This window comes from Myotis myotis, unplaced genomic scaffold, assembly GCF_014108235.1.
Source record: "Myotis myotis isolate mMyoMyo1 unplaced genomic scaffold, mMyoMyo1.p scaffold_m19_p_6, whole genome shotgun sequence".
Taxonomy (NCBI): Eukaryota; Metazoa; Chordata; class Mammalia; order Chiroptera; family Vespertilionidae; genus Myotis; species Myotis myotis.
Window position 1 is genome coordinate 84,418,239 of NW_023416368.1, and position 121,497 is coordinate 84,539,735.

General features: G+C 53.7%; 9 protein-coding genes and 1 pseudogene across 25 annotated transcripts; 3 read left to right on the plus strand and 7 right to left on the minus strand.

Moving 5' to 3' along the window:
- The first annotated feature begins 4,514 nt into the window (after window positions 1–4,514).
- Window positions 4,515–16,165, plus strand: ICAM1 (intercellular adhesion molecule 1). 2 transcript variants are annotated; one of them, XM_036313176.1, is made up of 7 exons: window positions 4,515–4,660; window positions 6,768–7,028; window positions 12,966–13,274; window positions 13,634–13,921; window positions 13,999–14,253; window positions 14,432–14,680; window positions 14,770–16,165. In XM_036313176.1, exons 1-7 carry the CDS (start codon window positions 4,594–4,596, stop codon window positions 14,937–14,939), a joined length of 1,599 nt encoding a protein of 532 aa, XP_036169069.1. In that variant the 5' UTR covers window positions 4,515–4,593; the 3' UTR covers window positions 14,940–16,165. The 2 variants fall into 2 exon arrangements, with proteins under 2 accessions (XP_036169069.1, XP_036169070.1); XM_036313177.1 differs by lacking the exon at window positions 6,768–7,028 and having other exon boundaries at window positions 4,536–4,660.
- A 341-nt stretch (window positions 16,166–16,506) lies between these two features.
- On the plus strand, window positions 16,507–17,728 carry ICAM4 (intercellular adhesion molecule 4 (Landsteiner-Wiener blood group)). Its single transcript, XM_036313179.1, has 3 exons — window positions 16,507–16,958; window positions 17,079–17,384; window positions 17,524–17,728. The coding sequence occupies exons 1-3, from the start codon at window positions 16,565–16,567 to the stop codon at window positions 17,640–17,642; spliced, it is 819 nt and encodes a 272-aa protein (XP_036169072.1). The 5' UTR covers window positions 16,507–16,564; the 3' UTR covers window positions 17,643–17,728.
- Window positions 17,729–17,863: 135 nt separating this feature from the next.
- On the plus strand, window positions 17,864–25,690 carry ICAM5 (intercellular adhesion molecule 5). Of its 3 annotated transcripts, none has more exons than XM_036313173.1 (11): window positions 17,864–19,266; window positions 20,177–20,446; window positions 20,621–20,941; window positions 21,171–21,458; window positions 21,749–22,003; window positions 22,130–22,378; window positions 22,861–23,103; window positions 23,192–23,470; window positions 23,550–23,789; window positions 24,377–24,643; window positions 25,266–25,690. In XM_036313173.1, the coding sequence occupies exons 1-11, from the start codon at window positions 19,185–19,187 to the stop codon at window positions 25,538–25,540; spliced, it is 2,769 nt and encodes a 922-aa protein (XP_036169066.1). In that variant the 5' UTR covers window positions 17,864–19,184; the 3' UTR covers window positions 25,541–25,690. The 3 variants fall into 3 exon arrangements, with proteins under 3 accessions (XP_036169066.1, XP_036169067.1, XP_036169068.1); XM_036313174.1 differs by having other exon boundaries at window positions 25,443–25,690; XM_036313175.1 differs by lacking the exon at window positions 23,192–23,470 and having other exon boundaries at window positions 22,861–23,133.
- A 1,490-nt stretch (window positions 25,691–27,180) lies between these two features.
- On the minus strand, window positions 27,181–30,611 carry ZGLP1 (zinc finger GATA like protein 1). The gene is made up of 6 exons (XM_036314122.1): window positions 30,466–30,611; window positions 29,850–30,224; window positions 29,154–29,227; window positions 28,717–28,810; window positions 28,439–28,564; window positions 27,181–28,293 (listed from the first exon to the last, which is right to left on the minus strand). The coding sequence occupies exons 1-6, from the start codon at window positions 30,609–30,611 to the stop codon at window positions 28,206–28,208; spliced, it is 903 nt and encodes a 300-aa protein (XP_036170015.1). The 3' UTR covers window positions 27,181–28,205.
- A 463-nt stretch (window positions 30,612–31,074) lies between these two features.
- On the minus strand, window positions 31,075–36,353 carry FDX2 (ferredoxin 2). Its single transcript, XM_036314059.1, has 6 exons — window positions 36,117–36,353; window positions 35,409–35,742; window positions 35,260–35,314; window positions 34,967–35,073; window positions 31,745–31,832; window positions 31,075–31,495 (listed from the first exon to the last, which is right to left on the minus strand). The coding sequence occupies exons 1-6, from the start codon at window positions 36,351–36,353 to the stop codon at window positions 31,339–31,341; spliced, it is 978 nt and encodes a 325-aa protein (XP_036169952.1). The 3' UTR covers window positions 31,075–31,338.
- Window positions 35,766–51,281, minus strand: RAVER1 (ribonucleoprotein, PTB binding 1). Of its 6 annotated transcripts, none has more exons than XM_036313341.1 (13): window positions 51,012–51,279; window positions 49,361–49,427; window positions 46,411–46,880; window positions 42,614–42,805; window positions 42,298–42,427; window positions 41,858–41,952; window positions 40,812–40,896; window positions 40,290–40,501; window positions 39,887–40,195; window positions 38,194–38,268; window positions 37,601–37,741; window positions 37,133–37,216; window positions 35,766–37,043 (listed from the first exon to the last, which is right to left on the minus strand). In XM_036313341.1, exons 1-13 carry the CDS (start codon window positions 51,228–51,230, stop codon window positions 36,897–36,899), a joined length of 2,226 nt encoding a protein of 741 aa, XP_036169234.1. In that variant the 5' UTR covers window positions 51,231–51,279; the 3' UTR covers window positions 35,766–36,896. The 6 variants fall into 6 exon arrangements, with proteins under 6 accessions (XP_036169234.1, XP_036169233.1, XP_036169235.1 ...); XM_036313340.1 differs by having other exon boundaries at window positions 40,812–40,899; window positions 51,012–51,278; XM_036313342.1 differs by lacking the exon at window positions 37,133–37,216 and having other exon boundaries at window positions 40,812–40,899; window positions 51,012–51,281.
- Window positions 51,282–51,840: 559 nt separating this feature from the next.
- Window positions 51,841–58,555, minus strand: ICAM3 (intercellular adhesion molecule 3). The gene is made up of 7 exons (XM_036314743.1): window positions 58,209–58,555; window positions 57,321–57,587; window positions 53,686–53,982; window positions 53,067–53,354; window positions 52,497–52,751; window positions 52,137–52,385; window positions 51,841–52,053 (listed from the first exon to the last, which is right to left on the minus strand). The coding sequence occupies exons 1-7, from the start codon at window positions 58,288–58,290 to the stop codon at window positions 51,860–51,862; spliced, it is 1,632 nt and encodes a 543-aa protein (XP_036170636.1). The 5' UTR covers window positions 58,291–58,555; the 3' UTR covers window positions 51,841–51,859.
- Window positions 58,556–62,426: 3,871 nt separating this feature from the next.
- Window positions 62,427–64,927, minus strand: LOC118658767 (annotated as a pseudogene).
- An 859-nt stretch (window positions 64,928–65,786) lies between these two features.
- Window positions 65,787–85,048, minus strand: TYK2 (tyrosine kinase 2). Of its 9 annotated transcripts, none has more exons than XM_036313489.1 (26): window positions 84,822–85,028; window positions 83,956–84,129; window positions 83,419–83,634; window positions 80,522–80,645; window positions 80,254–80,401; window positions 79,746–79,909; window positions 77,513–77,879; window positions 76,852–77,070; window positions 76,608–76,765; window positions 74,757–74,865; window positions 74,477–74,666; window positions 74,292–74,395; window positions 74,014–74,196; window positions 73,856–73,943; window positions 72,851–72,978; window positions 71,913–72,048; window positions 71,675–71,829; window positions 70,407–70,557; window positions 69,634–69,731; window positions 69,334–69,526; window positions 68,946–69,064; window positions 68,353–68,525; window positions 68,048–68,165; window positions 67,063–67,173; window positions 66,801–66,971; window positions 65,787–66,161 (listed from the first exon to the last, which is right to left on the minus strand). In XM_036313489.1, the coding sequence occupies exons 3-25, from the start codon at window positions 83,612–83,614 to the stop codon at window positions 66,837–66,839; spliced, it is 3,567 nt and encodes a 1,188-aa protein (XP_036169382.1). In that variant the 5' UTR covers window positions 83,615–83,634; window positions 83,956–84,129; window positions 84,822–85,028; the 3' UTR covers window positions 65,787–66,161; window positions 66,801–66,836. The 9 variants fall into 9 exon arrangements, 7 of the variants coding, with proteins under 7 accessions (XP_036169382.1, XP_036169381.1, XP_036169380.1 ...); XM_036313488.1 differs by having other exon boundaries at window positions 65,787–66,617; XM_036313487.1 differs by having other exon boundaries at window positions 65,787–66,971; window positions 84,924–85,048.
- An 18,968-nt stretch (window positions 85,049–104,016) lies between these two features.
- On the minus strand, window positions 104,017–114,817 carry CDC37 (cell division cycle 37, HSP90 cochaperone). The gene is made up of 8 exons (XM_036314468.1): window positions 114,607–114,817; window positions 108,326–108,607; window positions 107,875–107,983; window positions 107,652–107,767; window positions 107,445–107,567; window positions 106,210–106,392; window positions 106,055–106,126; window positions 104,017–104,543 (listed from the first exon to the last, which is right to left on the minus strand). The coding sequence occupies exons 1-8, from the start codon at window positions 114,706–114,708 to the stop codon at window positions 104,394–104,396; spliced, it is 1,137 nt and encodes a 378-aa protein (XP_036170361.1). The 5' UTR covers window positions 114,709–114,817; the 3' UTR covers window positions 104,017–104,393.
- Window positions 114,818–121,497: the final 6,680 nt, after the last annotated feature.

Here is a 121,497-nt window from a genome sequence, read left to right on the forward strand (position 1 = left end):
GTTTCAGGCTCTGTCCCCAGTGGGGGTGGTGTGCAGGAGGCAGCAGATTGATAATTGTCCCTCACCATTAATGTTTCTATCTCTCCCTCTCCCTTCCTCTCTGAAATCAATAAAAAATATATTTTTAAATTTTATATTTTATTGATTTTTTACAGAGAGGAAGGGAGAGAGATAGAGAGTCAGAAACATCAATGAGAGAGAAACATCGATCAGCTGCCTCCTGCACACTCCCTACTGGGGATGTGCCCACAACCAAGGTACATGCCCTTGACCGGAATCGAACCTGGGACCTTTCAGTCCGCAGGCTGACGCTTTATCCACTGAGCCAAACCAGTTAGGGCAATAAAAATATTTTTTGAAAAAATAAAGACGTGGTTCATATATACACAATGGAATGTTATTCATCCATGAAAAGGGGGGGAACTCTTGCTATTTATGGCAACATGTATGGGCCTTGGCATTGTCTCAAGTGAAGTAAGTCAGACAAAAGACAATACTGTACAATTTCGCTTATATGTGGACTCTCAAAAAGAAGACTTACAGAGATGGAGCGCAAATTGGTGGCTGCCTGAGGTGGGGGTGAGGAGGTGGGGATGATGGGGTAGGGAAATGGGTGAAGGAGGTCAAGAGGTGTAAGCTTCCAGTTACAGGAAAGTAAGTCCCAGCCCCGGCCAGGTACTTCAGTTAGTCAGAGCGCCGCCGGAGCACACCAAGGTTGCGGGTTCTATCTCCGGTCAGGGCACACACAAGAAGCAACTAATGAATGCATAAATAAGTGGAACAACAAATTGATGTTTCTCCCTCTCTCAGACCAATTTAAAAATTTTCAAATATATTTTTTATTGATTTCAGAGATGAAAGGAGAGGGAGAGAAATATAGAAACATCAATGAGGAATGAGAATAATTGATCGACTGCCTCCTGAACATCCCACACTGGGGATCGAGTCCGCAACCTGGGCACATGCCCTGACCAGGGATCAAACCATGATTTCCTGGTTCGTAGGTTGACGCTCAACCACTGAACCATGCCAACCAGGACAATAAATTTTTTTTTTAAAAAAAGCTAAGTCCTGGAGATATAATATACAGTATACTGACTGCCAGGTCTGATCAAATAATTGAATGGATACCCCCTCCCCTGGGAACTTCCCTTTAGGCCACTTCACAATGGGCATTCCACTTGCTAAGACTCTTATCTCTCCCCTCCGGAGTTTCCCAGAATCTGGACTTGCACAGAGAATTCTCCACCCAGAAAAAACCCGCCTAGAGTCCTTTAAAAACCTCTGACTCCCCGTCTTTGGGGGCTGGCACCACTTTGGGGCTCACCCCATCTGGTATCTAGATGACCTGATAAGCCTCGTGCGTTCCTCCTTCGGCGACCCTAACAATGACTTAAAGTATTGGGGAGCTGACATTCCTGGAGCAGCTTTTACTGGTGGAGTCTACCCACAGCCAAAGTTCCCGAGTGAAATGCACTTGTTTCCCCCAAAAGGGAAATCCACTAATGCTCATCTTTGTTGTCTCCTTTCTGATTCCCTCTGCCCACGTGTTTCCTGGGGTCACCTCCCAGATAAACTACCTGCATGACAACCTGTGAGTGAAACGCTCTGGGAACCTTTTGTAAAAGCGGTGGGAAGGGAATTCTGGGCTGGAGGAACAGCATGTGCAGAATGCTCAGAGATCAGAGAAGTTTATTTGTTCAACAAGGACGCGTTGAGCACCTGCTAAAATGACCATTCATTGCTTCAGGTTCTGGGAAGCACAGGGTTCCTGTCTTTCTGGAGTTCACAGAAATGGAGGTCACAGACGATCAAATAAATCGAAAGAATTTCAGCAAGTGAATGAAGTTTCAGTAATGAGCCCTCTAGGGCAAGGAACAGGAGTGAACAAGGAGTGGCCTAGAATCAGGGCGGGGGCGTCCAGGAAAGCTTTGCGGGGAGACTTGGGCCATAAGCAAACAGGGGCAGGCCACGTCAGGTTCGAGGAAAGAGCATTCCAAGCTGAGGAAACGGCAAGGTGGCCACACCAGAGCGCAGAGTGAGGGAAGAGCAAGTGTAATGCCGTGGAGCCAGGCGTTGGGCTTATTTCTTGGCCTGCCTGAGACGGCCTGGCATCCTGGAGGAAGCCCTGCCTTTCCTGGCGTCAGAAGCAAAGGATTGGGGACGATGTGCTTCCCTTTTCCTTGGAAACACACAAAGGAGGGTAAGATGGAAAGATTCATGCTCCTCCGGCCAAACCTGCCCCCATTACCATCCCATTCTCACTCAGGAAACGGCCCTCGGTGTCCCAAGGAATCATCGTTGACTCAGCCCTGCCCTCATGTTCTAGCAAGTCCAGTCGGCCCTGCCTCCAAAGCAGATGCCAAATTCCACTACTTCTCCGTCGCCACCGTGCAGTCATCACTTGCCCAAACTAGACAGTCACCGCCTCTATTATTTGTCTTCTACCCTGTCTTCCCACTCCCTGCCTGGCACTCCTGCAGTCTCAGGAGGGCACCTGTATACACCTGAGTCAGGGCTGGCCCATACCTCCTCTGCTCAGAACCCTGCATGGCTCCCACCTCACTCAGGGGAAAAGCCAAAGCCCCCCACCCTACCTGAGCTGCCCCACCCGCTCCCTGCCCTCCTCTCCTCCAACTCTCCTCCTCTTCACTGCACTCTACCCACTCTGGCTTCCTGACTGTCCTTAAGGCAGTTGCTACCTCAGGGCCTTTGCACATTCCGTGTTCGTTGTCTGATACACTACCTTCTTAATATTGTCACTGCTCCCTCTGGTCTTTGCTCAAATGTCACATTCTCAGTCTTCCTCAGAATACTCTATTTAAAAGTACATTAACCCTCGTATTTCCTCTCCCCTTCCCCGTATTATTTTTCTCCTTAGCACTAATAACAACCTAACACTTAATCTATTTTATTTTTGTGTCTTGACTGCTGCCCCCACTAAGACCATCTCAGTACGATGGCAGAGATTTCTGTCTGTTCTGTTTATTGTGTGTCCCCAGCATCTGGAGTGATGCCTCATAGAGGACTGGCGCTCAATCAACCCTGCTCAGCGGTGTGGAGAAGGAAGAACGCTTTTCTGGCTGCAGGGGAAACCCGGGCCGCGAGGGGGAGCCAGCGGCTGTGCACTTGGATTCAAGGCCAAGGGACCCACTGATGCGAGCCTGGGAAAAATCCTCCGGAAAATAACACGCCGCGCAGGATTTTCCCAGGCTCTCTCGAGGGACTCGGACCCCAGGCCATTCTGGGGGTGGACTTTTGCATCCGCCATTCTCCCCCAGTAAGAAAGATCCCCGTGGAAATTCCTTAGGAACCATCAGGGTGGGGGGAGCGGGACGCATTTGTGGATGGCGGGTGACTCGAAGCACCATCTCTCCGAGGAAGGGCGGAGGCATCCCCCGGGCCCCTTCCTTTCCCCTTCTGCTGGGCGAACCTGTGGCCCCTCGGAGGTCTCCATGGTGACGCGGCACGCGCCGCACAACAGGAAGCCTTGGGCGGCGCTCTTAGCGCTCGGACCCTCCTAGCCTCCACGTGGTGAATGATGAGTCTTGAGGTCACACGCACGGCCTGTGCCCTCGGGATGAGGGACGTGGGGGCGGCCGGTGGACGCGGCGCGGGGCCTCAAGGCGCCTCCACCGCCCTAACGGAACCAGCCCGGACACATTCCTGCCCATTTTTAGTGCTAGCGCCCCGGGTTCGAGTTTCAGGATGGGCAGGGGTTTGAGCGTCCCCTCTCCCCGCCCCACTTCAGAGCCTAGGAGCTGCCTCAGTTTCCCTTGGAAAGGCAAGGGCTCGAGTGCCTCTCCTCCCCCGTCTGGGTCGGCTGCCTCAGTTTCCCCGGGGAGCCTGGGAACGGCAGCCGGAGCGCGGCATGCTGGGGCCATGTGACTTCCTTCCCCTTTCTGGAAACTGTAAAGACGCCCCCACGGCCAAGGCAGAAAGGGGAAGCGAGACCTCGGGAGAGGGGGCGCCGTCGGTGGGGGAAAGCGGATCCTGGGAAGTGACGCCGCCGCGTGTCCTCGCCCCCGTGGCGCACGGGATCCTGGAGGTGCCGCTCCGGCCGCTTCTCGGAAATCCCGGAGTCGTGCCCTTTCGGGGAGGGGCACCCTTGATGGAGGGTCACGGGACCCGACCCAGCGAGGGATCGTCCACTCGGTTCAAGGGACCTGCAGGCGCTGGGGGTCAAATCCCCTCGCAGCTCGGAGCCCCAGTTTACCCCTCTGTGGAATGGGCACAGGAACAATTCCTAAGACGCAAGAACAGCTGTCAGCTCTCAGCGAGCGCAGCGTAAGCGCAGCATCGAGATGAACCCGCCCCCAGGACCGGACCCCCGGCCCGGGGCCGCCCTCCGGTCGCTACCACCTCTGTGGTCCCTTTGCTTCATTTCGGAAATTCCGGCGCGGCAGCGGCCAGCGAGGGGGCACCGTCAATCCGGAAATGCCAGAACCCTCCTTCCAGGGTTTCCGGGAAGGCAGCACCGCCCCCACCCCACCCGCCCCCGGGGACTGCTATAAAGGACGCGCGCGCGGCTGGCGCCCAGTCAGTGCAGCCGACCTCAACTCCAAGTTCACTGCTCTCCTCACTTCGGTCGCGATGCTTCCCGTCGCCGCCCGATCCCCGCGGACCGCGCTCCTGGCCCTGCTCTGGGCCCTGCTCCCAGGTGAGTGGAGGACAGGGGCCGCTCTGGCGAGCGCTCAAGCGGTGGGAGGACCGCCCCACCCCACCCCCCATCCTGGCTGAGGTCCAGGCCATTCGTATTTAGGTAGTCGTTTAGGGGAAAGTGGGGCTACCACCCACATATAATAATCAATCAGTGAATACATAGATAAGTGGGACAAAAAATATCTGTCTGTCTGTCTCTCCTTTCTTCTCTCTCTAAAAATCAGTAAGTCACCCTAACCGGTTTGGCTCAATAGATAGAGCGTCGGCCTGCGGACTGAAGGGTCCCAGGTTCGATTCCCGTCAAGGGCGTGTACCTTGGTTGCGGGGCACATCCCCGGAGGGGAGTATGCAGAAGGCAGCTGATCAATGTTTCTCTCTCATCGATGTTTCTGGCTCTCTATCCCTCTCCCTTCTTCTCTGTAAAAAAATCAATAAAGTATATTTTTAAAAAATTTAAAAAAAAAATCAGTGTCAAAATTTTAAAAACGAAAGTCAAGGCCAGCCTGTGTGGCTCCGTGGCTGAGCATCGACCTGTGAACCAGGTTCGATTTCATGGTCAGGGCACATGTCCAGGTTGCTGGCTCGATCCCTGGTGTGGGGCGTGCCGGAGGCAGCCGGTCAATGATTCTCTCTCATCATTGATGTTTCTATTTCTCTCGCCCTCTGCCTTCTTCTCTGAAATCAATAAAAATATTTTTTTAAAAAAGAAAGAAAATCAACCGCCATGGGTTGAAATCCAGACCCTGCACCTCCATGTGTGGCCTGGGGCTATACAGGCTGAGCCTCCCTGAGCCTCGGTTTTTCACCTGTAAATGGAGAATGTGATGTCAGTGCGCACACTTTGCCTCCGTTGTTCCTGACCCAGCACAGCTGGCAGTCATGTGATATGGGGGACGCTTACCCTCTGAGCAGGCTGGGACCCCACGCAGCAAGCACAGTTTCTTCCTCCTTCCCAGCCCTTGGGGAAGTCCAGACCTGCTTCTGCTCAGGGGAATTCCAAGCCTGACTTGCCCAAGGAACACAGGCTGAGAAGTGAGATTCCGAGGCACCCCTCCACCAACTCCAGAGGGGGGCGAGAAGGGGAACAGAGAGTCTCAGAGGGTGATAGGGTTGGGGAGCAGGAGAGTGGAAGATGGACACCATGGTTACCAGCTTCATAAAACGTTCTAACACAGACTGCAGTCCAGATTCTGCCACTTTCTGGCTGAGTCACCCGCCCCACCCCCCCTCTGGGCCTCACCATTTTCCTCTGTGAAGTGGGAATGAGCCCAGGATCATCCGCGGAGAGCTGTTTTCACATCTCTCCCACCCAAGATAGAGTGGGCCCAAAGCCGATGGCAGGAATCTCTGGGGGTGGGGTAGGAGGGACGGGTTCAGACATTTTTTCAGCTTTGGAGGCACCAGGGTCTGAGGGAGCTAACACAATCCCTCTTCTTATCTGTGGCTTCTTGCTCCCTGCCCTGTCCTAGGAGTTACTTTCAATAACAGGGTTCGGAGGACTGTACTTACAGATGGGGACACTGAGGCAGGAAAAGGGAGATCACTTGTCAAAGAGAGGGAGGAACCAACGTGATGAGAATGCGTCCATCCCCAAAGGGCTGCCCCCGCTACCTGACCTCTTGGGAGGGAGGACAGTGATGTTCCTCCTCTGCTGAAATCCTCCAGTGGCTCCCCATGGCCTTCAGAATGAAAAACACATCCTTGGCATGGCTTCCACGGCCTGCGTGATCTTCCTGAGCTCATTTCCCCTAACTCTTCCCCCTTGCTGACTTGGCTGCAGACACCCTGCCCCAGGACCTTTGCACTTGGGACTCATTTCCCTTTTCTCTGGATCGCCCTTCTCATCATCCATATCTGTGCTCATCCATAACCCGGTCATCAAGTCACTGTCCTATCACCCAGTGTTGTTGTTTGGTTTTTGTCAGAGTTCTTATTAACATCAGTTATTAATTATCTTGTTTGCTCGTGAATTTTTCTGCCTCCCACACTGATGGCAGAGAGTTCTGTCTTATTCAAGGCTGTGCCCCCCAGCACAGGCTGGGGACCCAGGAATATCGATGAACCCAAATTGCAATGCCTTTCTCCTCTTCACACTTTTGTTCCAGGGCCTGGAGGTGCCCAAACATCAGTGCACCCCAAAGAAGTCATCATACCCCGGGGAGGTTCCGTGTTGGTGAACTGCAGTACCTCCTGTGATCAATATACCCTCTTGGGCCTGGAGACTCATTTGGATAAGAAAGAAGTGGCCAATGGGTCCAACTGGAAGTTGTATGAACTTAGTTCCGTACAAGGAGACACCATCCCATACTGCTACTCAGTCTGCCACAACGACCAGTCGGAGGCTACAATGTCCCTCACTGTGTACTGTGAGTGGCTGGGCCCAGGGGCTGGGCTAGGCATGCTGGGTGGGGGAGGTGGGCAAGGGAGTCCATAGTGGGCTGGGACTGCCTTTGAAGTTTGGTGGTGGGGCCAGGGAGGGTCTCACTGAAGGGCAGGTGGTCACATCTTCGGAAAGCCTCTTTGTCATTTGAAACCTCTCCTTGAGCTTCCTTGGGTGCACTTAAGAGTATCTACAGGGATTCGGCACATTCAAGAACTGTCTCTCTAGACCAGCGGTTCTCAACCTGTGGGTCGCGACCCCTTTGGGGGTCGAACGACCTTTTCACAGGGGTCGCCTAAGATCATCGGAAAACACATATATAATTACATATTGTTTCTGTGATTTTTAAAAAAAATATATTTTATTGATCTTTTACAGAGAAGAAGGGAGAGAGATAGAGAGTTAGAAACATCGATGAGAGAGAAACATCGATCAGCTGCCTCCTGCACGTCTCCTACTGGGGATGTGCCCGCAACCCAGGTACATGCCCTTGACCGGAATCTAACCTGGGACCTCTCAGTCCGCAGGCCGACGCTCTATCCACTGAGCCAAACCGGTTTCGGCTGTTTCTGTGATTAATCACTATGCTTTAATTATGTTCAAGTTGTAACGATGAAATTGGGGGTCACCACAACATGAGGAACTGTATTAAAGGGTCGCGGCATTAGGAAGGTTGAGAATCACTGCTCTAGACCTCTGACAAGGCCCTAGATCTGACTCTTTTTTTTTTTTTACAAACTTGGAAGGCCCTCTGATTTCTTTTTTTTTTTTTTAATCTATTTTATTGATTTTTTACAGAGAGGAAGGGAGAGGGATAGAGAGTTAGAAACATCGATGAGAGAGAAACATTGATCAGCTGCCTCCTGCACACTCCCTACTGGAGATGCCCGCAACCAAGGTACATGCCCTTGACCAGAATCGAACCTGGGACCCTTGAGTCCGCAGGCCGACGCTCTATCCACTGAGCCAAACCGGCTAGGGCTAGATCTGACTCTTTTATATATATGTACTTGAGGCCTGGTGCACGAATTCGTGCATGGGTGAGGTCCCTCAGGGGTGGCCTGCGGGGATTGGGTCCCAGCTCATGCCCTCAGCCTTGAAGCCCCGCAGCCCTGCCTGGCACCCTGCCATGGCCGGTGCCACCCCCTCACCTGCTCCATCATCTGTGGGGCGATCAGCAGGGCAATCAGCCCCTGGCTCACACCTGCCTTGGCCTGGCACCACCTGCTCACCTGCTCCACCATCCCACCGTTGTCCCGTGCTGCTGTCCCGCTCTCCACGGGGCCCATTGGGTTGGCAGCGCCTCCACTGCCAGTGCTGCGTCTCTGACACCCGCCATGTTCTGCACCGCCCCCTGGTGGTCAGTGCACATCATAGCAAGCGGTGGAACTCCTGGTTGGACAATTAGTATATTAGGCTTTTATTATATAGGATATATATAATTGATTTCGGAGAGAAGGGAGAGAGCGAAACATCAATGATGAGAATCATCGATTGGCTGTTTCCTGCACATCCCCTACTGTGGATGGAGCCTGCAACCCAGGCAGATGTCCTGATTGGGAATCAAACCATGACCTCCTTTTTCATAGATTGACATTCAATCACTGAGCCACACCAGCCAGGCAAGCTGACTCTTATGTATTTATTTTTATTGTGTTTTAAGATATATATCTTTATTGATTTCAGAGAGGAAGGGAGAGGGAGGAAGAGATAGAAACATCAATGATTAGAGAGAATTATTGATCAGCTGGCTCCTGCACATCCCACACTGGGGATTGAGCCTGCAACCTGGGCATGCGCCCTTGACTGGAATTGAACCCGGGACCCTTTAGTCCACAGGTGGACGCTCTATCCACTGAGCCAAACCAGATAGAGCCAGCTGACTCTTTTTTAAAAGATGCAAATTAAAACTAGCCCCGAAGTGAAGTTTTCTTCACTTATTGGCAACAATGGAAAGAATTGATAACAGCTGCGCTGACAAGACTGCGCTAGCAGACCATCCTGGGACATTGCTGATGGGGTGGGAGCATGAGGAAGCACAGCCCCAGGCAGGGAAGGGGCCTCAGTTCTCCAAATGACACATGCACGTGCCCTCTGATACAGAAACCCTACTCCTGGGAACTGGGCTTGCATGTGTCCCTGCTCAGAGGGGACTGGGGGTGGGTGGGATTATTCTGCAGCTTTGTTTGTAAGGACAAAAGTTTACAAGCCGCTCAATGTCGGGGCTGGGAAATGACTGTGGTTTGGCTATACAATGGAATAGTATGCAACTGTGTACATGAATGAGGAAGTTCCTTGTGTCCCCAAAAGAGAGGGTGCTAGTTGCTGCACACTCTGAGACGCTGCAGTCAAACTCAAATGAAGGAAGGTATGCCCAGAATGAGTGGCATGCCATTCTGTGTGTTAGGGAGTGCTGGAGTAGGGTGAGGGAGGTTGTGTTTACTGAAAGAAATGACCATATTAACTGTGGAGGGCGAGGGGGGGGGGGGGTTTCCAGGAGAGGGCAGGAATGAGTTTTTTCTCCTTGTGTCTTTTTTTTTTTTTTTTACCTTTGGGCATTTTGAATGGTGAGAATGAGTGACTATGACCATAGGCAATAAATAAAATTCAAATTAGAACAAAACAAACCAAAAAGGAAGGAAGGGAGGGAGGAAGGGAGGGAGGAAACTGGTCACTTGGCTTTGGGATTAGACAGCCTTGGGTTCCAGTCCCATCATGGCCCTTACTAACTGTGTGACTGTGGGGGACCTGGCTTCTGGGTTGACTTTCACGTGAGACCTCCTGGGATGGGTATGGGGATGCAGTAAGGCATGAAGGGCATTCCATCTCCATGGTGTCTGGGTGAGGAAGCCTTTGGGCGACTATCAGTTTTGCTTTTGATATGGAGGATGTTTGAGCAGATGCTGGCCAGATGAGGGAAGTCCCCAAACATTCCCAGGGGCCTCTGAAAACCCCAGGGAACTCCCTGGAAGGCCCTTCCACAGCTCAGCCTGGTCGTTGAAAGCCCAGCACTTCAGGCGTGAGTTCCTGCCTCTGCCACTGACTCTCTCTGTGACTCTAGAGACCAGACTGCGCCTCAGTTTCCAGCTCTGTGAAATGGAGCAGGTAGCAGGCGCACAGCAGGGGTGTCCGCTGGGAGACACTCTGGCTTGGGCCTGCCCCGCCCTCAGCGTAAAGGCAAGGGGCTTCCCTGGGTGGCTAAGCTTTCTCGAGAAAGGTTAGAGTGGCCATTTGTGCAGGAAGTGATCCCTAACCAGGCCTTGAAGGGTGCACGGGAGCTGGTAGACAGGCATTCTGGGCACAGGGAACAGCCTGGGCAGAGGTTTGGAGGGGGAAACATGCTGATCCGGGGTTGGGCAGGCCGGAGGGGGTGAACATCAACAGATTAGCGAGGCTGGAGCTAAGGCTGGCAGTTCCTCGAATGCCAGGCTGGGGAGTTGGGGCCCTCTCCCCAGGGTGATAGGGAGCCACACTTCAAAAGTGTGTGAGCAGGCCAGGGATCTAGAGAGCAGAAGGCCAGACTGAGGGGAAGCCAGAGGACAGTTGGCTGCGGGCCTTGTCCAGGCCACACATTTTGTGGGCAGTGGCTGCTTACAGGAAAGGAAGGGCAGACAAATATTTGAAGAGCAGTGTGACCAGGACTTTGTGAGGGACTGAAGGTGGGGGGTTGGGGGTGTCAAGGAGAGGTACAGGCAAGACAGACCTCTTCCGGCAGCCTGGCTTACAGCGCAAAGAGCCGGGTTTGGAGACATGGGGCTGAGGTTTAAGGAGGCCTCTCGCTCTGTAAATTGTGGTTTGCAGCAGATGATTAGATGTCAGAGCTGGGTGCCTGAGCGTTTTCTGGGCCTTTAAAAAAATTTTTTTTTTTTTTAATTTTAATGATTTCAGAGAGGAAGGGAGAGGGAGAGAGAGATAGAAACATCAATGATGAGAGAGAATCATTGTTTGCCTGCCTCCTGCATGCTCCCTACTGGGGATCAAGTCCGAAACCTGGGCATGTGTGCTCTTGACTAGAATCGAACCCGGGACCTTTCAGTCTATAGGCCAAAGCTCTATTCACTGAGCCAAATCGGCTACAGCTCTGGGCCTTTTTTTTTTTAAAAAAAAAACAACAAAACAAAACAGATTTGAAGTGCGTAAGTCAATGAATTTTAGTGTTTATAGAGTTGTTCAACCATCACCACCATCTAATTTAAGAACATTTTCATTACCCTAAAAGGAAACCTTTTGCCCATTGCCACTCACTCTTTCAATTTCTTAAATGGATTAATAATAGTCCTACCTCCAGTAGCCCCACTTTACAGCTCAGGAAACTGCGTCTCCGTTTCTGAGCCCTGAGGGCTGGGACTGTTCCAGAGGCAAGTCACTCACCCACAGCCCACAGCAAAGAAGCCGAAAAGGAACCAAACCCAAGCCCCTGACCCTTTAACAGCATTGCCAAGTGATATTCCTGGGCCTCTTGAGAAGGGATCAGTGACCCGGACCCCTCAAGACCCCTCCCTGGGGAGCTTGGTGGGTCTCAGTGCTAAGTCACAGCTCAGCAGGGCTCTGCTATAAATGTTCACTGGCCCTTCAGGCTCAGAATTCTGTTACCTGGTGCAAAACGGAAACCCTGGCCTGTGAAAGCCGAGCCCACAAGCTGTATCTTCAGGGCTATTCAGAGTTGTGTTTTGGGTGTCTGTGGGTGCTTACTTTTTTTTTGGTTCTTACATTTTTAACATTTCAGAAGGTCATACAGCACATTCAGGAACTTCTTTCTCTCTCTCTCTTTTTTTTTTTAATATTTTTTTATTGACTTCAGAGAGGAAGGGAGAGGGAGAGAAAGAGAGAAACATCAGTGATAAGAGAGAATCATTGTTTGGCTGCCTCCTGCACGCCCCACACTGAGCAACCCAGTCATGTGCCCTGACCCGGAATGTAACCGTGACCTCCTGGTTTGTAAATCGAGCTCAACCACGGAGCCATGCGGGCAGGGCTGGAACTTCTTTCTCTCAGACGTGGGCTCCTGAAAGGCCTCCAATCAGTGTGTGTGGTTCAAACTTATTCCTTCTGTATATATAGAGCGCCTACTGCGCGCCAACAAACAACCTGAGGGGGCAAAGCAGACAAAGATCCTGCCTCCTGGGGTCACATTTCATGGGAGGAAATCGAGGAGAAACAAGTTCACTGAGTAGATGATCTTGTGTGTCGGAGAGTGAACGGGTGCTGCAGAGAAAAATAAAGCCCAGAGAGGGGAAGGGGGAGCAGAGGTCTCTTTCTTTCTCTCGTTTATTCTGTCTTTTTTGGTTTGGTTTTTTAGTTTTCTTTTTAAACAATTTTTATCGTTTTAAATTTATTTTTCCGTTCTTAATTTTTTTTTGTTTGAAGAGCAGAGGTCTTTTTTTAAAACAATCTCTAGCCCTGACCGGTTTGGCTCAGTGGATGGAGCGTCAGCCTGTGGACTCAAGGGTCCCAGGTTCGATTCCGGTCAAGGGCGTGTACTTGCTTGTGGGCACATGCCCAGCAGGGGGTGTGCAGGAGGCGGCTGATCGATGTCTCTCTCGTCGATGTTTCTAACTCTCTGTCCCTCTCCCTTCCTCTCTGTAAAAACAAAAAACAAACCAATCTCTACTGGGCAGCTGAAATGCTGTGTTTCGCTGGACACCTGGTGATACCCGCCGAGGTTCTTTTCCACTTTCACTCTTAGAAGCTGCAGTGAATAAAAAAATGGTTTGCCCTTTCACAACCACTTGGGGACTTCTCACTGGTTTCTCCGAAGTTCTTAACATTCCTGAATGACTCAGGTGGTTTGGGATTAGTCAGCCTTGGGGTGTGTTTGGGGCCGTGAGGCTCCCTGGCCCAGGTATGGTGTCCCTGTGCCCCCTGCTGGTGGGTGTCCTTCCTGTCCAGCTCACAGGACACTCCTTCCTCTCCTCTCCCCCAGGGTTCCCAGAGCATGTGGAGCTGGAACCCCTGCCCCAATGGCAGCCTGTGGGCGAAAACCTCACCCTACGTTGCCAGGTGGAGGGAGGGGCGCCCCGGACAAACCTCTCCGTGATGCTGCTCCAAGGGGAGAAGTTGCTGAGCTGGCAGCCTGCGAAGGGGACGCCTGTGGCTGAGGTCACGGCCACAGTGTTGGCACGCAGAGACGACCATGGCACCAACTTCTCTTGCCGCACAGAACTGGACCTTCGGCCCCAAGGGCTGGGACTGTTCCAGAACAGCTCAGTCCCCAGGCAGCTCCGAACCTTCGGTGAGGCATTGGGAAGTTCGCAGGACAGGCTCAGGCAGTGCTCCTGCTTGGGGTGCGGGGTTCCTGGGAAGGAGGCGCTCCTGGCCTTGAGGGTACGGAGAAGATAGTGACCTAGATTGCAAAGGCTTCTGGGAAGAGCATGTTCTTGGCCACTGGGGTGGGGTGTTGGGGGATGGGCCGCCTGGGCCACAGGATCTTCTGAGAAGGCTGTGACCCAGGGTAAGGGGTACGAGTGTCCTGAGTCATAGATGGCCAAGTCGCAGAGTCTCCCGGGGAAGAGGCGTTCCAGGTGACAGAATGAAAATGCCGCGGGAAAGGGCTTCCGTTCCCCTCTGTTCACACCCACCTTCTCTGGCCAGTCCTGCCAAAGGTCCGCCCACACCTTGTTACTCCCGGGATCATGGAAGTGGGCACACAGCGGTCCGTGACCTGCTCCCTGGATGGGCTGTTCCCGGCCTCAGAGGCCCAGGTTCACTTGGCACTGGAGGACCAGAGGCTGACACCCACAGTCAAGTACAGCAAGGACTCCCTCTCGGCCACCGCCTTGGTGGAGGTGGCCCCGAGGGATGAAGGCGTCCAGCAGCTGACCTGTGCAGTGACCCTGGGAAACCAGAGTCAGAGGACTCAGGAGAGTGTGACCATCTACAGTAAGTAGGGACAGGCCAGAGCTCTGGACGCGTGGGGCCAGACCAGGGGCGGGGCTCACTGCGTGCTCCTCCCCCAGGTTTCCCAGCTCCCAACTTGACCCTGAGTGAGTCTGAAGCCCCCGAGGGGACTGTGGTGAGCGTGGAGTGCAAGGCCCATGCTGGAGCTGTGGTGACGCTGATCGGGGACCCAGATGAGTCTCCATTTCCGAGTGCCCAAATCACGCTGAATGCCACTGCTAAGGACAACGGGCGTGGCTTTGTGTGTTCTGCTGCCCTGGAGGTGGCCGGGCATGTGCTGCACAAAAACAAGACCCAGAAGCTCTTTGTTCTGTGTGAGTAGGGCTGCTGGACAATGACCCCAAACCTCCAAGGCCCTAGGACTCCATGAGCTCATGTCTCTGGAGTCTACCCCCGCCCCTGCCCTGGGTTGCCTACCTAACTCCTCCAGACCTGGGTGGTGAGAGGGGTTCTGGTCCCTGACCCGGCCCGCCTCTTGCTGTGTTTCTCTAGATGGCCCCCGACTGGACAAGGAGAATTGCCCAGGAAACTGGACTTTGGAGGAAGGCATCTCGCAGACCCTGAGGTGCCAGGCCTCGGGGAACCCAATCCCCAAGCTGGACTGTCGCCGGAAAGGGGATGGGGCTTTGCTGCCCATCGGGGAGTCGAGGCCTGTCACTCGGGATATTTCGGGCACCTACGTGTGTCGGGCCACCAGCCGTCGCGGTGTGGCCACCCATGAAGTGGTTGTGAACGTGATCTGTGAGTGCCAGTGCTGGGGACGGGGCTGGGTTGGGCAGGGTCAGCGAGTCTGGCTCAGCCCCCATCTCCCCTTATTGTTCGCCCTACAGATCAGCAGAGTAACTTGGTCACCATCATTGCAGTGACAGCTCTCATCCTGGGCATTGCAGCCACAGGGGGCACAGTCGCTTACCTCTATAACCGCCAGCGGAAGATCCGGAAGTACAGGCTACAGAAGGCCCAGGAGGCGGCCGCCATGAGGCTGAACACACCACCGTGAGCCCGTCCCTGGACAGGGCCTCCACCGGTGGCAGACTTATGCCATTCAGCAGCACCCACCTTTCTAGAATGCCAGGAGAGAGGATAGAGGCCTCAGCCAGAACACAGGCAGCGTTTAGGGTCATGGCACCTGCACACCATGGCACATTCACACCTGACCTGTAGCCACAGGACTGAGCCAAGACTCAGGGGCAAGACTATGGGCATGACTGTGAGGGATGGCAAAGGCTGGCCTGCCAGAGGGGTGTGACGGAGATATACCTCTGACATGGGGACACCCATCTGGAAAATATTGAAACTCACCCTCCTGCATGTGCCAAGGCCCTACAGTCCTGAGAGAGAAGTAGCCCTGCCCAGACTCGGGCAGCATCGAAACAAATTCCCACACTTCCTCTGACAGCTCTGACAGTGCTGTCTACTGACTGGTCCCAGCGCTGGATGATGACATATTTATTCATTTTTCTATTACCAGATATATATTTGTAAATAGTAGTGGGGGGGGGGTTAATTGATTTTTCATTGAGAGAGGAAGAGAGAGAGATGAGATCTGCTGCCTCCTACAGGTCCCCACCCCCCACCCCCCACTAGGACCCAGCTGTAACCCTGAGGTGTGCCTTGATCTGAACAGAACCAGTAACGTCCTGGTGGATGGGACAATGCTCAATCCACTGAGCCACACCGGCCGGGCCAGTTACCAGATATTTATTAGTGCCTTCTGTGTGTGGTAGAATGGTAAACAAGAGGAACAGAAGTTCCTGCCCTCAGGCAGCTCAGTCTGATCTCATTCAGGGTCACCAGGTACTGATGTATTGACTTACAAAAAGACCCGGTGGGGTGGAATTTCCCATTCCATTGGCCAAACTGCTTCCCCCTCCTCCCCCCAGCAGGGAAACCAACATGGTTTAGCTGGTGACAGGACAACCCACTGGTGCTGACCTCTGTTAGCAGCCTCCACCCACAGGCGCCTCTGCTAGTGCTCACAGTGACACCTGGTGACATGCTTAACACGAGTGTCCACTCTGTGATAGCTAAACCACAGGACCCCATGGAACTATGCCCGGCCCATGTGTCCCTGCTTTGTCCTGTTTCCATCTCATCGGGACCATGTTAAGAAGCGAACGCTGGCAGCTCCAAATTCCCGAGGGCCCTGCAGACAGCTGGGGTGGGGCTGATTTCCAGCTCTTCCTGAAGCCTCTCCCTTGTGTTAATAAAGCTTTTTTCACGGGCCCAGCCTCTTGTGAGTTGAGGGGAGGTGCTCCGTCCAGCTGGAGCTCTTCCTAGCTGTCCTACCACAGCCCTGTCCTACTTCCTCCCTCCAAGGAAAGGCTGCTGTTCAAGGCCCATTCCTGAGGCCCTAAACCAAATCAGGGCGTATTGGTAACTTTTGAGACTCTGGGTAAAATTAAAGACCTCTCTCTGGAAAAAACACACACAAGTCTGGTTTAAAATGGGGTCTGGAATCCCATTCTTGAGTGGAGGGGAGGGGGGTATATGTCGCAGGGATCCTGGCCCTCTAAGAGCCTCTGTCTCTCCGGGTGGGGCTGAGAAGGCGGGGCTTTGGGCTTTCTTATCTACAGAGCCAGCCTGGCTTCCTGGCGCGGGGTCTCTCACTACGGGCTCTTTGCCATGGGGTTTCTGCTTCCCCTCTCACTTCTGGTTTTGCTGGCGGTAGCTTGCCCGGGAGGCAGGAGCGCGCGTAGGTGCTGGGCTGCGCGGGCGCAAAGCCCCGGAGGCAGCTCTCCCACGCTCTCCGCGACCACGGCGCCGTTCTGGATGCGCATAAGCCCCAATTTCATAGCCGTGCGGCCGGGGAGTTCGGTGTGGCTCAACTGCAGCAGCAGCTGCCCCCTCTTGGAGGGTTCCACCCTCCATACTGGGCTGCGGCGGGGCCAGAAGCTCAGCGGGCCCGGCTGGATCTCCTTCCAGCTGCTGGATGTAAGGGCCTGGAGCTCCGAAGTGCACTGCTTCCTCACCTGCGCAGGAGTAACGCGGGGGGCCACGGCCAGGATCCACGCCTACAGTGAGGGACGAGGGTTTTTAGGCCCTGCTGGGGAGACGGGAGGGGGACAGAGATGGGGCAGTTGACAGTCGCGCTAGGGGGCGCCCGCGGACCTTGCTCAGCGGCCCCCTCTTGCTTTAGAACCGCCTCACAGGGTGATCCTGGAGCCTCCGGTCTTGGAGGGCAGAGAGTACATTCTGCGCTGCCACGTGACGCACGTGTTCCCCGTGGGCTTCCTGGTGGTAACTCTGCAGCGTGGCGGCCGGGTCATCTACTCCGAGAGCCTGGAACGCTTCACGGGCCTGGATCTGGCCAACGTGACGCTGACTTACAAGTTCCAGGCTCGGCCGCACGATCTCTGGAAGCCCGTGACCTGCCACGCGCGCCTCAATCTCGACGGGCTGGTGGTCGGCAGCAGCTCAGCACCTGTGACGCTGACATCCATGGGTGAGGCATCCTTGCAATCCTGGGGACTTGAGGGTGGAGAAGGGTTATGGCCCCCAGGAGGGGCACTGGCCCAGCTTGAGCTCCACGTGTGTCATCACGCCTCCGCACTCCATTCCTAATTCTCACCTCCTGCCCCCAGCTTGGAGCCCTGCGTCCAAAGCCTTGGCTTCCACTTCCATCGCAGCCTTTGTGGGGATTCTTCTCGTCCTGGGGGCCGTCTATCTGCGAAAGTACCTACTGATGCAGTCCGAGGTGTAGAAGGGGATGTCCATACCCGCTGAGTCGGAGCAAAATCTGGGACAATTTGGAGACCCCTCCTAAGTCAATAAAGCCTTCCTCAGTCAGCCTGTCCCTCGACATGAAGGTCCCCCATTAGGGCACCGCCTCGGAGAAGTGGTCTTTTTTGCCCTTGTCACAATCACTTTCTCCAAGTTCCTTGTCTCCCTGAAGGTACCCGGGGGTCCCCAATCCTTCTGCATTTCCAGCGGGTGTAGTAAACACACCTCCCGCGGGCATTATCAGCGCTGTGCAGATGGGCAAAGCCTAGGCGCCGGAGGGCCTTGGGCTGTGGGCGGGCTTCTGCTGACTGGCTCCGCCACTACCGCGCAACAGCTCTGATTGGATGTTTTGTTTCCTCTCCGCCCTCCTCCCCCTTTTCACTTTGATCCCGTACTTTTCTGGAGGACAAGAGTGGGTCTACCGCTGACTTCCATAGTTCACTTGTTAGCTCTGGGGACAAGAGCACAAACGGGCGGGCTCGCATGTACATATCGAGGGACGTGGATATGCAGACAGGGAACCTATGTGTTGACTGCTGGGAAGGAGCAATCAGATGGTCCACGTGGCGTGGCACAGACTCGCGTTCTGGCAACCTCCTGACAGTCTCAGGGCCCGGAGGCCCGGATGGGGGATCAAAAGTATCAACAGGTGGTCTCTTGGGCTCGCGTGGACACAGTCCGAGTGTGCACCGGCTGCGGGCACGGCCCTGCGGCCCAGGGCTCTGGCCGCCACGCGGAAAGGGAATTCAGGGGTGCTCTTCCGCAGCTCGTGCTCGCACACGCCGCCGAGTAGACACGTGCCCGCTGCACTCTGGGTAAATACAGACCCGGAGCCGAGCCAACCCTAATTTAGACGCCCGCGAACGCCGCTGCGCACGAACACGTGCTGCTGACTCGCTAGCACTTCGGTCTCCGCCCCCTCTGTCGCTTGCGGGGGCGCAGCCGGAGGGGTACTGGGGACTTGGCTGTAATCCTCAGCTCCACGGGGTCAAAAGGAGAAGGAAGGCATTCCACACCCGCCTCTAGAACTGTGCCCACCTTGTCCTGCGCTTCCCAAATCTCTCCTAGCCCATAAATCAATTCCGGCACCAAGGGGCGTTGGTGGGAAGGGCAAAATATGGGGGCGGAGTCCAGCTCATTTTCACAGCATCTAAACTAGGGGTGGAAGGAGGGTTTGAGATGGTCAATCCAGCATTTCCCCCGACCTCCGCGGATGACGCGAGAGCTCGAGGCCGCCCCAGAAGGCTCCGGGCGATGGGGCCGGCTTCCACGTAGACCCCCGGGGGTCGCTAGCTCCTGCCCGCACGCCTTCACCGAGGCCGGGAGCCTGGCGCACGCTCGCCCTCCCGCCTCCCCGTCGCCTCTGCCGCCTCCCCCTCCTTGGAAACCAAGTTACCAACGTTAAACCAATCCCTGAGCGCAACTCTGCCTCCTCCACACCCCACCCGCCGCGCCGCGCTGTCCTCGAGCTCAGCTCAGCGCTCGCGCTCCCCTCTCCTCTGGTACTTTCCCCGCGGCGGCGATGCCAGGGCCCTTGCCAGGGCTGCTCCGGGCGCTGCTCGGCCTCTGGGTTGCCCTGGGCCTGGGGCTCATCGGCCTCTCAGGTAAGAGCCCGTCCCGGCTCCGGGTGGACAGGGCGGGGGCGGAGTTCCCGACCCGAGAAGAGGCCACATGCCCCTCCCGGCTCCGCCCTCGCCTCGCTCCCACGCTTCTGCCCCCACCTTGAGCCGTGGGCTTTCTTTATATCTCTCTCCTTCCAACACACACTGGAGACACAGCTTCTCGACTCCTCGCTCGCCCAGATCTCTACCATACCCCCTTCGAGATCCTGGGTTCTCTTCTGCACCCAACCTTGCACCTCGGAGACCCGGTGTCGCCGGGGACCTCCGCACGCTCTGCTATGCACCATGGTCCACGGATTGGCATCTTACCCACTTGCGGCCCGCGAAGACCCGCTCTCTCCATCACTCAGAGGCTCTGTTCCCTCCCGCCCTAGGCCTGGCAACCGCGTTCCTCGATGTTTCCGCGGTTCCTTTCTTGAGCCTAGCCCCGCGACCTCCTTTCGTGTTCTTCACCCAGGTTTACAGTCCTCCCTCATCCTTGATTCAGCTTCATTTCTCCTTTGCTCTCCTCTCAACCTCAGTCTCCCCTTCTTTCCGTGATAACCCTGAGAACCAGTGGTTCCCCTTCCCCCACCTGGGGTCCCCTCCTCCCAGGGGTGCTTGGGTATGGCGAAGATCCCATCCTTCCTCTCACCTTCCCCCATCCCTCCCATGCGTTCCCACCACCCAGCTGGCACCTTGCAGACCAGGGCCCTCCGCTGCCATGTCCCAGAGGCTCCCTATAGGTTGTGCCCTGGGAGCACGCCTCCAAACCTGAGGCCGGAGCAAGACGCTGGACTGGAGTTCTCTGTCTCCAGCCTCTGCTCCTTCCCCGGGAATGCCTGACTCAGCTCAGGGGCGCTAAGAAACCAGAGAGTGGGTTCCCAGACTGAGCCCGCATTTCTCCGGGCAGCGGTCGCGCAGGAGCCTCTCTGGGCGGACCTGCAGCCCCGCGTGGCGCTCGTGGAGCGCGGGGGATCGCTGTGGCTGAATTGCAGCACCAACTGCCCGCGGCCCGAGCGCGGTGGCCTGGAGACCTCGCTGCGCCGGAATGGGACCCAGAGGGGTTTGCGCTGGCTGGCGCGTCAGCTGGTGGACATCCGAGAGCCAGAGACCCAGCCGGTCTGCTTCTTCCGCTGCGCGCGGCGCACACTGCAGGCTCGTGGGCTCATTCGTACTTTTCGTGAGTTCTCAGCGGCCACGCTCTAACCCCACCACTTTCCCTCCCTCCCAGGCCCCGCCCCCTGGGTCATGAGGTCCTCCCCTTCAGGCCCCTTCTTCTGGATCCTCAAACCCACACCTCTCGGCCCTTGGGCACCACCACACGTTTCCAAGAACCTGGGTGCCTCCCTTGCAGAGCGGCCTGATCGTGTAGAGCTGATGCCCCTGCCTGCCTGGCAGCCTGTCGGCGAGAACTTCACCCTGAGCTGCAGGGTCCCTGGCGCTGGGCCCCGTGGGAGCCTCACAGTGACCCTGCTGCGGGGCGCCCGGGAGCTGGTCCGCCGTAGCTTCTCCGGAGAGTCGCCCCGAGCGCGGGGAGCGGTGCTCACGGCCGCAGTGCTGGCGAGGAGGGAGGACCATGGGGCCAATTTCTCGTGCCGCGCGGAGCTGGACCTGCGGCCCCACGGCTTGGGGTTGTTTGAAAACCGTTCGGCCCCCAGAATGCTCCGAACCTTCGGTGAGTGGGTGTGGGGAGGTGAAGGGGACGCAGAGGGGCTGGCCCAGTGCTTGAGAAGTTCGGAGGCAGAGAGGTCCGAATTCTAATCCTCGCGCCAACGCTCACCAGCTGAAAGCCCTGTTCCTCTCCGGCTCCAGGATAGCGGGATAAGATCGTGCTCGTAAAGCGCTTAGTACACACATGGTGGGTGTTCAGCACGTAAGTTCAAGCTCTCTTCTTGGACTCCCAGCACTGTCTCCGGAGCCCCCGCGCCTCGCTGCCCCCCGGCTCTTGGAAGTGGGCTCGGAAAGCCCCGTGAGCTGCTCCCTGGACGGGCTGTTTCCAGCCTCGGAAGCCCGGGTCTACCTGGCGCTGGGGGCCCAGAGGCTGCATCCGGACATCATCCTCGAGGGGGACGCGCTCAGGGCCGCTGCCACAGCCACGGCGAGCGCAGAGCAGGAGGGCGCCACGCAGCTGGCCTGCAGCGTGACCCTGGGGCGCGAGAGCCGCGAGACCTGGGAGAACGTGACCGTCTACAGTAAGAGGGAGCGGGGCCGGGCCTCTCGGGCTTGGGGGTGGCGCCGGAGGAACGCGAAGGCGGGACAGAGAGTGCGTGGGGTCTTCATATCCGAATGGGCGGGGCAAACTGAGTGACGAGAGAGGCGGGGTCTGAGCGGCTGGGCGGGGCTGTGGCTTGACCACCGCCAAGTGGCGGGACGAGGAGGGGCGGGGCCTTAGCAGTTCGAGGGGCGGGGCGCCGTATCCACCGAGAGTTCCCGCCGATCAGGGGTGTGGTCAGTTGACTCCGAGCGAATGTTTCACCCCTAGGCTTCCCCGCGCCCCTCCTGACCCTGAGTGCGCCCAGCGTCCCCGAGGGGGAGACGGTGACAGTGACCTGCGCTGCTGGGGCCCAAGCTCTGGTCACTCTGGACGGAGTTCCGGCCGCAGCCCCGGGACAGCCCGTCCAGCTCCAGCTAAACGCCACTGCAAACGATGACAGACGCAGCTTCTTCTGCGACGCCACCCTCGAGGTGGACGGGGAGGTCCTGAGCAAGAAAGAGAGCACCGAACTGCGAGTCCTATGTGAGTTGAGCTCTCGCCTCCCCCCTGGTGATCTCCAGGGGCCTGCCCAGTCCCCGCCGTTTGTGGAAGTGGAGCCTTTCCCACGGTCCACGTGGAGCCTTCTCTACCCCACATCCCTGCCCGCAGACGCCCCCCGGCTGGACGATTCGGACTGTCCCAGGAGCTGGACGTGGCCCGAGGGCCCAGAGCAGACGCTGCGCTGTGAGGCCCGTGGAAACCCAGCGCCCTCCGTGCACTGCGCCCGGCCCGACGGCGGGGCGGTGCTGGCGCTGGGCCTGCTGGGTCCCATCACTCGCGCACTGGCCGGCACTTACCGGTGCACCGCGGCCAATGTCCAGGGCGAGGCGGTCAAGGACGTGACGCTGACAGTGGAGTGTGAGTGGGGGCGCCCAGGGTGCATCTCTCTGATGCTCAGGGTCTAGTGGTGGCCAGCTTGCAGGGATGAGCAGGAGCAAGGTCTCAGGGATGCCTCTGGGTCGGATTCTGGCTAGGCTGGTGTTTGGGATTAGGGGAAGACCTTGCATGAGAAAGGGTTGGCGTGTCCATAGGAGTGTGTGGGCGTGGCATTTGGGCGGAGTCTCGGAAAAGTGTGTGCTTCAAGCCATCTAACAATTTTTAGGCTGAAGGTTGGAGCAGGGTCCTGTGGGCGCTTTGCAGGAATCAGTAAAAGGTGCCCCTTCATAGCTCATGAAGTCCCAAAACAATGCATGGCTTGACTGGCGTGAAACCCCTTTGGTTCAGCGTCCCTATGCAGGGAGGGCATAGCCTGCGCAACCCTACGTGGTGGCCGTGGAACAGAAAAGAGGGTCTAGGGACATTCGGTCGATGCCCAAACCCAACAACATTCCCCCCTCCAGACGCGCCAGCGCTGGACAGTGTGAGCTGCCCAGAGCGTATTACGTGGCTGGAAGGAACAGAGGCCTCGCTGAGCTGTGTGGCACATGGGGTGCCGCCACCCACCGTGAGCTGTGTGCGCTCTGGGGCGGCGGAGGTCATTGAGGGCTTGCTGCACGTGGCCCGGGAGCACGCAGGCACCTACCGGTGTGAAGCCACCAATTCTCGAGGCTCTGCGGCCAAAACTGTGGCCATCACGGTGGAATGTGAGCGGGGGCAGCAAGGGGCAAGGGAAGGTATGTTTGGGCAACTCGGGTCTGACTTTCAGTCCTTGCGTGACTCTCTGCTCCCCAGATGGCCCCAGTTTTGAGGAGCTGAGCTGCCCCAGCAATTGGACGTGGGTGGAAGGGTCTGGACGGCTGTTTTCTTGTGAGGTTGATGGGAAGCCGCAGCCACGGGTGGAGTGCGTTGGCTCCAGGGGCACCACTGAGAGGGTGCTGTTGCCGCTGGCACCTCCAGACCCGAGTCCCAGAGCTCCCAGCATCCCTAGTGAACCTGCCTCTGGTATCTACACCTGCAATGCCACCAACCAGCACGGCTCCATGGTCAAGATGGTGGCCGTGAGCGTGGAGTGTGAGCGGGGCCCAGGCGGGCGGGAGGAGGGTGTGCCCCGACGTGGTCCCTCCCTGACGCCCCCATGGCTGCTTTGCAGCGCCTCCGAAAATGGATGAGTCCACCTGCCCGAGCCACCAGACGTGGCTGGAAGGGGCCGAGGCTGTCGGGCCAGCCTGCGCTGCCCTGGGCCGCCCCTCCCCACAAGTGAGCTGCTCCCGGGAGGGTGGCCCCTGGCCTCAGCGGATACACGTGTCCCGACAGGATGCGGGCACCTACCTCTGCTTAGCCACCAATGCGCATGGCACTGACACCCGGACCATCACCGTGGGCGTGGAATGTGAGTGGGGGCAGCACAGAGAGAGGGCCCTCGGTTCCCAGACAGGGACTTGTGCAGGGAGTTCCAGGGCACCTCCTCCCAGTCCCACTCTCGGGGACAAGGGAAGGGACCCAGAGCTGAGAGCAATGAAAACTCTAGGGAACAGGAGCCTGGCCCCCCTCAAGTCCTGGGTCCCTTACCTCCTTCCATTCAATGAAGCAGTACCGACTACAGCCAGACTGTAGGGCAGTGGTTCTCAACCTTCTGGCCCTTTAAATACAGTTCCTCATGTTGTGACCCAACCATAAAATTATTTTTGTTGCTACTTCATAACTGTCATGTTGCTACTGTTATGAATCGTAATGTAAATATCTGATATGCAGGATGGTCTTAGGCGACCCCTGTGAAAGGGTCGTTCGACTGCCAAAGGGGTCGCGACCCACAGGTTGAGAACCGCTGCTGTAGGGGGTAGGGTTTCTGATAGGAGGCAGGATCCTCACCTGTGCATCGGAGCAGGGGTGGTGTCAGACTGTGGTGGGTTGAAGCAGGGAACTTGGTCATCCTCAGGGCTGGCGCTGAGCCCCAGTCCAACCTCCTGTCCCCTGCAGACCGACCAGTGGTGGCCGAGCTGGCCGCCTCGCCTCCAGGAGGTGTGCGGCCAGGTGGGAACTTCACGTTGACCTGCCGCGCGGAGGCCTGGCCCCCCGCCCAGATCAGCTGGCGCGCCCCCCCAGGGGCGCTCAACATCGGCCTGTCCAGCAACAACAGCACACTGAGCGTGGCCGGCGCCCTGGGTAGCCACGGAGGAGAGTACGAGTGCGCGGCCACCAATGCGCATGGGCGCCACTCGCGGCGCATCACCGTGCGTGTAACTGGTAAGTGGTACCTGCGGGGGCGTGGCCTGAGCCTTGGGACACCTGACCTCCCTCTCAATCCCCACGGAAGAGATTGAAGGAGGCCAGGGTAGAAGTCAAGGGCAACCTTTCGTGTGAGGCTCTAATGGCTGGTTGGGGGTGTGAGGTGGAGGGAGAGGGAGCTGAATGAACTTCACGGTGAGGAGCCCTCCAGGGCTGTGACTGCTGGAGGGAGGGACTTAGTAACTTGGGGGGAGGTTTTCTGCCTGGTGGAGACTTGGTCCAATGCACCCTCCACTGTGTGGCTGTACAGAAGAGGATCAGGAGAGGGGCCAAGGGCAGAGGATGGGAGTGGGCGCCATAACCAGATCCCTTCTCCCACTTCGTGTCATTCTGAGACTTGGTTCTTTCTGAGATAGAGGAATGACACGGTTCCCTCCACCCCACCCTCATCGTTTTGGGGGTGAGGGGAGTTGATTTCTGGGGATCTCTGCTCAGCCAGAGGCTTATAACCCCATGTGCTGGTGGCATGTGACATGGATCATGGGTCGCACCAGCACTGGGATGGCTCAGGCTTGGCATCTCGTCAGGGTGGGGGGAATCCCAAGCTCGTCCACCCTCTTTGAGGGGCTCCACCCCGCAGGTCCGTGGCTGTGGGTCGCCGTGGGCGGTGCGGTGGGGGGCGCAGCGCTGCTGGCCGCAGGGGCTGGCCTGGCCTTCTACGTGCAGTCCACCGCCTGCAAGAAGGGCGAGTATAACGTGCAGGAGGCCGAGAGCTCGGGCGAGGCTGTCTGTCTCAACGGTGCGGGTGGTGGCACAGGTGGAAATGACAGCGCCCAAGGTGGAACAGAACCTGATGGTACCGCAGAGACGCCTGCGGGGGGCGAGGTCTTCTCCATCCAGCTGACATCAGCGTGAGCCCACTACCCTCTCCCCGCAGGCCGGGGGATGCCCCCCAGACACATACGGGGGCTTATTTATTGTTCTATTTATTCATTTATTTATGTATTCAACTCCAGGATGTCACTCCCATTTTCTAACCCTCCCAATAAAGTTTTTATAAAGGACTCTGGGTCTGTGTGGGTGCTCTCCGTGATGTGGAAGCAGCCCATAGGTTATTCATTCATAAAACTGTTTTGAAAAAAAAAAAACTGTTTTGATTTTGAGGGCCTACTATGCATTGGGTGCAGTTCAAGACATCTTTGCATGGTGTGACCTGGAACTTCTCTCCATTGCCCATTTCCTGTTCTCACTGGACCCCTGAGCCAGGCTGGGGACCACACTCCTTCCCTCTCCCTGCTGCTTATTCCTTGGCCTAGAACTGCCCTCCGATTGAACTAACTCTTGGGGGCGGGAGCTAGGGGCTTCCCAGGCCTGGTTCTGGACAGAGCTGAGGCTGCCTTCCCACGACGGATGGAGCTGCCCACTCAGAGGTCTGGGTGTGGGGACCCTGCCCTGAGGCCTCGTCTGGATAGTAAAGGAAGGCAGTGGCTGCAGCTATGGTGTCAGTCCCCAGGATGTCCCTGTCCCACTCTCAATGCTGCCTTCATTCAGTGCCTCAGTTTACCCCCAACTTGCCTTTGGATCTGGCCCATCATGGTTCAGTACATACAGGGTATCAGCCACAACCCCACAGCACACCACTGTGCCCCTCACTGCCCACAGAATAAGGAGAGAACAGCTGGTCGCCCCCCCCCCCCTCCGCCGCCGCAGGAACACAGATGCAGAGAAGGAAGCAGGTCTGGACAGCTCCAGCTTCATCAGCTGCCCATGCAAACATCTCATGCACAAAGGTGAGAGCAGGAAACGGGTGCTAGAGGCCAAGCCAGTGCAGGGTGCCCAGTACAGAAGGCAACAAGGCACAAGGTGGTGCAGCTCCTGCTGTCCGACCTCCCTCCCTCCCTCCGTCACTTCTCTTCACTCCACCCACCTTTCTTGAACCCCACAAAGTTCTGCCTGCCACAGGGCCTTTGCTCTTGCCATTCTATCTGCTCGGAGAGTCCGAACCCCAAATAATCCCATAGCTAGTTCCTAATTCCAAGGTCTCTATGCAAATGTCACCTCCCCAGAGAGGCCTTCCAGAGAACCAGGGCTAAGATACCCGCCCCCCCCCCCCAACTCCTTATCTCCTTCTATACTTTTATTTCTCTGTAGCACTTGACATTCTATTAGTCATGTAATTATTTACTGACACTCTAGAATATTGGCCGCACTAGAGCAGGGATCTTTGTTCTATTCAGTGTCTCCATTGGGGCCTAGCATACAGTAGTTGCTCAAAAAATGTTGACTAAATGGCTCAAAGCAGCCTGGAGCTTGTACATACACAGTCTGAGGCCTTCATGTATTCACGAAGAGGTTCTCCGTGCTGGACACTGGAGTGGGAACCCTGGACCTTCAAAGCCAGTGTCCAATGGGGGAGAGGAATGTAAAGAAATGACCCTGGAGAAGTAGAGCACTGAAAATTCTGGTAAGTTCTCAGCAGGAGACCAGCCAGGAGCTGAGGTTGAGCCTGACACGGGTGGGAGGGGGGGGTCTGTTTTAGATAGGGCTGTCAAGGGGGCTTCTTTGAAGGCTGAGCCTCTCCTCCCCAAGTAGAGAGAAGTTGGCAGCTATGGGAGTCACGGGGGGAGGGTGTTCTGCACCATGGAAGGGTGAGACCAAATGAGTCAGGGTTATAAGGGCTGAATGTGGGCCCAAGCCTTCTGCACAAGCCCACCCAGGAGAGACAAAGAGGGTCTTGCATGGGCCTGTCTTTCCGAGGCATGTGGCCAGGCAAGCCTCAGTCACCCCCAAGGCAGGGACCACCTCTGCCTCCCTGCGTCCCGCCATCCTGGACTCCCAGCCCTCCCTCTCCCCCCAAGTGAGCACTGGCGGTCAGTGTGCCCTGGTGACAGCGGCAGGGCTGAACTCTGGCCTGGGCTTGCTTTCCCACATGGCTTTTGGCTTCAGACTGGGGACACCTCTTGGAGGGGTGAGAGCGATCTTGAAAGAGGGGGAGGGGGACACAGCAGGGACTGGTGCCTGTAAGGATACCATAGGTGACAGTCTGCAGGCAGGGGTGGAGCTGACAGGCAAAGGGCCCACTGTGTCTGTATCACTGTGTACCAGTGTGTCATCTGTGTGTTTGTGTATCTGTTGACATGTGTGTCTGTACTGTATATGTGTATCTTTTGTGTGTCTATGGACATGTGTGTTTATCGTGTATCTGGACATGTGTCTGTCAACCCATGTATCTTTCAATCTCGTGTGTAGTCTGTCTCTATATGTGTGTCGTGTGTGCGTGGATGCATGTGTCTTGTGTGTGTCTATCTTTTGTCTGTGTTGTCTCTGTGTGTGGTGCTATTTCCCTGTGTGGACGTTGTGATGCATGTGGCTAATCCTCTATGGGGGGCTGGTGCCTTTACATATGTGATTATGTGTGTCCTTACAAACCCACATTCTGGGACTGGGAGAGTGGCAGGTGAGGGCACACGGGGTGGGATCCCCGAAGTCACAGCACTGCTTCTCTGAGGAGTTCTCTTTATTGTCCATTCTATTCACAAACAGCACGAGTTCCTACTGCGAACACTTCCTGAGGGGGAGCTCAGCCAAGCAGGGGCCAAGGAAGAGGCCAGTGAACCTCTGAGACAGGGGCTCTAGGGCCTGAGGCCTGGATCTTCTGCCTGGGGTCCCTGAATGGGGAGAGGGCAGAGGCAAGGCAGGCTGGAGCCCTCAAGACCCAAGCTTTCCCCTCATTCCTCTTAGGAGGGCTTCTTCCCACTCTCCCCCTAGAGAAACGGAGGCAGGACAGGCTCGGCCGGGTGAGGAAGGGCTTACCCTTCCTGGGGTGGGCCTTGGTTGGGGCCCAGGAACATCCCGCATCTGCCACATAACTTCTTGGGCTGCACATTCTTCCTGGGCACCAGCCAGCAGCTGGCGCACCGGGTGCCATACTTCTTGTACCTGGGATGGGGGCACAAAAATCCAACATTCAGGATGCACCAGGGACACAGAAACCACCACAGGGAAACCACTTCCCCTTCCCAATACCCCATTCCAGCCAAGCACAGGCTGACAGGAGACCCTACCCCAACTCCCTCCTCCAGTCTGCAGACCTGATGCCACAGGCATTGCAGAGAGGTGTCCCATCTTCGGCATCTCTCCAGAGTGGGGTTCTCTGGGTCCTGCAAGAAGCACAGCGCCTGGGCCCTGAAAAGGCAGAGGCCAAAGGGCAGGAGTCAGAGGCCAAGCGTCCAGGCTCAGGAGGCTCGCGTGGGGTGGGGAAATCTGGGAGGATCCCTGTGAAGGCCCCGCCGGGCTCTGGGTGTTGCCATATCTAAGACAAAGGGAACGTCAGGAAGGGAGACAGATGGCACAGCTTGGCAGAGGAGGAAGCCGGGGGTGGGGGTGACTCAGCAGAGTGAAGGGGGCACTGAGACTCATCCTGGATGGGTCTAAATGGGGAAGCAGGGTGGGGAGTAAGACAGGGAAGATAGAAGGCGCCCCCCCCCCCTCCCCCCTTATTTATAGCTCTCATGTCTCCAGGACTCACCCAGGGCCTCGCTGCCTCCTGGGTTGGCCTCGGGGCCTGTAGGGGGAGCCTGAGAGCGGCTGCTGCTGGCCAGGCTGGGGGACAGACAAGGCGTCAGTATTGGGGGATCTGAATCCTGTCCCAGAAAGCCTCCCCAAATAAAGATTTACTAGGAAGATATCAGGCATCCCTCATGCGGCATCTGATGTCTGAAAGGCCTGGCTTTGTCCCTCATTAGGAATAATAATAATAATAATAATAATAATAATAATAATTTGAAGAGATAGTTTGCTTGGGACCATCCTGTCAGGTTGAAACCCCATTTCTCTCTGCCCTTGCTGTGTGACCCTGGAAAAGTGATGTCCCCCTCTGTGCTTCAGTTTCCGAACCTGTAAAATGGGCTTTACAAGGCTTCAATGAACCCACACCCATCAAGTGCTGCATGTCGCCTCTGAACGGCTGCTCCTGACAAACGGCAGCTGTTGTTATTACTGGAAAAAGTAATGGCAGCAGCCGCCTTCAGCCTGGCCGGGCCGGTCTCGTAGAGAGGAACCCAGGCTCGGCCTGGGCTACGACCGGCCATGGCAGCAGGACGGGCCTGGCACAGTCGTGCTTGGCCTTTGGCGAGCCCACGCCTGGAGCGCGTCCCACAGGCCCCTGTCCCTATCATTGCCATTAGCTCATAAAGGGCGCCCTCACTCCCCGGCCCGTTCCCACCTGTAGCTGCGGATAATCTGGAGGCTGGAATCCGGCTTTATCTGAAACCTCAGGGTCACTCCCGCGAACCGAGGGTCCACTTTCTCGGCGCCCTGGCGCGGGTTTGACTGCTTCCGGGGCCTCCTCCGAGGTGGGGCTGGAGGGGCTGCGGAAATCTCAGGAGGCCCCAGGCTGCGTCCTCGCTGACCAGTTGGGGTCAGCATGGCCCTGGGATCCCCGGCCAGGGGCGGAGGATCCAAAACCCCCAGGGCCTTCCGCTCCCAGCAGGGGCCCCGGGCCGGGGTGTCCTGGGCAGGGGGCTCCGCCAGCCCCGCTGCTGTCTCTCGGAGGAGGTGCAGGCTGGTGACGGAGTCCTGACGTGCAGTCCAGAAGGAACTGGGGACAAGGGGCAGTGTGGTCACCCCCCTTCCTGGGCAGCCCTACACAGGCCTCAGCGAGGGCAACTGCATGGCCCCTGGCGACACGGGACCCCACGTATCCCTGGGGATCAGAGCCTCTGCTTTGTAAGAACCAGTAACTAACACGGTGGCTCCTGAATAACCCCGGGAACCGAACCAGGGTCATGACCCCTTGGCCACTGGGCCCATTTGGGAGAAGGGGCGGCTGCTTCACGCACCTGCTACTGGGTCTGAGGTATCTTGGGGTCCTCGGCGCCTGTTGGGCGGGGGGTCCGGGGAGCGGCTCGGGGTCCAGACATGATGGCGCCAGTAGTTCTCGCAGCAGCATCATGGAGAGGTCTGGCGCTGGCTCGGCCTCCATCATGCCCAACCCGCCCAACCCCCTCCCCGATCTCGCCCCGCCCCGCGGCCCACGGATGAGCGCCACCTGGGTGAGGCGCAGGGTGCGTGGTGCGGCGCTGCAGCAGGGGGCAATGAGCCCCACCTGGGGGCGGGGCGCTGCCGGACCCTGCAGCCTCGCCCCCACCTGTAGGCCAGCCCAGCCCTTCCCCTTCCTACTCCGGGACTCTGCTGGGGGCCCTGCACACCCCTCGTGGCCTGGGACCCTGCAAATCCCTCCGCGGCTGCAGGGGCGGGGCCTTGCCCTGCTGACGCACACGTAGCCCTCCAGCCTCCTGGGCCTGTGCCAGGCCTCTGCCTCAGTTTCCCCGCGGGCCCCGTCGCTGCTGTGGGAGGTGAGAGTTGAGGGCCTGGAAGATGAAGTTGTAGTTCCGGGGCGGGACGGGGCTGCCCCCACCTCCCCGCCAAGGACACTCGGGATGCTGGAGTTCCGTAAGGTGGTTTTATTGTCACTCTAATTAGATTCCACCCCTTTCCACACGCAGGCTCTCCGGGGCTTGGAGAGGCTGCCCCAGCAGGGGCCCTGTCTCCACCAGGGCCTGGACATGGGGTCTCTCTGAAGCATTTGGCCTTCTTGGTGCTTCTGACATCTCTCGGGCCTGTCCACGCTCTGGGCTGGGCTGGCAACGTGGCTGTTTCTCCAGTCCTGGCCCTTGGGCCACGGGTGTCCGGGACGGTCCAGCTGCCCATTATCAGTGCGGCTTGGGGACGTGACCATCCACGTAGAAGTTCCTGGTGATCTTGGGCAGGGTGAATTCGGCCCCTTCCAGCTCAGGGGTCAGGATGATCTGGCAGCCCAGCCGGGAGTTCTCCTGGAGGAGGGGGGCCATGTCCAGCATGTCATCCTCCCTGGGCGAGGGAGGCAGTGGTTAGCAGTGGGCACGCTGATGCAGCTGGTGAGGAGGGCTCAGAGGAGCAGAGAGAGATCACCTTTCAGGCCAGGGAGGGGCAGGCTGACTGAGTCCAGGGGAAGGGTTAGAGGGGGAGAAAAGCTGGGGCTGCCCTCAGCGGCTGCCCAGTGGACCTCTGGACACTGGGAAGGAAAAGGCTCAACAGCCAACCCTGCGGCTCCGAGCTGCGAGGAGGCTGCCCGCTCACCTCTCATCAGGAGAAGGCAGAAAGTCCAGGTGGTCCTCGCTCACATACACATGGCAGGTGGAGCAGGCCAGGGACGCCTCACAGGCCCCTGGAGGGCAGCAAGTGAAGGGAGTTTAGGTAAGTGGCATCATCAGGCTGGTGTCACCCAATGAAAGACATAAGGGAGAAGCCTTTTGTTTCACCACGTGCCCCTAATCTTTCCCTCCCGCCTGTATGCCCTGTGGGAGCCCTCCCCCCCTCCTCTCAGCCCGCTGTTCCTGGGCTGTGGATGGGTTTTGCAAAGGGATGTCCAAGGTGTCGCATTTCCCAAGGACTCCCCAGCAAGCTGAGAGGGAAAGGCCAGGCAGGTTCCCAGTAGCCTTTGAATTCCCCTGCTGTCACTGTGCTGGGCAAATGTGTTCCTGCCTCCTTTCTGCTCCTGAAGGAGGGACTGGCTCACTCAGCACCAGTGCATGAGGGGAAGGAGACAGGAAATAAAGGCAGAAGCTGGGGTTTTCTGATTGTCCCTGGACACATTCCCAATCCTCTGACTGATGACTGAGAACTGTGCTTGGGGATAATGTCCCTCTTGGGCTAAAACCTTCCAAAGGGTCTTCACAGCCAGAATAAAATCCAGACTCCTCCACGCAGTCCTGGTGGCTCCCCCACCCCTTCACTCACTCCACATCAACCACACTGGCTCCCTGGGCTCGCTGCCGCCACCACCACAGGACCGCTGCACTTGCTATACCTTCGGCCTGGAATGCTCTTCTCGCCACTCTTTTTGTGGCCAGATCTTGTACTCAGGAACCCAGCTGTCCTCCAAGTCCCCCTGCCTGTTTCTTGTCCTTCCCCCTTGTTAATTTATTAATTTCTGTACAGCATTGATCACACCCTGTCAACCTGTCTTCCTCTCTCTGTACTTGGCACTGAGCCTCATATGGCATGTTGTAGATGCTTGAGAGACATCTGTTATAAGCGAATGACAGGACAGAATATTTTCCTTTCTCTTCCAGACATGTCGGATAATGAGAGTAGAGAAGCAAGGCAGCCTCCTGACCCAGCAGAACCTCCCTGTCTACCGGGGAGAAATCAGGCCTTCAAACTCCAAGTGGTCCCTAGCATCTCTTCCTTCACCCTGTTTCCCACCTTGTTAGCATCCTCATTCCTGAGATCAAGATGATCCTATCTAATAAAAGAGTAATATGCAAATTGACCATCACGCCAACATACAAGATGGCCACCACAACATGGCCAGCAGAGGAGGGCAGTTGTGGGCGATCAGGCCTGCAGGGGAGGGCATTTGGGGGGGACGAGGCCTGCAGGGGAGGGCAGTTGGGGGGAACCAGGCCAGCAGGGGAAGGCAGTTAGGGGCAATCGGGCTGACAGGGGAGCAGTTAGGTGTCGATCAGGCTGGCAGGGGAGTGGTTAGGGGTGATCAGGCTGGCAGAGGAATGGTTAGGGGGCAATCGGGCTGGCAGGCAGAAGGAGTTAGGGGCAATCAGGCAGGCAGGCAAGCGGTTGGGAGCCAGCAGTCCTGGAATGTGAGAGGGATGTCCAACTGCCCTCGAGGGGTCCCAGATTGGAGAGGGTACAGGCGGGCTGAGGGACACACCCCCCCATGCATGAATTTCGTGCATCAGGCCTCTAGTCTAATATAAATGTCCCAATTAGTCACTACACATAACCATGTGCCAGGTACTAAGCATTACACATGAGATCTGTTTACTCTTCTGTAGCAACCCAAGGAAGAGGGAACTAAGTTATCCCATTTTATAAGTGAGAAAACAGGGGCCCAAAGGTGCTAAGTACCTTGCTCAGGGTCACACAGCTGGTAAAAGGCAAAATTTGAAAACAGGCCACCTGCCTCTAAAACTCATATTCCAATCTATGTCCTAGACTGCCAGCTACTGGATTCCAGAACAAAACTTGAGGAAGGCCTGCCATAACCTGCACTCCACCCCCAACATCTCCACCTCTCTAATGACTAAATCAGCTTCCCTATTACATTCACCCAACAAATAACCCTGTACTTTTTTTTTCAGACCATCCTTTTCAGTTGCTGATGATATAATTACATGTTTACTCCCTATTAGGTTGAAACTGGTGTGAAATGACAGGAGCCTTACCTATTTTAGTACATTGTTGCCTGGCACACACTAGTGTTCAATATTCATAGAAGAGCAGCATAGGTTTAGTGGCTAAAATTGCTGGGTTTGAATCTAATTTTGCCACTTCACCTTGGACCAGGTGTACGTAACCTGGGACTCAATTTCCTCACCTATAAAATGTGATAATCTGCCTGGCCAGTGTTGCTCAATCCATGAACCAGGAGGTCACTGTTCCAATTCCTGGTCAGGGCACATGCAAGGGTTGCAGGTTCACTCCCCAGTAGGGGGCGTGTAGGAGGCAGCTGATTGATGGTTCTCTCTCATCACTGATGTTCCTATCCCCCTCTCCCTTCCTTTCTGAAATAAAAAAATATATATATTTGAAAATAAAAATAAATAAAATGATAATATATAAATAAAACAAACTATGACATAAAGTTGTCATGAAAAGTCAGTTAATATGTGTCAACATGCTTAAAGTAATGTCTGCTATTATTATCTTTCCTTCAACAAATACTGACTTAATACCTGTTGTGTCTAAATACCATGAGAGGCAACAGATACATGTAAACAAGGAAAACAGCGTTTCTGATCTCATTCCGGGGAGAGATGACAAAGAAGGAAACAAAATGGTGAGAAGTGCTATGAGGACAATAAAACACAGTCAAGTAAGAGGGAGGCTGGGCCACTCTAGGTCCACTGAAGGGGATGCTTTGTCAGGAAGATGACATTTACACTGAGAAGTGAAGGATGAGAAGAAACCAGAAGATCTGATGGAAAATCACTTCAGACCCTGGGACGGCAAATGCAAAGGTCCTGGGGCAGGAATGAACTAAGCAGTTTGAGGAACAGCAAGAAAGCCAGTGTGGCGAGAAGAGGAAGGAAAGAGAAAGACAACACAAGCTCCCAGGCAGGAGTTGTCATGGCCTCCAGTAAATGCTCAATAAACAAAGCCGGAGAAGGAACCTTGAGAGCTCCCTGGGCAGGGGATGAGGCAGTGCTGAGGAGTCTAGATTGAGCCCAGGACCGTGGGAAGCCATGGAGGGTTAATCAGCAGAGAGACAACTAATGGGTGTGTGTTGTTGTTTTCAAGGAATGAAGGGCCTCGGAGTTCCCTGTGCCTGGCTCCCACCTTCCAGGTCCACCCCGTGGCGCTGGGCCAGGTGGAGAACGTTATCCCCGACTCTGCCTCTCACCGGGATCCGCTGGCCCGACCGGTCTACGAACACCACGTTCACCCTGAGGACAGAGGGATGCGGATGCCGCATGGACGCGGGCCCGGGTTCCGGTGGAGTCCAGGCTTAGGGAAGGGAAACAGGACGGAGCGCAGGGGGACTCTAACGGTGAGGGTGCGGGGAAGGTGGGGGCCGGGAAAACCTCGTGGGATGAGGAGTGGGGAGTCCTCCCGCCCCCACCCGCACTCACACGTCCCCAGGCCGCTCGGGGCCGCTCGGTTCTTCCTCCCCCGCCGAGCGCGAGCCTGGAAAACACAGTTGGGTGAGCCGCGCGCAGCGCCCTGCGGGCATCCGACGGGTTAGTGCTGCCCAACCCCGGACCCGAGGCGCCGCAGGTACCTGTCACCCGGAATTTCCTGGCAGTCGCTGGTGACGCCGCCTCTCCGGGTCCCCAAAAGCCCCCAGAACGGCTCCACCAGCGACCTTTGGCCACCCGCAGCAAGAACCCAGCACTCACGCCACCCCGGGCCACGGAGGCGGCCATGACAGGCGTCACGTGACCCGGAACTGGAGCATGCGCGGTAGCGCGCGAGCGAGGCGGACTAATTACCGCAATATAAGCGCCCACGGCGGTGGGGCAGCAACGGCTGGAGTTGGGGGGCAGAGGCAGCGACGGGATCTGGCACACCAAGCCCTGTAGGGCCACCCCAGCCCTCCCACCCAGGCCCACTGTCTCAAGAACCAGTCAGCTCTGCGTTCTTTAAAACCATTTACTTACAAACTTTAATTCAGCAAAGGTCTGTGTGAGAGGATGGGGGACCCCCAGAGTAAGAAGGAAGCTGTGGCCTAACTGGCCAGGGGCGGGCCCAGGGTCACTTCAGGTCAACAGGTCCTGCTGGTGGGCAGGGGCATGGAGTTGTGTGATTCCAGCAATGGTCCAAGGGGAGGCCAGCTCCAAGTGACCTGGCCAGGGATGGAGGTGCTCATCTTCAACAAGGGGGGAGTCAGCAGAGGCTCAGTGAGGTGCACAGTGCCGGACTCCCATAGACAAAGAGCAGGGGACTGGTTTCAGTGGGCAGAGGAATGGTGGAGTGGGTTTGCTAAGACCAAGGCTTTGGCCTTCTGTCCCCAGGGTGGGGGCCCTGGGTAGAGGGACCCAATCCCCAGGCCAGAGCTGTTTGGTCCTGAGTCAAGCTTCCAGAGCTTGACGTCTGAGAGGCTCTGGCCAGTGGGTTTGGGGCCCGGCTTTAAGGCATCAGAAGGCAAGGGGACTGTGGCAGGGAGCAGGGCACCCAGAGCTGGAGGACAGGCCAGACTGGGCAGGCAGGGGCAGGAGGCAGCCATGCCTGCAACAGACATGAGAGAAAGAGAAAAGAGCCGAGCCATTTCAAACCGAAGAGTGTGGAATGGAGGCTCAGACATGTTGAACCTTGCAGGTGTAAGACCTGGGGGTCGTCCTGGATTGTTTAAAAAATAATAAAAATTAGAAAAGGAAACAAAAGTCAATTGTCAAAGTTAAAAAAGGGGGATAGTCTCTGATCCTCACGGGAGGTCAGGGAAACCTCCAAGGCACTCGAAAGGCCAAGATACAGGAGCGACGAGGCAGAAGAGGGCTCCCGAGAGGCAGGTGCTGGCGGACACAGGGAGGGCAGAAAGGGGCCCAGCCTGCTCTCTCTTAAGGCTGCAGGGTTTCCATGCTAGGAGCAGACCAGAGATGCAGAGTAGCCCCCAGACTCTCCCATACTCCTTGGGCTCCAGCTGGTTGGTCAGCAAAGTCTTTCAGAGATTTTCTATTACTGAAAGGAAAAAACAAAACAAAAACACAAAACACCAGAAAACCCAGAAGCAATTTGGTGCAGGCCCTGGAGCATCTCTGGCACTAGCCCCTTAGAAAATCCTCTTGCGCTTCAGGTACGAATCTGCATAATGGCCACCAAGGCCTTGGGAGTGCTGTCCCACATAGCTGCCTTCTGGGCTGGGCTCTGGCGAGGGCAGCAGGTGGGCAAAACTGCGTTTCTGGCCACCCAGTGGCGTCTAGAAACAGAGGAGAGGGGGTAGCAAGTCAGGGGCCACCTGGGGGTCACCGTTCCCCAGCTGTGTGTGCCCTCAACCCTTGCCCGTACCTTCAGCAGGTGGCTATGGCCATTGGGCCCAGGGCCCAGGCCCAGGAGCCCTTCTCCGGAGCCCAGTGGAGAGGAACCAACCGCCTGGCAGAAATGGGAGATGGGATAAAAGAAACATCCCCCAGAACAAAGGTCAGGACTTCAGATTCAAATCATGCCTCTGCTGTTTACTCGCCATGATTGGGGGCATATTAGCCCTGTCTCTGAGCTTCAGTTTTTTCATCTGTCAACTGGGGCTAAGACCATCCAACACCTGGCTTCTGGGAGACTACGCGGAGGCTCAGAAGGCTGGGCAGCACCAGGTGCTACACACACAGGTGCAGGAAAGCTGTTCTAATTCACCTTGGCTCTAAGCAAAACTGATCCCTGCCACCACCCTAGCCTTGACCTAGGCACCGAGGGTCACAGGGATCCCTTGCATCCTGGTTGTCCCTGGGAACTTGTGCTCGGCTGGGGGAGGCTCCTCACCTTGTTAAGGTGGCTTTGCTTGAGGCCAGCCTGCAGGCCGCTGGTGAAGTAGGAAGTGGGCGAGCCCGAATAAAAGTGAGAGAAGGATCCCCCACCACCTCCACCACTCCGTTCGCTGAAGCCACTGGGTGGAGGGGACATCTGCAGAGAGGAGGCAGGCTGAGTAAGGAAGACTACTGCAGTATCCACCCGCTTTTGTAAACCACTCCTAAATGACTCTGGACTTTGGCCAACAAGCAGAGGTGCCTGCCTCCTTTCTGCCTCTAGGGAATCCTGGGATCACCACCACGTGTATGTGCACAGGCTGGCCAGCTGGAGGGTGAGTTCCACGTGGAGCTCACCAGCAGAGACCCCCAGACAAGGCCCATTTACCAACCTACTGGCCACCAGGTATATGACTAAGGCCCCTGTAAATTGTTGAGCTTCAGCTGAGCTACAATGTGAGTGTAGAGAACCACCCACCCACCATACCACAGAATGGTATGAAATGATAAAACGTTTGCTGTTCTAAGCCACAAGTGGTAGGACCACTTGTTATGCAGCAAAAGCTAACTGATACACCTGGAAGATGGGATTCACAGGGCAGCTCTTACTTTGTGTCGGCTGGGTCCGTGAGGCCCGAGGGCTGGCTCCCGTGGGTGGGAGAAGAGCCGCCTAGGTCCCATGTCCTGAATGAAAGTGGGAGAAAGTGTGTTGGGTTGGGGTCTGCACCAACCTCACTCTTAGCTGAATTCTCCAGCACAGATGTCATTAGGGAAGTTTGCCCCTTCCAGTAGAGGGGAAACTCGACCTGTAGAGTGGGGCAATGAGACAGAATGTGCTCTGTCCCAGGGATGGCTCCACCTAAGACCCAGAGATGACTACTATGAAGTCATGTGGCCCCACTGGAGCCAGATGTTTGGAGTTTTCAGGGCAAGCTGAGCATCAGGGTTGTGTGAATGCTTGCAGTTTTTGTATGTCGGTATCAGCGTTTATTTCAGTGTTTTTTTTAATAGACTTCACTATCAATTGTTATTCTTTTATATATAAAAGGCTAAGTGACCGACCATACGTCCGTCCAACCATCTGGTACATATGACGCACATTGGCAATTTAAAAATAAACGTTGACTCACGCATGCGTGATACATGTAAAGCTCTCACTGGCACCAATCTAGACAGAGTAGGAATATTCTTACCTGAACCCGTTTCAGACATGGTCAGTTATATATTGCTTTCTCTCAAGTTTGAAGAGTGCGTGGCGTTAAAGTTGTAAATACTTCATCACAAGGGAAATCAGTCAAGCACTCTGAAAGTGTCTTTACTCTTAATGTGGTGTACTGGGAGATATTAGAGTAAGTTTAATCAATTTATCAGTCATTGTTTTTATATCATGTTTTTGGGGTTTTTTTGTATCATGTTTTTGTTTTCATATCATGTCTTTGTTGGTGTTATATCATGTTGTTATTGTTTGTTAATCAATTTATATATTATTTTCATATACATTTTACTAATTTTCTTTCATCTCTGACACTTCTATTATAGAGAAAGGACGAATAGCGATATTAAAATATTTCTTCTAGCCAAAACCGGTTTGGCTCAGTGGATAGAGCGTCGGCCTGCGGACTGAAAGGTCCCAGGTTCGATTCCGGTCAAGGGCATGTACCTGGGTTGTGGGCACATCCCCAGTAGGAGGTGTGCAGGAGGCAGCTGATCGATGTCTCTCTCTCATCGATGTTTCTAACTCTCTATCTCTCTCCCTTTCTCTCTGTAAAAAAATCAATAAAATATATTAAAAAAATAAAATAAAATAAAATATTTCTTCTAATTGATTTCCTTTCAATGTGCACGAATCCATGCACCAGGCCACTAGTTTTCTTATAATACAGTGCGGGTCAAACAACACAGGTGGCCTGCAAGTGGCCAGTCTGCAACATCTGACCTGGAAAACGTTGGAGTCATAGAAAGAACAGTTCCCCAGGGACAGAGACAGGAATCTCAGAGCGGAGAGGAGAGAGAAGGGCAGAGAGACAGGAAGCTGAGCCCTGTCTCTAAGGAGAAGCAGAAGTACAGCCTAAAGCCTCTTGGGAGAGAAAGACAGACAGGAAGCAAGGTCTGATGTGCAGAAACAGACAAGAAACTGAAGGGCAAGGACTGTGTCTGGCATGTTCCCCACTGTCACAATGCTGGGCCTGGCACAATCAGTGCTAGAGAAATATTGGTTTGGAGAATGACTTGCTCCCAGGGGACAAAGGGCCACAGTAGCCAGCCTTCGGGAGGGCTGACAACAGGGCAGAAAGATACTCACCGAAGGGTAGTCGAAGCCATAGCTGTCAGGAAGCCCTGGTTCGGGGGGCAGGCGCGTGCTGGTGAGGGGGCTGAGCAGGCGGGACTTGAGCTGGAAGGCTTTGCTGCTGCCGCCACCTCCACCACCGCCACCTCTGGGGACTGGGGGGTTAGGCAGGGGGCCCTCAGCTGGGCGGCGGCTTCTCCCGGCGCCTCCCCAGCCCCGGGCCTCCTTACTCGCCAGATTGCTGGCAGGGAGCAGACTGTGTAGGTTCAGGTAAGGGTTCAGGGGGATCCGGAAGTCCTTGGGGGGCTCCCCCAACAGTGAGACCTGTGGCGAGAGGGCTGGATTCGAGAGGGTTCCTGACGGGAAACATCGCAGGGCAGGAGACTGGAACAGTGCTGGGCCCAGGACAGGACCTTACCCCGGGCGGTGTTGGCAGAGGTCCACTATCTTTCTGTAGGCCTCTGAGGCCAGTGCCTAGGAGTCCCACAGGGGCAGGGGGTGTAGTGAGCTGGGCTGCTGGGGGACCCAGGCCCATGGGTTCTCGGTCGCCTCCGGAAGGACCAAGCAGTGGCGGTAGCAGGGGTGGTGGCTTCCCTCGCCGGGGTGGCAGCTCCGGGGGCAGGCCCCCTCCTACAGAGAGAAGAATGTCAGTGGCCCAAACATACAGGACCCTTCCTTCCCAGGGTCCTAAAGCATTTGCTTGGACCAGGGTGAACTGCCGAGGAACAACTATGCGCTGGGCACTGAGCAAGCCCTCTGCGTGTATCAGCTCCCAGAATGCTCATGGGTTCTCCCACAAGGTGGGCACCCAGCTGACAGACGCTGAGACCCAGAAAGGTTAGGGCACTTGCCCAAGGCCATGTAACTGGAAATGTACCACCCAAAAGGGAAAGGGAAGCAGGATGGGCCCAGAGAGATGACCAGGGGCAGGGTCTGTTACCTGCAGACAGCTCCCCAAGGAGGTGGTTGGCCGACTGGGCACCAGGCTGCAGGGGGCCCAAGGGAGAGTCTCCCAGGATCCCAGGCTTCTGGGGACAGAGCACAGTCAGCCGGTGATGGGGGCAGTGTGGCCTTAGCAGCAGACAGGTATTGCCAAGGGTCTCAATGCCCCGCACACCCAGACTCTAGCCCACGCTGTTCACGGGTCCCCCAATGTCTGTGACACCCTGGCCATCATCCACCTGGCCAGCTAGTGGTAACCAAGGACCTCCTGCATGCCAAGGCCCACCTGAGACCCAGGGAACATGGACCATACACTCAGCAGTCAGGGCCTACCAACCACCCCAGTGTTAGTATCACACACACACCGTGACAATCCTTAGGCACCCACCAGCCCACACCCAGCCTCCTGCTCATTATCACAGAAGGAGTCATTCTTAGCTACACATGGATTCAGTCAGTCTCTGAGACACACGAAAAAATCCAAGCCCACAACTTCACACAGTTAGTTATCATCAGACATACTCATGCCACTGACGGCCCCAGTGAATCAAACCAGACAGGGTAGTACATGTATGTTCTATTTTTCTGTGTCCATCTATGTGTGGTGTGTGTGTGTGTGCGTGCGCATGCACATGTCTCTGTTTGACACACCGGTACCATACTAAGGTGTGGTGTCTATTTTTGTGTGTGTATGTGTCCCCATGTATATCAGTTTTTGCATGTGTGCATGTGTCTTCGTGTGTGCACTGAAGTGGTATGGTATGTATATTTGTGTGTGTGTGTGTGTGTCTATTTTTGTGTCTTTGCGTGAGGGAGTAGGGGTGAAAGGCCATTCTATTCCCTGGTGGGGCCAGGTTCTTCCCCAAACTGAGTCCTGGGCACCTGTGACAGGTCAGGCCCCATATCAAGCACCAAGGACACAGCCAGATGGCCCACAACCCCGAAGGCGAGGCCCAGATGTGAGTAGTGTTTGAAACTCAAAGGGAAGGGGCTGTGGCAGCACGTGTGAGTAAGGAGGGAACCTAGGACCCACACCCATGTTACCTTCTGACCCTGGGTTTGCAGGGCCAGCTGCAGCAGCGCCGTGGACAGAGCAGGCCCATTGAGCAGTGGCATGGCTGGAGGGGCACCCAGGAGACCTGGAGGGAGACCCGGGAAATGGGCGGTGATCCCTGGATGGAAGCCCCCCTCTGCAATTAGAGGCAGCCCTGCGCCTGAAGCCATGAGAGAGCAAGTGAACAGCCCTAAGGAAGGGCCTAGGAAGGGAGTCTGCCCTGGGAAAGGATGGCCCCTTTCCCACCACCTTGCCTCACTGCAGGCTGCAATGCTCCCACCTCTGGCCCCGTGCAGGTAACCTCCATTCTTAACACGGCTCTGGCTCATGGGGCTCTTGTCATAGGGAGCTCAGGTGGGAACACAGTCCCTGGGAGACGCCCGGCTGAGAGGCTGGGGACCCCGCCTGCTGTTCACTCGACACGCCTTACCCTGCTTGCCTCCCGAGTTGTTGTGAAGCAGGGGATTGAGCAGCAGCTGGAGGGAGGCGGAAGGCCCCAGGCTGTTGAGCAGCTGCAGGATATTGGGTTCAGGTAGGAGCCCTTTGCCCCGATTGAGGGCCTGAGGAGAGAAAAGGACGGTGGTTCAGAGCCCTGCCAGGCCACAGAGGTGAGGCCTCATCCTTCCCTATTGCCGCCAGAACCTGAGTGGTGACCGCCAAGAGCCCTGATTTCTCAAGGGAGAGCCTGCCCCTCCTCCCCCGCCCCCCGCCAGCTTCCCATTCCCACTCCCTGGGCACACACTCACCGTGGCCTGGGCAGCGATGAGTGCAGCCAGCATGCTGCGCCCAGGGGGCCCTGGGGCACAGAAGGAGATGCGCAGGTGGCTGCCCCCCAGGGCCAGGCCGTCTGCCTCCTGCTGCACCTCTTCAGCCATCTCGGCAGTCTCATACTCCAGCACAGCGAAGCCCTTCAGCTGCCCATCCTGGCCGTACGCCAGCTGGTGAGGGTGGGGGGAGGTGGACGTGAGTGCCAGGGGCAGTGACCACTCTCACATAGAGTGACAACTGTGACCAGGCATGGATCCCGATTAAGAGACCCCCTCCCCGCCAGAGAGGGTAGATTTTTGGGCCTGGCACTGTTCTGAGCCCTGTTCCTCATTAGCTCATTGAATCTTCTCCATGGCCCGGAGAAGCTGCATCCTACCCATTTCTCAGAGGGGGCAACTGAGGCTCAGAGAAGTCAGTATGCTCAAGGTCACACAGCTGGTGGGAGGACAACGCTGGGACCCGTCTCACAGGGATCAACTCCCTTGCGCTTCATGCCAGTGTCACTTTGGGACTTTGAGATTCCTGAGCACAGGAAGCAAGCTGAGGTTTCAGGGCTGGGAGGAGGGGCTGGCTGGAAAAGAGGCAGGTGGGTGGCTTTGGAGCACCACCAAATCAGGAGCCTCAGGCCAAGGACACTGCAGCCAGGGCTGGGAAGGCACAGAGCCTGGGGGCAAAGCAAGTGGCCTCTGAGTTCAGGTGAAAGGTGAGCCACAGGACAGGGAACAGAGGTGCGATCACGGGCAGACCAGGGAGGCCTGTGCATCCCCCTTGATTGCAGCCATTTGGTACTTTAGGCTTACAGCTCCTCCTTCAGGCCCTTGGGCCAGATGTGTTCCCAGACTGAGAATTTTTAAGAAATCAGAAAGGGAGAATGCCACACATATTATATATTACACATCAGTCACTCCAGTGGGGTCCAGGGCACCCTGAAAATCAAACACGCAAATAGCTCTGCAACAAGACACTAAGAGAAAGGGCACGGACAGCCCCACATTGGTTCTCTGCTGCTAGACCTCTTGGTTTCAGGATATTGTGAGAGCTGGCATTGTGGATGGAGGCTATCCCAGGGAAAGCAGATACTGGGTGAGAGCACTCAGCTGGGCTCTTCACTGTGTCCAGATGCAGGCACTGTCAGCATGCCCACTCTGCAGATGAGAAAATTGAGGCTCAGAGAGTGGTAGTCCCTTGCCCAGGCCACAGAGCTGGAGCTGGGATCAAGCAAGGCAAAGCTGATACCCTTAACAGGACTGGCCGCCTCAGGGTGGCGATGGCTATCCCAAGAACTAGTATCATTTCTCTGGGTTCTGATTGATGTAGGGTGGTTTGGGACCAACCCAATGTCCACCAGGAGGGAATGGTCCAGAGTCCATAAAATGGAATATGGCACAGCTGCAAAGGGACTGAGAAAGCGCTCATGTGTGAACACAGAAAGATGCCCAAGACAGAATGAGTGGAAAAACCAAACCAACGCAGGCACAGCAACGAATGGATCAAGAAGAGAGGAATGCAGGAACATACAAACACATTTGTTGAAAACGCTTAATAAAATCTCGCTGGAAGGACACAACAAACTGGTACAAGCAGGGGCTCTGCAGGAAAAGTGCTAGGGGGCTGGAGGGAGCCTTTACCACAGAATGTGCTGAATTTCCAAATGTGATTGGACTGTCCTTTCAGAAAAGCAACTAAGTGGAAAAGGCTTTTTTCACAAGGTCATGTGAAACCTGCTTTATACATATTTATAACATTCAAGCATTTTTAAGCAACTCTGTAATGAAATAAATCAACTGTAATATGTAAATTTGCCTGTGAATAAATGACAAAGTGCCTTAGAGTGAGTTGCTATGGGACCTTGGTCTCATCTTGATTGTGTTGAGAATAAAGCCCTCCATCCCCAGGACGACAGCAGATTCCCAGAGTGGCATCGGCCATCGTGGGAGGCAAGGGCACCCAGTTAAGAGCACAGGCCCTGGAGTCAGCTGCCTGACCTTGACCCCCAGCCCACCTCCAACTGGCTGGCTGGCCTGGGCAGGTGCCCCTCCCTGGCCCTCAGTTTTCTCATCTGCAAGGTGGGGCAGCTATTGTATCTACCTCAAAGGGTAGTTGTAGGGATTCAATAAGATGTTCAACAAGAGCAGGGAAGGGTCCCACTCCAGCCATAGTAGCTCAGGGAGGCTGTCGGCGGGGGCCCAGCACCCGCTTTGCGTGCCAGGCAGGGTAGCCTCTAGCCATCAGCCCATCTCTGGCCAGGCCCCATACCAAGGCCGGGACACACATCTTCTCACAATCACAGATGAATAGAGATTCAGAGGGTCAAAAGGCAACCAGATGGGGAAACTGAGGCTCAAAGAGAGAACTTGTAGTTCTTGCCAACCTCAACCTCCGCGTGAGGAAGTGGCCATCGACCTAATTCATCTATGTCCTGAGCCCCACCCAGGGCCTAACACACAGTAGGTGCAGGAGCATGAATGAATGCTGAGAGAGCAAGGAGAGGAGTTCCTACACATGTCCCATTCCCCAGGTCCTAAAACCATTCATACAAGAGGAGTGGGCCCCACCTAACACCAGAGCTGGGGTCTGAGTCAGGTATCAGCTTCCTCTAGGCTGCCTGGGGCTCTGGAGTCAGGCTGCAGTGTTCCAATCCTGGCTCTACCAGGTCCTGACTGCATAACCTGGGGCATGTTACTTGACCCCTCTGTGCCTCAGTGTCCCCACCTGAAAATGGGGATAATACCTGTTACAGGTTGTTACAGAAAAAAGGGACAGCAATAACGTGCTCAGAATCCAGTGAGTGCTAAAAGAACGTCTGCCTTTGGGGGGAGGGGGCTCTGCCAGGGCTGGGCCTGGCCTATTCTCACCCCACTGTGCTTGTCACGGGCACACATACAGACGTGCCTGACAAATGTGACTTGGATGAACAAGGATTGTTTTGCTAACCAATGTGTGAACACTGACTCCCTTAAGAATGAACCTGGTCAATCCATTTTCTAACCTTAAGGCTAAACAGACTGTGGGCTCCTCCAGAGCAGTCTCCCCAATGCTGGGCCTGGGACCCAGTAGGTGTTCAAGAGACAGCTAATGAGTGCAGGAGTGAAGGTGAATGAGGGATGCACAAGCTTTCTGCCCAGCTTTCACAAAGGCAGCCTCACTTGCACTTCACATGGGGAGAGGCCAGCGAGGTTAAACCAGGCACTAGGGCAGCAGTTCTCAACCTGTGGGTCGCGACCCCTTTGGTGGTTGAACGACCCTTTCACAGGGGTCGCCTAAGACCATCCTGCATATCAGATATTTACATTACGATTCATAACAGTAGCAACATTACAGTTATGAAGTAGCAACGGAAATAATTTTATGGTCAAACCAATGGATATGGACAACAGGGGGATGAAAGCATGAGTGGAGGGGGGGGGGGTTGGGGTTAACTGGGGGGGATGAGGACACACTTGTAATACCTTAACCAATAAAGAAATTAAATTAAAGATAAAAAAAGAAAATAATTTTATGGTTGGGTCACAACATGAGGAACTGTATTTAAAGGGCCAGAAGGTTGAGAGCCACTGCCCTAGGGGGAATGCAGGGATTTGAACCCCAGTCATCTGGCTCCTGTCTGAGCTCCACCAAGTGGCCTAACAAGAACCCCATTCAAAATGGCAACGTCAACACTTTACTGAAAAGGGATCCAGGAGATTGGGGAGGGCAGGTGAACCCAAAGGACCCCTCCCAGGTGCTCCAGGCCTGGCATCTGCTCCCCAGGTTCCCACTCCAGGCACAAGCTCACCTGGCAGAAGGTCGGTGTGTGGACAGCCGACAGAGCCTGACGCAGGGCGTCCACATCACTGAAGCCAGGGGGCAGGCGGTCAACACAGAGGCAGCGGGAGTGGAGCAGGGCGGGTGTCAGCTGTCCCGCATCTGTCCAGTGCACATAGAGGGTGCGCGTGCCCAGCGGCTTGCCCAGCAGGTCTGATTTGGCACGGGCAGCCGAGTCCTTCTTCATGTACTCGGCAAAGCCATACCCCTTGGAATGGCCAGTGCGCTCGCTATAGACCAGGAAGCAGCGCTCCAGGCTGCCGAAGGGTCGCACCAGCTCCTCGAACTGCTGCTGCGTGAGGCTGGGGGGCAAGTTGGCCACGCAGAGCAAGGCGTCAGCGGGCTGCAGTTGCACAGACAGCTCGCGCTCCCGCAGGCAGCTCTGGTGGAAGGTGCTGATGGCGGCCTCGGCTTGCTCCCCGTTCAGCAGGGTCACAAAGGCTGCAGCGGGAGGGGGAGTGGGTCAGTGGGGTCCCGGAGCGCCTGCCCCTCGGCCCCATGGCTGCCCGCCCTTACTTCTCATAAACCATGTGTGATCTCAGAATACTGACCCACTAAGACACCCCAGGCCCCAGTGGACTAGATAGTTGCCAGCCTTGAGCAACTTCTACCTCCAAAAGGCCTGCTCCCTGCCCTCACCCCCTAGCCGTTCTCAACCTACTCATGAGCTCACCTGCCCTCTTATATACTGTGCACTTGGCTAGGTGACAATAGGTGAGTAACTTGGGTGACACAGAGAGTAGTGGTCAAGCACGTGGTCACTAGAGCCTGGTTTCAACTCCAGCTTAAGTGGCTGTGGGGGTCTCAGTTTCCCCATCTGTTAAATGGGAATAACTTACTCCTCATAACCACCATGGTGCCAGCAAGGAAATGAGTGCAGAGCAGCGGCACCCCTAACAGAGGGGAGGAGCCTGGACTTGAACCCAAGCAAACAGGCTCCACAGCCCCACTCTGCACCCCGTCCTCACCACCTTTCTAGGCCAACACCTCTCACCTCTCATGTCTGAGCCCTGGCCTAAGCCTCAGTCCTGCTGCCCTCCTGGTTTGCTGTCCAGCCAACAGCTAGCTTTTCAAAATGATTATCAGAATGTGCCATGCCTTATCCAGGGGCTTCTCACTGCAGGGGACAAGGGAGCCTGTGTGGCCTGTCTTTGCTAACCTCCTCTCCCATCTCCTGTTGCTACTTCCTGGACTATGCCAGGCACATGCCCGCGCAGGCCTTTGCATCTGTATTTCCCTGGAACACTGACCTCCCCTTCTTCACCTGGTTAATCCTGATCCACCCTTCAATCTGACTGGAAACATCACTTCCCCCATGAAGCCTACCCTGACTGCTCCTGTTTCAGATCACAGCTCTGGGCTCCCACAGCACCCAGTAGCTTCTAGTCCTATGACCACTTCACCTTCACGCCTGCAGTTGTGTGAATGACATTCTCCCCCCAGACTAGCCCATCGCTGTTTGGTTCACAGCTGTGTCCCGTGTCCCAGCATATACTGGCGCATAATAAACATTTATTGAAAAACACTATAATGAGAGTCACTTAACCTCTGGAACCCCAATACCTGGCATATACACAGAAGAGGTACTTAGTAAAACAGTTCTGACTTGTTGCCCCTGCCAGTGTTTACTAAGTATCTACTGGGTGCCAGACACCCACAGCCTTTTTAGGTATTTTAATGATTTTAATGTGTTTTACCTTGTGGCCAACCCAAGCAGGTCAAGCCCAATTTGCTGGTGAGAAAACTGAGGCTCAGGAAGGGTGAATCACTTGCCTCTGGCCTCCAAGTGAGGACAGACCAGGACTTGAACCCAGGTCTATTTGTCTCCAGGTCCCAAGATTTTAACCACTTACCCTAGCCCACCAGGTAGGTCTCCAGGGTCCCCGTCCTCACCTGCTTCTCACCCAAGTTACAGATTGCAAGCAAAGGACTAGAGGACACAGACACCCACCGAGGGTCTCCCACAAGGTGGGGGGTGCAAGGCTGACAGGACTTGTCCCTGTTCTCAGGGAGATGACCACTCAGTGCAGGAGGCAGTGAGCGAGCTAGCAGTAACAGCCCAGAGTGATGGGGAGAGGCATGCAGAGCACTGTTGAGGAGCTGCCTGCCTGCACCTGGATAGAAGAGGGGACAGCTAAGAACAGAGGCAGAGGGAACGCCTGGAAGCTTGCCACTGAGGAGGTGGCAAGGCTGGGGCACATCCTTGCAAGATAGTGTCAAGAGGAGCCTCAGACAGGTATTGAGGAGAGAAAAACAATCAGGTTAGGATTAGTTTTTTTTTTGTTTTGTTTTTATATGTTTGAGTTTTAAAATTCATTTCAGAGAGAGGAGAGAGGGAGAGAGAAATAGAAACATCGATGATGAGAGAGAATCATTGACTGGCTGCCTCCTGCACACCCCCTACTGGGTAGCAACTCGGACATGTGCCCTGACCAGGAATCAAACTCTTGGTTCATGGGTCAATGCTCAACCACTGAGCCCACTGGAGGGCTAGAATTAGGTTTGATCAGATTTGCAATCAACTGATCAAATTTGATAGACCCTGGCTCCCTGGGGGAGGGCAAGTAGGAGTGTGAAATCATGGAGAGGCCAGTGGTGACTGCCATTTTGACAGAGATGGAGGAGCACTAATTGTTCTGGAGGTCTTGACAAAGACCAGACAGGCCTAGGTGACTGGGGGTATGGTGTGGGAAGTGGGGAAGCCCAATGCTCAGGTATCTGGCTGAGCAGCCTGAAGGAAGAACAGGAATATCAAGACTGCTCCATAATGAGCACCCAGAAAAGATTGGGGCAACAGTCTGTCTTGTGCCGGCCTAGAGGATGTTGAGCCCAAAATTCAGGAGAGAAGATGCCAGGCCAGAAAGCACCTGGCTTCAGGGACTGTCACCCTTGCCACTAGCCCACCCCACAGCCCCACAAACCTGTCCCTTTGTATTTGTCCACAAAACAGTACTTGAGCTCATAGTCGCTGAGCAGGTCGTGCACTTCCTGCAAAGACAGAAGCCAAAGGACAGGGAGTCACCAGCGGCTGAAGGAAGCAATCCAGCGCAACCTTCACATGGAACAGCTACAGAGGCAGGTCAATTGTAGTCCCCATTTACAAAGGAGGAAACTAAACTCAGAGCAGTTACTTGCCCAAAGCCATTGAGGCCACACCTGGCAGAGCCAGGATTCAAAGTCTAATTGCAGATCCCATTTTCTTAACCAACACAAAATACTCTTAGAGAGTCAGGCGGGTCTGAGTTCAAGGCCTAGCTCTGCCTTATGCCGTTAGGGAAGTTGTTTAACCCAGGGGTGCCAACCGGTGGTCCGCGAGGTCCAAAAGGTTGGCGACCGCTGCTTTAACCTTCTGACTGACCCTTAATTGGAAGCCTGACTCCTTTCAACATTACAAGTTAGGTAATAACAAACCCATCTTGCAGATGAGGAAACAGGCTCAGAGAGGTGAAGGTCAAGACAGCAGCAGCAATGCCACCCAGGGGTACCTGACTGCGGACCCCATATACTTGAAGCCCACACTGGGTGGCTTCACGTGCCTCCCAGTTCCCTCCTGCTGACACGGTTGCCTTCTTGTAAGCCAGCTGCGGGGGCGAGCCTCTACCGGCCTGCTTGTGCCAGATACACTGTGCACCCTGCAGGAGAGACAGTGTGTTCCCAGCTAGGTGGCAGGTGCTAGGAGGAGGGCTGACTCTAGGAATAAACCTGACCATGCCTAGTAGTGCTTGCCCCAGGTCTGTCCCCCGAGTCACGCCCTCCCCACACTTTGGTGGCCCTACCACCCACGTGCCCACCAATGGAGGGTGAGCCAGCGGCAGATGTGTCGGTGGCCCAGAAAGGAGGAATCCTGAGCAACAGGAAGAGAGAGCCCATTCCACCACCGCAGGGCAGGGCAGACCAGATGCGATCTCCTTGGGTCCAAAGAGCACTGGAAAGCCCTGCACCCACAGGCCCCAAGAGAAGAGCACCCCTAGCCAGACCGGCCAAGGGGAGCTCCACACAACGGGCCCCTCCTTTCTTTCAGGTCCGTGGGCTGGAGGCAGGAGACCCCTTTTTCCAAATAAATTCTGGGGCTTTGGGAGAAGAAAGATCTCAGGAGCTGCTACAACTTCCGATCTATCTCTAAGAGGGGTTCATAATCCGTGCTCTAAGCCAACCCTGAACTTCTGACTATGCGGTCTCGCCACCTCATGGCAGAGGGGAATGAGGATAAACACAATCAGAGCAGGGAGCTCCTGGCGTCTCTATTCCCACAGTCCCGGTCTAGCTGCCCATTCACAATCCCCCAACTTGGCCAAGGCTGCCCACCCACTTCAATCACTAGTGCTCTTCCAAGGCCGTGGTCGCCGTTTACAACATCCTCCCTCAGTCCAAAGTTGGTTTCTCCCTCCATCACCGCCCCCCCCCCCCCAACAATCCGCCCTTGGTCTCTCCCAAACCCTCATGGATCCTGCGTTTGGACTCTCCCGCCGACGCCCCCTACACCCGAGCACGCCAGCGTCGGTGTTGCCTGGTTCCCCCCGCGCACGCGCACGGTGGTATTTCCCGCCACGCTCCCACACCGCCCCCCCATACCTGGTTGGTCACGTCCCCCGGGAGGCCCCGGATCAGTATCTTGCGGCGGTTACGGAACTGGCGCTCGGTGTGTTCCAAGCGTTTCCTGATCTCCTCTGGATCTAGCGGCTGCAGTTCTTCTTCGGGCGCCCGGCGCTCTGGGGCATCGTCAGTTTCAACCTCGGCCCCAGGCTCCGGACTCAGCGGGGGCCGGTGAGTAACGGACACGTCGGCCGCCATCTTGGGAAACCCGGCGCCTTCTGGGACCAGCGAGCCAGGGCGGAGCGGCATAGAGCGGCAACGAGGGCGCGTCCACCTATTGGCCGAAAGAAGCCCCTCCCCTTCTCTTCAAATCTCTCAGCCCATTGGCTAGGGCGCAGCCCGCCTCCCAGAGTTCACGCCCCATCTCGGCGCACAGCCTCCGCCCCTTGCCACCGCTGAGATGTCACTCAATAGACGCTCAGCGCTGTGGGGGAGCCCCTTAGCGCAGGTGCAATCCAGCCATAGACTCCGGCGGGGCTGGTGTGGTTCAGTGGTTGAGCATGGACCTATGAACCAGGAGGTTACAGTTCGATTCGCGGTCAGGGCACACGCCCTGGTTTCAGGCTCGACCTCCAGTAGGGGGCATGCAGGAGGCAGCCAATCAATGATTCTCACTCACCATTGATGTTTCTATTTCTCCCTCTCCCTTCCTCTCTGAAATATATATATATTTATATATATATATATTTATATATATATATATATATTAAAAAGCCACAGACTCCGGATTTTGAGCACTTTATTGTTGCAGAACTGATGATAAAGCCAAACACCCCCGCCCCCGCCCCCCGCCCCCCTCCCCCCTCCCGTCATCTTTGGCTGGAGGCTCAAGATGGTGGTTCCCCCAGAGGCTCCTCAGCCGTTTTAGATGTGAGGGGAAACCCGGCGTTTCCCTGATTCACATGGTAGATGTCTCTACGCTTGTGCACCCCGAAGACGTAAATTGAGGCCGGGATGGCAGCCACAAAGCCCAGGATGGTCAACACTGCTATGATGATGGTAATGGTGATGGGGTTCCGCTCTGTGCAGAGAAGCAAGGAGTAAATACTCGTACCCCTGGCCCTAGGCTTGCCCATTTAGAACCGCAGGCCCCCCTCAGCTCACCTTGAACATTCATCACCACAGTGACAGTGTATATGCCCTGTGAGCTGGCCGCCTGGCAGTGGTAGGTACCACTGTAGTTTAACCTGACTCGGAATGGGATCCCGATGGGGACCTGGGCCATGGAGCCTTTGTGCAAACACTGTAGCTGGGGATCTGGGTTGCCCTGGGCTTGGCACTGAAGGATTTGGGTCGTTCTTTCTTTCCACATCAAGTGCTGAGGACATTTGGCCGGGTCAATCTTGGGACCATCTGTGGGACCGCCAAATGATCAGACAAACCCAAGGTCCAATGGGGCAAGAGAGAATCAAGTCTCTCCAAATCAGGAGAGCAAGGAATTCAAGGTCAGAGTGACCTACTCACACAGTACACGCAGCTGGACGCTCCTGTTCTTGTGCAAGACCACCCCATCCACCTCGAGGGCCGCACTGCAGAAGAAGCTGCGTCTGTCGTCCCTCTCAGTGGCATTTAGCTGAAGCAGCGCGAGCTGTCCCGGGGCTGCAGCGGGAACTCCATCCAACGTGACCTGGACTCGGGCTCCAGCAGCGCAAGTCACATTCACTATGGTCCCCTGACGGACGGTGGGCTGGCTCAGGTTCAAGACGGGCCCCCAGAAGCCTGAAGGAGTAGCATTGCCTGGGCGTTTGCTATCCACTCCCTCACATCCACTAAGCCCAGCCGACCACCCAGATTTTTCCCCTCGGGGTAACCAGACCTTGCCTTTTAGCTACTCTGGGGCCCCACCTAAGTTGGGGCACTCAGGCAGTCCTGTAATGAAGGCCCCTGCCCCGCCCACGCGGCAACTCCTCCCACGTTGGCGGCTCAGGCCCTGCTTTTCTGGCTTGGCTTCTCCCGTGCCTTGCCCTTTGGGCTAATGAAGCTCAACCCTCTGGCCCTCACCTCTGCAGCAGTTTTGGCCCCGGCCCCTCTTACTATAGATGGTCAAATTCTCCTGAGTTTCCTGGCTCTCGCCTCCCAGGGTCACATTGCAGACAATCTCCTGAGCCCCCTCCAGCTCCGCGGTGGCTGTGGCTGTGGTGCTGGCCGTCAGCGTGTCACCGTAGCTCTCGACTGTGGCATTCAGCATCTGGTCCCCCAGCGCCAGTTGGACCTGGGCCTCTGAGGCCGGAAACAGCCCGTCCAGGGTGCAGTTCACGGCCTGGGATGTTCCCACCTCCAAGAACCGGGGAGCGAAGAGACGCGGAGGCGTCACTGGCAGGACTGGGGAGAAGAGTGGGAGTGAGCTGGAGGTCTCACACAGCGGTGGACACCCCTTTCCCTGTGACACACTCATACCCCCCAACCAGGGTTCTTCTTTCCCAGGACACCCTGTAACCTGGATCACCCCCTTCCTAGGACACATCTATCTGCACATACTTCTCAAAAATTCCTGCCACCATGGGAATTTTTGAAGCCGCCCATCCAATGGCCAAGGGCAGGCCTTCCTAGAAGCCCTTGAGGTCCAGGCCACCCCATTCTCGGGAACCTCAGGGCCAGGGCACCCCTGCTCTGGCTCAGCTCATCACCCACACTGAGCAGTCCCTTCCCTCACCGAAGGTTCGGAGCTGCCTGGGGACTGAGCTGTTCTGGAACAGACCCAGCCCTTGGGACCGCAGGTCCAGTTCCCAGCGGCAAGAGAAATTGGCACCATGATCATTTCTGCTGGCTAGCACCGTGGTGGTGACTTCTCCAACCGCCAGCTGCTGGCTCAGCACCTCCTCCCCACGGAGCAGCAACACGGAGAGTTTGGCCCGGGGTGCCCCGCCTGCCACCCTGCAGCGCAAGGTGAGGTTTTTGCCCACAGGATTCCAGGGGGACAGGGGTGCCAGCTCCACACGCTCCGGAAACTCTGCGGGTGGGTGGTAGAGGGAGGGGAGAACAGAACTTACCAGTCAGCCTTGCAGCCCCCTCCCCAGGGGGTGGAGAGGACCCGAGGGTGGCCCCGTGCAGAACTGTGAACTTCGAGTTGATAAACCTAGAGGGCTTAGAAATGTGCTAGTGGAAGTGTTTGCTATTGTCATTAGCACCAAGATGATTATTTCCTGTTTTGTCAGACAGGGAAATAAAAGATATGTTTACAAGGACCTTACAGTAAAAAAAAAAAAAAAAAGAGCCATGGCACGTTTTGCTTAGTGGACGGAAGGGTCTCCAGCTGATTCCCCGTCAAGGGCACCTGCCTCGGTTGCAAGTTCTACAAGTTCAATTGGGGAGTGCGTGGGAGGCAACCAATCGATGTGTCTCTCTCACATTGATGTTTCTTTCTCCCTCCCTCCCTCCTCCTTCCCTTTCACTCTGAAAATTAATGGGAAAAAGATATCCTCGAGGTGAATTTCAAAAAGAAAAAGAAAAAAAGAAAGGGAAAGGGTGCTAATGCCTATGACCACTTACGATGTTAACAGCAATGACAAAAGTTCCTATTTAGAGCTTTCCTTAGATTTTGCAAATGTCATCCAGGCATCCACCTTCATTCACATAGCAACTGAGTAAAATGTTCTCTATTATTCTTTTTACAGATGGAGAAACAAGCCCAGAGAGGTGATCTGCCCAGAGAGGCACATCCAGGAAGGGGCAGAACCTGGGTTAGAATGTGAGTCTCCCAAACTTTGGACCTGTGTGTCCACCTGCCTCTTTGGTGTCACATCTAGGGATTCCCCTGGCCCTCCTCCCAGCTTCTGGCCTGGACTCTGGCCTTGGCCTCTCCAAGAGCTTGGCCCAACCCTTCCCCATCAGTCCCAGGTGCTCAAGACTCTGACAGTCTACTTGCCTGGGGCAGCCTCTCAAGGTGCTCTGGCACAATCTTGGGGGACCGGACCCCTCTAGGCTGGGTCCTCTCCCAGGTACAGCTGCAGTGCCTTTCTCAGGCACACAGACCACATCCTTCACCTCCTTGGGAAGCAACTTACGCTCACCTCCAACAACTCGAGTTTGGATCTCAAGCTGTCAGAGAGGCCCATGGACTGGCTGCTATGAAAAATCTTTAACATCTTACTACAATTTTAGAATATTTGACAAGGAGGCCTCCATCTTACTCTTGGGCACCACTGGTCAGGGCTAGTGTTATGCTGGTAAATTCTGGTTATGCTTGGGCTCTCGGGGGTGGGGTGGGAGAGCCCGGATAAGGAGGATTTGCCAATTTCTGTAGTGTAAGTATCCCCACCATGGCTGATACCAAGCTACCCAAAGTGAGATAGAGTTGGGAAGAGCTGAGCACAGTCAGACCTCATGAGCCAGGAACACCGCACTGGCCAGAGCACCTCACAGACACACAGATCCATACAGGTAGATAGACACATGCAGATGTACACATTACACAGAAATATATGTGGATACAAACATATATGTAGACACATTGACACAGACATCCACAGACACACAGATATTGAAACAAACACACTTGCCCCCACACACAGATAACACAGGCAGTCACACATGGAGATATAGATACAATCATGGGGATACACACTGAGAGACACAGACAGACACAGGCACACACACACACACACAAGCACTAACATACACATGTACACTCCCACAAACATAGACAATAACAGATACATATGCTATGGACACACATGGAGGTACACAAATACGTATAGACACTGGCACCCACATAAGAGCATACACGTGGGTACTATACTTATCCATGAAGGCTTCACAAAGCAGTAGGCACCGTGAGTGATCTAGTCTGTTGTATGCCTTTTTAAAAAATGTGTTTTTATTAATTTCAGAGAGAGGAAGGGAGAGAGAGAGAGAGAAACACCAATCTGCTGCCTCCTGTATGCCCCCCTACTGGAGAACAAGCCCACAACCAGGTCATGTGCCCTGACCAGAAATTGAATAGGGACCTCCTGGTTCATGGGTCCACAGGTCCATGGGTCCACACTCAACCACTGAGCCGTGTCGGCCGGCTCCTCATTGATTTTTAGAGAGAATAGAAGGGAGGGGGAGAGACACACAGAGAGAGAAACATCTATGTGAGGGAGACACATTAATTGGTTGCCTCGCGCACACACCCTGACTGGCCAAGACTCAGTTTGCAACCAAGAAACATGCCCTTGACCAGAATTGAACCTGACATCTTCAGTCTGCAGGCCAACGCTCTAACCACTGAGAAATCGGGTAGGGCAATAAACTATCTATCTATATAAAAGCCTAAGCAACCGTCACAACCGAAGGGACAACTGAACAGGCTGCGTGGGGCACGGCCAGCAGGGGGGTTAGTGAGGGGCGACCAAACGACTGAGCAGCAGGCTGTGTGGGGTGACCAGGCTGGCAGGGGGCTTAGGGAAGGACGACCAAATGATTGAGCAGCAGGCTGCGTGGGGTGACCAGGATGGCAGGGGGCAATTAGGGGCAACCAGGCCAAAAGGGGGGGCAGTTAGGGGCGATCAGGCAGGCAGGCATGTGAGCGGTTAGGAGCCAGCGGTCCAGGATTGTGAGAGGGATGTCCAAGAGGTCCTGGATTGGAGAGGGTGCAGGCTGAGCTGAGGGGACCCTCCCTCCCCCGTGCATGAATTCCGTGCACCGGGCCTCTAATTCTAAATAAATAAATGCAGAGAAACTCTTGGGAGGATCACAAGAAACCAGTGCGAGGGGGATTCCCAGTCTGGAAAGGAAGGCTTCACCTGTTAATAAGTCTTGGGAGCCAGACTGCCAGCTTCGCCGCTCAGGGGCTGTGAACCCGACAGATGATTCCACCCCACTGAACCTCAGTTTCCTTAGCTGTGAAATGAGGCTCATAAGTGCAGCGCTCCCCCCATCCCTTGCCCTGGGATCTTTGTAGGATTGAATGAGGGCTAAAGTGGGTATATACACTTAAAACAGTGGTCACTGCCAGCAGTGCTAGGTAAATGGAGATTTGACATTGATATGTTTTTATACTTTTTTATTTTGGAACCCCATTAATTTATTACCTGCCATAAAAATATAAGTAATAAATAAAAGACATGTACTATCATTTTTAAATGCCTCCTGGGACCCAAATAAATTGATTTACACTGCTGCTCTGTCATATGCTTGAGATGCATCTGTCTCTGTCTCTTTCACACACACACACACACACACACACACACACACACATGTCCAGGTCCAAACTCTGGGTCAGATTCCTGGTCCATTCCTGCAAACTCCAGGCCCACTCCCCCCGACTGCCTGAGGCCAGTCCCAGCTTCAGGCACATCTACTCACGGTACACTGTGATGTCAGAGGAGTCTGACATCTGCGAGCCGTTGCAGATGCCGGAGCAGAAGATCTCACTGTCACTGGTCACATTGCTGAGCCAGTAGGCCTTCCAGCCCAGGCCTTCGCCCGCTTCCTCCTTGAACAGGGATGTCTCCAGGCTGATGAGTTCAGGTTGGGGGCAATCTGTACTGCAGTTTACCAAGAGGGACCCTCCAGCAGGCACCACCGGGTTCTGGGGCTCCACCCGAAGCCGGAACGCCTGCCCCTGGGCACCTGTGGGAACATGGAAGCTCCGCTGCTTGATCCAGTGCCCCCCAGCCCATGCATCTTGAGGCCCTACCATCCAACACCTCCTCAACCTGAGATATGGTCTTTGCCTTCATGGTGCCTCCAATTCAGTGGGGAAGACAGGTGATGGATCAGAGACAGGAGAGCTCAGAGGGAGGCCTATAGGAAGGGGCCTATAGGAGGAAGTGAATCAGGGAAGCTTCCCAGACAAGACAAGTACAGACAGTTTTAAAGGGTAAGTAGGAGTTAGCCAAGTGAAAGGGAAGAGTGATCCTGGTAGAAGGCAGAGTGTAGGCAGAAGTCAAAGTTTCAGATGGAGCTGAGAGAGAGAGAGAGAGAGAGAGAGAGAGAGAGAGAGAGAGAGAGAGAGAAAGAGGAGAGAGTTGGGTGGGGAGGACAAATCACAATCACATGCAGGGACTGGGCCTCAGGAAGCCCTGGCTGAGTTAAGGCCCCACAACTTTCTCTCCAGGACACTGGTGAGCCCCCAGTCAGATTTGAGTTTAAGAAAGAGTTTGCAGCAGGATGTGGGAAGTTTCACTTTCTCCGGTCCCCCATTCTCTACCAGTCCCCAATTCTAGCCCTCCCCAAGTTGACTGGCCTCACCTGGAGGCAGCAGGCAGCAGACCAGAAGCAGAGAGATGAGCGGAGTCCAGCAGGCCCTGGGCAGTGGCCCCAAAGGCACCATGGTGGCCAGCCTATGGAGGAAGTGCCTTAATGTGGCACTGGGCAGGTCAGAGGGGAGCAGGCGGGGCCACCAGGAAGCACAGCCACAGCGGTTAAGATTGCAGAAGTCCGGGGCGGCACCTTGCCCAGGCCTGGGGAAGGGCAGGGGGGATGTTCTGTGGCCCCGGAGGTCCAGAGTGGGGAACCCAGCTAGGGTCCAGGGAGGTGGAGGGCTCTAATGAATCGCCCACTGGGTGGGCCTCAGTTACACTTCTGGCTCCCAAATGAACGCACAGGAAATGAGAACACAACCCTCTTCCTTTGTTCTCGTACTGGGGAGGAGGGGGGCTGGAGGGGGGCAAGACACCTCCTTCCTGCTGAACTTAGGTAAGTGTGAAATTGCGCAGCACTTCATTTCTTTCATACGACCTTCTTTCTTTCCTTGTGATCAAATTGGCCTCATCCCACTCCCTGACTTTCACCTCTCCCTTGCTGGTCCACTCCCTAATCACTAAGCCTTCAGGACAATGAGGTTCTGGTTGGCATCAAATAGTCTTAGGAACAAAGCCTCAGGTCTAGTGACCACAGAGGAAGATAGGCCTCAGTTATATTTCAGCTCCGGACCCAAGAAAATGGACCGATCCCACCCACCAAATCCTTGCAAAACCAGACAGAATGGAGCCATGGCTGACGTGAGGACCAGATGCAATGATCAGCTACCCCTTCCTTACCCTGGCCCTCCCAGCAACATTCCCCTATGTAGCCCGCCCCAGAAGCCATGGAGGAGCCAGGTCTATGCACACAAGCTCCAGGCGTAGCACCATTCCCTTAACAAACCGTTACTTTCTTGGCTGCGAACTCATGTTTGCTTTGACGCCAGCAGGTGACCAAACTCCTTTACTTTAGTAACAAAGCGGAAGGTGTTCTGTTCCTAGAGAGAAAGGTAATGGGAGTCCGGCTGGCGTGGCTCAGTGGTTGAGTGTCAACCCAGGAACCAGGAGGTTATGGTTCAATTCCGGGTTAGGGTACATGCCTGTGTTGGGGGCTGGATCCCCAGTGGGGGGTGTGCAGGAGGCAGCCGATCAATGATTCTCTCTCATCATTGATCTATCTATCTATCTATCTCACTTCCTCCAAGAAATCAATAAAAAAATATTTTTTTAAAAAAGGTAATGGGAGACCACCTGCCTGTGTCCTTGAAGTGATAAGGTGGGATTTCAAGGCAACATTTCAAGAGAACAATGAGGGACTTCTAGGCAGGGCCTCAGGGATTAATGTGAGATCCAACATTCTTAGGGGACAAATAAGAGATTTGGAGATGATAAAGAGGGGTCCCCGAAGATGAGTAAAGCCATGAAAATGAACAGAGCCCACATTTATTGGGCTCTTGTGCCAGGCTCTGTGTTGGCCACTGGAGCAGCTCCTGTGGGGGGAGCCACCTTTGAAGATTGTGGGGGGTCCTGCCACCTTTGGAGGTTTTGGGAGATCCCCGAATTCCCTATGCACAGTGCTGAGGTGGAATTGTTAGGGGACAGCTGAATCCTGAGCCACCATCTGTCAAGGATGCTACTTGTTTTTGTTTAACTTTTAAAATGGATTTTTAGAGAGAGAGGAAGGGATAGTAAGAGAGAGAAACAATGTGAGAGCAAAACATTAATCAGCTGCCTCCTACATGCTAGCAGCCCTGGCATGTGCTCTGACCGGGAATCTAACTGGCAACTTTCAGTGTATGGGACAACACTAGAGCCACACTGGCCAGGGCAAGGATGCTACTTGTAACTTGCCCCTGCCCCTGTCCTCATCTCTCCCTTGCCTGCCTCTCCAGGCAGTTGGTCTTTTCATCCCAAGAGAACGGACTAGGCGTCAGGTGGCCACTCCCACCTCCATCTGCTCCATCTCTCAGGCCTCCAGTCCACCTCTTGTTCCTCTGATCTGAGCGCCAGTGAGGGACCTTGTTGAGGGCCTTGACGGTACTAGCATTCATCCGCTCTCCCCACCACTGAGGCCATGCCCTCTCCTCTCTCACCTGGGCACCACTCCCTCCAATCAGGGGTCTCCTCTGCTGCCCTGCTCCCCCATCTAGTTCCCAGATGGTGCTGAGAGGGCAACTAAAACTCAAAAGTATTTGTAAATAATATATCTGATAAGAGTTTCTATCCAGATTGTAAAGAACTCTTACAACTCAACAACAGCAGCCAAAACCCAATTAAAAAATGGGCAAAGTTGAATAGACATTTCTCCAAAGAAGCTGTTCAAATGACCAATAAATACATGAAAAGGTGCTCAACATCATCAGTCATTAGGGGAATGCAAATCGAAACCACAATGAGATAGTGCTTCACACCTATTAGGATGGCTCCCATTAAAACAACAACAACAACAAAACACCCACAGAAAATAGCAAGTGTTCATGAGGATGTGCAGAAACTGGAACACACACACTTTGCTGGTAGGAATATAAAACTTTGTTCCTCCAAAAGTTAAACAGAATGATCCAGCAATTCCTCTCCTAAAAGAATTGAAAGCAGGGACTCAGACCCTGGTTCGGTAGCTCAGTTAGAACTTCATCCCAATATGTCAAGGCTGGGACTTTGGTCCTCAGGGCACACAAAAGAATCAACCAATGAATGCATAAATAAGGGGGACAATAAATCAATGTTTCTCTCTCTCTTTCTCAAGAATAAATAAATAAAAATAAAAAAAGAGCTGGGACTCAGATACTTACACACCAATATTCATAGTAGCATTATTCACAATAGCCCAAGGGTGGAAACAACCCAAATTCCACCAACAGATGAATGGATAAACAAACTGTGTTGTATACATACAATGGAATATTATTAATCCTTCAAAGGAAAGAAAATTCACCCTGCTGGTGTGGCTCGGTGGTTGGGCGTTGACCCATGCACAGAGGTTGCTGGTTTGATTCCCCGTCCATGGACACAGAAATAGTGTGGTGAAGGCCTGGGGGCTGGGTGGAGGTGGGCAGGGGGAAATGGGGAGACATCTGGAATACTGTCAACAAAAAATAAATTTAAAAAAGGAAAATTTGATACATGCTACAACATGGGTGAACTTTGAAAACATTATGCTAAGTGAAATAAGCCAGGCACAGCCAAACAAATATTCCACTTATATAAGGTCCCTAAATGAGGAAAATTCATAGAGAAGGTAGAATGATGGTTCCCAGGGGCTGGTGGAGGAGGGAAATGGGGAGTTAGTGTGGGATGGGGGCAGTTTCTGTTTGGAAAAATGACAACATTCTATAAATCCATAGTGGAGTTGGTTATACAACATTGTGAATGTATTTAATGCCACTGAATCCTACACTTAAAAATGGTTAAAATGGTAAAATTTATGTACATTTCAACACACACACACACACACACATACACACACACACAGCATTTACTTATTTTGATTTGTATCCAAAACATGAGATGGATTGATGGCCCAGGAATGAATAAATAGATGAATAGATACAGTATGATAAAGTAAATTTAATAACATGGCAATTGTGAAATCTAGGGGTGTTCACTGTACCATTCTTCTAACTTTTCTGTATGTTTGCAATCGTTCAGAATGAAGTAAAAACTGCATCCCCGATGGGTCTAGGTGGCTACTCATGTCACAAGAGGAACAAGCAGACCTTGAGTACCTCCTGCTAAGAGGGCACAATGGCCTCTAGGAAAGACTTGCCAAAAAAATAGAAACTAGACCAGCCAGTGTGACTCAGTGGCTGAGCATTCATCCATCAACCAAGGGGTCCCCAGTTTGATTCCCGGTCAGGGCACATGCCTGGGTTGCAGGCTCAATCCCTAGTAGGGTGCGCACAGAAGGCAGCCAATAGATGTCTATCATTGATGTTTCTTTTTCTTTCTTTCTTTTTTTTAAATGTATTTTATTGATTTTTTACAGAGTGGAAGGAAGAGGGATAGAGAGTTAGAAACATCGATGAGAGAGGAACATCGATCAGCTGCCTCCTGCACACTCCCCACTGGGGATGTGCCCGCAACCAAGGTACATGCCCTTGACCAGAATCGAACCTGGGACCCTTGAGTCCGTAGGCTGTCGCTCTATCCACTGAGCCAAACCGGTCAGGGCTATCATTGATGTTTCTATCTCTCTAATCCCTCTCCCTTTCTCTCTCTCTAAAAAAGAAAATCAATGAAAACATTTTTCTTTTTTAAAGGAAGCTGAACTGGATCATCTGTGGTCAAGATGAGGACAGAGAAATGCACTGAAACCACACCACAAGGATGACATCAGACTGGTAAAGCCTAAAGGACAACCCCATTTCCTCCACGAATATGTGGCAAGTGGGGAGAAAAGAGGAAGACAAACCAGCCCCCAGCCAAGTGCAGTGTGTGACCTTGTTTGGATTTTTATTTGGACAAATGTTTGAGAGACAATCGGGGAAATCTCACAGGCTACCCAATGCTATCAAGGAATTGTTAAACCTTTTTTTTTTATTATTATTGTACATCACTCCTTTATCATACTGATCTGAAAAAAGATTTAGTAGTTATGCTCAAAATGCCTACTGGGCCCACGTGGCAGGGCCAGCAACTGGAACATGATTCAGAGCGCACACAGTGAAAGACACAGCTGGACATGATCAAGTGACATTTCACTGCCATGAGACACTGAGGCCGGGGAGGGATTCTAAAACACAGCAGGATGACTCCTACCGGCCAAGGAGCTCTCCCACCCTGGTGTGAGGAATGGCTTACTTGGTGATGACCCCATGTGGGAAGAGTTCACCACTACTAGAAACCCCAGAAGGGTTTTTGTTTTGTATTATTTTATATAGATGTGCTTTCTTTTTGTAAAAGTCAATGCAACACGTAAACATGCAGGATTGATCCCAATCTTCTGGAGCCAGCTTTCCTGGGGTCAAGGAGGAAATGTTTGTTGGAATCACCAGGCGTTCGTCTTCCGCTGACCAGAGCCCTCAGTCAGTTCACCTGACTGCAGAGTAGCACAGGACTGCTCGCAGGAACACAAACAGCCTCTCTTGCCTCTCCTCATTGGTCACGCCTTAACATGGCTCCTCCCTAGCCCCCTGCTCTCAAGCAGGTCCTTAGTCATAAACAAAACACTAGCAAAAAACTGGAGTTATTACCCCTGGACTCTCTTAGATAAGAGTCTCCCTCGGCCGGGACGGAGGACCCATGCCCCACAGGTGCCATTCTGACTAGACTGCATGAAGGGAGTGGGTGCAGGAGACAAAATGGCTAACGCAAAATTGGGAGCCACCAGTCCCCATCTGCAGCTACAACCTAAGACGCCTACAGATGTGGTCAGTGTGACATGTGCACAGGAGAGATGCAGAGGAATGGGATGGGAGGGAGGGTGTCCTTGGGAAGGTCGTCTGCCTGCTCGCCTTCACTTCTTGGCCTTGCCCTGGGTATTCACAGCCTCCATGGCTTCATGCACAGTCTCTTCATCCCCCAGGAACTGCATGGGTTTGATGGGCTTCAAGTTCTTGTCCAATTCATAGACAATGGGAACACCAGTCGCAGGTTCAGCTCCATGATAGCCCCTTCAGAAAGACCCTCCAGATGTCTGACAATGCCCCGAAGGCTGTTGCCATGGGCTGCAATCAGTATCGGTTTCCTCTCCTTGATCTGGGGCGCTATTTCTTCATTCCAAAAGGGCAGAGCTCTGCAATAGTGTCCTTCAGACTCTCACAGGAGGGTAGCTGATCTCAGTGAGGTCTGCATACCTGCGATCCTTACTGATGTTGCTGTAGAAGAGATGGTCGGGCTCCATCGGTGGTGGTGGGATATCATAAGAGCGCCTCCAGATGTTTACCTGGGCCTCGCCTTGCTTGGCAGCAGTTTCTGCTTTAAGACCAGTCAGACGCACATAGTGCCGCTCACTGAGACGCCAAGCCCTCACTACAGGCAGCCACATGTGGTCTAAGGCCGTGGTCGGCAAACTGCGGCTCGCGAGCCACATGCGGCTCTTTGGCCCCTGGAGTGTGGCTCTTCCTAAGCCTTAGGAGTACCCTAATTACGTTAATAACAATGTACCTACCTATATAGTTTAAGTTTAAAAAATTTGGCTCTCAAAAGAAATTTCAGTCGTTGTACTGTTGATATTTGGCTCTGTTGACTAATGAGTTTGCCGACCACTGGTCTAAGGCATCCAGCACCGTCCAGAGGGTCCAAATTGCTCTCTTCTGCACTGAGGTGAAGATGTCAAACTCAGGCGGCATCTCGCAGCGCCTGCCCACCTCACTTTGCCTCCTCGTGCCCAGCTGGGCTCAGGTCCACATGGTACCAGCCGCTGAAGCGGTTCTCCAGGTTCCACGCGCTCTCGCCAGGCCGGATCAGCACCAGCTTGTAGGCAGCCATGGTGGCGGGTCCAAGTGCGGTGCAGACTCAGGAATTGTTAAACTTTTTAGGTGTGGGGACAATATTGTAGTGATTGTTTGTGGTTACATCTTTTTGAGACATATATGGAAGTTTTTACAGATAAAATGATATGATATCTGGGATTTGTTTCAAAATGATCCAATGGTAGAGGTGGGGGTGGGAGTAGAGTTGAAGCATAACTGGCCACGGGCGTTGGAAACTGTTGATGCTGCCTGTTCATGACATTATTCTCCCTTGTTCTGCATATGCTTTAAATTGTCCATATAAAAGTTTTTTAAAAATAATTCTTTATTGGTGAAAATATTACACCATAAAAGTTTTTTAAAAAGCAGCTGCACAAAAATAGGCCAAGATAATTTTGAAGAAGAAAAAGGAGATCTATCCTATATCAAATATCAAAACATAATCTAGTGGCAATATCTTTCCCAATTACCAGGCTAGATCCTGCAAGCAGCTATTCCTGTTGGGAATGTGCCCTACAGATACCCTTGAGTGTGGGTGGAACAATATGCACCCATGGCTGCTCACTGCAGCAGCGTCATGGATACAGCAAAGGACTCGAGATAACTACATGAAGAGCAAAGGTTGAGCGATAACTACATGTCCCCCAGCGAGGACTATAACACAACCACAAATAGCACAAGGAAATACTGTAGGCCTGGATATATGGGACCACCTCCAAGACAAAGGGAAAAAAAGAAGCAAGAATCCAGACTAGAGTTGTGTATCCTTGCACATGCTACCATTTTTGCAAAAGATAGGAAAGTATAATATGTGTACGGGTTTCCTTGTATCTGGATGAAACATCTCTGGAAGCAAAAACAGGAAACCAGATGGCACTGGCTGCCTCCAGGGAGGTGATAGTGGTGGCTGATGGGCAGGAGAGAGACATGTCACTGCTTATGTCAGCATCGGGGGGAAAATAATTACAAGGAATACTTAATTCTGAAAACTGTTATAAAAAGCAAATGCCACTAGAATCCTGTGTAATTGTCCACTCAGGAGAGCTTGAAGGCGTAAGGTCTTGAGAAGTCCTATGGGAAAGCAAATTACTCAAATGCTCTTGACAACGTGGCTGACACATAACCCGCCTCAAGGATACCTCTGAAGGAGAAACACTTCGGCCAACACCAGATTAACAAGATCAACTGTTTATTAAGTAGTTGTTTGCGTATCTCTCAGCTAAGCACTCGACATACACAATCTCTTTACATTGGTCCTCCCAGACAGCAGGCGTGACCACCCCCAGCTCACAGTTGAGATCGGAGGCCCAGATAAGGAGAGTCACTCGCCTGAGGCCGCACAGGGAGGAAAGGGTGAAACTGGCAGTCTTACTGACGTGGCATGAAGCCCCCCCAGCCCTTTGTTGGGATATATAACAAGTAGTTATTGAGCGCCTTCTGCGTCCCTGGCACTGGGGATCTAGAGGTGAGCAAAGGTTGAACAGCCGCATGTGGCTTCTCCCATCGTGTCTTGCTGCAGCTGCAGTCCCCAGAGGAGCAGGCACTTGCTGAAGAAGGACCCAAAGACCAGAGTCCCCGGCAAAGGAAACGAGTTTATTACTCGCTAGTGGAGATGGTGGGCTCCCAGGGCAGGGCTGGGGGAAGGCATGAGGATTGGATTCAAGGGACTGATTAGCCCCTTGTTGGTCCTGGGTCTCTCCAGAGCCTGTGGAAGGCTATGGCTGTGGAGGATCCTATGGCTTGAATGTTTAAGTCCCTTCAAGATTCAGGCGTTGACACCCCAATGCCTGATGTGATGGTATTAGGAGGTGGGTCTTCGGGAGGTGGGTGGTCCCTCATGAGTGGGATTTGTGCCCATATACAACAGGCTCCAGAAAGACCCCTCGCCCCCTCCCACCTGGAGAGGGCGCAGTGCGAAGGCGCAGGCTAGGAACCGGGAGGAGGGCCTTCGCCCAAGTGTAACATTGCTGGCATCTTGAGCGTTGACTTCCCAGAGCCCAGAACTGTGAGAAATGAATTTCTGTTGTGTACAGGCCACCCGGCCTATGGCACTGTTATGACAGCGGATGGGCGAAGACAAGGAGAGTCAGGTCCCAGACCTGGGGTCTCAAGGGGTAACACATGGGCAGTGGGTGAGGCCAAAGTCTCCCTGGGCAGAAGCGGGAGGCCCTCTCCGTGGGTACTACCTGCTCAACTCCCGGAAGCAGAGCTGCTGGCAGGCTTTAGCCGACACTGAACACCGAGGGGGCCTGGCCCTGGTACTTCTCGTGGGCCGTTTTCAGGATGGGTATGAGGTTCTGGAAGGTTGGGCGAAATGAGGCCTCTGCCTCCCAGCAGTTCTTCATGAGGACATAGATCTGGGGGAGGAAAAACGGGGGCTGTGGTCGCTGCTCTGTCCAGTCTGATGACAGGGACAGGGGAAAAGTGTGTGTGTGGGGGGTGTCTCACCTCATGGGGACATTTCTCTGGCCGTGGCAGCCTCTCCCCTCGTTCCAGCAGCTCAGTGAGCCTCAGTACCGTCATCTGCCCCTGGGTGAGGCCTATGAGCTCGATGAATTTCTACAGAAGAAACAAGACAAGTCTTCAACAGGCAGGACCGCCGAGGCAGAGGCCAGGAGCTTTCGGTGGGACCACAGGGGTCCTAGTCCTGTCTCTATCACTTCTCAACTGCATAACTTTGGACTTAGGATCTCACTTCCTTAGGCTTCAGTTTTCCCATCTGTAAAATGGGGTAAAAACATCAACTGCCTGGGATGATTGTGAAAGTTAAATAAACTCATATTCATACAGTAAGTCTGAGTCAGGTGATGGCGGTGTTATAAAACCTCCTGGCAAGTTTTTGCCCAGACAGGATCTTTTTTCCCTTCCTATATAGGCACTATCATTGACTTGGGGAATAAACACCTAACATATTCTTTGCTCCTCCCCCAGCCCAGGCCTGGCCAATTATTATGGCCCACAGATACACAGTGAATGGCTCCCTGGAGGACACATGAGCCAAGCTGGGCCAATCAGAGAGTCCTGAGAATTAAGCGGAGAAGAGGACCCCTTTTAACCCCTCACCTGAGGGAAATGGGTGCCTGGAAGGCAGGGTCGGGTGGGGAGCTGTTGCCACAAGAGAGAGGGCCTGCCTAAGAGATGCTACCACAGAGAACAGCAGAGCTGAGACGGAGAAAATGGGATTCATGATGACATGAGGGTCTAGTCTAGATCAAGCTGTGCCCCAACTCTTCCCTCGAGCGCAAATAGCAGAAAAAGCCGTTCCGATTTGAGTGGGTTTCTGTCGCAAGCCAAGCCTCACAGTCCCATTTTACAGACCGGGACCCTGAGGCTCTGGTGGATTAAGCACTGGCTAAGCTGGGGGAGTTGGGAATTGAACCCACGGCTTTCTGTCTCCTCTGGTACAAGGTGGCTGTGTGGGCCCGGCTCTCACCGAGGGGGGGCTTTGGCTGGAGTCACAGTAGGTCAGCAGTTCATACATGGTGACTCCAAAGGACCAGACATCGGACGCATAGTAGAACTTACACTCCTTCAGACACTCAGGAGCGTACCTGCGGGGAGCGGGCAGTCAAGGCCAGACCCGGATGGAGTCCTTACCTGGGGCTTGGGAGCCTCTTGGCCCCTGTTAGGGCCCCATCCTTAAGAGAGAGCAGTTTCCCTGAGATAAGGCCTTGTCAGCTGAGACCCCAGCATCCACCTCCCCCCTGGCACCCCCCTGGCTGGGTCTCGCCTGGTCACCAGAACACGGGGCTGTCCCCATCCTCGCGCACACGGTAGTAGTCATGGCCTTCGGGCACGGCCTTGGCCAGGCCAAAGTCCCCGATCTTGACCAGCCTGTCGTTGTCCAGCAGCACGTTGCGGGCAGCCAGGTCTCGGTGGACATAGTGCTGGGTGTGCAGGTAGGCCATGCCCTAGGGGTGAGGCGGGGCAGGGCGGGTCATGACCAGCGGGGCAAGGTGGGGGGGCCTGAGGAGCTGTGACCAAGATGGTGGGGGGCAGTCAGGGCAGGCTTGCAGGGCCCTGGGGCAAAAGCGGGCAGTATGGCAGGTGGAGCCCAGCAGGACAGCAGGGGCAGGGCCACAGACGGGTGAATTGGGAGGGGTGGGGCTGCTGGGCATGGCCCAGTGAGCAGAGGGAGTCTCAAAAGTGGAAACTAGGCGGGTTGGCGACCCAGCCACTGGGGTTGTGGCCAGGTGATGGTTGAAGGGGTAAGTACAGAGGCGAGCTGGCCCAGGGGCGCCCAGGGGCGGAGCCTGGCAAGCAAAGGGCTGGGATACTCAGGCCAGGCCAAAAGGAAGGGGCAGCTCTGTGAGCAGGCGTGGTGGGCCTACCTCGCAGATCTGCTGGGCGAACAGCAGCAGCTGGGCCAGCCCTACGTGGTGCCGGGGCAGGTAGTCTCGGAGACTGCCCAGAGGCACGTACTCCATGACGAGCTGGACCGATTTCTCGCCTAAGGGTCATAGAGGCAGGGGCTGGGGGCCGCTCCCCTGAACCCTGCAGTTCCCACCCCAAGGTGGGAAGGAAAAGCCAACACCTGCCCACACTAGGCCTAGTCCTCAGGTAGAATGGATCCATCCTGAATGCCGTCCCGGTAGAGCGAGGGAGCAGAGCTGGGGGGTGGAAAGGAAGCCGCCCCCACTTCGCCTACGAACTGTGTCCTCCAGCCTGGGGCTGAGAGGCTCAAATCGGCCAGGCCCTCAGGCCCTCATGGCCGCCCACCTTGGTCCTCACAGCAGCCCTTGTACTTGACGATGTGCTCGTGGTAGAGCGTGCGCAGGATGTCGATCTCCCGCCTCCAGCTGGTGCGGAGCTGAGGGCCGCAGTCCGCCTTGAGAGCCTTCACGGCCACCATCTCGCCGGTGCCTTCGTTGGTCGGGTCATAGCAGTACAGGCTGACCTTGCCGAAGTGGCCCTGGCCCAGACGCAGGATGGTCAGCGCCCCGTTGCCCCACCCCCACCCCCGGCTTTGCCAACATGCAGGTCTCTTTCTAACAGCCAGACCCCTCCACTGGCCCTCACCTCACCCAGATCCCGGATCTTCTTCAAGTAGCGCTTGTGGAAAACTGTGGGGTCTGACGCTGGCGAGGTTGGATTCACACACAAGATTTCAACAAGATCTGAAAAAGCCACGGTGGGTGAAGCCAGACTCTGAGCCTTTCCCCGGCAGGCCCACACTCCGGGGCACAGAGAGCAAGTGACCGCTTCCCCCAGTATCCAACCCAGAGATCAGGAAAGCTTCTGCAACAGCTGGAAAATTCCACTTCTAGTCCAAAATGCAGAGTTGGCTGCATCAAACTGACACCTGCGATGTCCAATGACTGGGTAAAGGGCACAAACTCTTCATCAAGAGAGAAAGCAAGTCCGTCCAGCGTGCTGGAGCGTCAACTTATGAACCAGGAGATCACGGTTCGATTCCCGGTCAGGGCACATGCCTGGGTTGAGGGCTCCATCCCCAGTGGGGGGCGTGCAGGAGGCAGCCGAGCAACGATTCTCTTTCATCATTGATGTTTCTCTCTCTCTCTCCCTCTTCCTTCCTCTCTGAAATAAATTAAAAAAAAAAAATTTTTTTTAAAGAGAGAAAGCAAAACCAAAAAATTTTGAGGGTCTAATTCACCCAAAAAATGTGTGGCTGTCCCCAAACAAAATGTTAAGATCTAGGGTCATTCTCATCACTTAGGATCCAGCACACACCCTGAGCCACTGTGCAGAGATCCTGGGTGCACTGAGCCTGTGTCAACAGGGTTCCTGGCCCCACCCCCCGCCCAAGGTCCCAGCACCAGTTTGGGGCTCACTTTGGGGCTGAAGGTGAGTGAGGTCACGAAGGATGGTGCGGAAGGAAGGCCGCTGAGCCGGCTCATAGGTCAGGCACTGGCTGGTGAGCGTGGCTAGCTCCGGGCATGAGGGTTCAGGCAGCTGGTGCTGCTTCTGGTAGAAGTACTCCTTCTGTGGAGAAGGGGACCTGAAGAGTGAGTGACCCCATCCTCCCAAGGCCCCTTACCCAAGAGGCAGAGCTAAATCCCCAGAGCGGCAGGGGTAGGCCAGACAGGTCCTTGTTCCGTCACCCCAATTTACAGATGAGGCAACCGAGCCTCGGCCGACTTGCCTGCCACAGCAGAGCGAGGACTTGAACCCAAGTCCAGCAGACTGCTATGCAGAGCGCCTCACACTTGGCCCTTCCTGTCCTGGCTGCCACCCACCTTTGCTCCCAGCTCGGCAGACGCAGCTCCCAGAATGCACCAAAGCCTCTGGGTCTTTGAATAAGTTGTGCTGAGGCTACCCTTCCCTAGCCTGGGCCACTGCGGTATTTCTGTACTTAGACTAAAACCTCCTGGCCCTGGGCGGCAGCTCAGTTGGTTAGAGCATCATCCGATAAGCCAAAGTTGCAGGTTTGATCTCTGGTCAGAGCACATACAAGAATCAACCAATGAATTTATAAATAAGCAGAATGACAAACTGATGTTTCTCTGTCTCTCTCTCCCTTCAAAAAAAACCCCTTCCTCTGGGCAGCCTTGCCGGATGCCTCCGCTAGGTCAGGGCTATCCTCTGGACCTCCCCTCTAGCCTGTGCTCCCCCATCGCTGGCCTGGTCACTGTATCTAAAACCGAAGCAGTCACTTATTTTATCATTTTTTTATTCCCATGCAAAGATATTTTCCCATTGATTTTTAGAGAGAGTGGAAGGGAGGGGGAGAGCTAGAGAGAGAAACATTGATGTGAGAGACACATCGATTGGATGCCTCCTGCACACTGATCAGGGCTGGGGATTGAGCCTGCGACTGAGGTGCGTGTCCTTGATCAGGAATCGAACCCTCGACCCTAGAATCCTTGAGCTGACACTCTAACACTGAGCAAACCGGCCAGGGCAGCAGTCCCTCACTTGCTGTGTGCCACAGTGACCTTGGAGGTCGGGACTATGGATCACCCCACTGACAGGTAACCTGACGGAGCCTCAAAGAGATGAGGCGACACAGGCCAGAGGGGGCAGCTCCGGAGCCAGACCGCTCGACCCCTTGGAAGTGCTGGCCCCTTTGTGAGAGGGTCCCAGGGTCGCCCACATGTACCTCGGCGGGGCCGCGGTCCTGCAGGGGGGCCTCCCCATCGAAGCAGATCTCCAGGAGGGTGGCACCGAAGCCCCACTTGTCAGCGGCGGTGCTGAGGCTGTTGGCCCCACCAAACAGGCACTCGGGGGCCATCCAGGGGATCCGCTCTACCCGCTCTGGGGGCCAGGGCCAGAGGTCACCAAAGGTGAGAGGAGTGGGGCAAACCGGTCCCCATGCCCAGCCCGGTCCCAGTCCTCACCCTCCCTGGAGAGGGCGCCCAGGCCCATGCCAGGGTCGCTCAGTTTGATGAATGGGCTGGTGCCCTCCGCCAGCCCTAGACGTGCCAGCAGGATGTTCCGGCCACACACGTTACCATGAGCCAGGCGCTTGTCCTCCTGGGGAAGGAAGGAGAGGGGGCATGACCACTAGGGGCCTCTGGACCCTGTCCCCACCCAATCCCACAGGGACAGCCCGTGTGAAAATGACAACCAGGGTCATTATTGGGATCCCAATCCATGTCATTGTGACTGGACACCACTGGGTGCCCAGTGGGTCCTTCCTGTCCTCCCAGAGCTGGTGGGTAAGACGCTTGGCCTGGAACAAAAGGCCAGAGGACCCCACCGCTGTCCTCAGACCCACGCCAGGTACTCCTCTGCACTGCTGTTCCTTCTGCCTGGGCCGCACCTGGGGAATCCTCCACCCCATCTATTTAAAACTTCACCTCTTCCCCAACTTGTAGCACCTCCTTAACTCCACCCTACTCTCCCAGAATGGTGCTTACTACTTCCTAACATATTATGTAACACACTGAATTATTATTTCTTGTTTATCTCTTTAAGTAAAAACACTGGCTCCCCAAAGCATAGAGGCTTCTGTCTGTTTTGTTCTTTGTGTGTTCCCAAGGCCTATGGCAGAGCGTGGCACACAGTGGGTGCTCTGGAAACCAGGGTGAGAGAACCAGGCAGGGCTGGGGATGAATGGCAAGAGAGTGACAGGTGGCCGAGGCCAGGCCTCACAGCACACCAAGGGGAGGAGTTAGGTGCTCTCTCAGGGGAGAAGGGAGCCACAGGGGTATGTGAGCAGAGGTTTGTAGAAAGACCTCCAGAGGTCAGTGTGTGGATTGAAGGATGTGTTGAGGCCTCACCACCCAGAACTGGCCCACCCTGCTGACCCAGGCCCCGCCCACAGGCCACACACCAGGTAGCTGAGGGCACTGGCCAGCTGCTGGGCCACTGCCACCTTCCAGGCCACGGGCACACGGCCCCTCTCCCGCCGCAGCCACACGTCCAGGGGTCCATGCTCCACGTACTCTGTCACCATGATATCTGCAAAGGCCAGCTGCTGCAGGGGCTGCCCACCTGCTCCACCCTCTAGGGCGCCGGGGAAGGAACATGGGGGCTGGGACTGGGGGGGGGTCTGGGGCTTGCGAGTGACTTTGGGGAGAGAAGAATTGCAGGATGGAGCATAGATTGAGGTGGGTGCAGGATGAGGCAGAGGCGAAGGGTGTCATTTGGGTCCAGGGAGAGTCCGGGTAGAGAACAGCTGCCTGTCAGTGAGAAAGGTGAGGATGGGCCTGAGGACCTGGAGGGGGGTGCAGACGAGTTGGAGGTACAGAGCTTGACACTGGGGCATCAGTGATGCTAGGATCCCACAGGGTGGAAGTGCTCGGGGTGGAAAGTATGTAGAGTCGGGTGCAGGCCGGTGTTAGGGGAAAGCAAGAGATGGACACACGGGGTTCAGATTCTGTGGTCGCCCTGGGCAAGGAGTTTGAGTTACACAGGGGTGGGGCAGGGGCTGAGGTCTTGGAGGCCTAGAGTGCCCAACATGGCTGGGGTCTGCATGGGGTCACAGTCCTGCTGGGGTCAGAGGGCAGATGGGGGCTGGTCTGTAGAGGCATCTGGGTGGTGGATGAAGGATGGGATGCAGTCAGGAGTCAGGGTGTGGTTGAGGGTTGGGGTGTAGGTAATGGCCACGGTACAGTCAGGGGCTGAGCTGCAATGGGTTGGCATATAGTCAGGGGTTGGGGTACAGGCGAGCATTGGGTAGTCACAGATTGCGGTATAGTCAGGATGTTGGTCAAGGGTTGGCGTGTAGTCAGGGATCAGGATGCAGGTCAAGGGTTGGGGTACAGCCCTGGTAGTGGGTACAAGTGGGGGGAGTCGGCCTATAAATGGCAGGGCGTGTGTGTTGGGGTCCACTCACTTTTAGAGCCATGCACGCAGACACCGTGGACGAAGGTCAGGTGCACGTGGGACACCTGGCTCATGAGGCTGGCCGTCTCGTAGAAAGCCTGTGAGGGCAGGTCAGGTCAGGTGGTCGCCAACCCTGCCGCTCTCCCAACCCCCATCACACTCACTTACCAGGGCGATGTCATGGTGACTAGGGTCTAACACCTTCAGCACCACTCGCAGCTCCTGCCCATGGTCCCCGCCGGGCAAGGTGGGGTCCCCAACATATGCACTGTCCTCCTCAGGGCCTCTGCCCCCAACTCTCAAGAGGCCCTCATACACATTGGTCCTCGTGCCCTGGCCCAAGTGGGACAGCTGGGGGAACATGGCAGAGAACATCTCCATGACAACAGCTGGTGACGGCCCTCCCCGCTCCCCCTGTGCCCCAGGGGCCCCACACCCACACACACCTGGGTGAGGTCATCCTGGCAGACCTGGTGGAAGCTGAGCTGGCTGAGGTTGAGAGGCCTGGTGCTGGCCTGAGGCCCCCGCATGATGATGAGGTTGGAGATCTCTGGGGGGCGGGAGCAAAGTCACTGAGGGCTGGCGTGGGGGGAGCTACCCTCCCCCCCCCCGTGGCCCCCCGTCATCATACCCCCTGGCTGCGGCAGGCAGCAGTGGCGCAGGGAGAAGCAGTGGTCACCGGCCCGCAGTGAGCAGCCCTGCAGGGCAGCCCGCAGCTCCCGCACGCTGGGGAAGGACCGGTCCCAGCTCTGCAGCCTGAAGGTGCCCTCACACAGCTCAATGGGGAACTTCCACAGGCGCAAACGCGATGTGCCAGGTGCCTGGGGTGGGCGGCAGGACGAGGGCGGTGAGCAGGGGTCTAGGCAGGGAGTACACCCAGGCCCAGCCCAGAACCCCCACCCCAGGCCCACCTGGTCCTGCTGGGCCACCGTGAGGATGAGGCGGTTGAAGTGGCTGGTGCTCCAGTGGATAAGGTAGAGGCCATCCTCGCGCTGCAGCTTGGCCAGCACAAACGGATCCCTGTGGAGGACAAGGGCGGCGTCAGGGGGCACTGCTGGGCCCACCCGCCCGAAGAGGCACATTCCCAGCTGGGACAAATGTCAGACACATCTGCTTATGTGGTGACAGGGTCTGGGACGGACACACACACACACACACACACAGCTAAAACAGTCACACATGACAACTCACACAGAGACACCATCACTGACACAGTGACACAGATAGGAATCAAACGCTGATGGGCACACACCCAGCCGTACACTCACCGGGTGACACACAATGAACAGCCTGTCCCACAGCTGACCCTAGACACCGCTGCTTACCCAGCGTAACAAGGCAATACAGGGCCTCAACAGCCCAGACCCAGAGGTGACCCCGCTACACAGGCCCAGACGCCTGCATGTGCGGCGCACACGCTGCCACAGACTGAATGTTGGTGCCCCCTGAAGTTCCCATGTTGAAGCCCTAACCCCCAGTGTGATGGTATGGGAGGTGGGGACTTGGCAGGGTGATGATGTCATGATGATGGAGCGCTCATGAATGGGATTAATGCCTCATGAAATGGACCCCAAAGAGCTCCGTGCCCCTTCCCACCATCTGAGGACACAGCAAGGAGAAAGCTGTCTTGAACTAGGAAGTGGGCCCTCAGCAGACACTGGGCTTACTGGTACCTTGACCTTGGCACCAGACCTGGCCGCTAGGACTGTGAGAAATAAATGTCTGTTGTTTCTAAGCCAGCTGGTCTGCAGTAGTCTGTTAGAGCAACCCGCACAGACTAAGACACACTGATGTGGCCACGGACGCTGTCAGAGCAGCACACACCTCACCGTGACAGGACTCAGCTCTCAGGAGGGAAAACGGCCACTGCACCCTCCGCTGGTGCATAGCCTAGGCTCAGACCTCTCAGAAACCCTCAGGGGCAAGTCCCAGGGCTACAGGTAGGACAAAGGACACCCAGGCACAAGGCCAATGACCAGGTAAGCTGACAGTCAAGAACCACGACCTGGCAGCATGCAGGACGGCCACACAGACATCTGATTGCCATATAAGCACTGTCCCTTCATAGCCTCTACCCCACAAATCCACACAGAATCACTCAGTGACCCACAATTACCGGGACAACACACACCTGTGGGGCTGTACACACCCACACGTATTTCTGAATGGCCACCAATATCTGTACAACACAGCCCCCTAAAATCACCCATCACATCGCATGTGAAAATGTGTGATGACAATTTTATGTGCAGCCACTGGAGCAGTGACACTGCTGCATACCACATGGGCTGTCAAACATCCAGACACGCACAGCGACGGTCCCAAACCCGGGCCCCCTCAGCACATGACGCCCACCCCGTTGCAGGTGTTCTCTCCCCCTCTACAATCCCTGGTGCCGCACTCGCATGCACGCACATGGGAATAAACACACACGGACAAGCACACATGTGGGTGCGCCTGCACATAAGCACACGAGTGAGCACACGTATGCGCCCACGGATATGAATAGATGCACACGGAGGTATGCGTGAATACTTAAACACATAACGCATGCTTGCGCAGGCAAACATGTGCTCATACTCACAGGTACAGACTAGACACAAATGCTTGCACACACGTGCTCACACACACTCACACAAGTGCAGGCACACAAACATCTGCACACATCTCACTTGAGCCCCACAGTCCTTCAGAACGCAGGGTCTAGTTGGCAGCTGCCACCACCACAGTCCGTGCCGCCCAGCCTCCCTTCGGGCACTCACAGCAGGGGTCCGTGGACACCGTCCTGGATGCTCATCACCAGCCGTGGAGGAGCCACCTCATGGCACAGGTAGTGGTTCGAGTCGGCTGTGAGGCGGAAATAGCCGTCCACCAGTGACACCAAGGACAGGGCGATGGCCGGGGAAGGCAGGGTCAGCTCCTACAGGCCACGGGGATGTCAGGCAGGCGTCACAGCTGGGGGTGCCTGCAGCCCGGCCCTCAGCCCAGCCCCGCCCCGGGCCCCACCAGGCGCTTGTCCTGACAGTGGATGCTGACGTGGCGTTCTCTCAGCACCACATGGGTGATGTCCCGGAAGTCACAGAAGTAGGCCCACGGCGCCTCCGGCGGCCTGTCCATGGGCTGGCCGCCCCGCTGCTGGGCCTTGGCTTTCTTCCCAGATAAGCCAGCATGAGGATTCCTGCTGCTGCCACCGGCACCACCACCGGGACCCTGGAAACCCAGCACCTAGGGAGGTTGATTTGAGCAGGGCTATGCCTGTTTAGTCCCCCACGCATTCCCCATGGGGGTAGGCTGGAGCCGGAGCCGGAGCTGGAGGGATCAGGAAGTCTCAAGTATCTCTTCCTAAGTCATGGTGTCACAGGTGGGACGGGGACCCACCCCCAAGAGAGACACATGCCAGAAGCAGGAACCTCAGGGAGGGTAGAGAGGAGGATCCTACCCCTCTCATCCCCCAAGTCCAAAGGGGTTCCCAGAGGTACAGACCCCAGAAATCAGGTCCCCAGGGGCCAGGCAGAGGACACAGACCCCAGGGAACAGAAGGACAGACCCCCGAGCCATGAGGGGAAAGGGCTCACCATAGTCCCCCTCAGGGACCATGGCCAAGGTTGAACAGGAAGCTCCCGCCCGACCCCACCTGGACCCCCAGATGAAGAGGCACCCTGCTCACCTCTGCCTGTATTGGCCGCCACTGGATGCCGCCAGTGCCGGTCACCAGCACCTCATGAGTGGGCAGTTCGACCGCAGACTTGGACTTGGGATCTCCAGGGGCCTGTGCACTGTCCTGGATATAGCAGGGCTCCCCCTCGGCCTGGGCTAGCAGCTCCAGGTGGCACACAGGCACACGCTCCGTGCCGAAGCGGGGGGCTAGCCGCTCGAGTGTGGCCAGGTACTTGACCATGACGACGTGCTGGGAAAGGCTGCCTGGCTGGAAGGCGTGCAGGAACTTGCGGAAGATGATCCGCAGGCGTAGCCGAGTGAACGCATTGTACTGCCGGATCTGTTGCCGGAAAGAGCGTGGGATACAGTCCTTGAAGCTGTGAAAATGACCGAGAGGGGCTGGTTAGGGGCCTGGGTTGCAGGCCTGGCTGGATGACATGTGGTAAATGAGTCAACTTCCCTGAACCACAGCTGCCTCGTTTAGAAAATAGGCAGGCTGTTGTGAGGTGGAGAGAATAAAGGGCCAGCACAGGGAGGCTGGATGGTGGCGGGGACCAGGGCAGAGGACTCAGGAGGGGACTATGGGGCGGAAATCCCGGTTCTTGGATAACTAACTTAAGCTCTATAAGGCTGTGTCTGCTCCTCTGAAAAATGGGTGCAAACAGTGCCCACCTATAGGGCTGATGACAGAATGAGAAGGACTATGTCACTGTCAGCTGTTATTATCACTGAAGTCGCTATTGTATTTATCACTAATATTTTGATCATCAATAAAAGGAACAGCTCTGGGAGCCGCTCTGCTCTTCACAAAGCCCTGCCCCATTAAGCCATCTCCCCATCACCTACCAGGATAGCCCCCCTAGATGACATGTTTCCAAGCCTCAGTCTCTATGTCCTTAGCCTTCTCTCCCACCCCTTTGACCAGAGGGACCCTAAAGCTTGAGGTTCTAGCTACCTTCCACCCCCACTTCCAAGCCTTCCAGGGCTCCGGACTGGAAGTAGTTGACTAGTGTCTTGCCAACTCCTGCACTTGAGCAATCATATTCTACATCCAGTTCCCCTGGAAATAGGCTTTTGCCATCTTCTGCCTCTGGGCCTTTGTATATGCTATTCCATCTGCCTAGAATGCTTTGCGCCAAGATAGTCTATATCTGGATAAAGATGACTCAACCTTTAGGTCTTTTTTAAATTTTTATTTTAAATATATTATTATTGATTTCAGAGAGGAAGGGAGAGGGAGAAAGAGATAGACACATCAATGATAAGAGGGAACCACTGATTGGCTGCCTCCTGCACGCCCTTCACTGGGGATTGAGCCCACAACCGGGGCATGTGCCCTTGACCTGAACTGAACCTGGGACCCTTCAGTCTGCAGAGCAACACTCTATCCACTGAGCCAAACTGGCTAGGGCTCAACCTTTAGGTCTCAGCAGAAGTATCACCTCCCCTGGGAAGTGTTCTCTGGTCTCCAGGCTGGATAGGCTGCCTCCTCTGGGTTTGCTAGCACCCTGGGCTTCGTTTGCTGCCAAGCCCTAGACCTCCAGAGTGATAAAAGGACAGGGACTGAAAAATATGTGCTTTAAGGAGAACTGCTGGTCCTGAAAGACCCGGCTTTCCTGCTGCCTCATCCAGGCAGTGTGCCCCGATTACTCTAGCCCTTGGCTGGAGGTAAACATAGCTAACTCCTTCCTGCCCTTGAATTCTAGGAAGTTCTCCAAGCTCACCCTACTCTAGCCACACCTCCTCCAACATATCAGGCACAGTCGGCCTCAGGGCCTTTGCACTGGCTGTCCCTCTGTACAGAATTCTCTTCTCCCAGATATCCATATGGCTTCCTCCTTCACTTCCTTCAAATCTTTGAATGTGACCATCACCTGCTCAGTGAGAAACTCCCCAACTACTCAATTTTAAATTATATACCCCTCACCCCCTGACATTCCCCTTCTTTCTCTTTTCCTACTTAATTTCCCTCCATTGCACTTTATCACCATCTGGAACACTATACATTTTACTTTTGTATTTATTTTATTGCCTGTCTTTTTCACCAGATATGAGAGCCAAGAGGGCAGGGATTTTTGTCTGACTTGTTCACTATTGTGTCCTCACCACCCACAACTAGTGCCAGCATACAGAAGGTGCTCAATAAATGAAGGCATGGCAGTATACAAGGTCTCTTCCTTGGCCCCCGGATGCCCACACATATCCATCCACCTCCGCCGTGTCTCTGCCACATGCCCAGGCACCTGGTCTTCTTGGCCACCTTCTCCAGGGGAACGCCACGGCAGAGAGCAAGGTGACAGAGGTGCAGAAAGGCCATGCCCAGGCTCTCGTTCTTAAAGTGGTGGATCTCCTCCTCACTCGACAGCTCCCACAGCGATGCCACATCATTCACAAACTCGTGCTTGCCCTAGGGGTGGGGAAATCGGATTGAGAGGGAGGCCCGAAAACCTGTTCACTCCTCAGCTTCTGGCCACTTTGGGAGGGGAAAGAGGGACTTCCCATTTTCTGCAAAGGCTAAATATACAGCATGCATGCCTCCTATGCCCATGCCTGTGGCAGACATCACTAATCGATCACAGCACTCTTTCCCACGCAATCCTAAGACTCTCAGAACCCTTTGGTTCACGTAGAAAAAGGACCCCAGGTTGTGTGAGCTGAAACCTGCTAGCTATAATTGTAGAAAGAAGAGGGGGTGCCTCAACTGCCCCTCAGTCCCCCATAAATAACCCCACTTCCCAGCCCTGCTCCTACCTGCTCAAAGAGGTACTCAAAGGAGGCTGGGTCCAGGAGCTGCACCCCCTGCTCTGCCTGTTCTGACGAAGCCTCGGCACCTGGGGGCCTGCAGCGGTACACAGCTGGCTCCTGAGGATTCGTGCCATGCCAGTTGCGGAAATAAAACCTACAGGAAGGGAGGGGCACAGCTAGGGCTGAGTGCCGATTCAGCTCCAGGAAGATGGGATTCATGGGGAGAGAAGAGACAGAACAAAGGGGACAAGCCTTCCCACAGGCCTTCACCCACCTCATGCGGAAGTGCAGCGTCAAGTTTGTGTCTCTGGAGACCTCAAAAACGTGGTTTGGGGGCAGCCAGACCTGGGCCTGGGCATCAAAGAGGGCAAAGAGATTGAAACAGGGTGGAGTGATGCCTGGAAAAGGGAAGAAAGAACATCTGGTGTCAGCGTCTGCGGCCATGACCCTACGGGCCCCCAGACGGCTATCACCTTTCACAAGCCTTCCCTAGGCCTCCTCCCCTGCTGACAGAGGATAATGCAATATGTTGACCATGCTGTGGCCTCACAGCAGACCACATCTTCCAGCCTCCCTTGCAGCTTGGATGGGGCCACTGGATTGGTTTCTGGCCAATGGGATGTGAGCAGACAGATATGCGATCTTCCAGGCCTGGAAATAAACTCTACTGCCATCTTCCCCGCCGCATCTGACCTGCATTTGATTTTAGGTACCTTTATTGTTTTTAGCCCAGGAAAATCACAGGTTGGGGGTGGGGGGAATTGCTTGTTAGTGCAGCCAAACCTATCCTAGACTGACTAACACAACTCTATTCTGATCTCTCTCTGAACTGCAGCCAGGAAAACATACCTAACTACCTCCTGGCTGTCTCCTCCTGGATGTCAGAAGCTCCCTTAGAGGTGCTTGTTCCAAACAGATCTCATCCAAGCTCCCCACACCTGCCCCTCTTGTGCCCAGTTCTTTTTTAAATACGTTTTCATTGACTTTTTTTTTTTTTTTAACAGAGAGGAAAGGAGAGGGAGAGGAAAGGAGAGGGAGAGGAAAGGAAAGGGAGGAGAAAGAGAGAGAGGAAGAGAGAAAATCATCGATCAGCTGCCTCCTGCATGCATCCCGACCCAACTGGACCGAGGATCAAGCCCACAACCTGGGCATGTGCTCTGACCAGGAATCGAACTGGCAACCTTTCAGTGCCCAGGACGACACTCAACCAACTGAGCCACACCAGCCAGGGCCTCTGTCCAGTTCCTAAGCCAGGACTTGGTCCTTGTTCTCAACTCCTCCCACCCTTTTCACTTCTGATGGGTAAAAGTCCTGCTCTTTCTATATCCACCATCTCTCTAGGATCCAGCTACTTCCTTCAAATCCAAAGCCCAGGCCGAGTCCAGCCTCCGGACTTGCTGTCATTCCCCACACTGGCCATCTGAGGCATTTTTTTAACTACACATCACTTAATTTTTTTATATAAAAGAGTCCTTTCAGAATAATTCATAATCACCTAAGTACCAGCCGCCAGATAAAGAAGTAAAACTTAGAAAGTACAATTGAAGCCCCCATCTACATCCACTTCCTTTTTCCTCCCACAAAGAGGTAACCATATTCCTGAAGTAGAATTTATTATTTTCATATCCTCTATAATCTAGTCTTGAATATTATAAACTGAAAATGTGGTATTATACCACCAATACCCCACAATTTGTTTTTTCATGCTACCTGATACTTGTAACATTGGTTAAATTCCCTTTTCGTGGCTCTACAGTATTCCAGTGTTCAACTATACGGCTGTTTATGTGTGCGCTCTCCTGCAGAGGGACTTTAAGCTGGCCTCCCATCTTAAGATAAACGAGGCAGCTCTAAACATTCTCATGTGCGTCTCCAGGAACACATGAGCTGAGTGTCTGTATGGTGAATATCTAGGAGCAGAGCTGTGTGGCCTCAGAGAATGCACATTCCAACCGTGTTAGATGATGCCAAATTGCTCTGTCACTGCATCCCGGTGTACTGCCTCCCGCAGAAGGAGAATGCCTCCCTGTGAGACAACTTCCTAAAGCCCATCTGACCGCTTCATTCTCTGGCTTGAACATTCCATGGCTCCCTATTGCCCCTCATCACAGAATAACCATGACCTGGACCTTACAATTACGGCCTGCTTTCAATTCCTATTTTCTCTTCCAAATTCTTGAAACTGACACTCCAGTTACTCTTACTTTTGCTTCCTCAAATTGAGCAGGCTCTCCTCACACATGCTATTCCCTCTGACGGACGTGTTTCACATCACCCGGCACATCCATCTGAGTTCTTTTAAGAATCAGCCACTGATTGAAAAGTACAAGGTGTTGTAGAAATCCTCCAGAAGGCCCCCCCATCCAGTTATGGGGAAGGGAGTTTGAGAGGACTTCCTGGAGGAAGGGGCATGTAAGCAAAGTCCCCTTAGCGAGACCTCCTCCTCCTCTGGCAGAAGAAAGTATACTTTTGAGCACATCTACTACAGGCTCTTCCAGCTATTCTCTGGTTCCTCACTGCTCTCAAGAAAAAGCCTAAACTCGCAATTCCTCCCTCTGGCGTTTAAGGCATTGTAAGATCTGGCCCTGACTGACCTCGCCCCCATAATCTCCCACCTGGAAATCACCTCTGCCATGGCCTCCCTACTCCCACCCTCACCCACTAGTATGTTCCCCCTACAGCGACCAGAGAAGACCTGTGAACACCTGAGTCCGGTCACGTCCCTCCTTTGCTCACAGTCCCACCTCACTTGGAGTAAAATTCAAAGGCCTCCCTGAGGCCCACAAGGCCCTGCATGACCTTCACTGTTCCCCCGCTTTCCCTCACTTACTCCTGTGTCCTCTCATTCAGAGCTAGCTGTTGCCGACAAGTTCCCACCTCAGGGCCTTTGCACATGCTGTTCCCTGAGCCTGGTACTCATCTTCCCCCAGATAATCCCATGGCTCCCTCTCTTATCTCCTTAAGTTTTAAATTTCCTCTATGCTCTATCTCTGCCTTCCTACACAGTTTTCTTATTTATTATGATTTCCCTATGAGAATATCAGCACTACAAAGGCAGTGATTTGGGGCTGGCACATAGTAGGCACTCACTCAATGTCTTCTGAATGAAGAGGCAGACGATGGATGGGGTTCAGCCATTGCCCAAACCTCCACCCCTGCCATGGGACTCACCGACTTTGTGTGCGATGTGAACGCAGACCTCCTCTGCGGTGAGTGTGGCCTCGCTGAAAGTGACCCAAGGCTCCCTGCTGCCAGGGCCAGCCCAGTGCAGAAGCACCTTGAGGCCTCCTGTGATGGCTGTGAGCTGAGTTTCGTCCCCATCAGGCTTGCTGCCCCTGGCGGTGGCCCCCCCATGGCACAGAGGCATGCTCTTGACAGCTGGCTTGGCTGGGAAGGGACAACCCATTAGTCCCCAGGCCTCAGCCTAGAGGCTCCTGTTAGCACCTCAACCTGCTGCCCATTTAGACTGAGGCCCGAGGGGATATTCTGAACTCCCCTTGCTGTGCAACCTCGGGCACCTAATTCCCCTCCCCGAGCCTCAGTTTCCACACGCTTGATGGAGTTGGGGAATGCATCCCCACCTTTTAGACCCATCATGAACAATAGCAACATCCACCTCTTTACTGGACTAACTAGCACCAATACGAAAATCTGTTCTCAACACATTATTCCCAAAATAACCAGGCAGGCAGGTGTGGACAAACGAACCTGGGGGGTGAATCTGGATGCTCCCTGTGTCCAGCAAGTCACTTAGCTACTCCTGGGCCTCAGTTTCCCCATCTGGAGAATGGAGATGCTGAGACCATTGCCATCAAAAGATGGTCCTGCCGATTCACCACAATTCTGCATGTTCGTATGCTCAGCACAGACCTTGATATGGGCCTGAAGAAAATAACAAATATGACAAAAACAAGAGTAAAATCATTATTATTGGTTTCTTCCTCATGATGGCTTTTTCTCTTTTAAGCCAAGATCCCTTGCCTCCCACCTCCACCCCCATGAGTGACCCCTGGCCCTTGTGACTCGCCCAAGCCTAGGAGGGGTTCAGTCCAGCTCGCTCCTCCCGAACTAGCTCCCAGACTTTTGAAGGCCAGGCCCAGGCCCCAGGCCCCCTGAGGTCTCCAGTACCTCCAGGGAGGGGCTGTCGGCGATTCCACCGATCGGACTGATTTAAGACCAACGGTGGTGGGAAGAGGAGAATGTTGTCATAGCATAATGTCGGATTCCCCAGGAATCAGCTTCTCTCTCTAAGCCTGTTTCCTCATTTGGAAAATGGGCGTATAAAGGTCTCTCCCTCGAAGACTGTGGGGAGGATTCACGGAGATGAGGCAAGGAAAAGGCTGTGCACAGGGCCCGGGCCCTTGATCAATGTCTACTATTATTATTCTATTAACGTTTAAAATAAGATCGTGGGGACGGGGCTTTTGGGGTGCCCATCCTTCCTTGCCCCCATTGAGCCCAGATCCAGCTGTGACGATGGGGTCGGGATGAGGTCTGCACTCAGGAAGCGTGCACACCACACATCCAAGCCCCCAACCCTGCCGGCAGGGGCAGGAAATGTGACGGGCACCCACCGGTCCGGAGGCAGCGGGCGCTCCTATCCACCTCCTGCAGCGCGCGGCCAGTCCCGCGCCGCCCGCGGCCGCATCCTTCCAGGTGACCTCCGCCACACTCACCCTCTCCCGGGGCTCCGGCTCGAACCCGGGACCCAGCCCTGCCACCACGGGCAGCCGCCGACTGCTCGCCGCCGAGATGCCGCCTCCCCTGGGCCACCTGAAAAGGCCACCCTCATTGGCTGCCTCCCTTTCCGTCACACGTAACCATTGGTCCTTTCGCTGTGACAGAGGCGCTCCTATTGGTCCCTGGTTCGCCTTTCGCTCAACCTCGATTGGCTCGATCGGCTGCCGGAAGTGCCGCAGCGTCAGTGATTGGTTGACTGGGGGGGGGACGCAGAGGGCAGTCCGCGCCGGCGGGCGGAAGAGTGCGGGTTTCTGGGGACTCGGGGTTCTTCGGGCTCTGTTTACCGTAGACTTCCGGCCTGACCGCCGCAAGCCCAGATCCTCTTTTCCGAGGTCAGGGCTGCAGCTGCGCGCCCTCCATCCTCCAGCCCCGCCATGTGACTCCACCTTCCACCGCCTCGCGTCTGCCTGGCCAGCCCCACCTCGCCGGCTGAGACCCCCTCCTCGGATACCGGAGGCGTTGCCCTCCCCGCCTCTCACATCTCCCTCACCCTGTCCTCGGAGGCCCCCTTGCTGCCAGTAGCAGCGTAGATGTCCCTCCTGATTGGAGTTCTAATCCTCCCCACTCCCGGTCGCTGTCCTTGACAGAGAATGAGATCCTGGCCGCGGTCCTGAGTGGCGGCTCTTCCACCCATTTCTCAGAGAGAAACAGGCACAGAGAGGTGCCAAAGACCCTTCCCTGAACCAAATTTTAGTCTCTGAGCCTCTTTCCCACTAGCCTTCGACCTTGGCCTGTGTTCTGTCTTCGCCCAGTCCAGTCTGAGCAAAGACTCCTTCTACGTTAGTGGTTCCCATCGTGGGGCACACGCCCCCCAGGGGGGGCAATTTGATTTTTAAGGGGGGTAATTCGAGAATGAGTTCTTAACAGTGAATTTTTTTGCATTTCTTATGGTTCTAGGGGCCTCGTATACAGTATATAAATATATTGTGACATATTTGTGCATTTCAGTTCTCTTACATGTTTTGAAGCTTTATTTGCTATTTTTTTATATCACTTAATATTATTTTTTAAAACAATTTCTTAGTGGTTTCTTCCTCAGTACTTCAACTGTCCTTTCGTTCTTTTGTTTTTCTCTTTCATGGATGCCGTGGTCTTTGGAAGCTTGTTTAGACCAAGTTAATGACCTTTTAGGCTTCCTCCACGTGAATAGGAGTTCACTTTTTGAATAATAAGAATCACATGTCACAGGGGGGCATCAGGATTCTAGAGATGCTTAAGTGGGGCATGGCCAAAAAAAGGTGGGGAGCCACTGTTCTAAGCCGTCCCACCACCCTTGATATCTGATCAAGTTCCTCGTCCCTCATCTTTGGTGCATATAAGCCCTTGGCCTCTCTTTAGCAAGAATTCTCAGTTCAGTTTAGCAAGAGTCCCTCTACCCTTGATGTAGTCATTTCCCATCCATAGACAACACCCCCTCCCTTGGCTCACAATCCCCAGCTGTCTTTGCTGTATTCGGCGAGGAGCCTGAACTCTCAACCCTGTTACAATCCCCTCTTGCAATAGACCCGGCTCAAGTCTTCCTTGCCGTTTTAACAAGCGTCAGATGGGTTGAGTAACTTTTTCAGGTCACGGCACAAAAGGGCAGAGACAGGTTTATTTCTGGAGTCGGAGCCCTAACTGCTGTGGCCAGGGGCACGTGGCTACTCCTTTCTGAGTCTGAGAACGTATGAGGAAAGATAGATTCTCCCCCACAGGGCAGCTATGGGGATCCAGTGTGAGATAGTAGAGACAGCCTGGTACCTGGGAAACTGGGGCTGAGGGATTCATCCTGCTGAGGGCATAATATGCAGCTGGAGGGAAATGGGGGGACTTGTGCTGACACAGAGGCATTGCCAGAGTGTCTATAATAAAGGAGAGGGCCCAGCCAGCGTGGCTCAGTGGCTGAGCGTCGACCTATGAACCAGGAGGTCACCGTATGATTCCCAGTCAGGGCACATGCCTGGGTTGGCCCTGTGTGTTTATAAACTGGCCCCCACACAGAGGGCAACGAGAGACCGCAGAGAGGCAGATCACCCCAGATCAACGGGGCGGGTTTAATAAGCAAAGGAACTTACATGCACGGCTTGTCTGGGATGACCACCAGATGGGTAGGCCCCGTCCCTGCCCACCAGAATCTTAAACGTTTATATAGAGGCCTTAATGGGGTCCAGTCACGTATTCAAGCATGGGGATGGCCTCCATCCCCAGTAGGGGGCGTACAGGAGGCAGCCAATCAATGATTCTCTTTCATCATTAATGTTTCTCTCTCTCTCTCCCTCCCCTGCTCTTCCTTCCTCTTTCTGAAATCAATAAAAATATGTTTTGTTTAAAAAGGAGTGGAATAAAAGGGATGTATTGTTGTTGGAGGAGATCATCAAGAAGGCATGACTACCAGTTGACCCTCGAGCTGGACCTGGACAAACTGGAGGCTCCTCACCTCTGCCCTGTCTTTGGAATGCACACTTCACCTACTGTCCCCTCAGTGGGATCTGTTCCAAGGACACAGCCTTGGAGAGGAAGGTGTTGAGAGTCTGACATGCTTGAATACGTGACTGGACCCCTTTAAGGCCTCTATATAAACATTTAAGATTCTGGTGGGCAGGGGCGGGGCCTACCCATCTGGTGGTCATCCCAGACAAGCCGTGCATGTAAGTTCTTATTAAACTTACTTATTAAACCCGCCCCGTTGAGCTGGGGTGATCTGCCTCTCTGCGGTCTCTCATCGCCCTCTGTGTGGGGGCCAGTTTATAAACGAACAGTTGTATTTTTTTGTGCCTGCTCAGCCCACCTATGTAAGGACTCAAGAGAAAAACGGAACTATTGGGTAGCTCAGAAAGAGAAATCTTAGGGTCCTTCCTGATTCCCCCATTTCTCTCACACCCACCTCTGGCTCATAAGCAAAAGTGGGCTGTCTCCCTGTTCTCCATCGGCACACACCTGGACCAACGCAGTTGCTTCTGGTCTGTTTCAGGATTCCTGCCCGCATCCCTCACAGTCTGTCCTCCCTTCATTGGGGGTTCCAGGGGGCCCTGTGAGCACTTGAGTCAGGCCATGTCTCTCCTCTACTCAGAGCCCTCCTTGGCTCCTACCTCACTCAGAGGAAAAGCCCAACTCCTTCCCGTGGCTCATAGGCCCTGGGTGACCTGCCCCATTCCTTTTCTGCCCTCACCTCCTCTCATTCCTCCCCCCCCCACCCCCCATTCACTCTGCTTCAAACACAAGGGCCTCCTCGCAATTCCTCCAACACACCAGGCACGGTCTGGCCTCAGGGCCTTTGCACTGGCTGTCCCTCTCCCTGGAATACACTTCCTCAGATTTTTTAATGACTCTTCCCCTCACTTTACTTAGATCTTCAAATACTAAATTGCTGTTTTGTGCAAGATTTTCAACTTTACAAAAATATATCCTACTGTTCACATTCTGTTACTTGATTCCATGTACTCAGGGACACATTCTTGAGAGTCATCCATGTTAAAGCAAATGGTTCTAGAACATTCCTTTCCTCTGCCTTATCATATTCCAACGTACAGATCCATAGCTCAAAACTTAATTGTCCATTCGCCTGGTGAAGGCCTGTGGTTTCTAATTTTGTTGTTAAGAGGAACATTTTTTTTCTTTTTTTAAGATAAGAGAGACATCGGAGTTTATTTCTTTTTTTAAATTTATTTTAGAGAGAGGATGGGGTAGGGAGAGAGAGAAACATCAATGTGAGAGAGGAACATCGACAGGCTGCCTCTTGCATGCACCCAACCGGCAGCTTAGGTACGGTGCCTGATCAGGAATGGAACCTGCCACCTTTTCGGTATACACTCCGAACAACTGAACCACACCGGTCAGGGCACTAGGAGCATTCTTGTGTGTGAGAGGGCATATGGTTGTTTTCTTTTTTGGAAACCATTCCAGAACTTCTCTTTTACAGGTGCAAGTGGTCAGGCCCAAGGCCTGATTGTACGGGTTACAGAACAGCAAAGCGATTGCAATGCACAGTTCCGATGGACTCTTCTGCTGAAGTCAGGGCAGTGAGTGGGGAGGAGTGGTTTCCTGGGGTTCCGAATGGGAATAATGAGCAGATACAGATGATCCTGAGAACTTTGAGCCCGTGAGTACCCTTCTCTGAAGAAAACTGGCCTTTGCATGTATGATTCTGTGATATAATAAAACATATATGTTTGGTCTTTATCCCCGATTCCTGGCACAGAGCTTCTAGAACGCTTCTTACTTCCAGAGGAACCACCCATGTGACTAGAAGGTTGGAACTTTCAGCTCCACCTCCACTCCAGGGCGAGGAGGAAGGCTGGAGATTGTCAAGAGACAGTGACTTCATTCTTCTAGCCTACATACTGGAGCCTTCACAAAACCCCACACGACAGGATGCGGGGAGCGTGGGGGTTGGTGAACACATCCATGTGCTGGGAGGGTGATGCGCCCCTCCTCCACGGGGACAGAAGCGCCTGAGTCTAGGCCCCTCCCAGCCCCTGATCATCTGCATCCTCTACAATGTCCTTTATAATCAACTGGGACACTTCCGAAATGTTCCCCTGAGTTCCCCGAGCCATTACAGTGGGGCCTTGACTTACACGTGTCCCGACTAACGAGTTTTTCGAGATACGAGCCGCCATCTCTCCGCCAATTTTTTGCTTTGAGTTGCGAGCTAAAATTCGGGTTACGAGCCAGCTTCAGATACCCCACCTCTAGTTGGCGCAGCGAACGTCACAGTGAACGCCACAACATCAGCCCAGCATCACGTGTCTCACTCGTTCACTTTATGATTTGCCATACGAGTAATTTGAGTTATGAGCTCCGTCACGGAACGAATTAAACTCGTAAGTCAAGGCCCCACTGTACAGCAAATTATTGAACCCGAGGAAGAGGTTGTGGGAACCCTGCGTGGGGACTGCTATTGGAGGCTGAAGGGGGCGGGGCAGTCCTGCGGACTGAGTCCTTAGCGTCTGGATAGTTAGTGTCAGAGCTGAGCTGAACTGTAAGACACCCGGGTGGTGTCCACAGAAAACTGGAGAATCTCTTGGTGTGGAAAGCCCATACCCTAGGTGTCAGAGTGTTGTGCGTAGGGAAACAGCTTTCCTTGACCATGCATTAAAAACAAAACAAACAAAAAAAGAAAACAGAAACAAAAAAAAACAACTTTCACCCTAGCCTGTTTGGCTCAGTGAGTAGAGCATCAGCCCTTGGACTGAAGAGTCCCCGGTTCAGTTCCGATCAAGGGCACGTACTTAGGTTACATGATCAATCTTGGGACCCTGGGGCAAGTGTGGGAGGCAATCTATCAATGTGTCTCTGTCACAAATATCGATGTGTTTTTTTTTCTCTCTCTGTCTCTCCTCCTTCCATTCTCTCTAAAAATCAATGGAAAAATTAATCCTCTGGTGAGGATTAACAAAAAACAAAAAAACTTTCACCCAGCCGGTTTGGCTCAGTGGGTAGAGTGTGGGCCTGTAGACCAAAGGGTCTCGGGTTTGACCCAGTCAAGGGCAGGTACCTGGGTTGCAGGCTCCTCCCCAGCCCAGGTCCTGGTCAGGGCGAGTGCAGGAGGCAACCAATCGATGTGTTTCTCTCACATCAATGTTTCTCTCTGTCTTTCCCTCTCTCTTCCACTCTCTCTAAGAAATCAATGGGAAAAATAAATAAATAAATAAATAAGTAAAAAAATCAATGGGAAAATGTCCTTGGGTGAGGATTGAAAACAAAACACGTTGCCTTAGCTGGTTTGGCTCAGTGGATAGAGCGTCGGCCTGTGGACCAAAGTCTTAGGTTCGATTCCGGTCAAGGGCACATGCCTGGGTTGTGGACTCAGTCCAATGTGCAGGAGGCAGCCAATCAATGATTCCCTTTCATCATTAATGTTTCTATCTCTCTCTTCCTCTCTGAAATAAATAAAAATATATTTAAAAAAGCAACAACAACAATAATAAAACATCAACTACTCCGGCTAAGAAACAAACCCTCACCACTCCCCAGAAGCTCCTCCTTCTGAACCAGCAGAGTCATCTCTCTGCTCCGGGGTCTGCTGTAGTCTTTATGGCCTTTATGACCACCTGACATTTCACTGGCCGTTTCTTTGAGCACTGACTTAGATGCCTGGCTTCCCTCCTAGGATGTCAGCTCCACGAGGGCGGAGGGTCTGTCTGGTTCTCCACTGTGTCCTCACACCTGGAGTTGTGCCTGGCACCTCATAGGTTCCAAGAAGCTGGTGGAAGCAAGGGGAGGGCAACCCCTTCACCCAGTTGCCAAACAGCCCCCCACCCCATCCCCTGCACCTTCCTCCTCCCCCCATCCCTGATGATTCTGGCCTTCCCAACCAATTTTTTTAAAAATCCTCACCTGAGGATATGTTTATTGATTTTAGAGAGAGAGGAAGGGAGAGAGAGAGAGGAAAACAAACAAACATCAGTGTGAGAGAGAAACATCAATCAGTTGCCTCCTGTACTCGTCCCAACCTGGGATCAAACCTGCAAACTAGGTATATGTCCTGACCGTACACTAAACCCTTCTGGTGTACGGGAGGGTGCGCCAGCCAACTGAGCCACCTGGCCGGGGCCCAAACCGCTTTTGATCTTCTGATTCCTCTTGAGTTGGAAGCAGACCGAGTCCCTCCCAGGCACCCATTGGGGGGTGGGGGGGAACCTGTCTTTTTATTTTTTTCCGACAGGAAGGGAGAGGGAGAGAGAGATAGAAACATTAATGATGAGAGAGAATCATTGATCAGCTGCCTCCTGCATGCCTCCCACTGGGAATCGAGCTTGCAACCCAGGCATGTGCCCTTGACTGGAATCGAACCTGAGACCCTTCAGTCCACAGGCTGATGCTCTATCCACTGAGCTAAACCGGCTAGGGCAGGCCCTGCCTTTTTTAACGACACCCCAAGCCCCCACCTGTTTCTCCCTTTCCCAGGCTGCCAACTTCTAACCTCAATAATGACTCTGCATGTGTCTGTTTAGTTCTGTGTACAAATGGGATGTTGTGGAGACGACCCCTCCCCCCACCGCCTGGCTCCCCTCCCCTTTTCCACTTAGTCGTGGCCACTCATGCAAGCAGGACCAGTAAGAGTCAGGGAACTTCAATTTTAAAAAAAGAAATACACACAACAATTTAAAAAAAGAGCTGGGCTGGTGTGGGTCAGTGGATTGAGCATCGTCCCATGGACCAAGTGGTTCCAGGTTCAATTCCCAGTCAGGGCACCCATCCGCAATGTTTCTATTTCTTTCTCCCTTCCTCTCAATTTAAAAACCAATAAAAACATGCCCGGCTGGTGTGGGTCAGTGGTTGAGCGTCGACCTGTGAACCAGGAGGTCATGGTTCTGCAGGAGGCAGCCAATCAATGATTCTCTCTCATCATTGCTGTTTCTATCTTTCTTTCCCTCTCCCTTCCTTTCTGTAATCAATTAAAATTACATACATACACACACATATTTAAAGGAAAGAAATATAAATAAAAATCAATAAAAATATATATTAGAGGCCCAATGCACAAAATTCGTGCAAGAGTAGGCCTTCCTTCCCCTGGCTGCCGGCACCGGCTTTCCTCTCGCACCTGGGATCCGGGCTTCCCTTGTTACAGAGTAGGAAAAATTTTAGGCCTGCTTAATTACCTAGCCACCTCAGCAGCTTGACAGCCTGTGCAAAGTTTCTGGGAACTGAGCTCCCACACCTGAACAAAGGCCCACAAAGAACAAACAGATCAACACACCTGAACAAAGGCCCACAAAGAACAAACAGATCACAATTAAGAACAGTCCTGACCTTTAAGTTACCCAGAAGTCACTAACAGGAGGATGATGAATAGCTTGACTAAAACTACGCAATGAGCTTCTGTAACTTGGCTTTGCTTGCTGTGGGAACCTGAGCACGGATGCAGTTGTCCCCTTTAAACACTGGGCTCTGCAGAGGGTCGTGGCCGCTTCTCTCTTGGGCGTCCTGAGTGGAGGCGCGGACCCCGGCCAGTCACTAAAGGCTCTCTACATTTTTTTGGGGGGGGGGGGCTCTCTACATTTTAATCTGTCTGGAGCTGGTCATTCTGTCACTCGCGCTCCACAACACCCTCACAGCCCCGGCTTTGTCCGGGAGGTAGTCGGGAAGGACATCCGGTCTAATTTCTAATTAGCATATTATGCTTTTATTTTATACACACACACACACACACACTGGGGGAGTGAATGGCCTGGGGAGCTCTGTGGAACCAAGCTACTGTCCTGTCTGCTTCAAAGGGCTGGCCATGGCCTTCTGACCTCAGCTTCCTTTCTGCCACTGGGAGTGCAGCAGCAGGAAGCTGGGGGTGCCAGATTCTTTAACAGCCAGCAGAGGGGAGGGGGGGCGGCGGCCTCTGCTGGGCCTGGAGGCTGCGCCTACAGAGGACAGGATGTAGCTGGGGCCTGGTGTCTGCTACTTCAGGAGGGACTGACAGGAAATGATAAAGTGGCTAATAATTTTAACACTAATGGTAATAATCCCAGTAATAATAATAAATTATAACAATAGCTCCAGTGTCCCACCCTGGATGCTGGACCAGGGCTGGGTGCTTAGAACTCTTCCGTTCTTTCTTCCTTTTAAAAAATATGTTTTTATGGATTCTTAATTATTAAATTAATTAATTAATTAATTAATTGTTTATCCTCACCCAAGGATATTTTTTCCTCAACCGAGGATTTTTTTAGAGAGTGTGGAAGGGAGGGAGAGAGACAGAAAGGGAGAGAAACATCAATATGTGTGAGAGAGACACATTGATTGGCAGCCTCCCGCACTCGCCCCAAGGGCACCAGGATTCATCCTGCTACCTATGTACATGCCCTTGACCGGAACTGAACCCAGGACCCTTCAGTCCGACGCTCCAACCACTGAGCTAAACCGGCTAGGACTATTTTTATTGATTTTAGAGAGAGGAAGGGAAAGGGAGAAACATCCATAAGCTGCCCCGTGCTGGGAATCGAGCCTGAAACCCAGGCATGAGCCCTGACCCGGCATCAAAGCAGTGCATGGGTCAACACTCAGCCAGAGCCACGCCGGCCAGCTCTCCGGTTCTTTTAGAGTGGGACCAGCCCCCTTATCTGACAGCTGAAGAAAATAGGGTCATGGGCGCTGCTGGGAAGGTTGGCGTGCTGCATCCTACATCACAGAGTGGAGCCCAGCAGGAAGGCTACAGGTCACCCCAACAATGGTCCGGTTTGCCCAGGACTGCAGGGGATTCCCACACAGGGGACTTTGGGGTGAAAAATTGGGACAGCTGGGCAAACTAGGATAATTAGCCACCCTTCCCCACTGGGTTTCCAGGAGGAAGCTAGAATCAGGGTTTTCCCCGGATTCCAGAGGCCTGCAGGAAGTGGATTCTCCAGAGCTCCCAGGAGACCAGGGAAAGGTCAGGAGTTGTTGAATTAAAAAGAAAATCCCTTTGCATCATTTAGAATTGGAAGGTTCAGGAAATAGCCCCTCCCCAAAACAGCCTTGAGGTTGGTTGGGAATCCTTCCAAGAAAGTGCCACACCCTGTGGGCACATGGGCATGTGTGTGAACACACAACCTCTGGAAAGTTCCCAGGAGCAGGCCCAGCTTGGACACTGGGCCTGGTCTCAGGTGCCAGGGCTGACCAGCAGACCCTGAGGGACCGATGAAGGATTACGCTGACACAGGTTTCTGTGAAAGAGAGGGCTAAGGGACTGCCTCGCTATAGGAACCAGACAGCCTCTTCAGGCTTTTATTGTAACAGCAGTTTGAGATAAGGTTTAACTTTTATTTATTTATTTTTAAATATTTTTATTGATTTTTTTTTATAGAGAGGAAGGGAAAGGGATACTGGAATTGAATCTGGGACCCTTCAGTCCGCAGCCCAATGCTCTACCCACTGAGCCAAACAGGTTAGGCTGAGATGGGTGTTGTTGTTTTTTAATTGATTTTTTACAGAGAGGAAGGGAGAAGGATAGAGAGTTAGAAACATCGATGAGAGAGAAACATCGATCAGCTGCCTCCTACACACCTACTGGGGATGTGCCCGCAACCAAGGTACATGCCCTTGACTGGAATCAAACCTGGGACCCTTCAGTCTGCAGGCTGACACTCTATCCACTGAGCCAAACTGGTTAGGGCAAGGTTTAACTTTTAGATACCATCAATAAGGTAAGCATTCTTGGGAGGACACATGCGTCTGCAGTGTCCTTTAAGCAAGGATGTCTAAAGATTAAGCATAAAGATTATGGTAAACACCCAGGGTCTGCATGTACAGACTTGTTTGGAAAGGTCAAGGAACAATTAGGGGCGACCGCCTTCAGCCAACTCCCCTAGGCCAGAATTTCCTCCTTACAAACTTTCCAACCAAGTCTTCTGTGCTTCCCCACACTCTGACCAAGAATCAAACTGTGACTTCCTGGTTCATAGGTCGATGCTCAACCACTGAGCCACACTGGCTGGGCTCGATTTTTTTTTTTTTTTTTTTTGAGAGGCAGGGGGCGGGGAGGGAAAGAGATAGAGAGAGAGAGAGAGAGAGAGAGAGAGAGAGAGAGAGACATCGATTTGTTGCTCCACTTATTTTCTTAAAATATATTTTTATTGATTTTAGAGAGGAAGGGAGAGGGAGAGATAGAAACATCAGTGATGATAGAGAATCATTGATTGGCTGCCTCCTGCATGCCCCCTACTTGGGATCAAGCCCACAACCTGGGCATGTACCCTTGACCAAAAGAGAACCTGGGACCTTTCAGTCCACAGGCCGACGCTCTATCCATTGAGCCAAACCGGGTAGGGCTGTTGTTCCACTTACTTATGCATTCATTGGTTGCTTCCTTTATGTGCCCTGACCAGAGATGGAAACCAAAACCTTGGCATATCGGGACAATGCTCTAACCAACTGGGCTAACAGGCCAGGGCCTATCTTTTTCATTTAATGACATTTCCTGGCAATCTTTCCTTTCCTCTCTGTAGAGATCTATTTTGCGGGAATGTTTTATGATGAAGTACTCCAGGCATTCAGAAAGGTGTAGAAATAAATAAAAACATCAACTAGGCCAGTGGTCGGCAAACTGCAGCTTGGAAAACCATGGCTCGCGAGCCACATGCGGCTCTTTGGCCCCTTCAGTGTGGCTCTTCCACAAAATACCGGCTCTTCCACAAAATACCAACTTCTGTGCATGGGCCACAAAGTTTCAATCGTACTGTACGTGCGCGCCCACACGTGGTATTTTGTGGAAGAGCCACACTGAAGGGGCCAAAGAATCGCATGTGGCTCACCAGCCGCGGTTTGCCGACCACGGATCTAGGCAAAAGGTGGAAACAACCCAGGTGTCCACCAACAGATGAATGAATAAACAAAATGTGGTATATATATACAATGGAATACTATTCAGTCATAACAAGGAATGGAGTTCTGACACATGCTACAAAGTGGATGAACCTTGAAAACATTATGTTAAGTGCAAGAAGCCATAAGGACAAATATATGTGATCCCACTGACATGAGATCTCTAGAGGCGTGACATTCATAGAGATAGAAAGTAGATGGTGGCTGCCAGGGGCTGGGGGAGAGGGGTGGGGAGTGAGTGTGTAATGGGAACAGAGTGTCACTTTGGGAAGATGGGAAAGTTCTGGAGATGAATGGTGGGGATGGTTGCACAACAATGTGAATGCCACAGACCTGGACACTTAAAAACTAGTGGAAATGGGTAATTTTATTTATATTACGTGTATTTTATCACATGAAAAAAAAAAAATCAAGGGGCCCTAACCGGTTTGGCTCAGTGGCTAGAGCATTGGCCTGCGGACTGCAGGGTCTTGGGTCAAGGGCATGTACCTTGGTTGTGGGCTCGATCCCCAGTAGGGGGCGTGCAGGAGGCAGCTGATCAATGTTTCTCTCTCATTGATGTTTCTAACCATCTATCCCTCTCACTTCCTCTCTGTAAAAATCAATAAAATATATATTTTTAAAAATCAGGGGGGTGGATATGGGTGAAATGGATGAAGGGGGTCAAACAGTACAAACTTCCAGTTATAAAATAAATAAATCCTGGAGATGTAATGTATGCCATGTTGACTATGGCTAACAATATTGTACCGTATATTTGAAAGTTGCTAATAGAGTAGATCTTAATAGTTCTCACCACAAGAAAAAAATTTATTTTTGTAACTGTGTATGGTGAAGGCTGTTAACTAGACTTATTGTGGCAATCATTTTGCAATATATACAAATACCAAATCATTATATTGTACACCTGAAACTAATATGTTATATGTCAATTACATCAGGATTATGTATTTATTTTGAAATATACTTTTATTGATTTCAGAGAGGAAGGGAGAGGGAGAGAGAGATAGAAACGTTAATGATGAGAGAGAATCATTGATCAGCTGCCTCCTGAACGCCCCCTCCTGGGGATCAAGCCCGCAACCCGGGCTTGTGTCCTGAAGGAGAATCGAACAGAACCGTGACCTCCTGGTTTATAGGTCCACGCTCAACCACTGCACAACACCAGCCGGGCATGTCAGAATTTTTTAAAATCTAAAAAGAAAATCACTTTTGCGCCATCCACTCAAGTAGAAAAAGAACACAGCGTACATACCAGGGAGAATCTCTGCATTCCGCTCTCCACTTGTGTTCTCTGAGGGAGCCGCTGTCTGGAAGGGGAGCTGTCCACGGCTGCCGCTATGCAACGAGAGGAAGGCTGCTTTCCCCTAGTCCAGTGGTCGGCAAACTCATTAGTCAACAGAGCCAAAGATCAACAGTACGACGATTGAAATTTCTTTTGAGAGCCACATTTTTTAAACTTAAACTATATAGGTAGGTACATTGTTATTAACTTAATTAGGGTACTCCTAAGGCTTAGGAAGAGCCACACTCCAGGGGCCAAAGAGCCGCATGTGGCTCGCGAGCCGCAGTTTGCCGACCACGGCCCTAGTCAATAAGTACACATCCCTTGAACACCTATGGTGCGCGTGGCCCTGGGGCACAGCCGAGAAGACAGATACAACGCCCTCCCCTTGTGACGTGGGCCTTCTAGGTGGAAAGACAGCTGAGAAAACAGTTTAAATGTATAGTGCAGCAGATGGCGACACAATATGGGAAAAGCAAAGCCAGGAGATGAGCCTGAGTCGCCCGAGGTGAAGGCACAGGGATGCGAGGGGAAGGGTGCGCCAAGCCGGGGGCACTGCCCAGGCAAAGGCCCAGAGGGAGAGCCTGTCTGGAACTCTTTGTCATTCCTACCCACCTGCTGGACTCTGCAACTTGCCAGCTCTGTCCAGACTTGTTTCTCTTTAAATATATAACATTCTATTTTCAGAAATTTGACGTCATACAGAACATACAGTTTTGTTTCCTTACTAATTAACATTCACCTGAGCATTTTTTTCATGTGATTAGAAGTTCTCCATGAGCGTCAGTGTAAAAAGTGAAGTCACACAGGAAAACATGGGTGGATTTGCCTTTTTTAAAAACTGAGATATGCCGTCCATATTTCTGTTCGTGAATTGTATCCATATGGATGCAAACTGCTCGAATTCACTTGGCTTCATGGCTCTATTGTGCAGCATCTTACACATCAATACGTTACAATTTACTTGTCCCTTATCCGAAGGGTAGACGGTTATGTGGTTTCCAATTTTATGGCTTCAGTGGCTCCAAGAAGCATCCTTCTACCACCTTTCTTTTCTTTTTAATGTTATTTTCTTATATTTATTTTTTAAATAAGTAATTCATTCACATGATTTCAAATTGAAAAGGCACAAAAGGGTTTTGAGGACAAGCCTCCATTCTGCCTCTGACATTGAATTACTGAATTCAAAACACATTTATGGGCCCTGGCCAGGTAGCTCAGTTGGTTAGAGCATCGTCCCCCTACACTAAGGTTGTAGGTTCAATCCCTGGTCAGGGCACATACAAGAAACAACCAATGAATGCATAAATAAGTGGAACAACAAATCGATGTTCTCTCTCTCTCTCTCTCTCTCTCTCTCTCTCAAATCAATTTTTAAAATGCTTATGGTTTAGTGATTCCTCAAAAAATTAAAAATAGATTCGGCCAGCATAGTTCAGTGGTTAGAGGTTGGCCCACACACTGAAGGGTCTCAGGCTCAATTCACAGTCAAGGGCACATGCCTGGGTTGCAGGTTCGCTCCCTGCCCAGTTGGGGCTGGTGCAGGAGGCAGCCAGTTGATGTCTCTCTCTCTCTCTCTCTCTCTCTCTCTCTCTCTCTCTCTCTCTCTCTTTCTCTCTCCCCCCCCCCCCCCCCTTTCGCGCTCTCTCTCCCTTCTGCTCTCTCTGAAAAAGCAATGGAAAAAATAACCTCTGGTGAGGACTTTACAAAATGGTTAAAATGGTCGATTGTATGGTATATACATTTTACCACAATATAAAAAAACAGACTTGTGCAGTTTCTGCTTGTGAGTTCTAGGCCCTGGGATCTGGCCATGAATAAAACACAGGAATCCCTGCCTTGGAGGATCTGACATAAACCAAATACATGCTAGGAAACGGGATTTAGGGTGTGGGTCTGGATGACTTTAAGTGCTAGGAATGAAAGAAGCTGGGGCTGGGCACATAGGGGTACTTGGTACAGAGTCTACCCTGTTCTATGCACCCAGCACCATTCCAGGCACCTAGCAGGAGTCCCAAATAGTTGTTGCCTATGAGTAGCTATGGATTGAGGGCTCCCTCTGGTGGCCACAAAATAAGCAAGTTGTATTGCCTGGCTTCCATGTCCTGGTTTCTGTTGGGTTCTGCCCGTGGGGAAGCCTGGCGGACCAGAGGTGGGAGACAAAGCAACAAGGGGTATCTGTTCCCCCACCACCTCCTGACTCGGCCACAGTTCAGGCAGTGGCTGTGCTGGGCACGTGGGCAATGGCTGTGTCTCTCTATGACCACACATCCTGCAGGGAGTTCCCTCCCACACCCCTTAGTCCTGGACTTATTCATAGCTCTCTGATGCTGCTAGTTCTGGGGCACCTCCCTTAGCAGAATAACATACCCCATCCCCAAAGAACCTGTGAATATGTTATGCTACAGAGCAAGGGAGAATTAAGGTTGCTGATGGAATCAAGGGTGCTAATCAATCAATCAATCAATCAATAAAAGAGGGGGAAAGGATGCTAATCGGCTGATCTTAAAATAGGGAGATGAGTCTGGGGGGCTCAATGTTGTCACAGTGGTGCTTAAAAGTGGAAGGGAGGCTGGCTGGCATGGCTCAGTGGTTGAGCGTCGACCTATGACCCAGGAGGTCATAGTTTGATTCCTGGTCAGGGCACATGACCCCGGTGTGGACTCGATCCCCAGTGTGGGGGGCATGCAGGAGGCAGCCAATCAATGATTCTCTCTCATCATTGATGTTAATATCTCTCTCTCCTTCTCACTTCCTCTCTGAAATCAATAAAAATATTTTTAAAAAATTTATTTTAAAAAAAGTGGAAGTGAGAGGGGGGAAAAAGAGATAGGAGTGATGTGATTCAAGGACTCATATTTACCATCTTCGAAGATGGAGGAAGGGGCCAGGAGCCAAGGAATGCAGGCCATCCCTAGAAGCTGGAAAAGGCAAGGAAGTGGTCCCACCCAGAGCAGCCTCCAGAAGGACCACAGCCTCGCCAATGTCTTCATTTCGGTAAGAGTTCTGACCTGCAGAACTAGAAGATAATGCATTTGTAGCTACTGAGTTTGTGGCACTTTGTTACAGCGGCCATAGAGAACTAATACACTCAACATATGTGTGTTTGTTTTCCAACCCCGCTCACATCACCGATACCAGTCCCTCCACTCTTCTGAGTGGAATTCTTAGTGTTTCCCACTAAGCAGTCCTGCTTCTGGGAATTTTTCCCACAGGTGGGCAGCCTGTATTCGTGGCAAATGGTATCCAAGGATATTTCTTGAGGCATTGCTTGGAAAAGTGGAGATTAGAAAAAACCAAGTGTTTGTCAAAAAGGACTGGTGAGCCCTAACCGGTTTGGCTCAGTGGATAGAGCGTTGGCCTGAGAACTGAAGGGTCCCAGGTTCGATTCCAGTCAAGGGCATGTAACTTGGTTGCGGGCACATCCCCAGTGGGGGAGTGCAGGAGGCAGCTGATCGGTGTTTCTCTCTCATCAATGTTTCTAACTCTATTCCTCTCTGTAAAAAATCAATAAAATATATTTTTTAAAAAATCTAATCTGTAATTAAAAAAAAAAAAAAAAGGACTGGTGAAGTAAATGCTGAGATGTGCACGTATCGGTGCTTTCCAGGCTGGGGAGACAGAATGAGGAAGTGCTGACGGACGTAAAGGAAAGATCTGCAGATCATATTGTTCATTGAAAAAAGCAAGATGTTTCGGACCGTAGAGCGGGCTACGTTTTGTGTAAAAAGAAAGGGAAGTGGCCCAGCCAGCGTGGCTCAGTGGTTGAGCGCCAACCTATGAACCAGGAGGTCAGGGTTTGATTCCGGGTCAGGACACATACCTGAGTCACGGGTTTGATTCCCAGTGTGCGGCGTACAGGAGGCAGCCGATCAATGATTCTTTCTCATCATTGATGTTTCTATCCCTCTTTTCCTCTCTCTTCCTCTCTGAAATCAATTTAAAAATATATTAAACCAAACAAAACCCTCTGTAACTGCCCTAGTCGGCTTGGCTCACATTGGCTTAGGGCGGCAGTGGTTCTCAACCTTCTGGCCCTTTAAATACAGTTCCTCATGTTGTGACCCAACCATAAAGTTATTTTCGTTGCTACTTCATAACTGTAATGTTGCTACTGTTATGAACCGTAATGTAAATATCTGATATGCAGGATGCTCTTAGGCGATCCCTGTGAAAGGGTCGTTTGACCGCCTAAGGGGTCGCGACCCACAGGTTGAGAACCGCTGGCTTAGAACATTGGCCCACGGACTGAAGGACCATGGGTTCGATTCCAGTGAAGGGCACATATCTCGGTTGCAGGCTCAATCCCTGGCCTGGAAGGGGTGCGTGCAGGAGGCAACCAATGTGTCTCTCTTACACAAATGTTTCTCTGTCTCTCCCTCTCCCTTTCACTCTCTATAAAAAAAAAAATAAAAAAAAAAAGGAAAAAATATATACTGGAGTAAGATTAACAAGAAACAAGACAAAAACCCTGTAACTAAGATAAACACTTAAATACTTTAGTGCAATATTTTCAAACAGCACAATGAACATAAAAAATGTCCATGATAAACAAAATATTGAAATTTTAGGAACTAGAGTACTTAGTTATAGTGGAGCCTGAGGCAAAAGGAAAAATCGGGAATATGGATTGTCTTTGAAAGTTTTCACAGTAAAGAATTAAGAAGTTGCCCTGCCCTAACCGGTTTGGCTCAGTGGATAGAGCATCGGCCTGCGGACCAAAGGGTCCCAGGTTCGATTCTGGTCAAGGGCAGGTACCTTGGTTGCTGGCACATCCCCAGTAGGGGGTGTGCCTGGGGTGTGCAGGAGGCAGCTGATGGATGTTTCTCTCTCACTGATGTTTCTAACTCTATTCCTCTCCCTTCCGCTCTGTAAAAAATCAATAAAACATATTTTTTTTAAAAAAGAAGAAGTTGCCCTAGCCGGTGTGACTCATTGGATGGAACCTTGGCCTATGGAGACCCGGGGTTCAATTCCGGTCAAGGGCACATGCCTGGGTTTCCAGCTCCTTCCCCAGTAGGGGGTGTGCAGGAGACAGCCAATCAAAGGTTCTCTTTCATCATTTATGTTTCTATCTTTCTCTCTCTCTTCCTCTCGGAAATCAATAAAAAAAATTTTTTAAAAAAAGGAATTAAGCAGTTGACAACCCTGGATGAGTGACGTTTACCCAGGGCCTTAGGCTGCTTTCCCCCCACCCTGCCCTCCAGATCCACCACCTGCCTTTCTCATCTGTATGAAAAGCACTAGATGCAGCTCACTATTGCCCCCTGGTGGTGATCAGCTTGTGCACAACAGCATTCTGGTTCCCTTAGCTTTGGCAAATGTTTGCTTCGAGCCCCCTGTATGCTAGGACCCCTTGTGGCGCTGTGAATATCTCAGGACCAGGAAAGGCTCCATCTGTGCCCTGGTGGCGCTCACAGCATAACAGAGACAGTACACAGGTCGGCAAAGTCAGGCACTTGGGCAGGTGAGGCAGGCTGCCTGGGGTCAGGAGGGACAACTCAGAAGGTTGGTGGAAGGCCTCTGGGAGGTGGCACTGAGCTCTGGTCTTAGTGACAAGCATGCTGGGGTGGTATCCCCCAAAAGGGGTGGGCAGAGGGCTTCACTGGCTTGATAGTTCATCTCTTAGGCTAATGTGTCCATGCTCATTGTACTATTCTTTAAAGCCCTTTCTGGGGCCCAAATATTTCATTACCTTTAACAGGAGCCCCACTTGAGGACCTATAGGGGTGTTCGGCAGAGGGACAGGCATGCACCAAGGCCCACATCTTGAGCACGTGACAGGCACCTGCTTGCCAGTAGCATTATCTCCTTTCACAACTGTGGGAGGAGGGCATTACCATTATTCTCATTGTACAGAGGGGAACACTAAGTTGTCCAAACTCACACTGATGTAAAATTTCAAGTGCTCTCAGATCAGCAGGGCATAGAGGAGGGGTCCTCAAACTATGGCCCACGGGCCACATGCAAATAGGGCCACAAGGTGAGGGGACACAAGGTGAGGGCAGGGAGGCGACTGGGCGATGGTTCTGGGCCTGGTGAGCCCCGGGAGGGCTTTGGCCACTGCTCTGAGGGAGGAGCGTGCCCCGACTCGTGTTCATGTGTACCTTCTGGCCACTGCCCGTTGGGGTCTGGTGTGGGGCTGGTGTCCAGGCCAGAGGTGCTGGGGGCCTGGACCAGGGTGGAGGCCTGTGAATAAAAAGATGTTTTGGAGGCAGAGCTGCCCACATGGAAGGCGAGACATGGTGCAGGAGACTTAGAGGAACAAGACAAGTCAAAGCCTGAGAGGCGAGAGGCAGGTGAGAACCTTGAGGGGAGAGGTGGAACAGTGTGTCTGGAGTGAGCACAGGAGCTGCCCAGATAGATGGAGGGCAAAGCGTGGGACTCACAGGTCTAGGCACCAACACTCATCAGGCCCCCCATCCCCACCCCCGAGTAGAGCTGTGCCAACAGCCCGCGCGACGCTGTACAGAGCATCTGAAATCCTTTATTGGAAGATCACTGTTCACCACAGAGGAGACTCGACAGCTGACAGTGGAAACTGACTGAGCAGGACCCTCGGCTGGGGACCCTCCCCCGCTCCTGCGGATAGGCTTAACCACCTCTGCTCCTTCCTGCACCCCAGGGCCTTTGGCATAATGCTGATGGGGGAGCTCAGGCAGTGAAGGCCCTTGACTCAAAGCAAGACTTGGATGAGTGCGGGGGGTAGGGCATGGGCAGGTCTCCCAGGCTGGAGGGTGGGGGGAAGTGAAGGAAGCCAGGAGCTAGGGCAATGGCATCTATTTTCATTTTCTGAAAAGGGGGGCCCGGAAGCCTGCAGGCAGGCGGGCGGCAGCTGGGCGGGTCACGCGCTGACATCCTTCTCCCCCGGCTTGACATCTTCCAGCAAAGGGTCCCCGGGCCCCGCCTCCTCTCCCTCCTTGGCCTCACTGGACTTGGAGTTGGGGACCCAGAGGCCTGAATCGATGCAGCGCTGCATGTGGTACTTTGCATCCTGTGGGGAGAAAGACAGACAGGTGAGGCCAAGCTGCCACCTCCAGGAGGAGCACCTGTCTCCTGCACATCCTAAAGCCTGCTTACTGCTCACTCTAGAGCAGAGCTATCCAAAAGGGCTGTCTGCAGTGATGGAAAGGAGCCATAATCTGTGCTGTTCCAACATGGTGGCCACCAGCCATATGTGGCTATCAAGTAAGTCAAATGTGGCTAGTGCAGCCCGGCTCAGTGGTTAGGTGTTGACCTATGAAACAGGAGGTCATGGTTCGATTCCCAGTCAGGGCACATGCCCAGGTTGTGGGCTCCATCCCCAATACAGGGCATGCAGGAGGCAGCCGATAAATGATTCTCTCTCATCATTGATGTTTCTATCCCTCTCTCCCTTCCTCTCTTAAATCAATAAAATTTTTTTAAAAAGCCCTAACTGGTTTGGCTCAGTGGATAGAGCGTCGGCCTGCGGACTCAAGGGTCCCGGGTTCGATTCCGGCCAAGGGCATGCACCTTGGTTGCGGGCACATACCCAGTAGGGAGTGTGCAGGAGGGAGGTGATCGATGTTTCTCTCTCATCAATGTTTCTAACTCTCTATCCCTCTCCCTTCCTCTCTGTGAAAAATCAATAAAATATATTAAAAAAAAAAAAAAAAAGAGCATGACCTCTGTGTACCGAAGACAGGCAGTGAACCTCAAGCCGGAGTTTGAAGATCTAGAAACCCCAGCACAGATCCTCTGAATGGACCCAATTTACATATGAGGAAACCAGTATGGCCCACCATTAAGCCAGTTGTCAGAAATGGGGCCAAACCAAGCTCTATTAGGACTCATCTCTCAGCACTGCTACTGCTCCTCCTAACAACGACAGCCGAGGTTTACCGGCATCTACCATGTGCCCAGCCTTCCCATGCATTTGGCCAGTTAATATCAAAAGAGAATCTGTGGCCCTAGCTGGTTTGGCTCAGTGGCTAGAGCGTTAGCCTATGGACTGAAGGGTACCGGGTTCGATTCCGGTCAAGGGCACAAGCCAGGGTTGTGGGCTCAAACCCCAGTGGGGGGTGTGCAGGAGGTGGCCAATGAGTGATTCTCTCTCATCATTGATGTTTCTTTCTCTCTCTGTCCCTTCCTCTCTGAAATAGATAAAAATATATATATTTTTTAAAAAAGAGAGAGAATCTATGGTTTGATGGGGTATCTGACGCTGGGGAGGAACCCCCTCCTTGGGCCACCTTGAATCACTGGCCAGCTGGGGTCAATGGGGTGTCCTGGCTGTGCTCACAAACAGCCCACAGTCAAGTGATACTCAGTCTGGATGCCGAGGACACAGTAGGTGCCTGTGGTCCAAAAGCCTGGCTGCCTCATGTGCTGGCCACAGTGACCCAGCCTCCCGTATTCCTCCCAGAAGCCCAGGAGACCCTTCTATCCGAAACATGGAGAGCTGGGGGCAGGGGAGCTGAGGGACACACTGCTGGCCTGCCACTCAGCCTGGCTAATGGGTGGGCTGGGGATGCAGTTACTTACACTGGGGTCCATCTTGCTAATGGCGTCTTGGAGCATCTGCACGTCCTTCACATCGAAGCATTTCTGGAGTTCCTGTGGAGGCAGAGGGGCTGAGGTCAGGGCTTGGGCCCCTGGGACTCCGCAAGTCCTGCCTGCCTGGGGCTGGGGCTCCGCACCTCAGGGAGAGACTCGTAGACTTCCACGGGGTCCAGGCCACCGGGGCCAAGCCGCTTCTTGCGTTCCTCCTCCTCGTACTCCTTCATGGCCTTCTCGATGCGCAGCTTGGCGCGGCCCCGCACGCGCTCCTTGAAGGCCTCCAGCTCATCGTTGAAACCCTCCATGTACTGGCGGTCGGCTGTCTGTGGGGAGCAGGAGGCAAGAGGGGTTTGCCAGGCAGGACTGAGGGATCCAAGACCCTCCTGCTGCCAGTCCTCAGAGACACCCTGGGGCTGAGCCTCTTCTCTATTCCATCTAGTCTCCGCCTCTAAGCTCAGACTGTACCACCTACACAGGCAGACCTCGAAGGTGCTGCGGGTCGGTTCCAGACCACCGCAATCAAGTAAACATCGCAATAAAGCAAGTCACACGAGTATCCGGTTCCTCAGTGCACATCAAAGTTATGTTTACAATATACTGTGGACTAAGTATGCAATAGCATTATGTCTAGAAAATGTACCTACCTTAATTAAAAGATACTTTATTGCTAAAAAATGCTAACCATCATCTGAGCCTTCAGCGAGTCGTAATCTTTTTGCTGGTCTTGCCCTAGTAACATCAAAGATCACTGATCACAGATCACCATAATGAATATAGTAATAACGAAAAAGTCTGAAAATATTACCAAAATGTGACACAGAGACATGAAAAATGGTGCCGATAGACTTTAGCACAGGGTTGTCAAAAACCTTCAATTTGTAAAAACACACAACACCTGCGAAGTTCAATAAGGTGAAGTGCAATCAAACGAAGTGTGCCTGTATGCTAATGCCACCTGCCTGCACGCCCCCTGCACCACAGACCCCCTCAGCCACTCCTTCACGTCCTCCTGTGGGGATTTTCGTAGACACCTCCAACTCAACACCGCCACACCTGAGCTCTGGATCTCACGGCCCCAACCCCAAATCTGCCTTGCCCTCAAGCTCCCCAGCTCAGCACACGGAGCTTTGTTCTTTCAGGTGTTCAAGGTAAGAAACCTGGAGGTGTCCTTGACTCTGTCCCTCACCCTCTTTCAAAATCTGTCTGGAAGCCAACACATTCTCACCTCCTCCATGGCTCAGCCCTCTCCTGATGTATAAGGTTCTAATCATAGAGGCCTGGGCCCCAGTGGACATGTGTTTGCCTCCCACCATCGACCGTAGGCTGGTTCCCTGAGGACCACCCCAACCTTGCCTCAGCTGCTCAGGGCCCGTACCTTGATCTTAGTGAAGAACTGCCGGAAGCAGGCACGGGGGTCCACCTTCAGGCTCTTGGCCAGCTCCAGGATGAACTGCATGACAATGGTCTGGTGCGCCACCTGCTCCATGAGTGCACATTTCTGCCCAAGGAGAACCAGCACAGTGTCACCAAGTGGCAGCCTAAGGGTAGAGCCTTTCCCCAGCCCAGGGCCTGCTCCACTCACCTCCTCCACCTCTAGGTCAATGCACCAGATGACCAGGTAGTTGGCTGTCTCCTCGCACACCAGGTGGGCGTTGTCTGACAGGTACTTCTGACTGTCATCCCAGCGGTGGAGCATGCCTACGACAAGGTGTTGACAGGGTGCTGGAAGGACCCAGAGGCAGGGCCAGCCCCTGTCACACGCAACCCCTCAGGCCCCCACTGCTACAGCCCTGCACCCAACTCACCAAAGTGCTTTATCTGTTTCTCATACTTCTCCACAAAGGTCTTGTGTTTCTGTTCTCTCACCTCTTCCGAGTCCTCCTCCACCTGTTCGGGCTTGGTATTGACCATGCTCTGTGGTGGGGGGAGAGGGAGCGGGCTGGGGTGAGGCCTCGGAGCGCCTCGAACACGGCCGGTTGGGCCGTGGCCACCGTGCCCATCCCATCCACGGTGGAGGCAGGGATGGCGCCATGAGCATCAATGTGGCAGGAGCACGAGCATGGCACCTGTGGCCTCGGACGAGGGCCTTGGGGCCGATCAGAAGGGGACCAGTAGGGTGCTCCATCCACTTGGCATCCCTGTTCCCCCCGCTGCCCCCATCCATCTCTCCCTTAACCTGTGCAGCCCTCAACCCCCAACCTCCAATGGCCACGGAGCCCATCCAGGGGTGCGAGGACCCCGCCAGCCCCCGCAGACCTTGCTGAAGCCGTCCTTGCTGAGCGTGTCCACGTTCCAGGGCATGCTCTTCTCCTTCTTGCGCATCTCCTCCAGCTTCTGCTCCCAGCTCCGCTCCTCCTTGCGCAGCTGCTGAGCCTCGGCCTGCAGCCGCTCCAGCTCCGCCCTGCTGCCCTCACCCTCAGCCACCTCCAGCTCCTTCAGCTTCCGCTGGCACTCCACCACCTTGCGCTTGCACTCGCGGCAGCTCCTGTCCAGCTCCTCTTTCTCCTTCTGGAACTGTTCCATGCGCTCCACCCGGGCCTGTGCGCAGGGATGGCCCATCACTCTGGGGAACAGCCTGTCCCTTGACCCTGGCCCCATCCCAGCCAAGGGCTTCCAGGATATACCTGGGGTGGTCACAAGGAATGACTGCACCAACGTGCGTCCTGGGTGCCCAGCTTCTACCCTCACCCCGAGATACCTGCACACACTTGAGTCAGGACAGGTCCCTCCTCCGCTCAGAACTCCTCATGGCTCCCACCTCACTCACAGCAAAAGCCCAAGTCCTCCCCATAGTCCCCAAGGCCCTGCTACCTCCATGCCTTCACCTCCTCCAACTCCCCTGCCCAGAGCCACCTGGCTGCCTCAACCTTTCCTGAATGCACTCCCACCTCAGAGGCTTTGCACTGGCTGTTCCCTCGGCCTGGAAGGCTCTGTGCCCGGGTCCACCCCCCCCCAGGTTACTCTCTCGCATCCCTAGCATCTTGGCTCACATGCTGACTTATAGATAACGCCTTCCCCGAGCACCTTACTGAAGAGCAGGACCTCCCCTCACTCCTGTCCTCCATTATCTTCCTCCTCAGCACATGTCACCTGCTAACATCCAGCGACAATTATTTACCATGTTTTGGGCACTGTCCCTCTCCAAGGATACTGGCTCCCCAGAAGTGGGGATACATCTGTTTACTGGGTCACACACACACTGGCACATAGCAGGGGCGCAGGAATTGCTTGCTGGATGAGTCAGGACACCCCCTACCCTGGCTGGTGTAGCTCAGTGGATAGAGTGTCGGCCCAAAGGACAAAGGGTCTCGGGTTTGATTCCCAGTCAAGGCCATGTACCTAGGTTGCAGGTTCAATCTCTAGTCCCGGTCTGGGTGCGTGCAGGAGACAACCAATCGATGTGTCTCTCTCACATCGATGTTTCTCTCTACCCCCTAACCCCCTCCTCCCGCTCTCTCTAAAAATCAATGGAAAAAATATCCTTGGGTGAGGATTAACAAAACAAAAAAAATGAAATAAAATAAAAAGACACCCCTCACCAAGGTCATAGGCTCCCCTTCTCCCTCAGAGTCTCTCTCTGCAACACCAGAGCACCATCCTCTGCCCAGCAACCCTCTCAATCCACCTCTGCCTGGGTGTCCCGTAGGCATCTCCAACTCCATGTCCAAAACCGAACCCACCACTGTACCCCCCAAAACCCAGTCTCCTGCCATGTCCTCCCTCAGTGAAGCCACCCCTACCCCACCTCCTGCCCCCGCTGAGGCCTGCTCACTGATCCTGCCCTGCCCTCCTACTTTGGCACCAAGTCCTGACGGTTTTCCACTATTAAATGATTCTCTAATTCATTCCACTGCAAGTCTTTGAGCCTGGATCACTGCCAAGGCCCACTCAGCTGTCTCCAGGACAGCATGCCCTCCTGGGCCCCAGCTTCGTGCCCAGTAGCCTCCTGGGTGTTACACCCCAAATGTCCACTTCCACTGTGCCCTAAGCTCAGTGATGGTGCCCATCTCACCGTCCCCCTCGCTCAGTCCCCCTATTCAGACCCCCATCATATTGCTCAGCCCTGTCTGCTCTACAGCCCTGCTGGGCTCCACACCATCTTCCCTGGCTCCTGGCTGTGCCCATTCAATCCAGAGCCATTGACAAAATCCCAAGAGATGTCATTGCCTTCAGTTGCTGCTCTCTCAAATCCAGGCTCAGCAGCTGACAGAGAGTCTTTGGAACATATACATCTTTTCCCTCTACTCCATCCTAGTGTGTGGGTTCAGATGGGACCCTCTGACCCTGCCCCCAGTGCCAACTGGGCACTAAGGCCCTGTGTAGGGCTGGGTCCTGCCCTCCTCTGCCAACTCTGGGTCCCAGGCAGATGTTGGCCCGCGTGGTTCCCCGAATACACCAGTTCTCCTGCCTCTTAGCTTCTGCACATGCTGTTCCTTCCACTTGGAATTCTCTTCCTCTTACTCCATTTGATTTGCCAAGTCTCAGTTTCAATAGAGCTTTCCCCAGTGTCCTCCTAAGCGTCACTGCGTCCCCAAAGCCCCTCTGTGATCATCAGATAATGTGAGAAGATGCTGGAGGGCAGCCTCAGGCCCCAGAGCTGGGGTCACATTCCATGGTCACGGTGTATTGCCTGGGGGTCCCCGGGCCGATCCCCTAACCGCTCAGAATCTGTTTCCTCATCTGTCAAATGCAGACACCACCACCACACTCATGGGACTGCACTAGGAGGAGCAAAGAAGGTTATAAATTAAAGCAGACGGTCCAGGCACGGGCGCCCAGCCAGCACCATCCCCACACTGGTTCCTGTCATTACTGTCTGGCCAAGGGGGCAATCGCTCTCTCTGGGGAACATTTTAGGGCTCAAACAAGGAAATGCACTTTGGGTGCTCAGTTTTACTTCTGCCCCTGAGTTAGGGCTCACTGACTGGGAATGGTTGTTACTGCATCATCACAGCACCCAGCTCCACCACTTACTGGTGACGTGTCCTTGGCCAAGTCCCTTACCCTGCTCCCTGCCTTGGTTTTCCCCTCTGTGAAATGAGGCCTCACAGGGTTGCTGTGAGGACTAAATATGATTCCATGGCAACTGCTTGCAACACAGCACTCAGTATCTTACTGTTATCATCACTGTCATAACCACCACCACCAGACTGGTCTGTTAACTTGCTTTTATGCCTTATTTCGGGCTTCTGTCCAGGTTCAAGCATAGGGCCAGGCATACAGTGGGTGAGAATCGAGAGACCTGGGCCTCTACAGGACTGGCGCTCCCCTGGATTGACACACCGGTCCTGAGCCTCACTTTCCCCCACGTGGATAGGGATCGAGAAGGCCCTTGCCTCATGGAGGGATAAAAAAACAACACAGGCCTGGCCTCTGCAACCTCCCTTTCTCCACAAGGGCCTGTGCCACCCTGGAACCTTCTTGCTGACTTGTGAAGGGCTCTCTCTCAGGCGGGCATCACGGCTGGCCTTGGGTGGCAGCAGAAACCTACCACCCTGCTGGGCAGCCACCAAGCTTTCCCCAGTGTCCTTTGAGTGGCCGCCAGAGAGGCCAAAGCTAAATAAAGGCCTCCCAGAACTGGCAGGGGTGGCTGCCCGGCAGGCCTGGCTTTCCACCTCCATGAGGGGCTGGGCAGGGCAGAAGCCACAGCAGTGGGTGGGGCTGCCCTCCTGCCTTCCAGAGAGGGAAACCAAGGCTCATGGCATCTTAATGTGGCACAACTCACTGGAAGGAGCCGCAGGAAACCAGTGGTGGCTGTTCGAGCAAGGAAGCCTCACCTGTCCCCTTCTGGAATCTTTGGAGGTTTTTTAGTTTTTGTTTTTTACCATGAGAGCGAGTTACCTAAATAATAAGGATGAAAGTAGTGGCTAAAGTTTAAAAAGAGCTATTACATGCCAGGTGCTGTCCCAAAAGCATTACATCCATTAAGTAAATAAAGCAACCCTCATAACAACCCTATGGGGTGGATACTATTAATAGTCCCAACTGGGGAAACTGAGGCACCAAGAGATCAAACCCTTGGCTGGAGGCCATGCAGCAAGTTAGTGATCCAGGAGCCAAGATTTGAACCCAGGTGGGGAAGTCCGTGTTCAGAAGCTCACCAGGTGCCCTGACCAGTTTGGCTCAGTGGATAGAGCGTCAGCCTGCAGACTGAAAGGTCCCAGGTTCGATTCCGGTCAAGGGCATGTACCTTGGTTGCGGGTATATCCCCAGTGGGAGGTGTGCAGGAGGCAGCTGATCCATGTTTCTCTCTCATCGATGTTTCTAACTCTCTATCCCTCTCCCTTACTCTCTGTAAAAAAATCAATAAAATATATTAAAAAAAAAAAAAAAAAAAGAAGCTCACCAGGCTACCATTCTACCAATCCCACCTCTCCTCCCAGGGCCTGAGCCAAGTTCTTTTCAGATCTAATCTCATTTCAACTGACTGGGATAGAACCCAAGCTTGCCCAGTGCAGGAGACACTGAGGCCCCCTGTCTCCACCACAGCCTCAGGGCTCTTGCGGCAGGACAGGAAAAGGTTCTGTGGGAGGAGGGGGGACGGGTGGGGAGGCAGAGGGCGTGGCGGGAGGAAGCCGCTACAGGATAGAGGGTCCTCCCACCAGCAGGACCAAAGCGGTCTCCATAAAGCAGTACAGATTAACCTCTTTGTGTGACAGAAACTCGAGTTCCCAAGTTTATTGTCTTTAGAGCTCTGTGGGTGTCTTAAATATGTCAAAATAATAAATGTTACACACAACAGGAAATGGAAGTGCTAGAACTTTCTTACACTCCGGGACAGGGGTGGGGAACCTTTTTTCTGCCAAGGGCCATTTGGATATTTATAACATCAGTCGAGGGGCATTCAAAATTATCAACTTAAAAATTAGCCTGCTATATTTGGTCAAACATTTAATTAACTCACCCCTAATGCCTTGGCAGGGCCAGACCAAATGATTTCACGGACCTTATATGGCCCATAAGCCAGGCGTTCCCCACCCCTGCTCCCTAGCGGCTTGCCCAGCAGATACACCGTAAGAGCCTGCTGCTTTAAGGAATGGGCTGAAAATGGGACGGGGGCCAGATGTAGGAACTAATAATGCCTTGGCAGGATGGGAAGGGGCCTTCTAGGAGTTTCTGGATAAGTGATTGGGAGTTGCCATAAGGGAGGGTGGGGTGAAGCATTCCTAACTGGAAGGTTCTGACAGATACACACCCTCAGTTTAAAAGTATAACAGGCACAGGCATGTGGATACAGCAGCTCTGATATGGGGGAGCAGGAGGTTAGAACATTAGGTCTTTTATTTTTAAATATGTTTTCATTGTTTCAGAGAGGAAGGGAGAGGGAGAGAGAGAAACATCAATGATGAGAGAGAATCATCGATGGGCTGCTCCCCACTGGGAATTGAGCCCGCAACCCAGGCATGTGCCCCTGACCAGAATCGAACCTGAGACTCTCCAGTCTACAGGCCAATGCTCTATCCACTGAGCCACCAGCTAGGGCTAGAACATTAGGTCTTATGAGAGCTATTCTATTGGTCTGTGAGCACTGTTGGACAGGGAGAGAGGCAGGGTACTCTCAGACTTGGGATTCTGGGATCTGGATTTAGGGGCAAATAGATAAAAGGGGCAGTGAATTTGGAATCAGGCTGGGAGAGGGTTCCTGGTGAGAGTAGAGACAATTTGGGTGTCTGACAGCAGCAGACCAGGCTGGGGTTAGGAGGAAGACAGGATGGGTTTGGATGAGGTGTTCCAATGCTGGCAGAGGTGCTACAGGAAGCTGGTCTTGGGGTGTGGGTGGTGCCTGGGTCTGCAATGCCAAGTAAGCAGCAGGGGCTCTGGCTGGGAGGGAAGCTACTAACGTAGGGTTTCCTGAAGTTGTGGGGTATGGGGTCTACAGTAGGTGAGACTAAAGGCAAGCAGACAGAATTGGAGGCTCCATCAGGGTAGAGCTGGTAATTTGGTCTGGAGGGGACCCGGGTTCCCAAACTCCAGTCTTAGATGGGACTGAGGACCCCGGTAGGGCACAGGACTGAATGATAGGGAAGGGGCCCTGGGTGTGGGTTGGCGTCCAGGCCAGGAACAGAAATCCAGGGGAAGCAGAGTTCCTTGTTCTATTTGGAGGCGTGGGATCTCTGGATCTGAATGGGAATCATCCTCAAACCCAGGGAGTCATATCGCAGAATAGATTCATTCAAGGATTAGGGACTCTAGGAACTGGGGAGGGGAGGGGCGAATGGGATATCCAAGATCAGAAGTGGGTCCTCGAATAGGATCAGGGTCCAGACTCTGTGGCAGAGTTCTGGGTATAAGTCGAAGGTCCCAGACAGGGCTAGGGGGCACCCCCAAAGCTTGTCTTGGGAGTCTAGACTACGAGGAAGGTGCCCTAGGGGTCCCGGCAGTTCTGGGGTCACGGAGTTGAGTCCCAGAAGATATTAAAAGCCCAGACTGTGCGGTGGGATCCCAGGTGTCAATGGCGGGGCCCCGGAGGTATAGGGGATCAGAACTCTGGAGCGGAGTCCCGGGAGGGGGGAAGGTGCTGGGCACGCGCGCTCTACCTGGTGCCGCCAGCGGAAGAGACTGGCCGTGTCGATGTTGGGGTGCGTCTCATCTTCATCGTCAGACACCTCGATGTGGTCCCACACGCTGTAGTCCACCATCTTGAGCTGTGGCCCAGCCAGCTCGGTTCCGAAGGGGCACTGGCGGTGGCGGCAGCGACAGCGACAGCACTGGAACTTGGGTGCGCGGAGCCCCGCCCCTTCCGCTTCCGGTCGGGCGCGTAAGCCCCACCCGCAGATGACGCCATATCCCTAGTAACTGCGGCGGCGGCGCTGGCGACCGAGCTGGAGTCTTAAAGGGACTAGAGCGCGTGTTCCGGCCTCCCGAGCCCCGACTCGGGGTCCCCGCTAGGCACCTCCGGGGGGTATACCTGAGGGCGCCCCAACCTCGCGCCCCCCTCATCTCCCGCTGCCTCACAGTGGGAATTTACGGCAGCCGCAGGTGGGGGGCAGTTGGTGAGACTGAGCGAGAGAATTGTCCTCCTAGCCACGCCACAGCGACAGCCTGAACCCACTGCAGGGGCGGGGCCTCGGCGAGGAGACCTGCCCCCTATCCATTGTGAATCGGGGTGGGGTGTGATCTGAGGGGACTTCCCAAAACGAGGGGTGCAGGATCTTGCCCTGGGAGGGTCTAAGAGGAGTAATATGACCCTGCCCTTGGCTGGCCGTGATGTGGCCCTGCTTTGGGGGCTGGTGTTTCCCCGGTTGGGATCAGAGCCTCCTTGTCCCACTCCTATCTCCTGCCGCTTATGAGCGGGACTCGCGTTCACCCACTAGAATCACCCGGACCCCTCCCGCCCCAACCCCACCGCGTGTCTGCCGAGCGGGTACGCGGCGGCGTGTCCCTGTGCGGCCGCTGGGTGCCGCTAATGTCTGTCCAGCGGCCAGTGCCCCAGGCCCCACGCAGGTGGTGATGGGGCGGGGGGAATGGTGGAGGTGTGGATGGGCTTTCCTCGCCGGGTACTCAAGGACCGCTCATAGCCTCTCCCCTTTCGCGTGGGGGCCCTCTTCCTCTGCCGAGCTCCAAGGACTCCATTACTCTGCGCTTGGGCGACCTCAGCCGCACACCTTCGTCAATCCCAACCCTCGCTTTGAAACCGGGATAAAAGGTCGTGCTGCAGCCTAAGGCCAGGATTATCTCCGATTAAAGGCCACTTCGTGGGGACCGGTGGGGTGGGAGAAGCGCCAGCCCCTCGGATGCAAGGCGCCTCTTCCCAGACTCCTCCAGATCGAGCTTTTGGAGCGAGGAAGCTGGAGGGAATGGAATAAGGGTCTCCAAATTGGGGGGATTCCCCGGCTCGGGAGGGGGTGGAGCCATCCAGACGAAAGCTACCGCCCCTCCACCTCGAGCTCCATTCAACCCGGGAGTGGGAGGGCGGGCGGGCGCGGGAGTCCCCCTCTCCTTCCCCTCCCCCCTCAGCTGGGGCAGTCCAGCATCTCTCCGGCCGCCACCGCCCGGGCACGCGCGCGCACGGACTCATACCCCAGCGGGTCTCCTAACCGCTCACACACACACACACACACACACACACACACACACACACACACACACACACCAGCAAACAAAGGGTCTGGAGATCCCCGTTTCCCTCCCGCCACCCCACCTCCCGGCTGGAGAGGGCGGGCATCCCTTCCCCAGACCCCTCCTACAAGGTAAGCTTCCTGCTGTGTGTGCGGCGGAGAGGGGTACCAGGCGCCCCGAGGGAGGGGGCCAAGATGTTGGGGGCTTCCCCCGTTCCACCGGAAAGTCTGGGCCCCCAGTGCGCCCTTTGAGGGCTTCAGGCCTGCCTACGGGCTGGAGCTGTGTGGGGAGGTCCCCTTACGCTGGGGATTCCCGGGTAGGTGCGGGGATCTCTCCCTGGCTTCGGAAACTGTGGCTGACTGGCCCCAGGTAAATAGGGTCCCCGGTGCCCCTGCTCATAGAATTGGGGAGCGGGCGCCGGTAGCTCCCCCATCAGCGCCAAGCTGTTTCTAATCTGCCAACATAGCATCGCCAGCTCTGGAGATAGTGTTTTGCACTGTCCTGCCCTCTCCCCTCCCCCCAAATCAGCGCAACCGGGGGGTGGGGGGGTGGGGGGGGTTCTGTGTCTTGTACCTATGAGGAAAGACGGGGGATGGGGGGGGTTTGGTAGTGCCCCTCTGGGCTATCCAAGTTTCCTTTGCTGCATCCCACAGCCACACACTCTTAGCTGCAGTGGGACCCAGCAAATGGCTTGCCTTCCTGAGCCTCAGTTTTCCCATCTGCAAAATGGGTAATGACACGTCAAGGCATCTGCTAGGTCATGCATGCGAGCCTGCTCCTGCTGCATCATTTATTGGCTCATTTCACAGCTATTTTCCAAGTGCTTACTATGTGCCAGGGCACTGCAATCAGGCTGTGGGGCTGTAGCAATGAGACCAGCTGGGTCCCTGCTCTCAAGACTGGTAAGGGAGCAAGATCACTGTGTCAACAGAAATACCCACTGTGATTTCAGACTGTGAAGACTAAAATTCCATCAGGCGAAGAGAGTGGCTGAGGTGGGGTGGTGCTGGAGATACACGAGATTTCTGGTTTGTATCTTCTTTCCTTTTTCACTTCAGCTCTACGTATGAGGGCAGGTCCAGCTTCAGATCAGTGCTCAATAAATATTGAATGAATTAAAGAGGAAATTAGATTGAGACTTTCCATAGCAATTTAGGTCAGGAAGAAGGCTTAACATGAACCCGTCAGTCCATCCACCCTCCCATTTTACAAACGAGGTGAATGAAGTCCCTAAGACCCAGAGAAGGGAAAGGTGTTGTCAAAGGTGATATAGGGAGTTGATGACGTATCATCATTCCCATAAACGTGAGGGTGGCTGAAGGAATAGTTGTCAATAGCTGAGAAGGGAAGACAGAGATCAGACTTGGGCACAGGGCCCTCTAGGAACCCATGATGCCCAGCCAGCACCCACCTCTCTCTCTGTACTACGCAGACACAGCCCTGCATTTATCCAACAATTATTCAGCGCCTATTGTATGTCAGGTGCTGGGACACAGTAGTGAACAGAACAAAGCTCCATGCCTCTATGAGCTCACGTTTAGTGGGAGAAACAGAAATAAATGGATAACCACAAATGGTGATTAGGACAGCTTGTGACAGGAAAGAAAAACGAAAGAGTCCCCTTTAGGTTGGATATCCATGAAGACCTCGTAGAATAGAACTACTCTGTACACATACACACACACCCAGACAAACGTAGTCACACTAACACCCTAGACTGAGAACCTAAATAAAGTGCCTGAGGCCACATAGCTGGTGAGTGGCTGAGCAAAGATTTGAACCCAAATTCTAGATTTCAAGCCACTGTGAAAAGCTGCTTCCTGTTGCATCCACATGCACGTACTCCCCACCTCCCACCCCCCACCCACACACACATGCACTCATCACAATCACACAGATACACATCCAACGTCATGCCCACATAGACTGATGTGGCACCACCTTGTCACCTACACTCCTGCAGGTATGGTCTGGTCTCAACTACACAAACTCAAACTCGTAAAAAATCCCACCCATCTAACTGCTCATGCACCGCTGTGTACAAAGTCTCATGCACACACATACTCATGGCCTCTAAATTTTTCCCAGCCCCACTCAACACCAAGCATAGAGCTTGTCTGGCCTGGATGCTCAGGGCCAAGGTTTGGACAAGGCCTTGATCCTCACTGCCTTCCTTCTTGTTGGCCACCCATCCCCATATCCTGCTGAGGGAGGGAGGTGGGGGTGGTGGTGAGGGTGGGATATCAGGCTGGGTGAAGCCAGCTCTCTTCTTTCAGGCCCAGCCAGAGGCTCCCAGGCTGGACTGCTGCTGATTGGCGCTGACAGGTCAGGTGGGGGAAAAGGCCTCTCAGCCTGAGCCTGGTGCCAGCGGCCCAGAGTGGCCTGCTCTGCCATCTGGACTCCCCCTCCCGCCCCATCCCCAGACTGCCTGCTGCCCAGGGGAGGGGAAAGCAGGCTTAGAGGCTGATGCCTTGCCTCCCATGTCCAGCTTTCTGCCAGGACTGGTTTCCTCAAATGTGCACCGGTATCCAGACAATGGTGGCCTGAGTGTCTTCCCCTCCCGTCCCTGGCCTGTGGGGCTCCTCTGGCTGTCCACTCCTCCTTTCCTTCCTTCATTCCACAAGTCCTGAGCACCTACCATGGGCTGTTCCATGCACTGGGGATATTTCCAGGACTGGCTGCAAAATTTGCAGAGCCCAGGGAAAAATGAAAATGCAAGGTCCCTGTTCAAAATGATGAAGAATTTCAAGATGACAGCAGAGCCTTAAACGTTCTAAGTGTAAGGCCTTGTGGGACTGCACAGTTTACATGTCCATGGATTGATATTCGATAAAGCTATAACAAGACAGAAAAATTCCCTGCCCTCATGAAACTTAGGGGTTGGGGAAAGCAGAAACATAAAGATATGTCAGGGATGATGAGAGCCAAGAAGAAAAGGCTGAGTGAGGGACAAAGAGCAATAGTTTTGAGGGAGGCATCTGTCAGGGAAGGATCTGGAAGGAGATGACTTTGAGCAGAGACCCAAAGAAGATGGAGTCAACCAGATTCATTCATTTAAGAGTTATTTTTTTGTTAATCCTCATGCGAGGATATTTTTCAATTGATTTTTTGAGAGAGCGGGAGGGAGGGAAGGGGGGGAGACAGGGGAGAAAAATCAATGTCTGTAGGAGAGAGACATTGATCAGTTGTCTCCTGCATGTACCCTGGCTGTGGCCGGGGAGTGAAGCTGCAAGGGTACATCACAGGGTATGGAACCTGTGATGCTTCGGTGTGTGGGCCTGTGCTCTAACCACTTAGAAACACCGTCTGGGACTCAAGTGCTATTTGTTGAGTACCTACTCTATGCTAGTATTGTCCTAGCGGCATCTGACCAACATCTGACCTCATGTACTAATCAAAGGACAGGCAAAAGCTAATAAAAATAGAAGGCAAATTAAAAAAATACATAGGAGGGCCGAAACCGGTTTGGCTCAGTGGATAGAGCGTCGGCCTGCGGACTGAAAGGTCCCAGGTTCGATTCCGGTCAAGGGCATGTACCTGGGTTGCGGGCATATCCCCAGCAGGAGATGTGCAGGAGGCAGCTGATCGATGTTTCTCTTTCATCGATGTTTCTATCTATCTCTCTCCCTTCCTCTCTGTAAAAAATCAATAAAATATATTTAAAAAAATAAAAAATACATAGGAGGTAAATTCGATGGCTTGGTAGAATGTTATAAGCCTAAAACAAGCAAAATAAGCCCAGCTGGTGTGGCTCAGTGGTTGAGCGGGGGCCTCTGAACCAGGAGGTCACAGTTTGATTCCCAGTCAAGGCACGTGCTTGGGTTGTGAGCTCAGTCCCCAGGAGAGGGCTTCAGTCCCCAGGAGAGGGCTTGCGGGAGGCAGCCAATTAATGATGCTCATCATTGATGGGTGTTTGTTTTTCTCTCTCCTTTTCTCTCTGAAATCACAATGCACATTTAAAACAAGAGCCAGGGAGACCAGGGCAGAGGGAGGAGCGCAGGCTATCTGAGGATGGTTTTCTGGATGGAGGCAATAGCCCTCAAGTCTGAATATGTTTGGAGTGTTTGAGAAACAGCAAGGAGACTGGTGTGGGGAGGGGCGGAGGGGAGGAAGTGAGGTCTCTGTGAACGTGTTGCCGTCTCCCATGTGAGCCTCATGTGATTCAACAACAGTGCTGGTTGTTATTACTAAATGAAACAGTAGCCACTGTTTTGTGAGAACCTACTGTTTACCAGGCACTGTGTTCAGAGCCTCATATGCGTGGCTTCACTTCGTCTTCACAAGAACCCCCTCAAGTAGGTAACTGAGACTCAGGCTGGGCAACTTGCCCAAGGGTATCCATCTAATAAGTAGCAGTGCCGGCATTTGAATGCAGCTCTGTCAGTGTAATTCTGGAGCCTGAGCATGGCCCTTGCTGCATAGCCCTTTCTCTGCCTGTCTCTGCACATCTATCTGACTGCATATAGACAGAGGGCGCCTTTCTCTTCCTGTGTCGCTTATTCATTCAGCTTTCATTGAGACTCTGTGCGGGGACCTAGGTGATGAAATAGGTAGCATTTCTTGCTCTCACAAAGTTCTAATAGGGACTATAGATAATGACCCCAAAATGATGAGTGCTTTAATAGGGGCAGAATAGGCAGCAATGGGAACCCAGAATATGGACTGATTCAGTCTGGCTGAGAAGGGGGAGGGGGGTGACCTTTAAGCTATCGTTATACATTAGTTTATTTGTTCAACAACTGTCCATTGCAGGCTTGCCTCATGCTAAATACTGGGCCGGTAAGATGATGTTTACATTCACTTCTACTAGTTGACATTGAACTGAAATGCTAGCTAATGCAATAAAGTAAGAAAAATGAGAGCCAAAATAGGGGTTAAGTAGCTAGTCCTAATAGGTATACTAGGTATACTAGGAGCTTTATAAATATGTTACTGAGTCCTCAAATAACGACCAGACATTGAACAAATACTTACCAAGAGTCTACTATGTTCCAGATTCAGTTCGAGGCACTGGGGATACAGTAATGAATAAAATAAAATATTCTTTAAAAAACATCTTTATTGATTTCAGAGAGGAAGGGAGAGGGAGAGGGAGAGAGAGAAACATCACTGATGAGAGAGAATCATTGATTGGCTACCTCATGCACGCCCCACACTGGGGATGGAGCCTGTAACTCAGGCATGGGCCCTGACCCGGAATCAATCACGACCTCCTGGTTCACAGGTTGACGCCTAACCACTGAGCCCCACCAGCCAGGCAAAAGAAAATATTCTTGTCCTACTGCAGCTGATATTCTATTTTGGGAAGAGACAGACAATAGATGCAATAAATAAATTACATAGTATGTTGTGAGGTGACAGTGCTGTGG

Coding starts and splice junctions, on each gene's coding strand:
- ZGLP1 (XM_036314122.1), bottom strand. CDS start 30,611: ATGATGGAGGCCGAGCCAGCGCCAGACCTCTCCATGATGCTGCTGCGA. Junction 30,225..30,465: donor TACCTCAGACCCAGTAGCAG/GTGCGTGAAGCA, acceptor CCTTGTCCCCAG/TTCCTTCTGGACTGCACGTC. Junction 28,565..28,716: donor TGCAATGCCTGTGGCATCAG/GTCTGCAGACTG, acceptor CCCCCATCCCAG/GTACAAGAAGTATGGCACCC.
- ICAM4 (XM_036313179.1), top strand. CDS start 16,565: ATGGGGTTTCTGCTTCCCCTCTCACTTCTGGTTTTGCTGGCGGTAGCT. Junction 16,959..17,078: donor GGCCAGGATCCACGCCTACA/GTGAGGGACGAG, acceptor CTCTTGCTTTAG/AACCGCCTCACAGGGTGATC. Junction 17,385..17,523: donor TGTGACGCTGACATCCATGG/GTGAGGCATCCT, acceptor TCCTGCCCCCAG/CTTGGAGCCCTGCGTCCAAA.
- TYK2 (XM_036313487.1), bottom strand. CDS start 83,614: ATGCCTCTGTGCCATGGGGGGGCCACCGCCAGGGGCAGCAAGCCTGAT. Junction 74,396..74,476: donor CTGCCTGCCGCAGCCAGGGG/GTATGATGACGG, acceptor CCCGCCCCCCAG/AGATCTCCAACCTCATCATC. Junction 69,527..69,633: donor AGATCCGGGATCTGGGTGAG/GTGAGGGCCAGT, acceptor CGTCTGGGCCAG/GGCCACTTCGGCAAGGTCAG.
- CDC37 (XM_036314468.1), bottom strand. CDS start 114,708: ATGGTGGACTACAGCGTGTGGGACCACATCGAGGTGTCTGACGATGAA. Junction 108,608..114,606: donor TCTTCCGCTGGCGGCACCAG/GTAGAGCGCGCG, acceptor CCCTGCGCACAG/GCCCGGGTGGAGCGCATGGA. Junction 106,127..106,209: donor TCTACGAGTCTCTCCCTGAG/GTGCGGAGCCCC, acceptor CTGCCTCCACAG/GAACTCCAGAAATGCTTCGA.
- ICAM5 (XM_036313173.1), top strand. CDS start 19,185: ATGCCAGGGCCCTTGCCAGGGCTGCTCCGGGCGCTGCTCGGCCTCTGG. Junction 22,004..22,129: donor CACCGAACTGCGAGTCCTAT/GTGAGTTGAGCT, acceptor CCCTGCCCGCAG/ACGCCCCCCGGCTGGACGAT. Junction 24,644..25,265: donor CATCACCGTGCGTGTAACTG/GTAAGTGGTACC, acceptor TCCACCCCGCAG/GTCCGTGGCTGTGGGTCGCC.
- RAVER1 (XM_036313340.1), bottom strand. CDS start 51,230: ATGGCGGCCGACGTGTCCGTTACTCACCGGCCCCCGCTGAGTCCGGAG. Junction 37,742..38,193: donor ACGGACCCAGCCGACACAAA/GTAAGAGCTGCC, acceptor TCCTCTCTGCAG/ATGTCCCCTCCACCCAGTGG. Junction 37,217..37,600: donor AGCAAAGCCACCTTAACAAG/GTGAGGAGCCTC, acceptor CATTTCTGCCAG/GCGGTTGGTTCCTCTCCACT.
- ICAM3 (XM_036314743.1), bottom strand. CDS start 58,290: ATGGTGCCTTTGGGGCCACTGCCCAGGGCCTGCTGGACTCCGCTCATC. Junction 57,588..58,208: donor CTGCTGCCTGCTGCCTCCAG/GTGAGGCCAGTC, acceptor ATGTTCCCACAG/GTGCCCAGGGGCAGGCGTTC. Junction 52,752..53,066: donor GGAGAATTTGACCATCTATA/GTAAGAGGGGCC, acceptor CTACTCCTTCAG/GCTTCTGGGGGCCCGTCTTG.
- ICAM1 (XM_036313176.1), top strand. CDS start 4,594: ATGCTTCCCGTCGCCGCCCGATCCCCGCGGACCGCGCTCCTGGCCCTG. Junction 13,275..13,633: donor CAGGCAGCTCCGAACCTTCG/GTGAGGCATTGG, acceptor TTCTCTGGCCAG/TCCTGCCAAAGGTCCGCCCA. Junction 14,254..14,431: donor CCAGAAGCTCTTTGTTCTGT/GTGAGTAGGGCT, acceptor GTGTTTCTCTAG/ATGGCCCCCGACTGGACAAG.
- FDX2 (XM_036314059.1), bottom strand. CDS start 36,353: ATGGCTGCCTCCTGCCCCTGCCTGCCCAGTCTGGCCTGTCCTCCAGCT. Junction 35,074..35,259: donor CCCGAGCGGCCTGGGGACGT/GTGAGTGCGGGT, acceptor CTCTGTCCTCAG/GGTGAACGTGGTGTTCGTAG. Junction 31,496..31,744: donor CTGCCTTCTCCTGATGAGAG/GTGAGCGGGCAG, acceptor TCCCTCGCCCAG/GGAGGATGACATGCTGGACA.